Source organism: Aythya fuligula, chromosome 5, assembly GCF_009819795.1.
Source record: "Aythya fuligula isolate bAytFul2 chromosome 5, bAytFul2.pri, whole genome shotgun sequence".
Classification (NCBI taxonomy): Eukaryota; Metazoa; Chordata; class Aves; order Anseriformes; family Anatidae; genus Aythya; species Aythya fuligula.
This window is the reverse complement of record NC_045563.1, coordinates 59,347,424-59,467,523: the sequence shown is the minus strand read 5'-3', so window position 1 is coordinate 59,467,523 and position 120,100 is coordinate 59,347,424. Positions and strand designations below refer to the sequence as shown.

Below are 120,100 nucleotides of genomic sequence, written 5' to 3'. Positions count from 1 at the left end.
TTTTCCTTTATCACTAGATGTGAGCGTTGTACCAAATATAGTGTGCAAGTTTTTTCCAGTAGGAAGAAGCATGGTGTAACAGTTGCCAGTATTAGAACTCAGCTTGAACACTGGCTTTCTTATGATTTTTGTCATATTGATTAATTTTGATCTATTATCACCTTTCACAAAAATCTGTGTGCATCACAGATATTAGAGAAACAGGAAAAACATGAAAATAGATCTTTTTGAGACTTTGACTGGGAAAAGCATGCACTTTACTGTAGTAATCTCTTTATAGTCTTTGATATCTGGTGTTGACGAGTTAAATGACCTCACTTAGTTTATTCCATGGGACCTCTCATTAGGGCAAGCAGAATTCCCCTTTATTCTCTGCAGCACTTAAGCTTGGCTCCAAATTCAGCACTTCTTCTCTGTCTTGTAAGGACATACAGTGTGCACAAGAAATTTTCCAAAATGAGGAAATTGAGGTTACTCTTGATATTCAGTCACTGGAGGGAAAAAAAAGAAGTAGCAGAAGCCTATGATTTGTCACAAGACTAGAAATAACCTTTGAATAATTGGTCTCATTAAATAGAGGCTTGTCGTTATGGTAATATCATCCCAGTTGATGCAGAAAACCAAACAGGGTCATAAAACAGCAATTATGAGACATGTCACAGTGAAAGTATTGGGTAAGAAATTGTCTTGCAGGAAGTGATTGTTGGCAGGTTTCCTAGGAAGCATGTATTCTAGGGATGCCTCATTCACCTAATCCTGTGGTGCAGTCCACATAGCACAATAGTTGCCTGCTTACTGAATGAGGACCTTGAGATCAAGACCATTCATCAAACCCAAATTGATCTAGGAGTTTCTTTTCTCTGCCCGTCACATTCAATGACTGATTAAGGTAGTGAAACCCTTTCTTAAAAAAAAAAAAAGTTCAGAAACTTGTGAACGATGTGATTATAATGCATATATGCAGTATGTAATATATGTAAAAAGACAGTGGAAGAAGGAAGAAGATCATGAAGCTGATGCTTTTGAAGAGCTTATCAGACTGAAAAGCAAGAACACTTTAAAAAAAAAAATAAAAATAAATGGTTAAGGTTAGGGCTACTGTTAGTATGGAAAAAATACTTTGCTGTTCCAAGAACTTGAAATTTACTGTTTTCTCATTAAATGTGGTAAAAAAAAAAAAAAAAAAGCTTAATTAAAAAACGAACAACCCCCCCCCCCCCCCCCAAAAAAAAAAAAAAAAACAAAAAACAAAAAACACCACACTTTAGTTGTAAGATAAATAGTATCTGTGGGTTGCTTGGGTGTTTATGAAGGCAAAATTTTATTGCTCCTCTTCCTTATTACATAGCCCATGAACTTTCTTGTGTTCTATTTCCAGTTTCAAGTCATACAAAATTTAGGAGTTCCTTTATTATAGGAGGCAGGTGGATCACCAGCTGCTTTGCTAAAATGCTGCAGGAGGCACACAAATTTCTGTGCTGATATTGTACAGAACCTTTCATTCACACAGAAAGAGAAAGAACAGTCCAGTGGCTGGAGTTGTGGTTTAGGATAGGTGGATGTTGCCACTGATGTTCCCACTCTTGTGGGAACTGGACAGGTATAGGGGACTCTGATTTAGCTGCATGTACTGAACTCGAATATCTGAACACTTGATTGTTCTCAGCCCTGAAGGACTGTTGTCTCCCAATAAGCTGTTAGGATGCAGATTGTTTGGAGGAGAAGAGGGTTCTCAATAGTGTGGATGTGAGTCATTCCCTGTCAGCTGGCCTGAGGCCAAACAGGCTTGTGCATATTAATTTACTAGAACAGCTAAGGCCTACTCTTAAAGTTTTTTATTTTTTTATTTAAAAAAAAAAAAAAATTATTAATTATAGTGGAATTCAATTTTTCATTTAAAAATGAAAAGTCAAGGTCTTTTGTTTTAAAATTATTAAAAAGATACATTTCAGCATTAATACTCAGTGCTCTTCACTGAAATGACTCAAGAATTAATTTGTGGGCAAATAAAATTCTTTGAACTTGTTTGAAAAAAATTTTTCTCGTTTTAGTGTTTATGGTTTTTAAAATGCTGAATACGTTTAGCTGTCCCAGGAGTCAGACAGGATTAGTGTGCTCAGCTCCTAACTGGAAGGCTTTATGTTCAGGTGTGTGGCAGTAAATAGATCTATGGAAGAACTGACTTAAACAAGCACAGTTACGCAGGCATGAAGTCAAATATCTGCCAATACTGGACATAGAATATATTTCTTCCTATTTAAGTGGAAGCTAGTTAAATACGTAAATGTGTCATCTTTTTTCAACATCCAGAATGATGATTTTTTTCATACAATTCCTTTATAGTTTTGTTCCACCTCCCTCCCCACCCCCTTTTGATTTTACCATTTAGTGTAATGATAGATACAGAACAAAATAGATAATATGTTAGTTGTAATTTAAAGAATCCATTCATTTTCTGGATTAGGCTTTTTGAAACAATTTGTCCATATTTCCTCTAATTAACTGGAAAAAATACATTAACATGAAAATGAAAAACAGCTTTAGTTAATGGACTTATATAAGTTTCATTACGTATATTTGTAAAATTTGTTACTTGTGCGAACTAATGATACCTTCTCTATTTCACTAAAGTGTTATGAGCATATGTATAAGTGTGTTAGCACAGAAGATTTGAGTAATTCTGTTTTAAGATGCATGTTCCTGAGATACCCATGTCCTCAACTCTCCATTGTGAAGGCAAATTGCATACTATCCAGAACTTACAGTAAGATGTTTTGGGTTACAGTTGCTCTTTATAATATAGAATAGTTCAGTTGGAAGGGACCTACAAAGATCACAAAATCCAACTGCTTGAATATTTGCAAATTAAAGTTCTCTTATATTTGCATGTTGCTACAATGTATGAGTGCTTGTAACTGACATTATAAGAAAAACAGTTCTTCATGTTCATAATCTGTTGTATGGAGTCATGAGAAAAAAAAAGTGGTGTTTTTTTTTTTTTTCCTGACTTTCTGTAACATTTGTCATTAGTAAAATGACAAATTCAGGAAGAGAGAATGGTCTTATGGAACAGATACACAGCAGGGAAGCAGAAGAAGCTAGGCTAAGTGTGTGGGGGGGGAAGGAGAACATGTTAGAAATAGAAGCTGCATCTGGTTAAAATTTAACCCAAAGACTTAGAGAAGAATGACATTAATATCAATGGAATCATACCAACAGTAGGGGCACAAGGATGCAGTCACTGGAATTAATACTTGTTGGTAGTTTGTGATGATGTTAATGGAACAATGCAGATAGATCAGGCAAGTCAAAACTGTGCTAACTTAAATTGTTATAAAAACAAACAAAACCAAAAAACATCAGTAAGTCCCTCTGCTATTAGAATTTTAGGATTTTTCATGAGCCAGAGAAGTTGTATCCTGGAGTGTGGCAGCGTCCGTCTCCAGAGAGTGGGGCAGAGTCCTAAATATAGCTCAGTCTGGGAAGTATTTGGATGGCATTGAAGTAGGGAATATTTTATGAGGTTTCCATATATAAATAAAAGATGAATGCAATTAGTGCTCACCATAGGATATTTCCTTCTGTGTAACCCATTTTTTTTTTCCTATGGTTTTCAGCAGGAGATGTGTCATCAAGTGCCTTTTGAATATCAAACAGTTTGAATGAGCTGTCATAATCAGCTCTGTAACCTTTTATAACCATCTTTATGGATGAAAATTTTGCCTTTGAAATCCATATTGGCTATTCTTTCAGATTTCTACTTCAAATATGCTATGTAACTTTCTTCTAATTAGTGATTCCATCATATTTGTAAGGTACAGATGAATAACATTATTATTTCTCCAGGTCAGGACTGCTTGCGCTTTATAAACACTGAAGACTCATCTTTGTACTTTTGGACTCTTCAAGCTTTGTGCTATTGACTTTTTATGACTGACACAATGCTCTGAATCCTGAGCATCTAGACAATGATATATACTTTAGAGCCTGAGGCTTTCTTGAAGATCATGGAAGTTACATTGCTCTATAGTTCCAGTGGTCACTCCTTTTTTTTTTTTTTCTTTTTTTTTTTTTTTTTCCAAAACTAGATTAAGATCAACAGTATTCTGAAAGTATTAAGGTACCTAGGTGTATGGTTATTTTTGCTCCTGTTTATCGTAAAATCACTGGCATCAATATTTGCTGGGTGGAGTCCATGCTCACTGAACTCAATGACTTCTGTAATGGGATAACATGGGTAACTTAGGGAGATTTTCTTAAGACTGCCACTATTTTAATCAATCAATTTCAAAAATAAATAAACAAATGCTCATCATCACCCTTTGAGAAATTTTAAACGTCCCAATAAGAGGACATGGAGTAAAGGACAGTTATTTGCACCAGAAAGGACTTTGTCTTGAAAAAAGCCTTTCTTCCGATTCAATTGCAAAGTATCTTTTTATTCAGAATTTCTCTTCCTGATGCTAATGACCTATTTGAAGCAACAATTACCTGTATTGCTACCTTAGAAATCTGAGGTTGTTATGAGTAAGAAATATAGAGGCAGGGGAACTTAATATGGTAAGATAAAACCTTGCAAATGTTGTATTTCCTAAATAATATAGGGAAGATAAAATAGCAAGTCAAAGCTCAAGATATCATACACAAACTGAGGCAAGCTATGAATGCTCAAAATACAAAAATGTTGAGATTTTGTTGTCAGGACATTTATTTCCATGTTCCTTGCACTACTGGGGCAATATGAGTTTGGAAGCACAATTTGTGAAGCCCCTGAATAGTGGCAGTTCCATGCAGAGCTTCCAGCCTGATATTTCTCAAAGCTCTGGAGATGTATATATATTTTAAAAACTCAAAAGCAACTCTTTTATTGGACAAAACACCATTTTATTAGTAAGAGTGGCCAGTCAACCATAGAGTTTGCTAACTTGTGATATGATTTTTGCACTTTTCCAGATCATGCACACTTTTCCAGTTCTCAGCCCTATCCTTTCCTTGATGTTCTGATAAACTTCTGAACTATTAGTTATAAAAATTAAACTGGAATTTTTTGTGACTTCCCACTATGCTACAGTCTTCACTCTGGTTTCTCTCAAATGTACTCAATGTGTGAATATACTGAATATACGACCATCTCCAGTCTTTGAAAATATGTTCTCAGTCACCTTTGCAAATGGGTTCATGCTGCACTCTGTGCTAGTCCAACAGATATACTTTGATCAACTAGGAAGCGTACAGCCACAGTGGATGGTAAGGAAAAAAAAAAACTGTCATGTAGAATACACACAACGTCTACCTTCGGTTTTCCCACTGTTCTTTACTTTATCTTGATATTGCGGAGAAAATTTTAAGGTCCAAGATACATGGTTAAGTTACAACACTTCAGCTGAACAATTGTGAGAGAGAATGTTCATGTTTTTAACCTGAAACAGTGAAAGAAAATAATCTATTTTACTCCCCGGTCTATTACTGCAATTAACTGAGAAGGTAGAGTAAATCAGTCTCGTGTCCAAGGTCTAACCCAGGTTGGTGTCCTTAGTTACACACTGAATGCTCATAGAAAAATCTATAAATCTCCATATAAGTAAGAATGTAGTGTATTTAGTGCTTGTGACTAAATTCTTGCAGTTTAAAAACCAGCTAGTTGTGATATTACTACTTTTTGTTACTTATTATATCCACCAGTGTTTTGCAGTTGTAGTCAGGAAATGATGTATATGGTGCTCTATAAATGAAACAATATTATAGTCCTTGCTTTTGAAGAGCTTCTGACATAAAGTAGACAAAAAGTCAGTCATATAAAAACAGATGGGAGATGCAAACTCATGACAGAGTGGCTCTGAATAATTTGATGAGCACTGGTCAGAACAGACCAAAGCTTAGCCATGCTGTTCTAAACATTACAGTAAAAGAAAAAGTTAGAATGAGAGTTCTGAAGGAAAACAGTAGGATTATTTTTGCGTCATTAAAAAAAAAATAAAATACACAGGTCCACTGCTGCTTGAGAGAGAGAGAGCAGGTGGCAGACAGGATTACACAAATATTACCATATTTTATAAGACACAACCTAAGTATCATGTGCACGTCACTGTATTATTTTGCCTGACTATGTACAGGAAGAATAATTGAATGCTGGTTGTTCCTGCGCGTGGTTTTTGGAACGTGGTTGTTCAACTTTGTGGGAGTGGGAGGGGATACCATAAACAGTGTTTTTTGTCTAGGAAGCAATCTTTTGTAGCAGCCTTATTAAATAAGGCTGCTGAAATCTGTCATCTGTTTTGAATTCCATTGTATTTCCACTCTGCTGTGTTATGGCAGTGGAACAGTTCAGCCTTTGATTGTAAGCAGTATTGTCTGAATAATAATCCTGGTGGTTATGATCTTCAAAAATCCCTTAGGCTAACTGAAAACGAGGGAGAGAATAATGCCTTCTGTAGCGTGTAACAGAATGAACTTGATCAGGGAAAATGAAAGCTTTTACATAAGGTAGTATTGTCATCATAGTGCAGAAAGAACAGTTGTCGCAAAAGAAAAATTTACAGGTGCCAAAGTTTTCAGTATGTTTTACTAGTGTCTTACCAGTATTGCTAGTTCTTTAATAGTTTTAATTGAATAATTGATTTCTATTTAATTTTGCATTTATCACATATTATATATGTCAGTCATCATAAAAATAGAAAAATATATTCACTGTATTCACATTTTTCAGAAAAGGAAAGAGTTTTATGTCAACCTTATCAAACCCAGCTGAGAAATCCTAAATCTCTTGACAGTAGAAACCCATTTGGGATGAGTCTTGTGCTTTTTAAATGGAAGAGAAACAGTTTATTTGGATTATAATTGAGACAAGCTGAGACAAACTGGGGGAGTTTGTATAGCAGAAACAAACACTGAGTAAACACTGGATGTGTAGGTTTAGCCATTTATTTGGAGGTAAAATAGATGGACCTGCAAGGTGTCCTTCCACCCACATTACCAGTTCTATGTGGAAACACTTGTAGCTGACTGCAAATTTTAATTTTGTGATAGTAACAAGATAATTTTATGTTGGCTTTTTTCCCCCCACTATTTAAGCTCAATAATACAGCGAGACAAGAATCCTCAATTGAGTGAGATTTTTAGCTCTGCTATGTGGCATGAAGTGTTAACAGTTCCACAGTCAGTCGTGGTTATCTTCGTTGAATGCCATATTATTGATTTCATATGACTTCTTCAATTTGTCTGTAATACACTGAGTTCTGTTCTTGTCCTAAAAATGCTTGCAATTCCCTTTGATTTCATATAAATATGTTGACAGCTTTTGAAAAAAAGGCTTGTTTTGAGGAAAGGAAATCTCATTTTTATGACAGCTACTTCGTGGAAATACTGTCAATCACTTATGTTTCACGCTATCATGGCTGAAGCTAGAATTTAATGTGCTGTCTGGTTTTGTTCGTTTGTTTTTTAATAAGCTGCTGGTTAGGAACTAACTTCTGGTACCTGCTGTATGTTCAGGTTCCCAATTAGGTCTAATACATTTTTTTATTTTATTTTTGTCCCAATTAACCCTGCTGGAAATAGCTGTGTGCAGTGTTGGTTAGTAATACTTTCAGACTTGTTAGAGATGTCGATAAATATTTTATGTTTGTAGTAGTACTTGTAAAATAACTCAGTGAACTGACCAACTTCTCCAATCAAAGTGCTTTGAGGAAAGCTTTTTTTTTTTTTTTTTTTTTTTCCTCCAGCTGTTATGAAATAATCAAACCAGAACTGCTAAGTGAAAGAGACTGAGTAATTTGCCAGTCTTATCAGAGCCATTGTGAATGATGACTATTTAGTGCTATGATACTGTGATGTAAAACCAACTCAAAATATGGTTTAGGCGAAAAATAGATTTGGTATTTTAGATACTGAACTGAGTGAACATGATGTCTGTTTTACAGTGATGGAACTTGTCTTCACAGTCATTAAGTATGTTATCCTACCTAGTAGGATTTCCGATGCTTTTTCAGGACAGAACCAGTAGCTTCTGTAGTGTCACATAATAAATGGAAATCCAAGCACAGTAAAAGTTAGAAGCACGGAAAGTTAGAAGTCTGAGTCTGAATGTTGTAGCTGAAATGGCATTCAATATGTTCATCTTTAAGTGCAGTAATCTGGTATGTTTCTTTCCTGGATTTACTTTAGAGTTTGGGTAAGTGAAGAATTTCTTAATCACACTTAGGTTGTAGGCAACCTGCAAGTGATATATGTATTTGTAAATAACAGAGTGGAAGTTGCTTGTGGCAGGGCCCTAACTCAGCCAGTCCTTACCCGACAAGATCTTCTCTTGTCTGTATCAGGCAGAAGATCAAATAATCACCTTCAAGCAGACTACATGGAGTAACATACTGCATTAAGGGTACTGCCCTGGAACTGTTTTTGTCCAAGTATTATTCCACTGAAGTTAGGGAAAGGAGGAAGGTTTCTCCAGCACAGTGTGTAAGGTAGAATTTAAAATGCAAATCAAAGGAAGAAATATTTATTTCTATTTTCAATATTATTAAATGTGGTTTTGTTTCTCGAACAGATTGACAGGTGCTCTAAATTATTAGTGTTCTCTGTGGTTTCATTGGAATTTATGGCTTTTTCTACTGTCTGCTGTTTCTTTTCATAACTTAATTCCTATCCTTTGTAAATTCCGGTATCTCTTTATAGAAAACATTTTTTTTCTGAGAGCTTTGAAGAGGACTACTGCACAGCAAACTTAAACTGTAGACCTCCTTTTATCTTAATCAGTCACAAGAAATTAAAGTATAATTCCTATCTGCATCAGCATATTTCCATCATAGATGACATTGAAGCTTGGATCCATTTTAGTGCTATGCTGTTTTCAATTAATTATGAATATATTTTTTAAAAGCAAGTGAGCTCAGAAAGGCTCATGTTTGAAGGAGACTTTCTATTAATTTTGCCTACTTACGTGGTCTCAGTACATTTAACTTTGGAAAGGTTCATCTTTATTGTTGTGAGGTTCATCGGTGAATTTTTTTCTTTCCCAGTGGCAAGTTCCAGACTAAATGAGTAGTTACTAATGAACATAGTGCACACAACTTTCTTAATTTTTCTGGGAAATTGTAAGGTTGTTCTTTCTGGGAAGTACTGTGTTGTGCAGGTGTACGGAAGCATCGTGTGTTATCTGTGCAATTGACAGTGTGGAATGGATCCAGGAGGGCACAGTTTAGCAGCTGCTCTGTCAAAGAAGTGGAGATCTTTATTTCTTTCCCAGTCAGGATATTGATTCATATGGAGACTTTGTGCCACAGCCTGTATGCATCTGCCTGTTTTCTGTTAAAACTGCCAGAGTTCCTTTCCTTGCTTCCTTCCTTTCTTCCTTCCTTCTGTCAAAGGATATCAGAGAACTGTAAGTCTGATCAAGGACAATGGAGAAAGGAAATGCAGGCATGAATGTCAGTATCAGAAGTTTTGATTACTGTATGCAGTTTGACTATATCTAGGTTTTTGTGACTCAGAATAATGTATTTCACTGAGACTGAGTTGTGGGAGAAGATAAAATGGCACTGGGGTCCTTGTGATGCTCAATCTGAAAAGAGTAGTCAAATGTTCTTTCTCTGGGCCTGAAGAGTTACTGATCTCATCTTGTGAGCAGTAGACCTGAGAAGAATAATTCTGATGGACTGTTTTTTCTCTAAGAATTTCTGTAGTGGAACACATGAAATGGTTTGTCAGCATGAAACAGTCTAGCATATCTGTTAGGTGCACAGAAGCTCTCTAACTCTATAGGAGAATCTTATTTCTACCAGTTACCAATACAGAATTTCTACCACCTGATATATACTTCCAAATTTGAACCAGTAGATTAAATGTTTTAAATGTTAAAAATAAAATTTAATGAAATACAAGACAGTGCATTGGTAATACATGGCATAAATCTGCCATATCTGTATTATCTGTATTTTCTCCCCACATGGAGTACATGCACATCTCATAAGACTGTTACCTTGTGAAAAAATTCATGCACTGTTATATTGGAGAACTGCACTGAGCTGTCTCATTGTGAGAAGCGTGGTAAGTACAGAAAAGTTCTGCTCCCTCACAGCTCTTTGAAATTATGTCAACTGCATTTAATAAGCTTCTCATCAACACTAGATTAACCATCGCCACAGAACACTCACTCACTTCTATGATAAAGAACTTGAACATCAGTAGAGCACTAAGAATTAGAAATAAATTTTAAAAAGGTGAATTAAAATATTAAGAAAAAACAGAAAATTCTTTTGAAAGGCAGACAATGTATTAAGCTCCCTTCAACAGTGAGTACAGAAAGGTCAATAAACTTGTTCTAGCCATTTTCAACATTGTCATGTTACTTTTTTTTTTTTTTTTTCTGGTCTTAACTGTGTTTAAAAAAAAAAAAAAAAGGCAACTATACAAGAAACTTTATTGGTTTTAAAAACCTTGTCCCAAACTTGTAAGGATTTCAGATGACAGATGAACAAATACTTGAGTTAGAGATTCAGATTTAGAGGGACTAATAAATAGGTTGAAGGCTGGGGAATACCATACCAGTTGTATAAAAATTAGATGAGCCACTTTATCCCAAATTCTTGCTGACTACATCAGGCCTTAGTGCTCATGTCCTTATGCCTTCTTTGTGCGTGTTAATATTCCACATGCAAAATATATAGTATTTTTTTTTTTTTACTTATATGCCCAATGAGAAAAAGTGCTTACAAAGGAGGAAAACAAACAATAACAAAACCAACAGGCTTATTTAAGTTTAATTATCAAGTCAATTATCAAGTTTAATTTAACTCAATTTAATGCCAAATATAGTATTATGAAGCAGGTGGGGAGAATGCATTAAAGCTCAAATTTAAAGTGAACGGAAGCATCAAAGTGATTGGATGCTGCATTTTACTTTGTATTGAAAAAAACAAAGGAAAAAGCCCCAAATTAAAAAGGGTCTGTGAGAAAACAGTAGGCATGTCTCTGCATGAGTTAGTATTTACCTATACAAGTCCTTTGAGACAGGCTGCACCTGAGTACAAAACAGTAGCTGCATCTGTGGCAGGGGTATGAGAAAAATTCATCAGCAGAAAGTGAGCACATAATGTAATTGGATAACTTTTAGAAACAACTGATAATTCAGTGATTATTTACTTTTTATGCTGGCTGAGTTTTGTTGGATTAAGAGCAAAAACTGAGGTATGAGCTTCTTGCTATTGGCTCTTTGCCTCAAAACTGCTTTTCAACCCTGACTTACCAAGCATTCACCTGAGTTTCTGACTGTGAGGCTGTGATGCTCCGTGGGTCATTGGATTTGTTTCCATGTGAACTCCAGAGACGTGTATGCTGACATGTATGTCAGTCACTGCAAGCTTCACATTGGGTAGGCAGGGGACTGGGCAAAACAACTAATGAGACTGGCATTGCTGACAAACTGATATGGACAGATAGGGTATTCTGGGGACACAAATGCAAGAACAAATGTGCTGTTGCAAGCACTTAAAACTAATAAGGCAAAATTTGTGGGATCTGGAGGAAAGCAAACAGCAGTTCTGCATGTGTTTTTCTGCAATGCAGCCAATGAGATAATACAATTATGGTATTGTTTGGGCTAGCTGGGTTTCTTAGGTGCCCTAGAAGAGATTGGTAACAGATTGCTTTTGGAGCTGGGTCTAAAATCAATTCATGTGGAAACTTGATAGTAAGCCTATTCTCCCAAAAGCTCCGTGAGAAAAATCTTAGGGACAGCTATGCTTCTGCAGGTATCCTTCTGGGAGAAGGTAAGGGAAATTCGTGTTTTGATTTGGGTGCAGGAAGCAAGGGCTGGGCTTCAAAGTGTTTTCTGAGTGTTCAGCAGAAAAGCTAACAACTAGTGGCTTCTAGAGGACTTCTTGAGATCATATGAAAGGTGACAGCTTTGATAAGGGAGGGCACAACAGAAGGCCTAATGGGAGTTTGAGCCTGTGCATCTTGAGGGAATATGGAGAAAAGGCTGCTGATTCTTGTTCGACAGATGTCACGGAGGCCTGAGGCAGCTGTAACTATAATAGCAGGTCTCTCCTAGAGCCTGTCTGAAGTCAGACTGAGTTGCAGGAGTACCCAGAGTGGGCCTGAGGAATGTGATTTGTGACAGTTTGGATCAGCGTAAACTAACACGGTTAGATGGCTGAAATCATGAAGTGGATTTAAATAGTGTTTACGGCTGGATTATGAACCCCACATAACTAATTCCTCTGCCTTGCCTGGAATACTACTTGGTGGGCAATTTCAGATAAAGTGCCCAGATGATTTTGAGTTTAAAGAATATTTTCTTTAATTGCTGGCACCTGATTATTTTGGAGGCTAGAAAAGAGGTTGGATATTCAATTCCACAACTACTGTCGTACTTGTTGAAATCAGTGGCAACATTTTTGACTTGGTGTTTGTTGCTGCTATGAAAGTGTGCTCAAACTTAAAGTTATATTACAATTCTAAAACCTGCAAATAATATTCTCCTGAATGCCTAGTATACATTTGTTACTGTCTTGTCTCTACCTAATCTGATGCAAGAACTCAACCACACTATCTTTCAGAAGCCTTGTATTTTTGTACATTGGTATCTGGGACTGGAACACTGAAAGCAATTTGTAACATTTAAAAATAAATCTGGTAAAAGCAGTGGATGTCAAAGTATGCAACGTTTTGAAAGGAGTTAGCAGAGGGAATGTATGCCAGGAACACTCAGGTTAAGGGTGCATTAAGAGGTTAGTTTCCTCTTATCAGAAACAGATTTCTGCATCATAAATAAATATCCATAAAGAAGTGTTGAACTTATGTTCTGAATCTTCTAAGATGCTAAACACTTCTGTGCCAACTGAGCAAAATAGTTTTACATGTGCTTAGATTGAACAAGATTGAAATTCCACTTGCACTTGTGTGATGGGGTAGATCAGGACTACAAGCCAGCACCTTGCAGGATCAGTCCCTTTTTTTGCACAGAACATTCCTGAGCAACTCAAACAATGAAAACATTGACAGTCTGTAGAAAGTTGATTGAAGATTGTGAAGTATTCAGAAACTGCTCTGATAAGATTTATCTAAGTATTCCCTCTGCAATGTTTTGAAACAGAACCATATGTAATAGGGAGAAGACATATACCCACCAAGAAGCTTCATCTTAATGCAGTATGTACTGAAATTTTGGCTCACTTAAATGCTGGCTACTCTGAAGTATTCTCTTGTAACTTGTCTTTTAATTATGTAAAGGCTTGTATGAAAATCTATTATGCTCAGAGATCTAGAAACCAATGTCCTGATTTCACTCTTTTACTTACTTGTACATGTAATCAGTGGAACTTTGTACATCTCTTATTACCCTGTGATACCAGGATCTGCCATGTTAAGAACAGCTTAACAAGCTGTAACTCCCAATTAGTGTGGGTAAATTCTCTTAATTCATAAATACGATAGTAATGTGAAGATATGTGGGCTGCTTTTTTTCATGAGCAATAAAAATACTGAAGCAGCTTGCATCAACATCTTATTTTTACAGGGGATAAATGCAGAGGCACCTTTACTACAAATGTTGAAATATGCTTGAGCTAAAATCTTTACCATTTTTTTCATTTATATGTGCTCAAAACTATGACTTGACAGTTTGTGTCTGGCCACAGTGTATTGAATAAAATCAAGATCTCTTTGGTGTCTGCCTTGTGCTTAGTTATATCTGGTTTTGTTAATTTTTGTAGACATGGGCCTGCAACTAGGAAATCTTAATTTCTGCTGGTACACTCCCTTCAGTTTTACTATTCCTCAGAATTATGGGAATGCATTTTTAATGCGTTACACTTATCTCCATCTATCTGTTAAAAGTAGTCATAATAGAGGAAAAATTGAAAATATATCGTCATGCGTAAGTAGCACTACAGTAGATGTTACAATGGTCCTTTAAAATTCCTGTATCAGTGAGGTACACTTTGGTTTATTACTCTGCTCCTTTGTATATCAGTTCCCTAAGCTTTCAAGATCGAGGTTAGAATTCTGTACTAACAGTGCCCAAGGGGCCTCTGCTAGTGTTTGATTATAATCTTTTCTGGGTCAGATTAATAATTCATACAATATTTCTCTATGAAAAGAGATGCTGCCTGTCACCTTTTTAAGGCTGCTTTCAGCCACCTAACAGGACTCAGGCCAAATGAGTTCATTTGAAGATTAAATTTCAGAGAAAAAAAAAAAAAAAGATAATTACTAAGTTACATGAACAGGCACCAAGTAAACAGCATTCTAAACTTGGATGTGGTTCTTTGGATCTTCAGCTATTAGACTGTAAAATCACTTCTCATGGAAAATGATGGAAGATCTATTAGATGAGGCAGTAAAAATGCAATTTGATAACTCTTAATGGGGGAAAAAGTCACTGTGGGAAATAATTTTGCTCTGTGCAAGAGCTGTAGATACAAATAAATCTTCTAGCATTTTTGAGGGAAGGAATACATTTCTAGTGCATCTCTTGACTGATTCCTTTCAGACATTTCATTACTCTTAACATCTTGTTCTACACATGTTCTTTGGGACAGAAAAGGTATTGAAAACGTTATGTTTTTAGACTTAAATAATCCGATTTAAGAAAAACAAATGCATCTCTATAGCTTCATTTTTAATTGAGTGTGGAAACCTATCCTAAGAGGACTTGGGCACTTCAAAAAAGTGGGTTTGAACTAAATTCAGGACAAAAGCAGAGCCTAGGAATTAACTTTACATTACCTCGCTACCCCCAGCTACACTCAGGTTTGCCTTCACTAATTAGGATTTGAGATGGTGTTGTTTGCTATCCCTTTACCAGTTGCCTACATTCAAGAGCACAAGAAGGCAAAGCGTAGCTTGACAGTCTCATCAGACCTCAAGAAGGCAAAGTGTAGTTTGGTCACCCCATCAGGCCTTACTCTTTGAAATAAGGTTGGAGGAGAACTCTGGAAAGGGATGAGTCCATAATGTCCATGACTTGCGTATTCCTTGCTACAGGGCTAGGGAATAAATAAGGAAAAGGATTCACTTGCAAAAGGCATGGCAAAGCTGGTTGAAATCCTTGTTGTATTATAGACTTATATGACTGTGCAAAAGCTGTTTGGCTTCCCTACCTCTAGTAAAACAGCCTAATGTGAAGATAAATCTGTTAAAATTACATGCTCTGTGCTGGAAAAATGGGCCTTTCTGGTTTTGTTCTAGAACCATGCTGTGAGCTGACCCTGGCAAAGAAGGAGAAGGCTTCTGCTTCAAAAGCAGTCATGATTAATTATTTTGCAAAAGTATATTGTAATTTATCTTCTTGTTAAATCTCAATATCCAACTCTAAAATGATCTTGGAACACTTTAAATTGAATCAAACCAATGAGGTATGATTAATACTGCAGTTTCAAGACCATGTCTTGATTGTCTGATTGAAAGCTAAAGGAATGTATAGAAGAGTAATGAAGTTAATACTTTCTTCAGATAACTGATGATACCTGGTGTTCTTTCTTTCGCATTCCATCAGCCTAGGAAAGATTAATTTCTAAAATATCAGCAGGGATTACAGCCTAAAATAGTTCTGTATGGGAGAGGCATAGTGTTTCTGTCTTTACAAATGGTATGGATGTGATTAAATTGCTGGGGAGAGGCTAAAACTTGATTATAGCAATGTAAAAAGGTAGATGAGGCTAAATTTCTCTGAGGCACACATTACAGGAATGTTGTGCAATCACAGAGAAAAACAATATAGCTTGCAAGGAATGTATTAAAGGCAAATAAATTTCTGTGGAGATTTAAAGGTTTAATCACATATTGTAAGCACTTAATCTGTGGCAAAGCTTGAGACAGCTTAAATTACATCTGGAAGAAAGACCCAAGGAAGTAGGCTTTGAGATTATCTGTGTTACAGTATCTCAGTAGAACCCAAGATTTATTTTGAAGACTAAAACCATCTTGTTTTAACCAGCAGCACCTGAGTAACATGAGCTGGAATTAAAGGTATCCTTTACTGTAATCTGTGAAGTAATGGTTTAGGGAGAACTACCAGTGTCTGCTGTATTCTCAGCTCCAATTAGCTTTCCTCTGCTCTTAAATTCTTACTATACTAGAAGAGCAAGAAGAAACAGTGGTCATGAAACTTGCCCTGCCAGTTTTGCATCCTCTGAGGATTTCTTTAGGCTGGGAGAATCCCATTATTCTCATATTCACAAGCTTACTGGAGGCATTTAACTTATACGTGTTTTTCTTGCACAGCAAAATGGGTGATGTATGATTTGCGTTCCGTCTTAACTGGCTACAAAAGGAAGGTTTATCTTTGTAACAGAAAAGGGGGATCAAATCCCTTCTGATTCAGTCACAGTGGATCTTTTCCAGGAAGATTCTGCCTTCTTGTATTTAAAGTAAATGAATAAAATAAAACAATACCCCAAAAAAATCAGCCAAAAAGAACAAAAAAAAAGAGGCTGGAGATGGTCACAGTTGTTTTACAGCAGACAGGTATATCTATATATCTATATCTATTTTGTGTAGAGAAGCTATCATTAATAAACCTTTCTATAAATTTATTAACTGAGCAGCTCTTTAGTTTTCAAGGAATAGATCACTTGATCATTTGTGCACGGCATGACAGAAGTGCTTGGCAAATACCAAAGGATTCTTTTCAAGGTAGTGATGGTGGTGTTGTATGCTTTAATTTAAGGAGCTCCAATCTACAGGTAAAGGAGCAATTTCTTGAGCAAGCCACTCTTCTCTTAGATAAGCCACTCTTCTCCTAGATTAGTGGTCTCCAAGTCTAGCAACCTACATTACTTTATTTAAGATCGTGCCAGCTGTTAAGTGAGCAGATTATATATATATATATGTATATATATACACATACATAATTTTTTCTTATAGCTACTAATTACATTGTTATTCTAGTAAATAATATTATTTTAAAGATTGCCTGGTGCCTTTTTTGTTTGTACTTATCTGATAGCCTTTGTCAGAAGAAGTAGGATCGTGGCATAGCTGATGCCCCAGTTTAGGAGTTTTTCTTTTTTTGTAGCATTTGTTGGTGGCAGTCAAACAGCTGATATCCTTTGTAAGAAAGCACAAGTTTATTTCTGATTTCTAAGTATGTTATTTAAAACTGTTCCTTATGTTCTAAAATCTTTTTGCAGACTTCCCTGGTCTGAAAACGTAAAGATAAATAGAGATCAAGAAATCCTACTTAGTACACATCCATGATTTGTTCTTTCACATGCCATTTACAGTTTTCTGATAAGCAGATGCACAACCTGGTGAAAGAGCTGGAGATACTGTTGGATTCTGAGTCACAATGATTTGTCTTCTGAGCTTGTTTCAATAACGAGACTACTTTTTGCTCTCACCCCTTATTTCTCATCACATTTTTATTTGCAGCTTTTTGTAGCTCATACAGACAATTTCTTTGATTTATGCAGATTTTGATTTTTTTGTTTTGTTTTGTTAGTATCTTCTGTTTTAGGAAGCTAATAGAACAGTTTTGGAAATAATTTTGTAATTTTATCAAATGAAACTCAAGCCAATGACAATGCTGCCATCAGATACTTGTGGTAACGTATGCTGGCAGCTTTTTCTTGTCCGAGTAGTCCTGGCATGTTAGAATCATAGTAGAGCTGCTTTGTCATGGTTAGGACAATTGTGATATGATAACACCCTATAGACCTTTCTGTGTAAAGGAAGTTCTCTCTATGGCTGTTGTTGTTTGATAGTGGACACCTTTCCTTTTGTGTGTAGCTGTTAACCACCAAACTTAGGTTGGAAGTAGCACAATGTTATAAGACCTGCATTCATCTTAGTAAATTTTTAATGATCCCTACAGCAGGTGATCAGTATTTTGAGTTTGTTTTCAGAAATCAGGTGAAGAAATTATATCTGATAGTTTCTGCACAGGCAGCTAAGAGGAAGCTCTCGGTAGTTCTCTTCCATTGTAGTTTTCTGCATTAAGGACTATTGAAGTGGACAGGGTGCATCTTTCACACCTTTTTATTTCAGATCATTTATAGACTCTTGAAAGTCTTCCTGCATTGCTTTGCATTTTGTTCACACTGCTGTTAGCACTTTATGCTGAGATTCTGTGATGAAATTTTACAGTAAAAGAACAAATTGTGCATCTGTAGTACTGCAGAAAAGAAAGGGGCCAGAGGGGTGTGGGCTTCATTCGTTGTATGATATCTTGCTCAGGAAAGACAAGTTTGTCAAGATTAATAATTATTAGCCCATCTGTAGAAGAACCTGAATTTCTGTCTCTCAACTCTATTATTTGATAAAAATGGTTTGATGCACAGACATACACTTGTACGTAAAGCAGGTTTTCCTGTATCCTGTGATTCCTTGTTATCCTTAAGTTTTAGATTTTATTTGTTAAAGTAGATATGATGCTATCAAATGAATATCAAAAGATGTGCTGTGTGTATTGACATTTCATAAAGAATAAATTTTATAGGTAATACACAATCACAGACGAAAAAAGGACTACTATTTTTTTTTTGTAATTGTTACTGTATCATAAAATCTAGGCTGTTCTCAAACCTGAGTTACTGCTAGAATTAACAGCTTTGTTTTTTATTTCAGATCATTCTATCAATGTCATTTTTTTGCAATTAATTTCATTTAATATTTGCTTTCTTAGTTCTCTTTCCACATTTTCTGCTTTGGTTCACAAATTGACTTTTTTGTTCAAAACTTCCCAGCTGTAAATTTGGGATTAATATTTTAATAAGACACATGAAAATAAGATGTGAATAATGGAAATGAATTTTTATAGTATCTGACATTCTTCATTATTGCCAGTACCACTGATGATTAAATGTAGTAACTTATTGGATAAAACTTTAAGAAAATATGAAGTCAGATTTGTATTCATTCACATTCTAGGACTATCAGACACATGTTCTGCATTTTACGAAAAATGTTCAGACAACAGTCAATTGGTGTAAAATGGTATAAAAGAATTGTAATTGTTTTCTTTACTATATCAGTTAATACATTTTTTTTTTTAAAGAACTTATGGGTTGTCACTTTCTAGACCTTACTCCAGGTATTCTTTCGTCTAAGTGTAGCAAATAATCTGTCTCAGATGCAGTCAAATTATCATGCATAAATTAACTGTTAGAGTTGCAGAATGTTTCTTGAGCTGTGAAGCAAGTTCTGAGGGAAAATGTTGATAGGAAAGATGAAGACCTGATTTTTTATAGCATGCTGTGTGACTGGATCGCCCATAAGAATTACGCTTCTGACTCAGTCCAACATTATTAAGATTTAGTGTTTTCCCACTACATTTTCTCTTTTCCCTTGTTTGCCTGCCTTTGATTTTTTCTAAAAGCTACACAATAAATGTAGTATAAACTTAATATAGATTAATTTAATATGTTTTCATCTGTTAGTGTGTTTTCATGGTTGAATGGCTGTGGGTCATTAATTCATCATTAATGATGAACAGAAGAAAAATCTTATCTTTCTGGTTTCAACCTCACTAAGTTTCACTACCAAACCATACCAGTGTTTTCAGGAAATCTTTGTTACATCGTCCTACAATTGCTTTTCCATTGTGGGGAAAAGACATATAATGAGCTTAATAGGCTATTGAGAAAACCACCTCTCCTGTCCATCTGCCAAGAGATGAAAATGTAATTTAAAATGTTTGATATTCATTTTGGGACACGTGTCAGTTTTAGAAAAATATGACAGTTGCATTAAAGAGGCTATCCAAACTGCAGTGACAGTATTAGTCACGGTTCTGTTCCAGCATTTCACATTTCACTTCTGCAAATAATACTTCAAGCAATGTTTTTCCATTGGTGGTGACAAATATACTGGTTTATAGTTTTGGCACCTCAGGACTTGGTTTTCATTGATGGAGGTGGTTTTAATTGGGTTGTTGTCTCCAACAAGAGTTTTGATTGGGTTCTTGTCTCCAAGTAAAATATTTAGTAGGTTCTTACTATGTTGCTACACATACATATATGTTACTAGAAGAAATTATAGAGAGGTGTCTAGGGCAAATGTAGCACAGTCAGCAAATCCAGCCATCATCCGTGCAATCTTTCCTTTTACAGCCTCAGTAAAGCAAAGCTTCCCTGAAGGCACGTTACATCACTGGGTGGTAAAACAGAAACACGGCTGAAAACTCCTCTGCAGGGGAAGTGGCAGTTATTGCTGATGTTTAACTGAATACACTGCTGTCTCTGACGTCCTGCATGTGTGTGTGATGTGGATGGGGAAGAAACTAGTAGCACTCATGGTATAATGTAATATACTTTTAATGGAGTTTTTCATAAACATCTGTTTTTCTGGAGTCCCGAGCTGTTCTCTCTCTATTCGAATAACTGTCTGAAACTTCCCTCAGCTTCTGCTAGTATGCACACCATTTCTAAATTGCAGTCTTTGTAGTGACACAACTCTGTAGTGTCATTACTAATGGCCTTCTGAGGTTATATTTGCACTTCAAAGTTAATTGTAAACCAAATGGTGGTTTTTCTATATATGATTTCAAAACATTTTGTAATGGGGCATTATTCCAATGCACAAATGGAAGTTTATCCTTATTTCTCCTAATCATAATTCTTTGGAGACTTGTTCTTTGCATATTCAAGCTAGAGTATTAATTTGCAGTATGACATACCAAGTTGCCTTAAAGAAAAGAAGGGGGATTGCCATTACATTAAAAAGCTACCAGGAGTTGTAGTTTTTCTTATTATTTATCTATATTAAATGATGTGAGAAGATGTATCGAAGCTAATTGGCTTCCTTTGAGAAATAGGTTCAGATAATCGACTGAAGGTGTAAATGATTAGAAATACAAAGAGTTTAGGTAGATCTAACAGTCGGGAATAGCTTACTTCATCTGAGGTGTTAAAGCACATAACAGCTTTTAGCCTGAGTGATTAATCTCTTGAGGTTTCTGTTTGGAAGCACACATTCTTTCCACAAGACCTGGCTAATAATAACGTGTCATTAGATGCACACCTCAGCACAGAGAGGCAGGTTTAAAATCAGAATTACTTTTATCACAGAATCACAGAATTTTCTAGGTTGGAAGAGACCTCAAGATCATCGAGTCCAACCTCTGACCTAACGCTAACAGTCCCCACTAAACCATATCCCTAAGCTCTACATCTAAACGTCTTTTGAAGACTTCCAGGGATGGTGACTCCACCACTTCCCTGGGCAGCCTGTTCCAGTGCCTCACAACCCTTTCAGTGAAGAAGTTCTTCCTAACATCTAACCTAAAACTCCCCTGGCTCAACTTAAGCCCATTCCCCCTCATCCTGTCACCAGGAACGTGGGAGAACAGGCCAACCCCCACCTCGCTACAGCCTCCCTTGAGGTACCTGTAGAGAGCGATAAGGTCGCCCCTGAGCCTCCTTTTCTCCAGGCTGAACAAGCCCAGCTCCCTCAGCCGCTCCTCGTAGGACTTGTTCTCCAGGCCCCTCACCAGCTTCGTCGCCCTTCTCTGCACCCGCTCAAGCACCTCGAGGTCCTTCTTGTAGCGAGGGGCCCAAAACTGAACACAGTACTCGAGGTGCGGCCTCACCAGAGCTGAGTACAGGGGGACGATCACCTCCCTAGCCCTGCTGGTCACACTGTTCCTGATACAAGCCAGGATGCCGTTGGCCTTCTTGGCCACCTGAGCACACTGCTGGCTCATATTCAGCCGACTATCCACCATCACTCCCAGGTCCTTCTCTGCCTGGCAGCTCTCCAACCACTCCTCTCCCAGCCTGTAGCTCTGCTTGGGGTTATTGCGCCCCAGGTGCAGGACCCGGCACTTGGCCTTGTTGAACTTCATGCAGTTGACCTCAGCCCATCGGTGCAGCCTATCCAGATCCTCCTGCAGAGCTTTCCTACCCTCAAGCAGATCGACACACGCACCTAACTTGGTGTCATCTGCGAACTTACTGAGGGTGCACTCGATGCCCTCGTCCAGATCATCGATGAAGATATTAAAGAGGACCGGCCCCAGCACCGAGCCCTGGGGGACGCCACTAGTGACTGGCCTCCAACTGGACTTGGCTCCATTCACCACGACTCTTTGGGCCCGGCTATCCAGCCCGTTTCTAACCCAACGAAGCGTGTGCCAGTCCAAGCCAAGAGCAGCCAGTTTCTTGAGGAGAATGCTGTGGGAGACAGTGTCAAAAGCCTTGCTGAAGTCAAGGTAGACCACATCCACAGCCTTTCCCTCGTCCACCCAGAGCGTCACTTTGTCATAGAAGGAGATCAGGTTCGTCAGGCATGACCTGCCTTTCATAAACCCATGCTGACTGGGCCTGATCGCCTGCTTGCCCTGCAAGTGCTGCATGATGACTCTCAGGAGGATCTGCTCCATGAGCTTTCCTGGCACTGAGGTCAAACTGACAGGCCTGTAGTTTCCCGGGTCTGCCCTCCGGCCCTTCTTGTAGATGGGCGTCACGTTTGCTAGCCGCCAGTCGATTGGGACCTCCCCCGATAGCCAGGATTGCTGATAAATGATGGACAGTGGCTTGGCCAGCTCCTCTGCCAGTTCCCTCAGTACCCTTGGGTGGATCCCATCCGGCCCCATCGACTTGTGCATATCTAAGTGCCGTAGCAGGTCACCAACCAGTTCTTCATGGATAAAGAGGGCCACTTCCTGCTCCCCATCCCCTTCCACCAGCTCAGGGTACTGAGTATCCAGAGAACATCCGGTATTGCCGCTAAAGACTGAGGCAAAGAAGGCATTGAGCACCTCCGCCTTTTCCTCATCTCTTGTAACTAAGTTTCCCCCCGCATCCAGTAAAGGATGGAGATTCTCCTTAGTTCTCCTTTTTGTGTTGATGTATTTATAGAAACGTTTTTTGTTATCTTTAACGGCAGTAGCCAGATTGAGCTCCAGATGAGCTTTGGCCTTCCTAATTTTGTCCCTGCACAGCCTCGCTACTTCTTTAAAGTCCTCCTTAGTGGCCTGCCCACTTTTCCAAAGCTTATAAACCCTCTTTTTCCTCCTAAGATCAAGCCACAATTCTCTGTTGAGCCAGGCTGGTCTTCTTCCCCGCCAGCTCGTCTTTAGGCACGTGGGGACAGACTGTTTCTGCGCCATTAAGACTTCCCTCTTGAAGAGCGCCCAGCCTTCCTGGACTCCTCTGCCCTTCAGAACCGCCTCCCAAGGGACTCCACCAACCAGTGTCCTGAGCAGCTCAAAGTCAGCCCTCCGAAAGTCCAATACAGCGGTTTTACTGGTCCCCTTCCTGGCCTCGCCAAGAATAGTGAACTCCACCATTGCGTGGTCACTCTGCCCAAGACAGCTCCCGACAATTACGTCCTCCACCAGTCCTTCTCTGTTTGTGAAGAGAAGGTCTAGCGGGGCACCACCCCTGGTAGGTTCACTAACCAGCTGCGTCAGGAAGCTATCTTCCACGCTCTCCAGAAACCTCCTAGACTGCTTTCTCAGGGCTGTGTTGTGCTTCCAGGATATGTCAGGGAAGTTGAAGTCCTCCACGAGTACAAGAGCTGACGATTTTGCAACCTCTGTCAGCTGCCTGTAGAATTCCTCATCCGTCTCCTCATCCTGGTTCGGCGGTCTATAGCAGACCCCGACCAGGACACTAGCCTTGTTGTCCCTGCTGATCCTAACCCAAAGGGACTCGACCTTGTCGTTCCCAGCCTCGAGTTCTACAACCTCAAAAGACTCTCTAATATAGAGAGCCACACCACCACCCCTTCTATGCTGCCTGTCCCTTCTGTAGAGCTTATAGCCAGGCATTGCAGCACTCCAGTCATGAGACTGGTCCCACCACGTCTCCGTGATGGCAACCAAGTTGTAGCCTGCCTGCCGCACGATGGCTTCCAGCTCCTCCTGTTTGTTACCCATGCTGCGTGCATTGGTGTAGATGCACTTCAGCTGGGCCATTGCCTTATCCTCCGGCCTTGCCATTGTTCCCCCTGGCACAGCCCCAACAATCCTAGCTTCAGCCCCATCCCCCTTCCTACCTAGTTTAAAGCCCTCTCAATGAGCCCTGCCAGCTCCTGGCCCAGGATCCTTTTCCCCCTAAAAGATAGGGACCCGTCTGCGGCCATCAGGCCAGGTGCTGAGTAAAGTGCCCCATGATCGAAAAACCCAAGATTTCTGCGTTGGCACCAGCCCCGGAGCCACGTGTTTAACAGGTGGGCTTTCCGTGTCCTCCCTGAACCCCTCCCTGCCACCGTAGGGATGGACAAAAACACCACCTGCATTCCCGCTCCATCCACTAACCGACCCAGCCCCATAAAGTCTCATTTGATAGCCTTCAGGCTTCTCTCTTCAATGTTGTCACTGTCCGCCTGGACTATCAAAAGAGGATAATAGTCAGAGGGGCGTACCAGGTTGGGAAGCTTCCTGGCAACGTCCTTGACCCTGGCCCCAGGGAGGCAGCAGACTTCCCTACGGGTAGGGTCAGGCCAACAAATAAGGCCCTCTGTTCCCCTAAGAATCAAGTCTCCCACAACAATAACCCTCCTGTCTTTCTTGGTGGAGGCAGTCCTGAGGCGTGGAGTTGACCTCCTCGCCCCAGGCATCCTCCTGGGAACATTTGCTACCTCTTCCTCACACACCGGCCTCTCAATCTCTAGGGCCTCAAACCTGTTGTGTAAGGGCACCTGGGAATGCGGGGCCGGAAGGGGAGAGCATCGCCTGCGATGTCGAGCAGGGACCTGTTTCCATTCCTCCTCAACTCCCAGATTCCCTCCCTCTGCCCGACGGCTACAGGGCAGGGGGTCCACCCCCATTTGAGGAGTCTCACCTTGGTACCTCCCCTTGAGGCCCTGCAGGGAGTTACTCCACAAGTCTATCTCCCGCTCACACTCCCTGATGGCCCTCAACCTCTCCACCTCCTCCTTGAGCTCCGCCACCATGCGGACCAGGTCATCCACCTGCTCGCACCTCACGCACGCAGTTTCTCTGCCTCCCGCCGATGGCAGCAACAGGCTCAGACACTCCTTGCATCCGGTGACCTGAACTGCGGCATTTTTTAACGGGTAGTCGGTCTGCGTGTGTACCGACTTTCTGGAGAGCGCGCCGTGCCTGCACCCCTTAATGAAGGTAAGGTGTGGAGATATCCTGCAGACTACAGAACTGAGCTGTGGTCTGTATGGTCGTGAGCAGGGGATACTTGTCCTGTCAGGGCCAGAGTGCTTATCTGCTGGAAAGGCACACTTCTGCACAAATCCTTGATTACTCTTTCTTAATGAGAGCTGACGAGACAGTAGGCAAGAAAAAGTACTGTTTCTTCACTGAAAGATTAAATAAAAGCACTATGTATCTTAATGCAAATCCATTTATGTGGCTCCTTTAGGATGCCTTATTTTTCACTACTAAGGACATTTGTGGGACAACATGATCTTGCCACGATCCTGGTGTGGATATGAACAACTGTTATTTGATGCTGACCACTTAGCAAGTGCTAGGTGTGTAGGCATCTTCTGTGGAAGGGTAAAATAACTTTTTAAAAAAAAAAAAAAAAAAAAAAAAAAAAGTAACGTTTTATACAGACAAGTGATAGGACAAGGGGGAATGGTTTTAAACTAAAAAAGGGGAGATTTAGATTAGATGATAGGAGGAAATTCTTTACTTATAGTGTGTTGAGGCACTGGAACAGGGTTGCCCAGAGAAGCTGTGGGTGCCCCAGCCATGGAGGTGGTCAAGGCCAGGATGGATGGGGGCCTGGAGAACCTGGCCTGATGGGAGGTGTCCCTGCCCATGGCAGGGGATTGAAACTCGATGGCCTGTAAGGTCCCTTCCAATCCAAACCTGTCTATGATTCTATGCTTAAGTTCATCGGTCTTTCAACCCAGAAGCACCACTGCTGTTTATACTTGTCTGGTTTGACTTTTGCTAATATATCCCATCTTTATGTTGAGTTTAATGTTGCTTTCACAATACCTGTTAATACTATGCCTGTTAATACTTTATCAGTTATATGTGACACTTGCACTTAACTTTCACTTCCTTTTTTTTTTTTTTTTTTAACAGACAATTTAATTAATCAGGGTTTTAAAGTTATTATTTTTTTTTTTTCAGGCCACTGTCTAAACTACCTAATTGTCTCCTCTGTGTGTGAAAGTGGAAAAAAGGTAGGAATACATTCTAAAATAATTTTACACTTTATAGAACTTTGGAAAGAATGTGATATGCTACTCTATACATGCTGTTATTACATAGGGGCAAAAGAAATCTAACCAAGCATATTTGTTTGTATAAAGAAATGTTATGAGGAATGGAACTCAAATGACTGTGGAAGACAATACTTTATATTTTGTGGCTTTCATAAATTTGTGTTAAACACCTTGAAGTCAGTATTATATATTTTTTTTCTTACTCTAGTAGGTAATCAAAACTTAAATATTACATTTGAATGTCAAAAGTTGTACGAAATGTTACAAGGTGAGTAAATGTGCTCACAGGAAGACTTATAAGCCTCAGAAAATCTGAGGAAAGCATATTCCTAGCTTTCAGTGTTACTATCTCAATGTGGCTTGTCAGTGAGTTCTGTTTTAAACTTGCTTTCTGCTATTTACCTCCTTTTATATGTATGTGCTAGTGTACTTACTGAATTTGGGTCCAGATGGCATGGTGCAAGAAATCTAGTTTACAGTGCATGTGTTAGAATTACAGGATCATTGAGGTTGCAATCTTGAGATCATTTAAGAAATCATTATTTTACAAAACAAAAGCAAAAAACAAAGTTACTTAGTTCTATAAATGTGGAAGTTGCAAACACTTCCAAGGAATACTATTTAGCACATGGAATTTACAGACACTTACAACAGGTGTCATGTATTTTGTTGCCCTATGTAGCATTCTTTTGAGCAAAGGTTGTGATTACTAAAAATTAGTAAGCAGCAATTTTTCAGGTAATATCTGCATCTACGAATGCTTTTTTTTTTTTTTTTTTTTTTTTTTTTGCTAGAAGCAGTCTACATAAAAGAAAATCAATTTGCACAGTTGCAAAATAAGAAAGGTTTGAAGAAGAAAAGAGATTTGTACTAACTATCTGTATTTTTCTAATCTAGTGTTTAAAAAAAACAAAAAAAAAACAAAAAAAAAAAAACAAAGCTGAAGATTTCTCTTCTGTAAATTCAATTTAAAATATCAGAATGAAAAAAACATTCATTACTTTTGAACACACAGTAAAAGGGACTACATGCAAAAAATAGAGAGCAAAAATAATTATTTCAGCAGATCACTGCATTGCTCCAAAAGGCTCAAATTGAAGTGTTTGAAAGCCATCCTATAGGCTAATTGTTTGCTCAAGTCCCAAAGCACTGCATGTCTCCATGACAACTGTTCTTTACTTTTGTATTAAAAATACCACAACACAACAGTTTATGCTTCATACTTTTATTTTTGGGTATAGTGAAAACCTAATACTGGTCAAGTTTAATTGTAGCTTCTCCTTTTGTGCTGTTTCCATTACAGTGCAAGTATCACAGTTGTGATTTCTGATCTTAACTAGATTTTTTATGATTGAGTGATCATTACATTTTATTTTTGCACCATGAAATAAATGTATTTGATATGAAGGAAAATGTCATTTAATGTAAGTTGTTGTGGTGGGAAAACAAACAAACAAAAAACAAACAACAAAAAACAAACACAGATTCTAAATGCCCTTCATCTGTGTGCAATTTCATGTAATTTAACAGAGGTTTCTCAGTTGTGATAGTGATTGACAGCAATACCAAAACTAAAGGTGTTTTACAGTCCCTACTGTACCATTGGCACTTGGCTATTTCATTGACTAGAAACTGGCACAGAATTAGGACTAAATCCTTGATATTGAAAAGGGAACCCAAGTTAATGAAAGAACAAATAGGAACTTGAAAAAACTCTCTTGGATGTTTAGGAAATGAACACCTAGATTACATTTGTCTTCCAGACTGACTTGCTAAATGACTGCAGATACAACTCATCTCACCTCTGTAACTCGGTTCCTCCATCTGTAGGTGGTATTAATGATCTGTTGTTTTTGTGTTTTCTTTTCAAAACACTGCACTATCTTTTGGAATTAGATGCATTATAACCTCAAACTTTTCACTCCGTTGTGAATACTAACCAACTTGCTTTCTAGAAATACTTTAGCTTTTATCAGTTCTTTTCCACTAGTGTTCATGCTGATGATACCAAGGCTCTTGTGGATGTTTCAGTCACCTGCACAGCTTTTGTAGTGGTAGTCATTCTAGAGAGTTATGCAGCAGCTCGGGCTTCCTGCTTAATTTTATCATCACATTTTTGCTAGGGCTGTTTACTTGTATTTCTTTACTTTTGGCAAATGTTTGCTTGGAGAACTTCTGGCCAGTTCGTACCAGTACTTTTAACTCACGGTAAAATTTGTGCCAAAATAGTTCATATCATGTGAGCTTCACGTGGTTGGGAAGGGTTATGTGGCTGTGTGCAGTCTTCTAGAAGGGAGTGTTATTGACCAAATGAAGAGGAATAACAGGATAACTACTACTGGCCTTGTGATGGTTCTGGAGCTCACAGCAGGAGTCAATCCTATAATGTGTTTGGGGTGGTGATGTTGGTGAGACATGCGAGTGGTTGTAGACAACCATCTGTCAGGGATGTAGAAAGAAGGCTGCACAAGAGGTCTCTTTGAGATGTACTTCCTCCCCCTTTCTGTTACTTTTATGGTATATTTCAATAAGGTACTTTTTGTTTTCAGAGACACTGGTTTTGAATTTTAAAACTCTTGCTTTAGTATTTACTGAGAGTTTTTCTTCAAAGACTTCAATTTATAGTTTGTGTGAGTAAAACTGTACTTAATGACAGGTGTAAATAGAAGCAATTAAATGCTTTACTGAAATAAAGCCTGTCCTCTTAGGGCTTCATCCTGCATTCTTCACACTCTCTTTGAGAAATGAGACCAGCATGGTGGTGACAAATCCTGCTACTAATGTATGTGGTAGTTCTTAGACGCATCAGTGAAGAATATTATGAATAATGCTTCCTATTGTTTGGATTAATCTTTAATAAATCAGGGAACAGCAAAACTGCTGTGTTACCTTGATCGAAAATAATACAATTCAGATATCTAATTCAGAAGTAAGAGTTCCCAAGCAGTTTAGAGTATAAACTACTGGTCTGGAGTAATCATCCAGTAATGATCACATCTATAAAAAATTTGTAACTTTTTAAATAGAAAACATACAAACACCCTTCCCCCAACTGCAATAGTAACAATTCAGTTGTCAGTAGCAGCTAGATAATAACAAACTACTGTTCTATCTTTGAGCTTGTATTACTAAGAAATTTCAGTCTCCTGTGCTAACTCTAGAGAAGTATAGTGGAAAACAAAGCTAGACTTGCACTGCATATGCCTGGGTGCCAGCTGATTTCAATACATCCATTAAAGCAGGTAAACTACGTGCATACTATATTTGTACATATGGTGCAATTATAAATATGTACGTTTCCCTGAAACTGAACACAAAATAGTTGTTAAACTGTTGGCAGAAGAGAAAAGCATTGGCTTAAAAAATGTTAATTAAAATATTTTTTTGATTTGTTTTTAAAATAGCAATAATAAGCATGACCATGCATACTATTCATGAAAGACATTGCTTTTTCTAAAATCTAGTAGTGATGGCCTTGTATTTACTTGATACTTGTAACACCATCCGAGATGAGCTCTAACAATCTAGGAATAAAACAAATATAAGGTAAACAGTTCCTGCTTCTTTGAAACTCTCCGATCTTTTTAATCTTGACACGTTCACATGCCTTATTTCTTACAGAAGACACTTCTTATATTTATATTTCACATCTCCAGCTCTGAAGTCTTCCTTGAGATCAAGAGCATTTGGAGTTAGGGTTTCATTTTTTTGAACAAACAAAATGAACAAATGAACAAACAAATGAACAAACAAAAACTAAAAATCACCACAATCTGCTTTAAGAGTGTTTGGGCCTCCTGAAGAAGCCCAAATAGCATGTGGAAATTGCATGCAGTGTGTCAGAGGAGTCACTATAGAAATAAGAGTACTATCTATACACCTCCTAAAGGCTCATGGCTGCAACAGAAATCCTGATAGAAAAAACTTGGCTGATTTCTGATGCATCCTCAGTGTTCCTGTGGGAAAAGATAACAAAAGAGAATCTGCCTTCAGAATTAATAGTAGCATTAATTTTAGATACTCTAGTGACCCTAATGGATTCTACAGCTGTACACATATTAGTTTTGTCTGCTAATTATACAGGATATTTCCAAAAGAAAAGTAAAAAAATGAAAGTGAATAAAACAGAAATGAAGATGAAAAACATTCAAGAAGGCATAATCCTATCCTTACAATTTTGTCCTATCCTTACAAATTTAACTCATTTGGCCAAAGTCAATTCTCAGAAACACAAATGCTGACTTTACTAAGCATTTTAAGCATGGCACTTACATTGTGTTGAGCCCTCTAGGCTTGATTTAAAATGAATAGAAGTTGAATAGTCAGTGAAAATCTTTCTTAAGGAACACTTGTATCAAGTATGATGCTTCAAATAAAGGGTTTAATTCCCAAGTAAAACATAAATATGGAGGGCATAAAGTGCAGTGTTTATTGACAAATAATCTAGGAATAAAATAATGGGACTGAGGTTAGAGATACTGAAGAAATCAAAATGATTCTATATAAGAGTATAAACTCACTTTTTATAAGCAAAAATGTGTAGAATAGAAAACAAACAGTTAATTAGCACTCATTTGTTAATAATCAAGGTCTGGAGGTCTTTGTCTGACTTGCCTATAGCCCAAGGTAACCTTTACTTGTTACATCTCCAAGTCAGCTTAAAGAAAAATGCAAAAATGTGGTGTCAGTAATATCATTATGGGTTAGTGTTTAATTTATTTTCAGAAGTTAAATAGTAACAAAAATCAGAAAGTTTTGCTAACAAACATCAAAATAGTAGATCTCATGCAGCATTTTTGTTTTATTGACCCCATTTATCAGTACAATGTTAAACTTTGAGGCTGTAATGGTGGAAGGATTGTGAAGGATGAAAACAGAAAATGCAGAAAGTGGAAAATAAAGGTGCACACTTTCTTTTCTTTTTTCTTTTTTTTTAATTTTCCATTCCTTTTTTCCATGTGCTAAAATGCTGAGATGGTTTGTTTGATTGCAGTTAATTGACAAATAATCCTAAAAATAAAGAGACATGTTTATCTTAAATGTATGAGGAAGTTTAGGAAAGAAATGTAGCTCTGTAGTAGTAACAACTGGATGCTGGCTTGGAAACGGAGGCCCTGCTTGACATGCAGTTTTATTACTGCTATCCCATACTATTCACTGGTGCAGAAATGCAACATAATATGGGAATTGCAACCGAAGATAAGGTAAGGATCACTTGGAATAGACTAACTCATAAGAAAACAAATCCTTTTTCCATAAAAAGGCATTAATTAACAAAAAAAAAAAATATGCTGGGGGGTGTGGGGGAAGGAAGGAGGAGGGAAGAATACACAGAACTCACAGAAACAGATTGCTTTTTATGGCTGTATTTTTAGCACTCATCACTTATGACAATTGCTGTGGAAAAAAAGAGCTGGTTAAAAGTATTTTTTTCCCCAATACTGAGTATGGTGCAGTGTGTGTGTGTGTGAGTACAAATATGCATAGATATGGGGTAATAACAAAATATTTTAAGCATGGCATCAGGCACTTGGTGTATATACAGTCCCATTTAGACCTTATGTGATCTTCTCTTTTAAGACTAAATTTCTCTAGAAATGTAATAGAATAAAATCTGCATTGTTTCTTCATTAGTTACAAACATCTTCTGCTAATTTAAGTCTCCCTGCAGTTTGTGGTTCCTTACCACAGTGGTATGTAAAAGCAGATTTGATTATTGGAGAAATAAGCATTCTTCTCTCAGGTAAAGAAATATGTATATTCCTTCTGATATGCCTGAAGATGTAATGAAGTATTTGAAGACCCAGTCAAGTCCAGCTTCCTTTGATAGCACAACATCATCCTGATGTAAGTCAGGGTTTAAAAACTACAGCAGTGTCACGATTTGTACTACTCACTTCTGTAATGTTTTTTTTTGTAATGTTCTTCATTGTTACTGTAGATTGACTACAAAAGATAACATTAGGAAAGCTTTCATCCTGCTCACCTGCATGGGAAGAATCCACATATGCTTGTACTCTAACAGAGATGTTCATTTACTGTATATTGTGCAGTTAATAATTAATCAACATGATTGTATTTAAGAAATATGATAAGATCAGCATTATCGTGGTGTTTTAACATCAGAGATCACGTAAGCTAAGAAGAGAAATAGACTGGAGAGATTTTGATGCAGACTCATCTTTAGAGACAAGACAGGCTGGATATGTGATAAAATAAAGCCACATTTCATTAAACACCATTTATAGATTTATTAAGAAGAGTAGTTTTAGTAATAATATCCTGAAATAACAGATGAGATGCTCTGTTCCAGTTTCATTTTTATGTATTTATACGACTCTGCTTTTTGTTTGGTTTGGTTTGGAACATTTAGAGTTCTTCCTTGACAACCCCTTAAAGTTGTCAGGATTTTTTTCTATATCGTTGCCTTAATTCTAGTTCTTTCTCTTTTTTTTTTTTTTTTTCCCCCATCATATTCTCCACTTCATCTCTTACTGTTGTCTTTTCTTTTTTTTTTTTTTTCTATCTCTTGCTGCTTTGCTTTCTGATTCATTATTTGAAACAAAAACATTTCAGGTGATGAAGAATCACCTGCATGTTTTGCATGATATTTGCTTTCTTCAAATACAGACATTTATTATAAATTGTGGACAGGTGTCTGAGTTATGTGGTTTAAGGTTATCTGTTGAATCCCTGAATTTTCAGCAGAACATTGATTATTACTTTGGTTATATTGTTCAAAGTTAAAAAGACTATCAGTAATGTGGAAACGTAAGTGGGAAGACTATTCTGAATTTGATATGAGGAGAAAGCACATTAGAACAAAATAACATCTGTTCACAGCAAAGTCTTGTGGTTTGAAGCTGGGGCTGTATTTATTATGACGTGTTGCAGAAGATCAACATTTAGATTTTCTTGCTCATCTCTAGAATAACTGGGAAATATTTTGCAATTATTATAAATAAATAGCATTTATTTGAAATATCTTCATCAGCAGGAGGTGTTTAGAATTAGCTCCTGGTTTTGTTGCACTTAGATGGGACAAGATTTTCAAAAATGCCAAGTAACCTCAAGTGTCTTCATTCTTGTGTTGAAAAGGGACTTCTAAATAGCTCTTTCTGCAAATTTTATTTACCTCTTTCCCTAAGTTTGTATGCTGAGAAGTTAATAATGCCAAATAATATCCTTACACTATGATTTTTTTAAAATACTGACCAAAAAGAAGCAGTGTTCCTCATAAATTTCCTAGCTCTGTCTGCCCTTTAAGTCCTTGTATTTATAAAATAAATGCATAGAGCAGTACCATGTGAAGAAACTCAATGACTTAATATTTGCTTCAGTTTATAAAATAGCAAACTAGGTGTTTTTTCCTCACTGTAGTCAATAGAAATATTCCCAATAGTATTAGTGAGTGCAGGAGTAGACCAGGAAGATGTTTTTGCTTAAATTAAATAAAGGTACAACAGATTATTCCTTCACGAAGTTGGAGCCTATGTAAAATATTATTTATTTATTTATTATGAGGGAAGCAACATGCAGTCATCATGTGCATGAAAAGTGCACTAAAACTTGTCTAACTCATTAAAATGGGTTGCTGAGGGACTGTACTAATGCCTCCAATCTGTTAGGTTATATGTGAAATGAGGGACTGTATCATTCAAGCTCAGTGTTCTGAAACAATGCAAATGTCTAATGGGGACTGTTCACTGCAATTAGGAAACATCAACAGTTGTTTGAAACACGGATATGTTAGTCTAGACCAGGTTTATTCCAGAAAAGATAATGAAAGTCTTCCTTTAGAAACTACATGGAGTCAGTAGTATTTTGTGGATTTTCAGTTTCTCAGCAGATGGCCATGTGTCCAAAAACTAAGTAAGAAAGAAGAGCTTTAATTCTGCCTCTTCAAAGGACTATGAAGCTACAGAGAAATCTGTTAGTTGTGCCTGCAACAAGGTTCCAGCACAGCCTGAAAGCACTGTGGGAGCCCTGCACCCACTGGAGACTTAAAGTTATACAAACAGAAAAGCCAAAGTTCATGAGACAGTCACAAACTCAGAAATCAAGGATAAATGATTTTCATGTGATCCTCACCTTAAGTATGTACAGAAGTAGCAAATATGGATGAGTAAATGTACTCACTGATTTCTGAACACAGTTCTTTAAAGATTTCCTCGGGAACTAAGTGAAAGGTGATACTCCTTCATTGTCTTGGTTCTACCTGTCATTTTAAGCAGAAATGTTGAACATGTAACGCTAGTGATAAAATCGTAAAGTTTTGTGTCACCAGTGGTATCAGAATGGATTTAAAGGCATGAAAAGGAATTCAGATGGAATTTAGGTGCCTAAATCCAAAGCTGCACTTTAGAATATTTTTGCTCTATTAGGTATTCACGTGAGGTTTGCAAAAGCACCAGATCCATCAAATAATAAGGTTCTAAGTTGCTTGCCACAATTATATGAGGAGAATTAGTGGCTGAAGTGGACCTATATTTTAAATGAAAAAGACAGTGAACAAAATACAGACATAGTCTTGCAGATCATGGACCAGGAGATGGGTTTGACTCTTCCACTTAACATACAGAACCATCCCTGCTCTTTTTTTATTTTTCTCCTTTATTTATTCACCTGCTCTGTTTCACTCCTTTTCTTTCCTGAAAATATTAGAAGAATGGAGGGTATCACCACACACTTCACGAACATGTTTCCATATTATAGTCTATTACCACTTCAGTTAGTGTTTTTGTATTTTCCAGAGGAGGTAGTGCTGGAAGATTTTGAAACCCCTCTACGCACATTTATTATTTGCCTATTATCTTCTCTAAATAAAAGAAGAATATGGCCGTTGATTCATGTCAGAAGTTCACATTTTCTTCATAGCATCTGGCTGTAGCTAGCTGCAATCTACCATTAGTACACAATCTACTTTATGCAGTGCTACTTTGACTCATTTCCAGTTAGTGTCCCCTTGTGTAGTAGGCATCATCCTAATTTATTGCACCAAAGAGGCTATTTTCATGAAAACATTAAAAATGATCCTTCACTACATCACTCTTCATAATTGTCAAATGTTGTATTTGCCATCTACACAGCCTAATACATTGCACTCATGAAAATATTTATACGTGGCTTATAGAGAGAGAAATTGAGGCATGGTTTGATGATTAAGACTTGAGGAAACCAACACTGTAAATGAAGGAATGGCAGTCTGTGTTCTTGTTCCATTTCTGCCACTTCGTCCTAACAGAAGTGAAACCATCTAGTTAGATTCCAGTTGAAGCTGTGGGTGTCAAGGAGCTTAAAGAAGTGAGGCAACACTGGGTCTAACTTCAGTACAAATACTGAAGAACTTTTATAGATAGGCTCAGGTCATGAGCTAAACTTATAAAACTTATTAAACTTATAGACTTACATCTACCTTCCAGTTCCAGTGAGAAAAAATGCTTAAAAAACAACAAACAAACAAACAAACAAACAAAAAAACACTTGCAGCTGTGCCACTTTTAAATGATCTTTTTTTTTTTTTTTTTTTTCTCCAAAGATTATGTTTAAGTCTTAGACCTTCAAACACATTCACATATATTTGTATGATTATTCACATTTGTATGAGTGAGCCATACAAATGGATGGGGGACCTTTTCTTAAATAGTAAGCAGAAATAAGGTCAACATTGCTTCTAGTTGAGAGGGTAATAAAAAAGACGACTGATCCTCTGAAATGTAATTTGCTAGAGAAAATATGATCAATGGGACAAATTTTTAATTTCATGTCTTTGTATGAGAAATACTCTTCTAGTGGAAAACACACAAACCCAAGGAAAACCTAAGTACGTGTAACCAAAAGAGTTACAAGGAGGAAAAGGAAGGAGGAAATAATTTGTAAAAGGATGAATAAAGCAATGTTATTTTGGAGAAGAAAAATAGATGAGGACAATTTACTGGCTTTTGGGGAAGTATCTCAGAGTGACTCAAAATGACTGCATCTTGGTTCTGTGGTTCATGAGTATTGGACATTGATGATGCAGGATGATATGCACAAATTCCTGTCCCCTAAAAACTGACACATAAATAGGTAGCTCTCAGCAATAACATAATATCTACAGAATTACAGTCTGAGTCCTTTCCCCATGTGTGTGTAAGTAGCCAGTGTCTCCTCCTACATGTCCATTCTAAACCTTACTCACTTTCCAGATCTATCCAGATGTTTGGTGCACGGATTCTTCATCTAGCACCTTGAAATGTGTCATTTTTTCTCACACCTAGCCTGGTGGACCTCTTAGAATTACCAGAACTTAAGCACTGAATAGTAATAATGATCACATGAAGTTTGAAATAATCCTGAAGCTTTTTGTTCTCTTGCTAAACAAGGATACAGCTCTAAGTGAAATTGGCGGTGCTACCTTGCATGGGCCAGGTTATACACAGCAAGCGTTAGTAAACTGCTCTTTTGAGATGTAAATTACAGAATCCCAGATTGGCTAAGTTAATTAGTAAAATGTAAACATAGTTGACATTTTTTTGACAGAGTGCTTTCCAAAATCTAATTGAAGCACAGTTGGGGTCAGTAGAATAACATTAAGGGAAATTGGATAATGTTTCCTTTTCTAGTTACCTTTCTTTGGCCATCAGTAAAGGGATGAATAATTCTTTATGTTGCAGGATAGGAACTGCGTCAGAGAGTATCTGTATTTAAGACCTTACACCATAAGAGGGGAGAAAATGGAGGAAAAAAAAAAAAAGTCACAGCTTTCCTAGCAACTTTAAGGCACTGAGAGTGCCTCTAGTCTGGTAGTTCTTTCCGCAAGTTTCCAAAAGGGAACACAAAGTTCCTCACTGACTCCCTGCAGAGCATTCCCAGCATTATGCTATTTTTGAGACATGACATTTGGCATAGCAATTGCGTCAGTAGGTGGAGGGAGATTAAGAAGAGACCAAGCATATTGTTGAGGTTCTTCAAATATACACCAACCCTTTGAGTTTGTCTGTCACACAGCTGTGGACAGCGCAAAGATAATTTAATCTCATATTTCTGCTACCATGCTATTGTCCTATTCCCTTGGTAGGCATGTCAAAAAGAAAATTGGGCTCAAAAGCTTTATGACCATTAGCTGTGTGTGGCTAGTTGTTGGGGAAAAAAATAGCAACAGTGAAGGTAGAAAGGGTGAAGTATAGGCAAAATTCTGGAGAATGAAAGCCATGCTGCCAGACTGAAGTTGCAATGGTAGATGTAGCTGGGGTTTGTGTGATACCCTGCAAAACTCAGCATTGCATATAGGCTTGAGTTGGATTTGGCTTTATCCCACCTACCTGCAGGGAATAAACAATACTTGGCTTCAACCCTCAATTAGCAACTTGGCAATTCTATATCCTTTCGTTGAGAAAAGAGATGAAAGGCTTTGCTTGCAGCCCTGATCTCCTCAGGGGAGAAGTATGCTTATCTTAATTCAGTCAATAATTGTGGTAATTTTTTACTTGAAAACAAATTTTTGTAGATTTAGGAATTCAGGAATCTGTGAAATTCCATTTATGAGCAGGATTAGATGGTAATGACTTAATTGATGTTTGAGTATGCAGACAAACTATGCACACAAAATCCTTTCCATAATTAGATCTTTTCATGGAGTGACAGGTTTTTGTAATTTAGATCTCAGGCAGTAATTACAAACCAGCTGCTATTTTAGGCACAGTCTGAAGCACACCCATGCTGCTTATTTTGGAGCTGAAAACAAACAGGAAAACAGTGTTAGAGCACTTAAACCAGAGAGATGAATGAAAGTCACTTGGGGTAATGTGACATCATACACAGATACGTGTATTACTGTAAGAGTAATATATGTTACTGAAATAAACTTTGTCTGGGTTCACTGTCATGGCTGCATTTACTTGGTATTATTTTTTAAGCATTGTGTTGAACCTCTGGGTTCAAAAAGTTCAGGTTTCATTTGCAGACTGTGTTGCATAAAAATCACTGTGTATTGGTATTTGGGGACCTGGAAGGGTCAGGGTGAATTCCTTCTTCATACAGACTGAGGCTTGCTAACATACTTTAAAGGCCATTCCTATAGTAGTATCTTAGGAGCGTCTGGATAAGACACATAATGCAGCTTAGGAACAAGAAAGAATCATATTTAACCCCTGCTCCCCACTCTCCTGCTGTGTTCAAAGCAGACAGGATTCTCAGGAATATAGCATAATAAAAGTTGTCTGTTAGACTGCTGCCTTGTTTGATGAGGCAGCAGGAGGAATATGATATATCAGGCTGAGCATTCTTCAAAGAGAAACAAGAGTTTCCTGGCTGAAGGCAGGAGCTTGGGTGCTTTCTGCCCAAAGGGCTCCTACACAATGTTCAGTTGTTTATGTTGCAGATTTCAGGATTCATCCACACATTGTATGCTTCCTGTGTCAAGCATGCTTTCCTTAGACAGAGGATACTAAACTTTTAGCTTAGCATCTGGCATTGTTTGGAACTCTGTTTTGAGGAAATAACCTGCTCTAAGATGTTTGCTATTGTGTGAGGGGAAAAAGAAAAAAAAAAAAAAAAAAAAAGGTTTAGGGAATCTTCTGCCATTTATGATAGCCTAGATGTATTTTTATTATTGACCAAAAATATGCCTACTGTTCTAATTGGTGCAGCTATAAGACTTACAGGTGCTGGCAGTGGTGCCTGTAGGTCCCCAATTCCTTTTCCATTAATTTACAATTTTAGTAATAAAATCCAAAATGAAGCAGCGCATCTTTTAAAGGGTGTTTGAACTTTGCAGTTATGTATGATGTTGCATGGGCTGAGTAAGTTAGAAGGTGGGTGAGATTCTTCATGGGTAATGGAAGAGAGTGGGTCATGCTTGGCAAAAACTTTTTGGAATACTCAATGCTCTCTTCCTAAAACATTTATGTTGTGAAACATAAAACGTATGAACTGATGGGTGAGATTGGAATTGCTTATTTAAGCTAAATTACTAAAATTTGATGAATAATCTCATAATTTATTTGTTGACTTTTCTGTAGTGAATTCTTTTTTCCTAAAGATGAAAGGTATCCAAATGGTTCAAAACTGTTGCAATTTTAGTTGATATTTTAAAAAATCATATTGCATTTTTTGAGTACTTAGATGAATTAAGGACTAGATTTTTTTTTAAGATTTTAAACTTTCTTTTTTGTCATTAACCAAGATATCAGTTATGTGGTTAGAGTTATATTCTAAAACCAGAATTCTCTCTGCTAAACTGAAAATTATAAAACTTTAGATAGGATCTGAATACAAGGTTGTTGTTGAGATTAGTTCCTCCACAATGATATTTCTGTTAACGTTTTTTTCCTTTGGGTAAAGATCTAACACTAGCCAGCTTATCGGCGTTTCTCAAACTTCTAAATGATTCTTTAATAACAAAGCTGTTTTGTGTTAGGCTCTTTGGAGCAGACTGTTCAGGCCTGCCTTATGTTATGGAACATTCACAGATTGTTTTATTGGAACATAAATTCACAGATTGTTATTTGCAAGTGAAGTGGTTTAAGGCCATGACCTTTTGGATGGTATGGTACACCAGACTGAAGCGTGTGGTTAATTAACTAGGAAATTAGAAATGCCTAACTATAGCCAGCAAATGATTTGATGCTGTTTAAAAGGCAATATCAGAATACTGAGCAGGGTGATAAAAACTGTTACTTCAAATAGACTGGTTTTGTTGCTACTAAGGGACAATTCCAGCTTTCAGCTCTGGATGTTGGATCTTCCTATTTGTACAAGTCATGCAAGGGTAGGATCCAGCCCTGACCAATCTACAGATTTCTGTTTCAAGGCAAAGTGTGGCTTTTTAAAAATTTCTTTGTAATTTATACAAGTCTCAATAATAATAATAATAATAATGTATTGCTTATATTAGAAACTGCTGTTAGGGCCAACCTTGACAAATTTAAGTCACATTACTGTCAGATGTGACTGGAATTAGTTTGTTGTGCGAAATGCTATGTGATTTCCTGTCCTGGAAAAAAGCTACTTCTGGAGTCTCAACGTTTTTGCTAATTTTGTCATGTCCTATTCTGCGTCTCTGCTGCTTTCTGAGCTATTGGTTTCTTACTGTAATGGCCTGTGTCCAAGGCTATTCAGGACATTGTCTTACACTGTCACTCCTGTCTGTCCCTTCAGGCACTATTTCCAATTTGCTGCAAGTTCTGCTAGGCCTTGCACCTCCTAGAGCCGTAGTCAGTCGTAGAGCCAGTACTGCTTGTTATTAACATGGTATCTTTCTTAATGTTCACCTCACTGGATATTAACTGTGCAGGATCACTTGCCTTTTGCAGGTTTAATGTTGCAGGATGTCTTATTTGCTATAGATCAGGCTTTTTAAGTGGGGGTTATCAACCTTTTACTTGGCACTTTTAGTTCATTAATTGTTTAGTCCACAAAAGCAGCTGTCTCAGCCCTACTGGAGTTTTGTGTCAGGTCTGTAGTCTGTGTATAAAGGCCTAAAGGATGGCTTTGTAAAGGTTTATTGAAAAGAGCTGTGTGGATCAGTTTTGACAGAGGAAGAGGTTCATAATGGCTTTTCAACAAAGGAATAGAAACATCCAAAACAGTATTTTTGAAAGACATTAAAAACACTTTTGAAGTTCACAAACCTCTGCTCTAGTCTAGTTTGTGGTGGCTTATGTGGCGGGCGGTAAATATTCCAGTCATTGCCAGGGACAAAAATTTCTATACAGGTGTCCTTAGTCAATTTTCCATCTCACCCATGATCTTACCAAGCCAGCTCTCTGGAGCACTGATTTCCTGCCCATGCACCTGTATGGAATGCAGAAGAACAAGAGGCTACCGAGGGCCTGCAGGTGCTGCCCCTTGTAAGGGTAATAGTAACTTCCAAACTACAGGACTCTTTGCGTGTCTTTGTCATCCATCTGTGTTGTCAAATAGTCCCAAGAGGAGAACTGAGCTGAATTAGATTCCAGTTGCATGAAATTCTGTGGCCACAGTTTATGTCAGTGACCCCATATTAATGCAGTACATGCAAGTAGGCTAGATGTTCCATATGAGGAGAGACCAATCTTATCCCTAAAGAAACAGAGAAACTCACACTGAAGTAGATGACATGCACATGTAGAAGCCTTGCTGATGGATATGGAGTTCCGGCTGGCATGAAATAAAACAAGAATATAGCCTTTTTAGGTGCAGTTGTATGGTCATACCACAGATATAGCTGTGCTCTCTTTTCCCTTTCTTTCTGGGCTCTGCCAGTGGTCGCCTGGGGATTTCCCTAAGCTACATGTCAGGTATTGACAGGAGAAATGCTAACTTTGATAACCTGCCATGTTAAATACTAATTTTGCTAATTTACAACACTATAAATTGGTAGAAGTACTTCTGTAGCTTCTTGATTTTTTCTTTTTTGATATTAAATATAGAAATCATATTTGATATCTCTAAAAATGTTTCTCCAATGATGATTGTGTCCATGGGACTAAACAGGAGGAGGGTTCCATATTCAAAACTCCAGATCTTGTTTGAGTGCTGTAAAATAACAATTGTGTTAACAGCTTTGTCCTTCTGGTCTCGTTTACTTACGGAAACAAAATGACTTTGGAAAAAAAGTTGAGTTAAAACACTTACGAAGTGTTTGCTGTGTGTTTCTGAATAGTGAATTAAACATTAATTTATTAAATACAAAATAGTAGTAAATTACAATTGCACAATTTCTTACAGAGTTTTTATTAAGATCAAAATTACTTGTTCCGACTAGATTTATATAAATAAATCACAGTACATTTTTACTTGTGTTTAGAAGATTGTAATACATATTATAAAATTAAGATTGTTTTTTTTCCCTCAAACCATCACTGTGAAAGGAATCATGCATTATTTCTACTGAAACAAAATGCCCACCTAGTTGAGAGAGCCTTGATACAGGTATGGCTCTACTCTCCAAAATTAGACATGAAACATAGAGATACCAGGACTATTTACTGAACAAGAAATAATAAAGAATAGCACAATGTTCATGTGTTATTGAAAATGAAAGTATACCAAAACAACACAGCTCTCTTTGTGCATCTTTGCAAGGGGTATTAAAAATGACATTTGGCCAGCATGCAACGACGTAAAACATTTCAGTTTTACAGTGTCTACATCTGAGAAAAGGAAGGACAAACTAAAAAACCCACACAAAATAATCAAACAACCCAGATGCTTACAAGTTCTCACGTCATCTTCCCTTCTGTGCCATGTGTGCAGTGTTCAGTCAGCAGTTGAGTTTGTCCTGACGATACCTTTCATGAATAGCATTTGTCTCTGCCCTCTGGATCAGTGCATTTTTCGGGCCTTCAAGGAGGTGGAAGTCTTTTCAGAGAACCGCAGGACCCTGGAGTTTTCCCAGCTGTAGTTCGTTGCCCAACCCACTGTGTCAGATACTAACTCTAAATGCAGCTCAGCCCTGAATGTGCAGTGCCCTCACACCTTGCACAGCTTGGTTCATGTATCATAAGGCTGTTCCAAACAGAATATTGGTTGCAAGCAAGGCCTTGCAGTAAATACAGCAAGAATCAAAGTGAGGTTGTTACAGAGTCTGTCCTGCTCCGATTTTCCCCAGCACAGAGGGTTTCTATTAAATTCTACAAAGTTGTAGATTGCTTTCTCTACATGCTTTTTTCCCTTTTAGATAAGAAAGCCATTGTTTTCTTGCTTGACACTGAGATGTAATTGACAACGCACTGTTCTAAAGGGAAGAAAACATTTTATTGATGACAATTCAGGCTGAGTTACCTAGTATGTTTTTTTCTTCTTTCTGTTCAAATGAACTCAAAATGCATTAAGTGTAATTTAATTTGGTAGATTTCTAACTGGGTCAAACAGACTCTTCAATTGAATTTCCAGTCCTCTTTCTCCCTTTCCCTTTATCGTTTGTTGCTTTTAAGCTAGAAGAGAATAAAGAGAGTTTGTAGCATTTTTTAAAATTTAAATTTTATTTTTTATTTTTAATGGCAAATAGGCCCCCTCAGTGCTCTAACATTGCCAAATTATAAAACTCTAAATATATCTTTTGTACTTCTGACTTCAGGTGCTCAGTGTTGATATAACCATTCATAATGGTTGATGTTTAAAAAACAAAAAAAAATCCCAACTATGCCCTCAAACCGAGATGGGTGGACTAAAGTAACCTTACTTTTTATTCTGGTCTGTTGTCTCACTTCAGACCAAATGAGCATTCTTCCTTTTTTTTTTTTTTTTTTTTTTTTTTTTTCCTACCATACTTGCTTTCTGTTCTGCCACTCCCTGCCACAGGTTGCGATGTACGCATGTTGGTGCACTGCCAGGGTTATTTACAGGGGAAAATGAGGCAAAAGAACAGTGATGCTTTTGATGTCTTGTGAATTCAGTGAAAATAAAGAAATTGCAGCACTCAACAGCAGAAGGATTGTGCTTGTGAGTATTTTAGCAGGGGAATTTCACACAACTTCCCATTATAATCTGCCTCAGTGTCAGTATCTTGGAAGGTTTTCTCACTGACTTTTTTCGTTCTATTTTTTAATAATACCTGAAATTGTGGCTTGTTATGGAAAACTAAAATTAACAGTTTAATAGCACATCTTTTAATGAGTGAAGAAGGATTAAAATCTGACTGAGATGTATTTCTAAGGGATTTATTTCTATTTTACTCTTACTGTACTTGTGATACAGCATAATCATTCATTCATGGAAAATAAAAAAACAAATGAGGGTTGGAGGTTTGGAATTATTTGTTTGTGCCCTTCTACTAATTCACCTTTGGGAATCATAGTTCAGAAAAGCATGTGTGAACAGTATTGGGATCACAATTATCTCTTGGTTTCCAGCTGGCTTTCTAGCAGTAAACACTCTGTTACTTCAATGCACTGTTGCATTATTGTACGCTGCTGCTGTCTTCACATTTTAGTACCAGCCCACAAGAACGATACCCTGGGAATGTTTGAGTTCTAGGGAATAGCATCAATTAACTGGAGTATAAAAGTGAAGAGTAAAGCATCCAGGTGTAGAAAACAACTACTGCTCTGCTTCTGCACTTCTATGAAGAGGCAGGTATTTTTATAAAGAACACAGTAATGCCATAGCCTGGGTAACAGTTTGTAAATCATGAGTCAGAGAACAAGAGTTAGGAGGATTTTAAAAAATATATATTTTTTCCCTCATCTCTAAGCCTTTGAGGTGTGCTTGATTCCACTTGAAATGCTTCTTGAACATAGAGATATCTTCTTTGTTATAGAACTGTTTTCAAAATCATTCTCCTGATGCCAGCCCCTTGAGCATTAATGAACTGAGTATGGTAATAAAATCTAAAATATTAGCCATTATAATGATATTACTTTTCTTTTTATGCCCTTTTCAGTCGCTAGAGACAAATCTTAGAAAGGCTTTTACCCTGTTACATGAAGACAAAACGAGCTAGCTGCATAGGTGTTTTCCTTTTTACAGAAGCTATTGTTCTTTACATTGCCCTGGTAATAGCAATTGCAGTGGGAAAGCATGCAGCTGCCTGTTTTGCATCCCAGGTAGGGATGCATGTATAATGAGTTGCCCAGGAAATCAAAGAACGCCACTCCAAAGGAAAAGGTCCTCCTCTTTGCTCATGCGTATCTCCTCACATTGGCTCCTGGGAGATGTGCCTGAGCAGAGAGTGCAGAATTTTGCCTGAAGTGAGGATCATGCATGAACAGTTATAAGCATTGTATTTATATCACTGGTCTGCTGACATAAGGCTTTAGTTGATAGTGTAGTGAAATGGTTTTGCTAGGGCTATTTTATAGCTGTATTTCTTTGTTCTTCTGGACATGCCCAGTTACCATTCTGAAATGTTCCTTGGGCAGGCTTTGAAGAATTGTTGAGTTTTCCAGGAGTGTTCTTCATAGTATGGCATGAACTTATTTCAAGCTTTTAGATTTGAAGGATTTCTGCAAAGGACTCTAATAACCTTATTTTCATGTAAGGTGAAAGGAGACACCAACTGACTGTGGGGATAAAACCTTTCATCAGAAAATAAATGTCTGATAACAATTGTTCTGGGGGAAAAAAAAAAAAGAAAAAAAAAAAGAAAAAAGAAAATAAATAAAAAAAAGACTTCCAAAGCTATCAATTTACACTACAGCACTTTCTTTTTTTTTTTTTTTTTTTTTTTTTTTTTTTTTTTAATACAAGAACCACTTCTGTTGCTGGTTCCAGTCCAGTATCTATCGCTTTTCATTGTTATCATGTTACCTGTAAAATCTGGGTTATTCTAATGAACAGAACTTATGGTAGAATTTGGGTAATGCTTATGACCATACAAATAATCTATCAGTAGCAACAGTGTTGGCTGGAGACCTAATGCTACAAGTGGATAACATTGCACTACTTGAAACCAATAGCTCTTCACACAGTAGAAGACTGAGGGTCCTATTCAGCAAATTTTCAGGGTCCTATGGCTGTGGCCACAGAGGTTCCAGAAGCTCTCGCTGAGTCTAATCCTGATTCAGGAACCAAAATGATATGCTGTGTATATATTTCTCTGCACAGCCGGGATGCGCTGGACACCCTCCCCCACTTGATTCCTGGGAAGGAAAAAAAAGTGTCTCTGTTTAGCTTAGTGACATGAAAATCAATCCACAGTAATGAAATCTAGAGAAGTTAGCCAGGCATGTATGAAAAGAACAGGATGCCTGTGAAAAGGGAAGAGCTGTCAAAACCTAATTGTGGGCTCTGGCTGCAATAAAATTTATTGAAGAGGGAAGACAGGTTGGATATAAGGACGTAGCCAACTGCTGCTAAGAGACACTTCTCCTGCTCTAGGAGACAGTAATTGTTGCAATATTTCTCGCATGCTCTCTCAAGCGGTCCCTATCACCGTTTGGCTAGAGTTGAGAGCTCAGTGATGTGTTTTCTAAATCCAACTCTCATATGCCCAGGTGGGCGTTTCTAGTGTGGCATTTCAGCCAGTAGGTAACTTCTCATTTTGGGCATAGAAATAAGGGCAGAACTTCCCCGCTTTGCTTGATAATCCTCTACAACAGACTTGTCTGTTGGCACCACCCGTGCTCTGAAAAGGCATAGTGCATTCCTGCTGCAACAGAGCTTGTGAGCGTTCAAAGGTCGCCCTGCTGCAAGTGCACTGCTGTGGTCCTCAGGCACCAGTAATTGCTTATGGAGACCTGGTAATGCTGTGGTATTTTTGCCATTTTGTTACATCTTCCTGTTGCCTGACCATTATTTTCAACCACATAGGGTTGAAAAATTAAAAATTATTAAATTAATTATTATATTATGAACAAATAAAAGTTATTATTAAAAATAAACCATGGGAACACTTAAGAAGCAATTTAGTCAGATCATTGAATTTTTGTGTCTCATGAATCAGGATTAGCATTCCCTGTATTGGGAGGGGAGAGGATTAGACAGAGGGATTAAAAGGACATCTTTACCCCACTGGACTCTGTGGAATAGCCCCTGAGGATATGGCTAAGAAAGAGTTCAACAGGAATGCCAAATTTCTGCTGAATAGGTTAAAAGGGTGAGGAAGCCTCTTCGGCAGTCATCCAAGCGCAGAAGACCTGCATAACATTTCTGCTGAATAGGGCCCTAAAGACAAAAAACAAAACAAAACAAAACAAAACAAAAAAATAGGAACCTTAAAAGTTTTTCTGATTGTGTGGCTTCTTATTAACGTCTCAGATCTTGAGAGACACTTAAACATATCTTTTTCAGGGCAGTTAGACATCCCTTGAGATTTTCTAGTGGCATAGGTGATATAGTCTTACAAGAGAAGAAGTCAGATTAGATTTTTATATAGAAAAACAGTAGGTCTTGGTTATTCCTTTAAAGAGGTCTATTTCTTTGTATCAATTATCAGTGAAAGTTACCCAAGATCCTAAGTAAAACAAATGAACAAAACCAAACCAAAACAACAACAAAAACCACCACCACCACCAAAACCAAAATGGAACCCTTTATCTAGTGTATAATGTCTGTGGTATTCATGTATATATTAGACATTCAATTTCACAGGAGTGGAAAGTAATTAAAGGAGCAGACTTTGTTACTAATATTGGTGTTTCTAAGCCCTTTTCTAGGATTTAAGAGTACACATGTGGATCTTAGTTTTGTTTGTAAAATTTTATCCAACTTCTGATGCCTTATGGAAGAATTTAACATTATAGTAATGGGGAAGCAAGAAATAAGTCTTACCTCTGCGAGAGGATGCCAGTGAGCGATGGGTTTCCGTGGGTATGAGAGCATTTCATTCCAGTGGTCACGACCTAGACTTTCTGCATCGTTGCCTACTTGGCATACTCCAATGACCTCATTGTGACCTACACTGTGAAAATGTTCCATAATATGTTTTTCTTAAAATTTTACCTTTAGAATCATATCATTTCCATATTTCATTAGAGACATTAATAATGGGTTTTTAGAATTAATTCTAGCCCCAAAATATAATGAACTATAAAATACATGGGTTGGCTCTTTGCAATCAAAATAATTTAATGCCTTCCCCATTGTAGCATAAACTGTGCATCTGTATGCATTTATTTCATTTTTGTATAAGAAGTGTACAAAATTCTTTGATTGTGCTCTGTAATTAGTTGCAAATACAAAACTAAGCCACAATTTTAGAAATGGAGGTGTGTGTCTAAGGAGTTAGTGTAATTGTTCACAAATGGAAAATTGGTGTGTGGACTGTCTGATTGTATGTTCAGTTATTTCAGTTCTGCTAAGCATACGCAGCTTAGTTATGTTGGTTATGGATAGAAATCTGTATTTTAAAATTGATAAAGGAAATTCTGCCTGACAATATGATATATTTTAGTCTTCTACCAAACTCAATATGACAAATTATTTAATTTCTCATATATTGGGAGAAAAATAATGACTTTGTTTCTGGATGCAGATCTACAATGAGAGGTTTTGAGCCAATAGATAATGTTATTTTACAGGTACAGGTATCTCACCGGTCATAATCCATAACAGCTATCGACAAGTTAATTTGGTCAATGTTTTCTGGAGGGACGTCAAAGACTATGGCTTCATTGTAAACGGGATTAAGGGTATTCCTCTTGGTGGAAGTTTTTCTTTTCTTTAGTCGCCTTCCTTCACACATTAAAGAAACCTTCACGTAGGGATCTGTGTGAATCACAAGAATAATGTTGGTTTTCTTTTGTTGTATTGAAGTAAACATAAATGGAAAGTAAAGGGAGCAGTCTCTTTGCCCATACCTGCTTGCAGAATTAGTTACCTGTACCTGACTGGAATTTGAGCTTCTTTATTACCATGGAATGACTGGGAGGTAATGGACATTGGAAAGCTTTATATTGTTGAATGCCTATAACGAACAATTCAGGTTCAAGAAGTTCTTTTTTTTGTGTACTGGCCTCTAAAGGGGTATTAAAATATCTGCTGAACTATATTACACAAGACTCTTTTATACAACAGCCTATGTATCAGTGTACTTATAACAGCATAATTATTACTTCTGCAGATTTGTAGGACAGACAGAAGACGATAGTATTGTACACAGTAGGATTTACTGATGTATGGTTTAATATAATTCAAAGTGTAAAACTTAGTGGATTATGTTCCTCCAGAGAATTATAATTATTTGGGAATTCCTGAATGCAGTTAAAACAAAAACAAAACAAAACAAACAAACAAAAAACCAACAACCTATTTCCTTGTAGCTCCTTTCTGAAAGCCCTGCAACTGCTAGCATGGCAAATAAGTCTATGAACTCTTATCTGAATTAGTTCCTCGTTTTCATTAGCAAATTTTGCAGCTGTTGTTGATAAAAGGCTGTGATGATCACTGTTTTGTCCATATGTCAAGAGCAGCAGAATTGGCTCAGTGGCTCTTGGAGACTGTCAGTGGTCAGTCTGTCTCTGTGTCATAACAAATAGTCTTCTGTACAACACAGTTCCCGATGTTAGGAACATAGTTTGGCCAGCTAATCCTGTTTTGAATCATAGTGGCTTTAGAAATAATAATGTTGCTCTCTTTTTGAGAGCAGAATATTTTAAACTGTTGGTTAAAACAGAATGAGCTAAAATATATTGTTTACTTCTCAGAAACTTCTGTACTCAAGTGACTCAAGAGCTTGCAGTGTAAGAACCTCTCTTTAAAAAAAAAAATAAAAATTTGACGGTGCTGGAGTTTTGTGACTCAGCAGGAATAGGGGACAGAAATCCACCTTGACCATTAAATACATTCCTACCTGATGCTCCTGTGATATCCATTGCCTTTAAATTTCTTGCCTTTATTATTGTAATAGTTAGTCTACCAGCTGTTGGAAGGTAGCAGAGTGAAAACATCAGGTCACCAAGATCGACGTTATCCTGTTCCAAGGAAAGAGAGACAATGTGAAGCAATAATAACAATTTATTTCCTAACCATAACAAGAGCTAAGGGTAAAATAAACCTTTGAGAATCTACATTTCTGCAAGCAGAAGCTGAATTCTCATTCTGAAACCTTTGCATACAAGATTCATGTCACTACATTTGTTGCTAGACCATCAAAGCTGTGAAGTTTAAATGTGGTTACAGTTTTTAGTACTCAGTCCTTGGAGATGAAATGCATTTAAGTAATGAGGTATAGTGTGAGTGAGGCATTGGGAATGTGTTTGTTCTGTCTTGTGTTTTGAAGTGTGTAACGTTGTCAAGTTGCAGCAGATCTCTGTGCCTTTCCTTCTGGTCTGCAGAAGGATGCCCATAGTGAGATTCACAGAATGAACATTGCTTGGGCAGAGTAAAGTTTTCCATAGTTTCATAGACCTAGTTCCTGTAACCCAATATTTCATTCTTGAGTGAAGAAAGTAAATTCAAAACTATGTTCTAGGTTTTATGCTCACACACTGACACAGGAGTTCTACTTCAGAATACCTGGCATTTGTTAGGGTTAAACAGATACTGAGTCTAGAGGCAAGCCCTTGGGAATAGGGAGGCCTGGGATACAGTCTCTGCTAAAATAAATAAATAAATCTCTCCAGGAAATAAATACAAATAAATAAATAATAATAATAATAATAAAAGCTTCAGAAAAAGTTGATGAGAAAGAACCTCTTGTCTTGCAAGAAGTTTCTTGTCTAAAGTAGGAGACATGGGGTATGAATGGAGTTCTCCTATGTATCCCACTGAGAAATTTGTTAGTGGGAAGAAGATGACAGATTGCTTCCAACAAATATTTTCTGAGAATGAGTGGAAGAAGCATCCCACTGAGGACAGCAGGTTGTGAAAAAGTCAGTTTTTGTAATCCTTATATTTGTTTTGTGAATTTCACCTCAAATGAACTTTCTGATTCACTGAAAGTATTTGTCTTCTAATTTTCCTGTGAAACTCAGTACTGTAGCAAAGCCTAATAGAAAATAGTTGGATGGAAAAGATGGTGGTTTTAAATGTATATACATAAATTTGGGGCCCTTGTCCTGTTTTTAGGCACTTTTAGATAGACAGTCCTTCATTTTTTGAATGTAGAACTTGACAGAGGAAATGACCATCAGAAGAAGGATATTCTTCTACCTTGACTGCCTCCCTTATCTCATGGTGCTACTGCTAAGCTCTCCCTTACTTGACTAGAGATCATGTAAGCTAAGTGCTCTTTAAGTATGGATCAAGGGATGCCTTTTGATTTGTGTAAAGATCAAAGAATCTGTTGATAAGTCTTCAGGAGCTGTTTGTAATAGCTTCTATCCTGCACATACATGTGCATGTACCCTTCCCCATCTCCCCTTTCCAGTTTCCCTCTCTCAAACGAAGGGTGGTGGAGGACATGAAAGGCAAGTGAAAATACCTTGAAAGGGCTCCTAACAAATCATGTCTGAGCTAGCTGCTGTGCAGACTGATGCCCAGAGCCTATGAGGTCACTGTATGTAGCTTTGAGTTAACAGGGAAGCTGTGCAAGACAAAAAGTTGTGGTCATTGTTGCAGAAAAATGTATGTCAGAAGGGATTTCAGAAAATATGTGCATTCAGGCAGAAATGGGTCCTTTCCTTCTGCTGCTATTGAAGAGAGCTGCTGTCAAAGAAGGAAAACGCTGATAATGTGGGCCCTTTGTCAGTAATAACTAGCTTTTAACCCTGACTTAACTTTGTCCACTGTCATCTCTTCCGTTCTAAAGATCAGTGTTTTGTGGTGTTTGTAAAGCTGATAAAGGCTTTGACAATATCAGGATAGCTGATATGACTCACCCTCTTTAGAGTCTCTTGGTGGATTGTACTTGGAAGCAGACCTGCTGCAACACTGTGCCACTGACTTGCTTTGTGGGAGGATCTAAGTGCTGTTGGAGAAGGTGATGCTCTTAAGTCCTACAGGCTTACAAAGTGGTGTCAGAATATCCAGGAGAAATTTCTCTTGGCTAACACCTGCACTTACCTTTACAGGAAGACATTTGTAGGGGAAAGAATTTTTCCCCACCGTGAAGAAGAAAAACTTCCAGAATTTTAATTCCACATCTCTAAGATGCTTAGATTCATAGAATCTAAGATTTATAGAATCATACTGTAGAATTCTTTCTTGCTAACCAAGCAACTCTGAGGGGGAACAGAATTTCATAAGCCACTCCAAGCAATTAAGAGAAGTTATCTTTTGGCATTTTGGGGAATTTGTCAGTCTGGCAGATTTTGATTGAGAGGTTATTTTTCAGGAATTGGTCACAAAATTTTAGGAGAAGATAGCATTGTTGAATTACTTAGCTTTCTTCCATCATAAAAATAAAACAAAACAAATAAACTGTAAGGCATCTGTTGTTTCAACCGAGATATTGGAATATTTAGAAATTGTCAACTATGGCAGAGTCATTCTGTGCTCAACTGTAGTGCTCCGCTTGGTAACTTAAAATAATAATCATATTATTAAAATTATTTTCAGTGCCTTCTTCTGAAATTACTAATTGTTAGCAATTAGCTTACAGGATAAATCACTCCCTAGTACTGTGTCAGCAGCTCTGTGCTAGTCTTTAGCTGAGTGTAACTCATCCTGTTAAACAGGAGGATGTTTAATCCTAAAGAGAACTGTGACAATGGACCCTTAATGGCTTCACTTATGATTCCTTGGAGGCAGTGTCAAGAAGCTCAGGTCATCAAACCTTCTTAGTGAAACCTGTAAGTTGCCTGATAGAAAAGGAGTTTCTGACAAATGGGGATGATTTTTGTCATCAGATTTCTCTTGTGAATGACTTATCCTTTCTCATAAATATGTTTGGGTACAGAGAATAGGAATCCAAAAATGGACAGCAAGGCATAGAAGGAAGAAAGACGAATCATAGGCCATAAGTTCTCCATTTGTTTCTGGCTTAGAGGACATGCAGTCCTTGAGTTAGACAACTATAAGTTTTTATACCTGTGTCTTCAGAAACTTGTGTCTTGATTTTTGAAGCAGACAATCTGTGGTAGGTCTGCTATCATGCAGTGCCACACTGTGCCACTTTAATTAAAGTATGTGCCTCAATTATACCAGGTTCCTCAGCTCCCCGTGTATAAAAAGACAGCTACTACTTTTTTTTTTTTTTTTTCCCTGTTACGTTGCAAAAATAAAATAATACTAATTAGGGATTATGATGTGCTCAGATGTAGTTTTATGCATCTCATCAACTTAACCATTAAGGGGAGCACTTTGCAGGCAGTTATGACCTTGCTTTTTTCTTTTAAAGTTGCTAGCTGTTAAAATAGTTTTTCAAGACACTAGCTATTTTAGAGATTTTAGAGTTTTATTGCTCTGTCAGCTGTACAACTCAGACAATTGTAAGCTCGCAAACTACTTCCTTTAGCAGTTATACTGGTCACTGGAAATGAGGAAAAAAAACACTGGAGGTTTTGTGAACTGAGATGATATCAGTTTAAACTTCTAAAACATGGAAAGGACTTATTACCGCTATAATTAAATTATCTGTTTATTTTTTTCTTCCTGCTAGCAAAAGAGCATTATACTAAACAACCAAACAACAAAAAACCAACCTTCCTTGTTATTTCATAATTTTAACTGGAATTGCACTTCTGTACTACAAGGCAAAATTTTCTGTACATTCTTCTAATCTTCAATAACGCAGGGGTTTGAATTTTGCATGGATTCACTTTAGAGGCGGTTCACCCTGATAAGACAAGGACAATTTAAGTGTACTAGGCATATGTGTTATGTCTAAATTAATTAAAAAATACTTTAAGAAGAGCTATCTGCTTTTGGGGATATAAATTTATTAAATCTATCATCTGTGTTGAGAAGTCTGGGTTCAGATTTGAGTGATATAAAATATTAATTCAGTTCAGGCACGTGTCCATGACACAAGTTTTATGCAAAAACCACACTAGAAAACACTTGAGACTCAGATTTGTTTAGGAATGATTGTAAATTATGTAAGGTGTCAAACATGATGAACTTACAAAGTTAGCTCTAATTTTTCAATTATTTCTTCATAGAATTATTTTGAGTTATATGTATGAGAAACATGTATTGAGGAAAAACTCTTTAGAAATGTTTGATATTAATTGGATTTACACATGAATAGAAGAGTGCCAGCTGCCTTCTCATTACACAGGGATTCACATTTTAAGATGACTAGAACAGATATAACTGGAAAATTCTGTTTTCATGACATCTTAAATCAAAGAAATGAACTCTAGTCAAGTGGGCATTTATTAATGGCTCAATCAAATTATATATACAGAGATATGATTAAGTAAAGTTTGAGGAAAATGGGAATGGTCTATCTTACACAATTATTCTTTCAATACATCAATGTCAGACTATATTTGATGTTTCAAGTTAATTTGCAAATTGTATTATTTTTTCAGTGTGATTACATTTTTTTGCATTTCGTTGTCTTTCTTTTATTCAGGCTTTTCTTAGAAAAAAATGAATGCAATTAAGTAAAAAAGTTTTGAGAACTATGAATGCAAAAATGAACCTGATTTCACTTTCTAGAGAAAAACATCAAAAAACAATTCTGAAACTTGATTCTACTGCAGTGAAGGAATCTATAAGAAAGCGAAAATGTTTGAATGTAACTCACTCTGGATTTTATACTGCTTTGGCTACATAATATAATGTTTATGTCAAGTCAAAGGTTGGTTATTCACTTGTATGTGTATGCAACTGTACAAAGCGTGTATAGAAGCTAGTCTGAGGGGATGAACAAAAAGGCAAAATAAGAAAGGGCACCTTTGAATTCCTAGTATTCTCTCCATGAGATTGTCTGTGTCACAGCATTTGTTACTATGCATACATTGATAAAAATGCTGAACCTGTGTGATTCTTGCATAACTTATACAATGGAAAGTATCATGAGCTCAAGAATGTAAATAACAACAACGACAACCTTATAAGGAGGAAAGAAAGCACTTAAGTCAGCTGGTCAACTAAAAGAATATATTGTGTTCTTTTAAAACTCTGACAGCTAAATTCAACTTTAACTTTGTTTCTTAATCAAGAAATTCTTAGGAGGAAATTCTTTCCTATGAGGGTGGTGAGGCCCTGGAACAGGTTGTCCAGAGAAGTTGTGGATACCCCATCCCTGGAGGTGTTCAAGGCCAGATTGGATGAAACCTTGGGCAACCTGGTCTAGTGGTGGCATCCCTGCCCATTGCAGGAGGTTGGAACCAGATGATCTGTAAGGTCCTTTCCAACCCAGGCTGTTCAATGATTCTATGAAGTATGTAGCTTGATTTTTTTCTCTGTTAGGATTTATATTACTAATGATAAAGTGATGCCATAAAAAAAGCTTCTACTACCTTTTCTCCTAGATATTCTGGAGCACCTTCTAGTCAGATGCCTTGGCTGACAGACCAATTCTGAAGGCCACAACCTTGTGCTGTACTTCTTAGAGACTGAAAGAAGAAGGAATCCATTCTGCAGACTAGGTGGTAGAGAGCCACTATAATTTTCAGCTCAGGGTGCAGATATTCTTACTTTAACTTATTCATAGTTTTGCCTAGCATCTTGGCAACTTCTAAATAAAGACAGTATCAAAAGTAAAGCAACCAGCAAATAGCATGTATTTCATTATCTTTTTTCTTTTTTTTTTTTTTTTTTTTGGATTTAAGAAGAGCTCCACCCCTCCCTACCCCCCACCCACCAATAACAATGTTCTTGTTCATAATTCTTTTATGGTTTGCTCCTCTTCTGCATATTGTTCAAAACTGTACATTGGATTAGGGTCATGGTGTCTTTCCAATTTCACACATAAAACAGGATAAAGTTATACTATGGTGTCAGTAATTCCATGTCTCCACTTCATGGACTGGAAATCTTTTTGCATGGATTTTTGTCTTTTTCTTCTTCTGTTTCCATCATCCTTGTGTCATGACTACTTTTCTTTAAGGCAGATTGCTACAGTCCACATAAGTCCATTTATCCCTGGAAGTCTTCAAAAGACGTTTAGATGTAGAGCTTGGGGATATGGTTTAGTGGGGACTGTTAGCGTTAGGTCAGAGGTTGGACTCAATGATCTTGAGGTCTCTTCCAACCTAGAAATTCTGTGATTCTGTGATAAGGAGGATCCTCCAGACACAACTTTGCATTGTGTCAGTCAGTCAAGATATCCTACAGTGTGGGTAAATGGAGTTGAAGGATCTGAATGAAAAAGTCTAATGGTTCAGAATAAATCCAGTTAATGTCTCTGAGGACATAACTCGTAACTTGCTCTTGCCACAGTGTCCTTAGGAAGTCAAGGACAGAGGCCTTCTCCTGTAGGCAGTCAGTGTACTTATCTCTCTAAAGGCCCAACATCTCCATTGTCATAATTTATATCTTAAAATTAGATGGCAACAATTAACTGAAATTGCCTTTCCAATCAGCTGCATATCGTCTTCAGTTATCTGAATGCATTTACAGAATGTATTTATTCTTTCTTAGTCATTTCAGACTGTTAGTAAATTATTCTTTAATAAGGTATTTACTTTTAAAAGCCTCTATTCAGTACAGACAAATTTCATACACATTGTTATTTTAAAATTTATGCTTAAGTCCTATAGATTGTACTGGCTTTGAATCCTTTACATACATTTCTAATTCAATAGCCCAAAGACTAAAGTGCTGCATCTGGGCCTAGGAGTGAATCTAATGAATTATCCTGTAGCTATTGAGATAGAGATAATGTCTTAATTTGTTCCAAACTAAATTGATGAACTGGGGAGATGGCCTGAATTGAGCTAATGAAAATTAGTAGAGACATGGTTGGAGAAGCTGGCATACTTGTCCTGTTCATGTGTGTGTGGCTGTCAGAAGTTGATTTCAAAGGGAAAACAGAAATGAAGAATTCTAAAATGAAACTTCTCTAGAAAGTTAATGTAAGTAATTTTTAAATTCCCTGCGAGTTAAGAGGGTATACACAGAGTTGTTTCTGAAGGGTTGCCTAGATGGCATTGTTGGTCAAAGAAAGATGTAGCTGATCAAAGTTTAAGTTTCTCCTTGCAAGTTAAGCTGTTTCTCTGAAAAGTATTTTGTTTTCCTGAGTTTCTATTGCTTTACGCATCTCTTCTGTGACTTCCTGCTTTCTACAAAATATGAAGTACTGTATGGATTTAATAATACAAAAAGTCTGCCTTCCCTCCCTCAGCCTTGACTCTTCCATAAATTGCAGTGTATCTTTTATCATTTTGATTGTTATGGGGAGGGGGGATGTGTCTGTGTGTGGGTAAGCATAGGGAACACTTGAGAGCTGAAGATCATTGCATCTTTCTAATCTAATATTTAAAGATGAAAATGTCATAACCTGTAAGATGTGAGTTTACAACTGAAGTGCTGTGGACAGATTTGCTCCTCTATTTCTTTCAGTACATTCCACTTCATTATATTCCACATTGTCAGTGTTTATAGATTGCTGCCTTAGGTATTATGCTTCAAAAGTCTTTTGAAATGGAAGCCTCTTGAGGGTGGGTTTGATGATTTCACACTGCTAAAATACTTCAGTACAGAGTTGACTCTGCAGAGAAGGCAGTAATGCTTTAGAAATGTTGACAAGCTTGGGAACAGCAATGAAATGCAGATTGTTCTTTAAAGGAATGGGTGTTTGGAGAACTATCTTGAAAGAAAATCTAGGGGGAGAACTTCAATTGGGAAGCAGAAGAGTTTTAATGTTAGGTGACAATTGTAAAAAATGGAAGGACAGGTAGGTGAGACAGAGAGGGGATGCCTCACAGAGGGCAGTTTCACAAAACAATCCAACAGCGCAATCTGAAAGAATGGACAGTAGTTTCCCAAAGTGAGGACCAAAGCTTTTAATGAACAGCTGTCAGTATAAGTCATGTCAATACCTGTATTTTTTCAGTATACTGTAACTGACTGGGATTAGACCTCAATTTTATGTGAAATACTCAGATACAAAAAAAAAAAAAAAAAAAAAAAAAAAAACCATCACAACAAACATAATAAAACAGGTTACTGCCATTGTAGCACCAACCATTGTAGCACCAACTATTTCACAATACAAGGTAATCTGGGTGGGCTGACCTTACTGACGTAAAAACCCTTGAAGATCACAGACAGAAGGAGATGAGAAAATAAACCCTCATGGTTTCAAGGCTAAATCCTGGCCTGTTGTAAGAAGGGGGAGGCTAAATTACATATTAAGTGTTCAATATCTCTAGGCAGGCATGAGCTTGAAGAAGATGAAGCAGCAAATCCATTCTAACACACAAAATTACTTCTGCCATGAATTACTTGACAGTTACCTTTTGCTTCTGTTCTGACATAAATTGAAAGTAATGTTTAATTATCTCAATATCCCACTAATAATGAAAATTTCAAATACCTCTAAGAAAAATTGCAAGGGAGGAAACCGGTTTTGAAAAGAAGTTAACTAATCAAAATATTTTAATCCAGAATGTCTTGCCCATTAACATTGTTGCTTAATGTGTTAAAATGAAAATGTCAATTTAAACTAAATTTGTATGCAGACTAATGCGATAGCCTTTCATTTTATCTTGAGTTACAATGGCTTCACATGGACTTACAGCTCCACTGAAATACCAAACAACGGTCCAGCTTCTGGCCCCACTCAGTTACCTGTTCGTGTACAGGCACTGAAAGCATGCAGTGTAGCAGGGATGTGAGGGCACTATTGGGCCTTGCTGGCTGCAGCTACCCTCCTGCCCCAGCCCGTGGCCCAGGACCCCACTTGGGCCCAGCTACACTGTAGGATGGTGTCCAGCTCCCATCCACCAGTGTGCTCCACCAAGTCAGGCCCACCATAGGGGTGCCCTCCTACAGGCCCTGGCCTTGGCCATCCCCAGGGCTCCCCCAGCTCCTGGCCAGTCCCACAGCACATGGCTCCTAGTAGCCCAGCCCCAGGGAGCTGCAGGCCCTCGTCGTGCCCTGACATTGTCTTAATTAAGTCTCACAGAGCAGCCGTTCGGCAGAAAAGAGCTGATATGGACATGCTGCTAACGTGAGATGAAATTAAAGCTATAGGCCCTACTTGCAGTTCCTCACTATTCCTTAGCACTGAATGTCATTCTCAGTGTTAGCATCTTGTGTTGTGTAAAACAGCCGTCTCTTATATCATGAATTCTAATCACATCACCCTGAGGAGGAGAGAAACAAGTATGTGGGTAGTGTTGAAAAAAGAAAGTCACAGTATCAGGGGAAAAAAACCTCTCCTTTTCAGTCTGCACCTATGGTGTTTTATGGATGGATCCATTATGATTACATTGGGTGCTCTCTGATGACTTCCTTTCTACTCAGGCTTAGGACAGATTGTATTCAAAATAGGTGATAAAGAAGGGTCATTTTTAGAAACCTGAATCTATTTTTGTTCTAAGTCTCTACAAGCCATTTTGGTTTTGAACAAGTTAATATGAAAAAAGAGAATGTTCAAAAAATACATAATGTACGTGAAAACTAGAAAGCTACTATCAACCTTTATGTCACAGTAGCATGTAATTCCTGCTATTACACAGCTTTTCTCTAAGAAGTTTTTTTTTGTTTGTTTTTGTTTTTGTTTTTGTTTTTGTTTTTGTTTTTTTTTCTTTTTAATAATATTTAAAATCAGATCTCTGTTGTTGGGTTTTAGGCATTTGCTGAGTGAATCTATTTAATTTCAGTATAGCAGATAGGGGGGTCTGCTGTGCACTTTTCTGTGTATGTGCCCTGGAAGGCCAGGAGGCAGTTATTCTGCTCAAGGCTCTCATGTAATGAATGCAGAAGCTAGAACAGCATGTGTTCATTGTTAATTGTAAACAGATGGTGAAGAAGCGCTGTACCCCTAGATTTTGACTACTGGAGTATAGTGGACTCCTTTTGCAAACTACAATAACTACTAATCAGTGTACTGCCATTAATCCAAACTTCATCTAATCATTTTAAAAGTTCTTGTGATATCTGAAAATCAAATCCAAATTCAGTGAAATCCCTGATGTGCCCTTTCTATTTCTCTTTCTAATCCTTTTTGGTTTCTAATTTCCTTAAAAAGTGATACAAGAAGTAATACCTCAGTTAATAAGGTATATCTAAGGCAGAATTTTCAAAATTTTCTCTCTCTCCCTTTAAACTTAGTGGCCATTTGATAGGTGGAGAAAGATGTGTAATTTTATGAATATTGCTCATATTTTTTTCTAAGAGTTGCACAGACATTTTCTTCATTGTCACTTCAGTGAAAGATATTTATTGTTTGAAATAGGCATCTCTCGTGGTTTTCCTTGTAATTTTAAAACCAATCACAAAGTATCTCTCCACTGAAATTTCTTCAACGGATTTGGTCCTCTAGAGATGACAATTCTGTTGTTGTGTTATAGCTCCACTCTCCCCCCTTCCCCCCCACCCCCTCCACCAGTTTGAGAACTGTTCTGCTTTTTTTGTTTGTTTTAAAGTTTAAAGCTTTTGTAAAAATCCCTTATGTTTAAATCTTGTTACCTCTGAAATTTTCTCTGGTTACTGTTAGTGTAACTAAACACAAAATGTTGGCTTGTAATCTGTTAATCTGTCACCTGTAATGCACCATCCCCAAAAATATATGGAAGTAAGAGAAAAATGATGAAAAGGGATCTCTATGGCTTAAAAACACAGCTGAGAGCATTCCACATAACCTGCCATTAAACTGAATGCACAACTAAATTTAACATGTATTTTACTAGTAACACTTCTCTGTAAAATTACCCACTTTTAACAATAGTAAAGCAATTTCAATAGAAGTTTCATTTACTTCTTAGTAATTTATTTAAATGGGTCATGAAGAAAAGAAAATCACTGCAAATTTCAAAGTGAAGCAGCCAAAGTAAAGAGACTACTTCACTACTAGCAATACTCTGCTAATGGATTGGGTGAAAAGGTGTGCAGTCACATTGCTTTAGTTGTCTTTGTATGGCCATTCATTGTAATTGCACGTTACATGGGAAAAGAATGTAATTATGGATGGTAAGGTTAATTGTACAAAGCACATTTATTAAATATGTCAAAATAGACAAAACACCTAAATCTTCAATGCTGCAAAATTGTCTCATTCTATGCTTTAGAATCTCTCTGATTTTGAAATATAAAAGAAAGTAAAATAATGGAGGAAGGAAGAAGGACAATAAAATTAATGCTAATGAGAGTATTATTTCAGAAGTGTGGAAAACTGCTCCCATCCTTGATTTATCAAACTGTGCTGCAAGAAGAATTCCCATTTGAATCAGGAGAGAAGTCAAATTATTTTATTTATTTTTTATTTTTTCATGGTGGGAGGGAACCATAAGAGATTAGGGCTTGATGGAGCTTTGAGCAACCTGGTCTAGTGGGAGGTGTCCCTGCCCATGGCAGTTGGGTTGGAATTAGGTGATCCTGAAGGTCCCTTCCAACCCAAATCTTTCTATGATTCTAAGGGAGGCTGTTCTTTTTCCTCCCAGAGATACTACTGACAGTTTCACAACAGACTGCTGTGTAAAATTTGCCAACTGCATGATGTGCCAATATGCTGTTGGTATATAACCCTCTCAGGGCAAACCTCCCTGAATGACCTGAAATAATGGCATGGTATCCGTGGTGATCAAGCAAGTAGGGGTTGCTTTTACCAGTTCTCTTAGGCAATGCCAGAAACGTTTCTCCGTTTCTCAATTGTAGCTGCTGATGCTGCCCAAAGGGTCATGCAAATAAAGTGACCCTCTTTTCTTCTGAGATTATTCTGCAATATTGCCATTCTGACACTAAGCCACTCAGATGTGGGGAAGGAGATTTTATGCTGTTGCTGTGTATCATTCACCTACCTTGCAAATAAGTAGAATATTTTAACCTGGGAGCTGTTAAGTAGTTTACCAATGTAGCACTACATCTACTTAGGAGCTGTACAGAAAAACAGCTTTGAATTAAAGCCGAAGACTGTGAGGAAGCTAAATGAAAGGGAAGGAAAAGAAGACAGAAATCTATTTTAGAAAATGTAGATTCTGAATTCAAGTGTATCATTCAGGTACCTATGACATGAGCAGGTGAAAATGTGATTGTGTAGTATGATAACAGTTCTCTTTATGTAGTAGTACTTCTCTATCAGATGTGCTCGTGCCTCCCTATTATATTTAGACAAGTACTGCTGGCAATTTTAGGTCCACTTTAGTGAACATGCACGGAGAGTAGTATAAGATGCAAGATAAAAAGAGAGCACTAAGTATAGATACAAGTGCTTTAGTACTGTAAGTCCATAAAAGTGAGTCAACAGAACTTCCTTCTCTTAGCGACTCTTCTTCTTACTTGTGTTACTTTGCATACACTACATGTACAATATCATCTAGAAAATAACAGGATTTTGTTTCTATGGCTAGTTTTACTCCCTTCCTGACGGCATCACATGCATTTGCATGACGTGGGTCAGGGTGAGTTGCCCACGCTCCTGCATGGTTATGTTTATACCCAAAATAACTGGTGTTATTATGTACATACTACCATATGGGTAGGAAGATGGTTGCATTTTTAGAAAATCTGAGACTGACTTAGTATCCTGGAGTCACTTTAGTGCCTTCTCAAATTTTTCCTTTAGTTGTTTATAATTTAAAAAATATGATAGTTTAGAAATGAAGACAAGGTTGTGAATTGCCTTGTCCGAAGTGATGAGTTCACTTTAGAACTGTTCATTTGAGAATGAACAATGATTTTGTGTACACTATTTGACACCTTAAAAGGGCCTGACTTCAATTTTTTGGAAGTATGATTTTGAAATAATTTATGTAGTTATCTCTGAGCACTGTGACTCATAACTTTTGGAGCAATACTGTCTGAAAAGAATGATAATGTCAATTTTTGTGTGTGTTGCTTAAGCACTGAAACGTTTCCTGAAATAAATGATTTGTGAGAACAAGAGAATGTCTGGATGGAGGTGAGGAGAGTGAGCATCTATTGCTTCATCTACTTGCCTACTTTTAAAACAAGCACACTTTTTTTGTTTTGTTTTCCCCACCAAGATATATATTATGGCTATAGATATCACAATAGATGCTTTTTATTTGTTTTATAATATATAATATTTATGCAATATATAATATATAGTATTTATGTGTTTTATAATAAAAGCTCTGTGATAAGTGAAGTGTTTTTCATGACTTTCCTAAGACTGCTGATAACGAGTAAACAGTAGAATTTGGAAAAGAAGTACATGAGAAACACGGCTGAGCTACTGAAAAGAATGACTCAGGGTGCTCACTGCAGAGATCTTGAACAATAATCTGTTCTGTTTTCATTTTATTAGGGCTGCTGCCAGCCAGTCAAAGTTGATGATGTGGATATAGGGCTCAGGTTATTTCTGATATAGGGATTTCTGTCTGCTTCTTCCAGGAACAGGTTTGATGGGTGACTCACTCATACTTTAGCCATCTAATGTGGGGGGAGGAGAAGGTGGAGTTTTAAATCTTTGTTGAGCAGGACATTGTCATGTATTTGTTTTACAGAGAGGAAAAAAAGGATGTTAACTTGCTTGCTCTGATGTTCTAGTGAATTTTTTGAGGTACACCTCAGGTGATTAATTTACATCATTCCATGGAGCTTTTTATACAGTTTACAAGGTACTGTTTCCAAACTGTAGCAAGAAGGTTATGCATGAAATTTAAGCTCTAGTGGCAGTTTTTTCCCTGACTTCAGTAGAGTCAAGATCTCATGCTGGATACCACTCATTTTTACCCGCATAGAATGTTGCAATCCCAACAGAGACTGAAGTTTATTGCTAGATTATCATTTACTGTAAGATTCTGTGCTCAGTGGAGTACAGACATTGAAAGGTTTTCATTATTTTAAAGTGATTCTTTTCTTCCTGATGCTCGTAAAAACTCTCTAGGGGGCTTGAAACCAGTGCCAGCTGTTTTCTTCCTATTCTTCTTGTACAGACTTTCTTTCCCTATACCACATACATATTTATTTTATCATTAGGGTTGTTCAGAAGAGTTATCGTAATGTAGATCAAATGGTTGATTAAACCACAGCTGGCTTTTAAATACATTTATAAAACCCCAGCAAGCTTTTATAATAAAACATATAAAGAACCCTATGAATTCTGATAATAAATGTACAAATTAGTGTGGAAATCATTTTTTTTTCATTCTTCTGCATTAAATTTAATAGTGTTTGGGTAGCACTTTTTAGATTAATAGAAATATTGCATAGAAATAGAATAGAAAATATTAGTATTGCTGTTTGCCTAGCCACTGCTCCGTTTCAAAGAATTTTGCTGCAGGAAATGGAACAGGAAGTGTTAGGTAGGAGGAATAGTGGGCTTCAGCCATGTCTACTGTGGCTGCTAGCAATTGGTTGTCTGACAGGCAGGGTTACGTTTTCTGATGTTGTGATAAACTGCTATTTTTAAGACGCCAGATTTGGCCCAAGAATCTGAGTGGGGAATTTATCCCAATAGTTCATATAATCAACTGTGAAAACCTCCAGCTGTCAGTTGTTTTCTGCTTCCCTGCCCATCACAAGCAAGATGCCATCACTAGTCAGAAATCTTCTTCCAGATGGCGTATGTAGCTTTCATTTGAGTCTGCCTGATGACAGTAGCAAATGATTAGACACTCGCTAAGGTAAGCTGCAGCTTGTGACTACTGTTTTCTTGAGTAAATAGAACAAGGTGTTTAATCAAGACAACAAAGTGCCAGAAAAATGTAGCTATGTGAATCTCAAATGTCATTTTACCACAAACGTTATTAGCATAGCGTCTTCATTTGAGCCTGCCACTTCACCAGACTACACCATGTGCAGTACTCACTCTGATGCTCTGCCAGGGAGCCGTGGGAAGGCGCAGACACTACAAGCGACGATATGCGTCATTTACCCACGTGAGAAGTCCCAGTGTCTTCAGCAGGTCTAACTACAGAAGTTAATATATCCCTGCCTCTAGTGTTTGAGTTGGCATTGTAAATTGCCATTCAGTGTTTGTGAGGACCAGGGCAGGATTCTGAGGTTTGAGCGTCGGCAATTTGAAAAAGGTAGTGGCCATGGGACTGATAAATCTTGATAAAAAAGGCTCCTTTGGATGTAGGTATCTCAGTTTTGCCTTTTTTTTCTTTAGCTCTGCTCCCAGAAAATATCTCACTGAAAGAAGGATGCCTTTGTGTCCCCCTTTCCCTGTGTAGTTTGGCTGTCAAGTAGTCTGTTCTAACAAAGTGAAATAATTGAAGTAGCTGTGCATCTTTGTAGTAATCTGAGCAAGGTTCTCTACAGAGCCTCAGAAGCAGCCCTTGTGCTCTGAGGGGCCAGGGTCAAAGAGGGAGAAGCTGTCGTACATCTGTGAGGCCTTGCAGCAACAGTCAGGCTGGAATGACACTGCTATTATACTTGCAGACCATATAGGCAAATTTTAGCAAAATGTATCTTTTAAAGGTTCTGTTCTTATTTATGCCAATCTGATTGTTTCATCTTTTATTTCTTTCAGACTACATGATCAGCTGCTAAAAGCCTCCTAGATTAGAAAAGCTATAGGTGGGTGGTACCTGACCAAAAGTCTTTAACACATGGTTGGGAATATGCAGGCTTAATCTGTAGCTAGTTCCTCTTCTGGTGCCACTTCATATCTCTTACATTTGTTATTAATAACATTGTCTATTTAAGTAATAGTACAGGGCTACTTTTTTTTTTTTTTTTTTCGTTTCCTGATAAAGACTTCAGTTGAGTGTTTCCGCAGTATATCCTGCTCCACCAGTCAGCTCAAACCTCACTGCAGCTTCTGACGTTTTCCCCCCACAAAGTCAGTGGGGAGGTCTGAAGAGAGCCCCTGCACAGTTATTTAGCAAATGGTGTAGCCTCCTCCAAATTCCAACAACTCTGTAATTTAGTGCTGGAGGTGCTTCCCAAAGAGCCAGGATTACTCCTAGGGGTTATTCCCCTCTGTACTAACCTGTACAAACATACTGTGTGTCTTGGTAAGAGTTTGGAGCACAGATGCACATAATCCCTAGGTTACACAACATGTCCACCTATTGCTTAATACCAGACTGACATATATATGAAAAAAATGTTTTTCCATAAGAACTGGAGAAACAGACTGTGCATAGAGGAAAGATGTACAACCCTAAAACATACTTTTTGGTGGAGAAATAAATATACCTCATGGTATACCTCGAGGCTTTTCACATAAGTACAGTGTGTGCTGATCAAAATGAAGAATGCTTTCAAATTTGGCTCCAAATATTGAAACTAAACTTAGTGGGATTTTGCAGAAATTTTGATGAATTTACAACCTATTTAAGTACTCTCCATGGCTTTTGCTGGACAATAAATAAATAAATAAATAAATAAATAAATAAATAAAAAGACAAAGCAAGCATTCCCCAAACTGTTTAATAATTAAATGTGTGCTTGAAATGTTTTTTTTTTTTTTTTCCCTGCCTGGCTAAATACATATTTAAGCTGAAAGTTATATAACCCTGTAGAAAAAAATGGCCATGGTTTCAATCTAATCTCAAATTATGTGCAGGCTGGTTGCAGTGAAGATCAGTTAATACAGCTGTTTCAGAGTTACTGCTGTGCGAATGCCCTTTGCTCATCTTGAAGAAATACTGTCTATGAATTGTAAAATACTAGAGCATTGTTTTTGTTTGCTGTTTCCACTAACAAAATTGCATGGTATAGTTGAAGGACAGGCTTGGCTGGCCAGGATCACATTTTGCCTTTGCTTTTGTACGCAGGATGTATGTTATTGTGAGTTGTTTCACTGAGGGCTGAGTATAGTTTAGAGAGTGATTTCTCGATAAAAAGAATTGGCAGAGGAGGGTGAGAAGAAAGGGGAATGTATACTACATGGGTGGTTATAGACTCTTGCAATAATCTAGAAAAGCAGGAATTTAGGATTGGGTTTAACCTTTTTTAGCATGTAGCTAATACATGGAGGAAAGCGTTCTTCACACCACAGCCATAGGGCTGGAAAGCAGGAGGTACATGTAATGCGAAGGCAGAAGAGGAGAGAGGAACTCAAGAATATGCAGCATTGTGGAGTTGGGGAAGAATTGGTGCAGAAACCAGGATTTCCATTTCATAGGAAATGGAAACTCAGTTATATATAAAAGTTATTTCCATTTTGAAGCAGACATATATAACTTGACTTGAAAAAATTTGCTTTGATTTAAAAAGAGCAGGGTGTTTTTTTCCTATTTCAACTTTCAAAATATTTGAATATATTGCAACAGAAAGGCATTCCAAATGCAAAATCAAAATATCTTTTTCTGGAGTTTGACTTCTCAAATTACCAAGGTCAAAATTATTTTTTCTCTCCAGAATTCTTTCACTGAAACGGTCCCATTTCTACTTTTTTTTTTGTTTGGTGGATAAACCCTGATGTCTGTGTTCCCAAGTTCAGTAAAATTCATGTGGTACATACACATATCCACATTTCTCTGAGTCAGCTTGGCCTTAAACTAGTCCAAAAGCCCCAGTAAATATTAACTGAGGCTTCAGTGTTATTATAAGATTCATCCTGTTTCTGGCCATGCCTGTGGAGCTAAAAAGCTGTTAGGAAATCACTTGCACTGAATTGTCACCATTCTTGAGAGCCACATTTGCAGTGCTTGTACCACTGACTTGGGACCAACCTATCTGCATCTCAGACCATTGCTCTTCAAAATATTTGCCTTTTGTTTCAGACTTCAGACCATTCCCAAGTTTTCTCGATTATAATTCTGACAGTTCGCTAGTTGCTCCAAACAGGATTAGGCATCCACTGGCTTTAAGTTTTCAGAAAATACATGTCAGTATTTTCTCTACTTCATACAACTGTAAATAACTTGATCCATCCTTTCTTTAGCCATGCTGAGTGCTGTTTTCTAGTCACTTAAACTTGTCTTATTTCTAGGAAATCTACTCCTGCAAGTAATTAACAAAATCATCAGTCAAAAAAAGAAAACACAGAAAGACAAAAGGAAAAACCCAGTTTTGATAATGAAAACGAACCCATTTAAATATTTATTACAAACAAAAAAAAATATTTATTACAAACAAACACACAAAAACATAGGAAAAGCCATGGCTAAAGCAGTTTTCTGATGCTGAAAGCTAATTGATTTCTTTTTTATCCTTACTGTGGTAATCCATAGTAGTGAGAAATTAAAAAAAAAAAAAAAGGAAAATTATGAGATAAAGAATGACCATCGTGCTTTATGAGAAGATGAATATCCACTAATTTGCCTCTTTAAGGTAAATATGCTTACTGTAGTTTTCTGAGTACTTTTGGTTTTGGTTGTGTATTTTTATTGATTACTTTTAATCCGTCTAAAATTTAAGTGTGGTGAATCTTACTGCTTGTGTCTGCTGCCTTAATTTGCCTAGGCATGTGATAACTGTTGCTGCTCCTTAAGCTTCTGACAGGCTTTAGTGTGGCCAAGACATTTGGGTCTGCAAACCCAGACACTCTTCTCTTCCAAGAAGACTTGTATTTGCATATCAAGGAAATGGGTACACCTCTGCACTGATTGCTTCCCTTATGCCAAAGACTACCTGATTTTCTGTAAATGGAATGACAGATTAATGCTTGGATAGGTCTTCTGTATTAAAAAAAAAAAAAAAAAAAAAATTCATCGAGTGTTTCTCATTTACTGTTACAGTCCTAAAAAAGTAGATATAGCACTTCAACACTAACAGTTTGGGTTTGAATTCATACCTAGAGCCACAGATTTGGTTCGTTTCTGTTCCTTCTCAAACTGTTGACTGCAAAAAAAAAACCCACTGTAAACATTTTAAATGCTTTCCTGAGATCTTGCTCAATGTCCTTACTTTTTAAAAATCCAACAATTTGCCAAATGAGGGATTTTAGAAATACTGGCTAAAACAGCTTGACAAGCTAAACATCTTTTAAAATCAGAGTAGGTGGACTTAGTTGACTTACTGCCAGCTGCAGTGAGTGTAAACTGCTGAAGATAAGCAGTGCTATAGGTGCCAGGAATCTGCAGATTCTGAACCCAGTCTCACTTCTGCTATTAAGTAGTGCCCAGACTCAAGCAAGTCATGTCCTCTGTGTCTGTTTTGCTGCCCATGAGTTTACCACAGTATTTACTTCTTTCAAAGACAGAGGTTTATTTTCCTTGAGTTTTTGGGGTGTAAACAGTATGCACGTGTATTTGGCATACATTAAATTGCACACAGCCTCTTAGCAGGAGTGATCCTGAGAGATGCAACCTTTGGGGATTTTATTTCTCAGTGTGAGGACAGAACAGAGTTTTGAACTGCAGAAAACCCGGTAGACTTGGTCTGGCTTCAAAATTTTACTTTTATTATGCTTTCCATAAGCAACTGACTGAAATCATTTAGTCTCTCTCTTTGCCTCTTTTCCACACATACTGTGGTTGGCATTAACATCTCTGAAACAGGGAACTTGGAACTTCCTTCTGGTGATGTTATGATTCCAATTACATCTCAGTTATACAACATAAATGCCTAAAAATACAAATTCTCAAATCTTTCTTTCTTGGGAAAACTTGAGAATAGCAGCAGGGAACAATCAGCACTTCCAGAATGGAAAATTTCAAATACTTATGACTATCCCACTTTTTAATTCTCTCCTTTTCAAAACACTATCATGTGTATTAAGATACTGCTTGAATTATTATCTATTTATTTATTTATTTATTTATTTATTTTGGTTGCTGTTTGTTTTGTTTTTGTTTTAAATGCTGACCCAGTTAAGAATGAAAGTTTCCATTCTTTTTTCTTATTTTCATTATTACCCTGCTCTAAGTGGGGGTCCTTTAAATATTATTCTTTTCTAGAGAGATCACCTGCTTAGAGACTGATGAAGGCCAAACATTTTGAGAATCCAAACAAACTGTTATGAACCACAGCTAGATGTCTAGTTCACAGAAATCCTTCTCTGTGCCCCACAGCTGCCAGGTGTTTAACAAGCAATTATTTTTCTTTCTAGATTCACAAAAAGTTGTACAAGTGGTTACTGAGAATCTTCTGAAGGAGAAAGTTCTCATTCTTCTGAAACGTACTAACAGCTACCTGTCCTTTGTATTTGTTGATTTTATTTTCATAGAATAATTAAGGTTGGAAAAGACAAAGACTTTTGCCCCAAAGCCAAATATTCTTACTTGATCACATTTGAGTTTGAAGATGGCAATCAAAGAAATATTAACAACTCTTTCCTCTTCAAAACATGCCATTAGTCTATGAACATTATGAAAAACAACAAGAAAAAAACTTACTCCAAACAATGAATATGTTTGAGAGACTACCAAATGATACATTACAAATGTTTTTGTAACCTATCCTCAAAGAATCACAGAATATCCTGAGTTGGATGGGACCCACAAGGATCATAGAGTCCAACTCCTGACTCCAAACAGGACTACCCAAAAATGTCTGAGAGCATCGTCTAAATGCTTCTTGAACTCTGCAGGTCCTTAAATGGAGCCCTGCAGAACACCATTAGTGTTCTACCACTGGTCTCGTGTAACCCCATTTACTAAAACCCTCTGAGCCCAGGCCCTCAGCCAACTGTTCACCCATGCATTTGCTTTTCCTTAATCCCTACCCAGGGCATCTCAACTGTGTCATTGCTAACTGGAAGATCTATACAACCCAACAACCTCTAGAATACAGTCTAGCATAATATCTAGAACTGAATCCAGAAAAGCCCTAAAATTGGGTCTAGAATTTCTGGAGAGTCTCTCTGAAAGTACAGCACAGTTGTAGTATCACTTGCAGCAAGAGTTAAGAAGATGTTCCACATTTCATAGCTTGAAACTTAGCAGAGAGATTCCTGAGTAGAAGGCTCTGCAGGATGTGGCCATCAGAGCAAGGCAGTGGGAAGGATTCCCTGGCTCCTTGCTGTCTCTTGGGTCTTCCTTGAATATTCCTGTCTTTGTTTGCTGGGCTCATCTTGCTTCAGAAGTTTGAAATTGCTTACAGCTAAGGTGGAAGACTTGTCACACAAGCTACCAACTGGGTAAGATAAATGCAGAAAAGCAGTAGTAATGATCACTTTTTGTGGCCCACAGTTGAGAACCATTACAAAAGGGAACATGTTGTAGTCCGTTTGGACACATTTTCTTGTTTTGCTACATTTTGGAAGAACGTTACATCTCCCTGTGCACCTAAACTTTTATATTCCAACCACCATATTTTTAAAATGGGCAATTTTTTCTTTTTGATTAAAATATAATCTGAAGTATTTCCCTTCATCCCAGCAAAGCATCTGAGCCCTCCAACCTAGAAAGGTCTTACAACAGAACATTCTTATATAGAAAACATCTTGGTGGCTATATTGGATAGATTTGAGTCAATTAAGATAAGTGAACAGCTTTTAAAATACAAACAAAACTTTTTAGATTACCAGAACTGCACTTGTAAATAATGCAGGAATATAGATGCTATGGAAGTGTGAGGAAAGCACAGAGCTTGGATTAGATTTAAAAACAAACAAACAAAAAAACCCAACAACCATATTTCTTATGCTAAAACTGTATTACTTTCTGTTTTCAGTAATGCATAATAGATATCCAGGGACAGTTTCATTTGTGCTGTAACTCTATTAGTTTCAAAAGCTTGCAACAGAGATATATCTGGCCCTTCATACTTAGTAACAAAACACAATAAAAATCTGTTTCATTTTTTTTAAAGAAAATGGATAAATAAAATGAATTCCATGAAAGAAATTTGCATTTATATAGCTCTTCTCATTGACAAAGGATCTCAGTGATTTGCTGATAGCCACATAAATTTCTAAATAAGAATACTTTTTCGGATTATTTCTGCTGAAACGTGTCTTCTGAATCACCAGAACTTCAGGCTACTGCATGTTAACTGTGTCATATCCCAGTCTAAACCCTTACAAATTAGGAACTGGATTGGACCCCCTCCAGTGCTGGTTGAAGCCTTACTCAGAAGAGTAATCCTGCAGCATTCAATGAACCTACTCACATAGTAGGTGAGTAGTGTGTTAAAATATGGTAGAGCTTATACCTATACATCTGAGGCCATCCATGTGAGCTTCTTTATAATTCTTACCTTTAAATTTAGAAAACCACAGTGTGTAATCCTACCAGAAAAATATTAGCTCATTTTGCATCTGCAGCCTAACATGTTCTCATGTTCTGTAAAAAGCATCTCCTTTTTTTCTTTTTTTTTCTTTTTTTTTTTTTTCTTTCCTGAGCCAGAACCAGCATCATCTGTCTGGTGGCTATATGAAAAGCTTATCTGGTTCATTTTGTGTTCATCTAAAGTTGATCTGCTTAATTATTTCTTCCATTAAACAGCCCACTGCTGCTGCTTTCTGGTTGGAAAAAGTGTCAGTGTTACAGGAGAGAGCTTTTCTGCTCAGAGGCACTGGGATTAGAAGAACAATCGCTTTGCTGTTGGAGATTTGTGTTTGGAGGCAAATTGTTTCTGAGCATGAAGGAACGTTTTTATGCTGACACGTACCCATGTTATGCACTAACGTCAGGCTCTGGGCTGGCAACAGGTAGTCCAATGGATCAAAACTGTTGGTTTTGGATAAATAAGACATCTAGCATTATTAGAAAACAGAAGGCAGCATGTAGCAAGACATGTCAATTTAATGACATTGTTTGAAGTAAAGCTGACTTCTTAGAGGTACGCTGTGCAGCAGTCCCTGGAAATAGACTGTTTGGGTGGGCAAGAAAATAATTTGATGCCTTCATTTTTCAAGTCACTGTGTCAGCTTGGATGAGAGCATAATGAAATGGAGAACAATGGCAAACAAGGTCTTTGGGATCTCTGGTTCTTTGGTGTACCAAGAAGCACAAAGAATCAAAATTAATGAACTCTTTGACAGCATAACAAACTTGCCTCGTGGCTGGCTTTGGATCACAGCTACAGCTCTATTTCGTTGAACGGCTTTACTGAGTAGCCAGTGGGATTCAGCTTCTGCTGTCATTCTGAAGATATCTGAGCTACACAGACAAGAAAACGTGCTGAAACCTGGTTTATTATGTGACTCCTAGAGAGTTTTGACTTGGTTCAACACTTTGACATGCGGGAAATGTTAAGGAATAAGCTGAGTACTCCATCCTTTCATTTATCTGATGCTGTTATTTCGGAACTCAGATTAGCCCAAATTGGATCGTGTCTCCTACTGTGAGTCATTTGCTTTGAAAAGGTCTCTCTGAGCTGAAAACCCAGTGACAAGTCTAGATTTTGGGTCATGTGTTCCTTTTGGATAAACGGGCTTCTGCTTCCCACAGGAATCGGTAGTAGTAGGAATTAATAAATGCCTCACATTTCAGTCCTGAAGTCTTTAATTTCAGAAATTATAGAAAATCTGAAGACAAACTAATTTCTTTGGAAATTTCGAGGGAGAAGCGATATAAAAAATTCCAGAGCTAACCTTTTGCAGAGATTTAAAGCACAGAAAAAGGAACAGTACAAACCAAAGTCACTCCACTGGTGCCTTCACCTTCCAGGCGACTGTAAAATGGAAATGTTGAGCTTGGGACACTTAACGCTGAACAAAGCCAGGCTTCGCTTGGAATGACTGTGATTTTGCTCTAACAGATTCTTTCTTTCCACTTGTGATTAAAGAGAAGTAACTCTTCATAGAAGAGTTAGGCTCCTCCTTCCCTGACACTGCCCATGCCCCCACCTGTTACTCTCAAGCGAGGGAGCTGCTAAAGCTGCTGCCGAAGTTCCCTCCTAATGTAAAAGAGGTTTGTGTGGTGGGTGCACAGCACATTCCACCCAAAGATGTGTGATGCTGAGGAAGAAGACTATAAATCCCCTTAAAACAAGGACAGTATCAAATTGCAAAAAGGAATTCCAAACAACAACAAAAGCCAGATTGAATCCATTTGGTCTGTAATTCGGCATGCTACCAGACCAGAAAGGTACAAAACTTTGCCAAACACTTGATGAGTTCTGCTTACAGCGTAGGCATAATAAAAATTCTGATGCAAGTTGCCTACTTTCTTCCAGAAAGGCGTTTGTTTCATGCACACCTGTGCTTCAAAGATGATTTCATTGCCAGGCAACCCTTGTGTTTCTGCTAGAGCACTGGGGAAAAGCTTTATTTCAAGGTAAGAAAGAAGAATGTGTCAAGTGAGGGTGACAGAATTGTTGTAGGTCAAAGAGTTAAACTTACTTTGATTCCATGCTTAGTGGGCTTGGGGATTTTTTTCTAACTTCTGAGTACACTGTGCTGTGTGAGGGCAGCTCTGCACTAAACAGAACAAATATATACACCTATGGTCAGTACAAGCTGTAACTTTCAACATCAGGTTAACAGGAGTGTCCCAATGCATCACGCAATGCCCTTCTAGGACCACAGTTCATTAGGGCAGCACACGCTGGTGTTCTCAAGTGTACCGCCTGCCCTGAATGGGCAAAATTTGCAGCTGAGACAAGAGTAAGCTCATCACAAGAAGGGATGACAGCAAGAATAGAAAAATTATAAGGTGAGGATCTCATTTCAGGAAATTAATTGTGTCAGGACATTCTTAACTTTTTTACAGTTTCTTACATTCAACGAAGCATATACTTAAATGCTTTCCTGAATTGAGGTGTAACAAATTTACACTTCTGTCATATTGTTAATTATGTTGGGTTTATTTGACTCTAAAATGCATGTTCCATTTGAGTATGGTTTGATACACTAAATGAAATATTTAGTGACTGTTGGCACTTGGAGCTTCATCTTTGTGGATTTCTGTAGTGTATCTTTCTCACTGAACATCTGTTGTCCGTAGGGTGTGCATGATTAATTTCTAATAGCGTTACAAGTAGGTAGGCTCATGCTTTGGGAAAAGAATAAAGGTCTTTCTTTTCCAATAGAAAATTTTGTGGTTTTCTGCATAGTTCCTAATGGGATTCTTGAACTTGATACCAGAGACTTTGGAACAGAATATAGAAATATTTTATAAATTTCCTACTTCCCTATGTAACAAATCTGTGCCAATCAAAGTCTTAAACCAATTCAGTATGTTTTGTTTCTTTCATGGAACATGTGCTGAGGTGGTGGTTATAATTTTTAGTTTTTCTAGGCTGACCAGTAACATTTTTGGTTTGGAAAGTGTTTTCTGAACTCTGCTTGCCTGGATTATAAATGTGGCATCATCTCGCTTTAGGAAAATGTAATCTTTTAAAAGATTGAAGAACATTACACAAGAAATCTTGAATCTGTGGTTCTGGCTCACCATTATGATGTAATTTGTGGCAAATAATGGAAAACATAGAAAGATAGGCAAAATAAAAGTAGTAGTATTTCCTTAAGTAATTTTTAGATTGAGATTTAGAGGAGGGTGGTCTGTAGCTTTTCTATCATTGGGGCAATTATTAAACCCGGTACCTCTTGCATAAGATGTTTTTTAATGTATACAAAGGACAAGAAATGAAGACTGAGATGTACTGTCAGTTTCCTTGGATTAAGATCTAATTTTGAGAAAGAGAGAAAATAGAGTATTTTCCTTCATAAATGTATGAGAGAATTATAGTTATAATTAAGGAAATAAAATTCAAAACAAAACATTTCAAAAAGAAAAATAATAGTACTTACATTGGTGACATATTCAATATCCTTCCAAATATTACATTCCCTGGGAAAATCTGCCAAATCTAAAAAATTATCCACTATCACTTGGCCAATCAAGTCATGCCTGGAGAATCTGTCAAAGTCATACACTGAGAAATGGAGTTTCCGTGCATTCAGATCATTGTATGGGACAGTAAATAAAAAAACTTCATCAAATACTGGATTTAGGGTTTTTCTATGCACTTTAGTCTGGTGTTTTGTTTTCCTGTCAGGAAGCAGATAAATCTTCACATATGGATCCGAAGTTCCAGAGAAGTCCTTTGCTGGCAGGTTGATGGCCTTGTGTATCTTCACAATCAGCTGCTCTAAATCACAGTCATATTTCAGAATAAAGTTCAGTTTTCCACATGCCTTGCTATTACTCCTCCGGCCATCATCTGTGTCCACTGATCTTTGTTTATATAGCTCTGGCTTAATGCGGCCAATTCCTGTCAGTTGCTCCTGTTTCTGAACCTGCTGGATGTTGAAGTCAGGGTTGGAGAGGTTGAGCTGTCTCCGGATTGAATTATGCCTTAAGTGAAAATAAAAGAATTGAAATAGGTTGTGTTGATGACCATAAGAATCTGTACATACACACCAAATATCTTGTTTTCATTTGGTGTGTTTTTGTAAGGTACAACAGGGTCAGATTTGTACTTCCTAGTGTTATAAAGTATGATAACTAATAATTGTCTCAAGCTAGTGGTATGCACTCTCCAAACCTGGCTGAAGAAAGTAACAAATTTCAATTCATGGACATTGCAAATCCAAAGGATCTGCTATATTACATTGTATAATGTAATATGATAAGAACTATAGCAGTTCTTATCAGTTGCTATTTTCAGCTGAATCCTTTATGTTCATAATGCTTATGAAATGAGTTACATTATGTAAATGGCAACAAGATCTGGCCTATTATACCTGTTGAGCTTGCTGATTTCTGGTGTTAAGATGAGGATGGACACAGAGGACACTTTTTGACAACTCTCCATTTCAGTTACTCATTGATCTGTGCTACTACCTCATTTTCAAGTGAACTGTTCTCATCTGAGATGGTTGGTTGACCACACCATCAATTGTTTTGTTTTGTTCTGTTTTGGTTTTATTTTGTTTTTATTTTTTTATTTTTTTATTTTTTTTCCCACTCATAACTGATGTAATGAGCTCCACAATACTTAGGTTGAAAAGCTCCTTTAGTTTCATTACTCTAAGGAGAGAAAGTTGCTTTTAGCTTCGGTCCACTGAGATTTATTACCTGGAGTCACTTGGTTATTGTGATTGAAATTTCCACTTCATGAGATAACAGAAATCAAATTGCAATCCCTGTAAGGGGTAGTGGGATGTGAAAGTTGGATTAGGTAAAATCCTAATCTTATGAGCTGGATTCTACTCTTTTTTTTTTTTTTTCATCCTTTTCAAATTCAGCAATCACTCAGTGTATTGGAGTATCATGAGAGGTGGCTGAACATGAAAAGAGCACATGGAAAATGCTAGCACAGGATTAATCCAAAGCTATTTATGTTGAATGTAATCAGCAGTAGTTACTCTGGTACCATTGCTCATTCCTCCCTTTTAAATGTGTGTTTATGCATGCTTTAAAAAGGAACAGCCTCTCATAAACTACCCTCCTATTTTCATTCTTGTTGTATAGCAAATACATAATTTTATAGCTCTCTGTTAGTCATTTCCATGACAAAATGTTACCATGTTGCAGAAAAAAAAGATCTATATTGCTCAACCCTTAAGCTCCTTGTAGCAGTGGGAGGTGCAGTTTATCCAGGGGATGAATGAAAAAGAACACAGGAGGCAGCTCTGCCTTGCTGAAGTCAACGAGGACTTGGAGCAGGGGCAGGTGGCTGCTCTCTGTGGCCACCCAGTTACACAGGAAAGGAGCAGGCACAGAGGTGAAGGTGAACAAACCAAGGGTGCGGTGCAAGGAAGATGGGCCCCTCCTGCTCAGTGGAAGAGTCTTTCGGGGAAGATCTGGGCAACAGTATGGGGTAATGAATGAGAGGGGTAATGAGCAAAGCTCATCACCAGTTGGGGTGGGACCCGGGCAGGTCCTGCTTGTGTGGGCAGGGAGCCAGCATAACTGCTGCTGGAGAGGGCCAGGCTGGGAACAGCTGGAAGAAAAGTGAACTGCAGAGAGTCACAGGAGTGAAGACATGGTCCATGCACTGACAATGCTGAGGCATGTTCTTTTACAGATTGGGATTTCCACTGTTTCTTGTGAGATGACTGTGCATTTGTCATTTGATTGTGTATGAGAACTGCTGCCCTGTTGTAGAAGACAGAGCCTGCATCAGACTCAGTGATTTCATAATACTAAAGACACACAAGAGCTCTTGGCATTAGATGTCGAATATGAATTTTCTGTTTTTAATGAATCTCACAACAGGCTTATTTGCTAGCACTTTGAAAGCTGAGCAGCACCAGCCTGTACTACTGTACTTCTGGGATATAAGTCTTGAGCTGGAATTCAAACTTGCATGTGGCAGGAGTCGAGCTTGAGTATTCATAATTGTGGCTTTGAGCTCCCCTTGGATCCCTACAGCAAAATGAGCCCCGGCCATTCTTACACTAATCTAAAGAGAAGGGGCACCTGGAGCTTTTGCTGCATAACATTTATGCTGTTTTGAAGGCTTCTCAAATTCTGAGACATGTTTTGGACTTCTGGCAATTCCTGAACTGGCTGCTAGCTGCTTTTGTGTTACCCATGTTCAGGTGTGCCTGCAGGAAAGAGTCTTGACTAAATTTGCCCTCTCAGATAACAAGAAAAGAGGCTTAGTAAGTAGCAGTTGGGCTAGGACCATACATTTTCCAGCTAAAGTGTATCTGCTTTGACTCAAGAATTTACTCACTGGCTCTTCATGTGCAAATACTTTTTCTTACTGTGTGAAGCATAACACACCCTCACACTCCCTTTTTCCTGTTCCTTCTTGTGCTGTTTCTCCAGTTCCTCTGGAGCCTTCATTGACTCTTGTTCAGGCACTTTTCCCCCCACAGTCATGACTGTGGCTAAAACCTATGATTTTTAATTCTATTTCTAACTCCTGAAAGTGTTTCATTAGCTTGCCCTACTTTTCTTCTTTGGCTATTTTAAAAGTCTTTGAGGAGATACTACTGAGTGCTCAGTATTGCTGCTAAGTACAAATGGATATTCTTTACAAGCTAGATACAGGGTGTTCATGCTTGTTCAGCTTCTGAGGGGAAAGGCACAAATGAGTTAGTAGTTGACAGAAAGCTGGAATACCATTGTTATCCCATCTTTTTAATCTAAGAGGTTTGTGTGCCAGAATAACTTTAATGTAATTCTTTAAAAAAACGTGTCAAGTAAATTATGCATTTGTAATAGAGTGGTGTAGTAGATAATCAAGCTGTACTATTTGTGCTGTATCTGTATTGATTAACACCAGAGATAAACTGGAGTTACTGACCGAGCAGAAGAGGTGGGTTCAGTGGTCTGACGATGCATTCGCGCATTGTGTACGCAGTTCTCCTTCGTTCCAGTTTGAGCATCTAACGGAATATCAGGGGAGGTATGGCTGATCTTCATGGAGGACTCTGGATAGGTTGTCGGCTGACCCAGAAAATCTTCACTGTATTCATGGTCATTGGTCTCTGTATCTGTGTAGTTCAGGGATTCCTGTTTGTTGTCTTTGTTCCCAAATGGCAGGCCACGTTCTCGCCAAGGGATCCAACAAAGCTTCCAGGACACGAACAGGGACACACCAAAGAGAGCAAGACCACAGGCTGTGACAACTAAGGAGAGCAAGCTTACTGAGATATCTGCAAACAAGAAAAACACATGCATGTCAGATCTGTAGTATTTTCTGTTCGCAACTCTGCATCTCCGAGGCATACAAAATGGGAAGTAAACATCTCTAGATAGCAGATCTACAGAAATCAAATTCTGGTCCCTGCAATGGTCATATAATAGGAGCTCATTAAATATTCTATTCTTTTAAAAATCTTTTCCCCCAAGGGGAAAACAAACAAACAAACAAAAAACTAACCAACCTTGTTTGGACTTCAGTGTAAGGTTCATTTTGATAGAGCTTAGTTTATATTTTCCCTCCAAAAGCCAGGTGAGATGAAGAGTCTTTCTAAATACGAAAAAGGCTGTCTGCTTTGTCACTTTACTTTCTACTGGTGAAAGAGCAGTGCCTACAGTACTTTTTTTTTTTTTTTTCTTTATTTTCCTTTTAAATAGTGAAATTCCCTTCATCTTCTTTAGGAGATCTTACTACCATCTCTTTTAGAGGCTGTATTATACTTACATAACCATAAACATTTGCGTATATGTATGTACATAAGTGATATGAAATTTTTTTAGATCTTTAACTGAAGTATCTTGTTTTATTAGTTTAATTCATTTCTTTCTAATCTTAGACTCATTCTTATCTTCACAGATGACTTTTGGTTATCAGTACATGTCCTGCTGTTCAGCATTAAATTTAGGGTACTAATCTCTTTTCAAAACTGAGATTTTTATTTTTTATTTTATTTTAACTCCAAAGGCTCTTTGTTCTGTTGCTGAACTTCTGATATAAAAGGAGAGTAGAGGTGACTTTTTCTTCCTTCCCCCTCCCGTCCATCCCCCTCTTCCCTCCCCCTTTCTTAGCATTATCCTATACCATAATCATATCAACACAAATAAGTTGCAGCTAGGAGAGGCCTTTCTCTGTTTTGCTTTGTTTTAAGTTGCACATTGGGAAAATGACTCAGTGGAACAGCTGTTTTTATGGTTACAGTGTTTTTGAAATTAGTTTCTCTGTGGATTACATAATCGATCATGCCTGAAACACAATTAGTAAGAATTCTGTTTTACTGCATCAAATTATAAACAACCTTATCAAAGCAATTTTTCACAGTGCTTGTAGGTTGAGGATGTCAAGAGCTAGCCTAGATTTTAAAAGGGTGGCATGAGGTTGAATGGTTGCTCCTACCAGGACAGTTATTTAAGAATGATAATTCAGGTGAAACAGCCTCAATCTGAACAAAGAATATTAAAAAAAATAAAAAAAAAAAAAAGTGGAAAAGTCAATAGCTTCAGCCCCTGCTGCGAGTTTCATTCTGACTCGCCAGACAGATTAAATTTCCACAGAGCAGGGAGTGACACTACAATCAGTTTCACACAGGAGCTGTCCAGTTTATTTTGCATGCTGAAAACCAATTTTAGACAAATTTAGCCAGCACGGCTCTTTCTGTCCTTCTCACAGTTATATGAAGGCAAAACTCATTAACAGTAGGAACAGTACAGCACCTGCCTGGAATTATAGCAAAGAGTTTCAGAGCTGAAATTAATTAAAGAAGTTCCTCCCATGCATAAATGGCAATATGGAAGAAAGAATGGTGGTTTGTGATGTTTTTGGAATATTTACTGGTAAACACATCTGGCAGTGAAGGCAAACAACCTTTCCATATAATTACAAAGCCAATGAACTGGGATGCAGTAGTGATGGAGGACCTTCAGAATGAAGCAATTTGTCTTGGATTCTCTGGAGGAGAAGGAAGAAATACATCAGAGGTCTGCAAAAAGGTCACTTTTTCAAAGAACCGATTAGTGTAAATGATCCAGCGTTGAAGGAAATGAGAAACTGGTAGCTGCCAGAACCAGCCAGAAGATTACAAGGTGAGAACTGAACTCTACAACCTGCTCAGTGCCAAGGATGTGTGAAGGTGAGGAACAATGTGAAAGGCAGACTACCAGTTCCCTACCTTGAGGATGACTTTAGCAGAGGACACAGTCATCTAAAGAACTGCTTTCAAGAGGAAAAAATACATAATAGCAATATTAACTATATTTAATTTGGAGAGTTTGAAAAACTTTACTAATATACACCTGCATTCAATAATGTAACTCCGAGAACCCTCATCTCGTGACTTTCAGAGAAGCTGGGCAATAAACAGTTTAGGTAACTTGCCAAGCTACTGAATAAGAAGCCACAATTCTTCACCATCCTGATTTTATTTCTTTCTGAATCCTTAGGAACCATTTCTTGTGTGCATTTTTTATTTCTGTGTGTGGAATAGGGACAATCACATACCTGTCTTCCTTCTGTGAAGGACCATGGAGCTAAAGGGCAGTTCTCTAAGCTGTAACCTTTCACTGGCCAGTAATTTTCAGATGTTGCCCACCCGGCTGGCACATTTCAGCAGCTTTTCCACTTAAAATATTTGGTCTGTGTTAACGCAAATCTCCTTGGCAACTTAGCTGGCATATAATAATAATCTGCTGGAGTTTGTAAGTGACAAAAAATGTTGTTACTGATCTAATAGCTGGCCTAGTGAGCTGCAGGTGTTAGCATTCCAGTGATTCTTAAAGACAGAGTTCTAAGGAGTTGTATCTTGTATTTTTCTTTCTGATTTCTAGTGGTAGTATCTACCAAAAAGGAATTATATTATGCTGTTCCTCCTGTAAAAACTAAAGCTTCTGTTTTATAAGAAACAAAAATACAAACAAGGCATAATAAAATTTGCCATGCCTGTGTATACACAACTATATTAAGTTCTGTCCATGTTCCCATGCCTCCAACTTGCTGCTTTTGGTTATTTTCTTATTCTCTCTGAATACATACTTTGCACTGTTGATATGTAAAATTACTATATACATGTGGTCATGTAATAGCCAGCAAAAAGTAATTAGAATAATCTGGGAGAAAAAAAAAAAGAAAGAAAGAAAGAAAGAAAGAAGCAAAAGAGATGACACCAGTTTTAAAGATGCCAAGCTGGACTCTTAAGTACTCTGTGTGGAACTTGGCATGGAGTTGGCTTAAATGGCTCTATTTCATTTATTGTACAGAATCAACTTGTGTGCTACATTTGCAGGACAGAAAATATAGCTGGGGAGAAAGAATGTAAGATTTTCTAAAAGCCATTTGAAATTTGAGACATGCTTGTAACTTGTTAGCTATAAGGGGAAGCTGGTGATTTGCTGGGTGGGAAAGAAATATCTGAGGTATATGTGTTTATACTCTAAATTCATACGACTATCAGGCCTGTTAAGTCCTTCATATTGCGATAACTGAGTAGTTTTACTTTGTGACAGTACCAGTTCCCGTGACTCCAGTCAAAATAACTGTAATGCACATTTCTACACACCCACAGAACATATTAGTTACATGTTAGAACATATTATCATATTAGAAAATATTAGTGCCTGGGGTTATGCAAGAATTTAACTTCTTGTCTAGTCATAGAAAGTGATTGGTCACTTTTGGAAAGTTCCGTATGTGTTTGCTTACTAGCAGAATGAAAGGTTTTAACAGAGAAATGAATGATGAAGAATGAATAAAGAACAACCCTGTTTTCTAGTAGGAATTTTTGGACAAATAGTATGTGTTAAAAATTATGAAAATGTCAGGATTTGCAGAAAATTGTCATGAATAAATCATTAGAGCACACATTAATCTTGACTGTTACGCCCCTATGAATAATAATAAAGTGAAATTGCCGTTTATTTCTGTCTTAGATAGGCAGAAGCAGGAAGTACCCAGGTTACATAAGAAGAGCAAACAGCTTATTTGAACCATACCAATAAGCTTACAATTCCATTATAGTCCTTCAAAGACCAACAAGTTGCAATAAATACTCAAGAACCATTTGAGAGTGTTAAAAGAAATGACACACAAGCATTTCATTTCCCACTTGTATAAAACTGTACAGTAATATTGTGTGAAGTGCTCAAAAAAAAAAAAAAAAAAAAAAAAGGTCATGGAGATGTGTTAACAATACAAATGCAAAAACAAGTAGCAACAGTTTCTGCAATTTTTTAACAAATTCCTTTGAACTCTGATCGCCCTTATGTCACAATCTTTCCGGGGGAAAAAAGAGTACTTACCAAATGCCTCATTAAATTACTCTTTTTTTTTTTCTTCCCCTGGAAAAATTTGTGGAATTAAATAATATGATTGTATTTTCACAGAACTAGCCATAATGATGAATAGGAGTTTGAGTGGCTTAGGTAGTTGTAGAACAAGATATGTACTTTTTTTTTTTTCCTAGCATCACTTTTCTTTTCTATAGGAAAAAATGAATTTCATATACCATTTCATCTTTGGCTACTTGCCCCTTGCATTTTCTCATCCACACTGGAAACCATTAGCCTCTCTAATTTGGAATAAGTTAAAAAAAAAGTCTGTCTATTTTTCAACCTTAGTTTTTTTGTTTTGGTTTGGTTTGTTTTTTTTTTGTTGTTGTTGTTTTTGGGGGGGGAAGTGGTAGGAAATAAATATATAAAGAATAAGAGGAGAATATTACTCTTCTGTGTAATTTATGTAAAATAAAACTGCACACTTTTCTTTAAAATCAGATTACTCAAAGAAAATAAAGTCAACTATTCTGTTAACTTTCCTTTCCAGAATCAACTACTCTAAGCTTATATTATGGGAGTTTGGCACATCACAGTCATTCAATATTTACAACCCTCACTTTGTATTTAAGGAAGTGCCAAAATTCACATCATTTCTGTACACTGGCAGATCATAAAATGCTTGCCAGAAGTGTTGACACATCACAACGGATTTCAGGAAAGCCGTCTGCATAGGTTGATATGGGTAAAGAGGAAACATTACTAATCTTGACCTTCATGAACCTAATGAGATGTTTATAGCTGGTTTTAAGTTTGGATGGTCCTTATTTTTTTCCTGAATTACTGCACTCTCATCTTTACATAGTATGTAGAATGGAAAGATAGTTCAAAATACTCCAAGCTGCTCTGGCCAGGACTTTGTGTCAAGTGACTGTCCTGGACTTGTTACACACTATTCTCCCTGAAAAGTAAACTATCACAAACCACTAGCATCTTTAGCTGATTATTTAGCCTGATTTGTCTCTTAGCAGGAAGTTGTTGGCATAAAGGGAAATAAATACAGTTTTGAGGACATTTATCCCTCTCAGATGAAGAGCCAGATGCACTGAAATGCTCACACTGGCTTTTTAAAAGGCATTTCAGAGTATCATGGTGAATGTATTGTATCTGTTGTTCTTTGTAGACTTAGGATACCCATTTTATACAGTGAAGCTTTTGGGCCTGATCCATAAATATTAGGATATGATGATAACTTTATCAACTGGGATACTTACTACTTGGAAAAATGACAAATCAGTAATTTAGTATTAGATCAAGTTTCCTATCAATTTATTATTAGGAATATACAGAATATATTAATTTTCAATCCTTACTCATCTTCATCTCCAGAGAACAAAGGAAACAAATTTAGGGCGTCTACAGACTGCTACTAGTGGATAATTCTGGAAATCCAGTCTGTCTGGAATCCTGTCTTTCCAAACAGCAAATTTTCTAAGAGAAAACTGTAGAACAGATGTGAAAACAGAGAAATTAAGAGCAGCAACTGGAGAAAAACAAGAAAAATCTAAAGTGAAACAGCTTGTAAATTGTAATGGCCAAAGAGAATAGAATTAAGAAGCAGATTTGAACAACACTTAGCATTCAGGCTGCTCTTCTGTTTCTTCATTCCTAGGAAGTGATCACTTTAATGTTGAGATGCTCTTGGAAGCTTTCCTAATTTTCATAAATCCAAAGGAAAATATCAATATATATATCTTTTTCTTTTTCTTTTCTCCAAAGCACATAGTTAAGAATGCATGCTTTGAGTAAGAACTGAACATATCTGTATCTCTGCTTCACTGAGTGTAATTGTACATTCATGCAAGACATTCCTTATATTAAAAGAAATCTGTAAAAAGGAATTAGTAGAAACAACTCTTTGAAGTTTTCTTATGAAGTAGACAATTTCATGTTGTAGTTATTCAGTTGTGAATGTAAAATTGAAACTGGACAACTTAAGGGTTTTTTCTTCTTGTCTTAAACTAGTTTTATGGTGAGGAAATCTGATATACTGTAATTATGATTAACAAAGCAAATATCATACAGTGCAGTAGTGAGAGATACCCACCCGTCCTGGATTATTGGCCCACTCTGATCACTATTTGATACAGAGAGTAAAGCACTGGAGTATTACCCTGCTGTCCCAGCGAGCATACCCAAACTATGCACTGGTTACAGAAATGAACTTATTGAAGTTTTGACATTGGTAAGGGAAGGTGGTGATCTTCCTGCCCCACAGTTATTTTCAGAGGATTGCCGGTATTCTTACTCTGATCTTGCAGGAGGTGCCCAAACATGAGGCTTTCTTGCTGATCAGTAAGGTGGCAGGCAGCTTGTGCTGTACTGTAGCTGGCTGTATGGATAAACTTGGGCTTTACTCTCTCTACTGCTGCTGATCTAAACATTTTTAAAAGTTGCAATAGCTAAAAACAAAAATAAAATTGGGAAACTAAAAACTCAGAACAGTGCATTTCAGCATTCATCTACTGTCCAACCAGTGAAGTAACCACAGGATTGCTGCTCTCTGAATTCTAGACATCAGTGTGAGCTCACAGAGGTGATATGAACTGTTGCCAGTGACTGTTGAAGATGAATATATTCACATGCCCCTAAGATCCTTGACTAAAACTGGGCAGAGTTATACCTGGGGAAATATGGCCATACCACAGAACCAAAGGGGCACAGTAAATGAATCAGTTACTCTGACAGGTCAGGTGTTACTGAGAACTCATTCAGGGGGAAAACAAATCTTTTGAGGGGGACAGATGGGGGACAAAGGACAAAGATAGCAGCTAGATATAATCTTACATATTGTTAACCCTGTCCATCCCTTGTGCCTTCCTGCCAAAAATACCCATTGCTGTTTTATCTAGAAAAAAACAAAAACAAAAACAAAAACAAAAAACAAACAAAAACAAACAAACAAACAAACAAACAAAAAACAGATTAGGATAATATATAAATGCCCAAGAACAGTATCAATAACTAGCTCGTTAAGGCTAGACTTCTGGCAGCTGTCAAGATTAAGATGCTTTGGCTTTCATGGATAAACAGCTTGTTTTTGCCCTCACACCTGCATGGAAAAAGGGGCACATTGTGTAACAAACACAATCCTTCAGAAAGGACTGATCAGTCAGAAGTTAATTTGATTTTCACTCATCTTGACATTAAGGTCAAGATACTAACGCTTCAGGATTTCAGGGTATTAATGCTGATTGTAACTTAACAGAATACATTAATTTTGCATGAGGTTTCAAAAGCTGCAAGGGACCTCACAGTGCATTTAACTCCTAAGAAAAGCAGAAAGTGATTTTATTTTAGATATTTAAGAAACACTTTAAGTCTTTTCGCACAAAGAAGGAAACATCCACTTTTGAGCACCCAAGACTCTAAGGTTACTGGAAGAATCAAAAGCTTTTATGTTTTATACAAAAAGTCATTTATAGCCATGACTGCATGTTCAACCCTATTTACCACTATCAACCACTGTGAACAAGCGCGTTACTTCAATGCACCTAAAAAATGTTCATCAATTAAAAAATTAGCACTTAATGTTTTAAAAGCATTCCAAAAGTTTTGATCTTGTTCCCTTAATGGTAGTGAGTGGGAGCAGTTCATACTTTTTCATACCCTTTCAAACACTGCAGCCTTGGGCAGCTGGCAACCACACCAGTTTATGTTGTTTCATATGTTCAAAGGCTTCTCCTTTGCTTTCTCTTCTCCCTCACTCCATCCCTCTCCCCTGACACACTCAGGTGTACATCCTACACATGAGATATATCAGCATGAGTGGAAAACTAAGGTTCTGAGTTAAGTGTATATTAAATTCATAGAAAGTGGCCACTGACAGAAGGTTAATAAATGATGTTGCTTTTAGGGCTTTGGTGTTTAAGAAGAGTTACTAAATTCTGATGAGTAAAATAGATACGGCGACAACAACTCTCAGATCTGTAAAACTGGAACCACAGTTTTCTTCTGTGGCCTTGATCCTTTTTGACTGAGTTGTGATGAGTTGTGTGAGAAAACACTACTAAATACAAACTGTTCTCAGTGGTCATTCAGGTAGGAAAAGGTCATCGCTGATGACACATCACAGTGACCTCAGAAATACAAAAAGAAATCTCCTGTGCACCCTGAGCTTAACTAACAGCTAGATGCAGGCTTAGAGTATTCCCAGGAGCGTGGACATCCAGGATTAATTAAGATAAGTTGTCTTCTGACATCTTTCTTGTCAAAATCTTCAGAGTATCATTTTGATGCAAAATGTGTTCATCATTAATATTTGTCAACCACCAGTATACCTCCTGCCCTCTTGCTTGATGGCAAGGTCCACTGAAAATAAGTATATTCCTCTAGTAATTTCAAATATGATACAAAATTGAAAAGAAATGTAAATCTAGATTTTTAAGAGGAAAAAAAAGTCATTTAAGAGAGTTTTAAGAGAAATTTGCAAGCTTTTTTTTTTTTTTTTCCCAGATTTTCTGCCTTAACAGCTTAGGAACCTTATATGTCTGCAGGACATTCATGCACATGCAGAGTTGTGTGCTGCTTTGTGTGCATGTCATTCATAATCTCTGAAAGTTATGTTTACGCACACTGGAGAATTTTTCGGCCCACAACTTGCAACACGGATGATGGTTTTGTTCATGGTACTCAAGAAGATGATAATGGTCTAGCATTTTTTTTTTTTTTTTTTTTAATGTCTCCTTGAAGAGTCATTTTTAAAGTCAACATTTGAATAACACCAAAACCCATTTATTTTAATGGGGGAAAATAATTTCTTTATTTGTGTACAGACATCTTTCTGGTAAATGTAAATGTATTTATCCCACACAGCTAGAATAACATATTTCTAACAGACAGCTGCAGAATAAAATGGAAACAGATTAAATTGCATTCTGGATATCACCAGAAACTATACTCTTGCTTCTTTCCACACCTGAGGGAGAAACACAGATCTCCCTGACACTGGTTCAGCTTACCCAAGATCTGAAATTTCTTAATTTCTTCAAAAAGAACCTGTTGCTCCAGCTGACTGTATTCTGACTCCTTAAATAGTACAAATCCTGTAGGGATTTCATTGATAGTGGCCACTTCAGACTTTCTAATGATCAAAAAAAGGAAAAAGGTGCAGACTGTAATTATACCTGTATTCTTCTGTATTTGCCCCAGGTCTCAGCTCAAGGAAACTCGAAACTCCTGAACCACTACTGCTATGTCCCATGCAGACTAACCTGGACATGCCTTAGCTGCAAGATGTGTACCACCTGCTGAGATACAGTAAGGAACTGTTTTTTAAACACTTACCAATTGTGAGTTGCTGCTGTTTAGCAGTACCATTCGTTTATCCTATCTTTCTGAAGCTTGATTAAACTCTGGAAGATTAGTACATACTTCTGTTTGAAGCAGTGTTTTCAGAGAGCAAGAACTGTCTCACTAAAATGCCCCTGCTGCAGATCTTTGTCCTGAATTCCCAAAGACTTTAGAGCTTTGCAATAGTAAGCTTTCTGGAGGACAGTTATAACTACCTTTATTTTGGCACTCCGCACCAAGTATACTGGATATAAACTCCAGTAACCAGACTATCAGGAAAAGAGTTCTTTGGTTTTTAAGAACCATGCAAAGCCATACAATGTAGAAAAAGGCAGTATTGCTAAATAACTTTTTCGTGTTTTCGTGGAATCAGTACAGATACAGAGCTTATTCAAAGCAGTTCAGAGTTATGCTGTGGGTGTACTGCTTCTCAACCTAAGGCTAGTGCTAGAGCTGTTGGCTCAGGTGTTTTTTCAGGGAAGAAGTTAATTAGACATCGGGCTGATCCAATTCTTCTCTAATATAAACAACCCCATTTTAAATTTGTATTTTAAAGGTAGTTTTTGTTATTGACAATAGATTCTAAACATAAGAAAGAAAACAGTTTGTTCATTAAATGCTGAAGTGATATTTTACTGTGTTACTTGTGGAGGATCTTCTCTTATGATTGTTCTTTCATATAATACCAATATATGTTATTTAGGTGCTCTCCTGTATAATTTTATTGAGGAAAATAGTTGACTTTTTTTTTTTCCCCAGTTTTTCAACTTAATACTTCTTTGTTTTGTAATGGAATGACAATCTTAAGCACTTAACAAATGTCTACAACTATACAATATTCTTAAACTTCTTTATGAAGCAATAATAAGAGCTCAATAGATGCAAATATCAGGAAAACATAAAATGAATTTGACACTCATCCTAGTCAAATAGGAACTGCACACTAAACATCATACATTCCTTCCCCCAAAAGAAATCTTTAATCCTTGTTGGTACAAAAATAGATGAAAATGAGATTTTGACATTAACTAGAGCAAGGGGAATCACTGATGTCATTTACTCATGAATCAATTGCTATATTCTGACTGTTCTACCAAAAAAAAAAAAAAAAAAAAAGTGGGAAATAAATTAGACTAAAAACTGAAAGAAATTTGTAGTTTATTAACCTCTTGACTGTCCTAAGAATGTACTCTGAATGCTGCACTGAAGTCATATGTGTACAGTTTTTAACATGTCCTTATTAGAAAAGACAGAATTAGCGGAAATATGTAATTGAATTTCTTTCAGCTTATAGAATGCATGCAGTCGTATTATATGTCTTTGTGAATTAAAATTACTAATTTCTCAGTTTTTATGGAAAATTTCCTTACTCTGTAAATAACCTTAAGTAAAATATCAAATGACAGCTTTCTGTCTTTAACTAAGTATTAGTTTTGTCATTGCTGTTGGATAAGATTTTTTTTTTAATCAAGTTCTTGACATTTGCTAGAAAGCATCAGAATTTTGCATGTGTTTTCTCTAAGCTTCTGAACATACATAGTTAAAGCCATTGGGAGTAAATCTGGACCTGACACATGTTAATGGAATGTAAACAGAGCAACAAAATTGTCTAGAAACCCTAATGGTTATTTGAAGAATTGTTTTTAGTGTTTTTCTACCCACATTACCGTGTAGCTGGTAGAACAAAGCTGTTAAATTATTACAATGATTAAGCTGTTTATCACTAAATAGCTTTTCCCCCTCATTCTGTAAATGTCAAAGTTACCGAAATGTCTTTTTACAAATGAGCAATAGAAACCAAGAAGCAGCACAGTTGTCCAAGGTAAATTAGGTGAATCAGTCAAAAAATTGACAAGTGGGACCAGGATCTTCTCACTTCTGATTTTGAATCTAGCAATTATCCAGTTGCTTCTAGCAAAACAGTGTGAAACTAAATAGAAAGGGATGCACAAAGTTTAATAAACATTGCTTAGCACACAAGGGGGATTATGACCAGTAAACAGATGGTATGTCTTTTCCAAATAATCTTGTTATAAATGAGTTAAATAATTGAGTTCTGAGAAAGCTGTCATCTCTGCAAATGCACCTGCCTTCTGTTAGACAGTACCCATATTGGCACCACATGTAGCATACGACTCACAAAATGAACACATTCTGAAGAAAAAAAGTGGTACAGGTTACTGGGAAGCTGTGTTAGGAATTCTGCAGCACAAAACGATTGCTTAGTCTAAATTCTTAAGCTGAAAATAAAAGATACTTGATAGATCCCAAGAAGCCTGAAATACCACAACAAGTGTTTATGATCAACATCTGTAATCAAAAATAAATAAATAAAATAAAATAAAATAAAATAAAATAAAATAAAATAAAATAAAATAAAATAAAATAAAATAAATATTAGAAGATTGAAACAGAAAATCTAAGCAATGGTATCCATCAGCAATCCTATATTATTCCTACAGTAAAGATTGGAGTCTGCCATATTCCATGCAGTACAGCCCATCTTCCCAGGGCACATTCAGGTACATGGAACTGCAGCGACGTTAGCAGCCTCTTCTACTTTAGGATTTTGCACCTTTCAATCTTGCTGTGTTTGCTTCTAAAGCAAACTCTGCAGTAATCTTTTATTATCAACATGCTATTTTACACATTTATGTAAGAACATTAATCTGATAATTAATTGAATGGAAAATAGCAAAATAATTAACTAAAATAAAAGCAAGCTCCAAGATGTTTGAATGTGCTAAAAATCTACCCGTGATATTTAGGTTTGTTTTTCCACTTGCAATAGGTAAAACCAATATGAAGCAAATAATCACTGTTTCCATCCTGCATTTTGATAGAAGACATTTCTAATATTTTATATGTACCTTTATTGTCATTATTTGTCATAGTCAGACCCTTGGAGAGATTTTGTGACTGGTGCTTGCAGTAAAGAGAATCTAGGCTGGCTGTACTGGATTTGCATTTTCTTTAATTAAGTGAGTTTGGCTAGATCTGTGTCTTATCTCCTGGAATAATTTTCTCCATAAAATTAGGACAGCTAGTTTCTTAATACAAGGAACTAGAGTATCTTCTGCTTTACAAAAGACGGCAAGCCAATGTTTATGATTAGCTGTTCCTTGAACAACCCCACTAGGAAGTGAAAGGAGCAGGTACTGTCAGTCTGAACTCTCAAACCAGACCTGTGCTCCAAGGTACAAATCTTTGGCAGTACCAGGAGAAAATGTAGCTCCCCATTCCTGGGAAGGACATTCTTGCACATTCCTTTCCTTTCTGTAGGAAGGGCTTCACTGTTTTGCTGTCCTAGAGTGCTTCTTGGCAAAGCTTTTCCTTTTATTGAGGTTTCTAGACAGACCGTGTTCATTTTGGAGCTTTGGCTGTTTAAATAGAAGATATTGCCAGGCTAAACTGGCAGATGAATTCACGTATGCGGTTCAGTGCTTCTTCCGTCTTTTAACATCGAGTATGCAGAGAAAATACATTCCTTTCAAGAGCTGCTCTACAGTTCCATATGCAGGAAAAAAATTGCCCCTTCCTACAGACAGCATGAACAATTTGTTTCAGCATCCATAGCCCTTGTCTTCCTACATTATACAGGAGGTGCCCCCATGAGCAATTTAGCATTGGGATAGGGAAGGAGAAATATTCTTTTTGGTGCAGATTTGCCTTACGTTTCTACCTGGGCTCCAGCAGTACTCACTTAAGCAAGACACACCATTGATGGGTGTGTTTGCAGTCGCTTTCCTTCTGTTGGGACCATGGGTGCAGCTAGGCTCCAGTGCATGGCTCTGCTGCAGCCCCAGCTCTAGGCTCACCTGACACATGCCTGGGACTGGCCACTGCTCCAAATGTCTCTGCACAGTGGGGACACTCGGTCCTGTAGCCACAGTGGTGTGCGGTGCATCAGACTCCTCGCTTGGGGCCACACAAGTTGATAATGTTGATTTATCTGCAACATCTTTACACACAAGTTATTCTCCCTGAAGTTAGTGAGATTTGCAATACAGGAGGACTATGAGTTTGGAACATGAACTACATTAAAGTCTTCATATTGTTCTGCTCTGAAAAAAAAACACCAAACACCTCACCACAAAGATCGCCTTGTTTTGAATTGTGTTTTTCTAAGCAATTAACTCCCTGCTTTTGAGATCCAAATAACAAAATAATAATGTATTGTATACTTTAGAATAAATACACTATAGCAATTACAGTTAATTGCATATGAGATTCTCAATGAGACCTTGGATAAAACAGAGGTGACAAGCAATTTAGCAGACTGTACTTTCAGTGCCAAAATCAATTAAGACATTCTAAATCCTGTAAACATTAATAGTAATTAGTAATCTGTATGTCACTCTGTGTCTTTGACTGATGTCCAGCATGTTCAGCCTTGTGTTTAGCTATGGGGAAGACTTGCTAGCAAGTATTTTAACTTACAGTCTACAGCACACATTTATTGAGAGAGAACAAAATATCTGCATTTATGTACACTGCTGCTGGTGCCAGGGGCTCGAGACTATTTAGGCCAGCCTCTGGATGTCATTGATAGCATAAATACTGAATAAAAATTAATTACTAGGCAATACTAACTAAACCCAAATGAGTTTGGATATGAAGCAGCATTCCTAGCACTGAGCGTGTTATACAGTTTGGCTCACTATTAGATGACATTAGTAGCAGTGGATTAGAAATCCCTTTGGGGTTTTTCTGCAGTGGAATTCCACTAGTTGCAGTGTATCTTACTTCTTCTGAAACATGATTTCAAATGTATTAGGTTCACTCAAGCAATGAATAACAATAATAAAAAAGAGATAAATAACCTTAGCACAGAGAACAATAGTCATCATGGTATACAGCACAGCTTTTTTAAAGACTGGTTCAACTATAATCTTTCTGCAGTAGCCAGCTGCCTTGATAACACGGAGCTGCCTAACATTTGGTTTGGTAAGGCATCCACCACTTCCCACTACTTACCATGGTCCCAAATGGCCAAAAAATAAAATTAAAAATAAAAATAAAAAATCATACTTCTGTAGCTTGATCATATTATGAAAAAAAATGTGCATAAAACTATATTACATGAACATTATTTTAAATCTCTTTAGAATCAGATTCTTGCATAGATTCCATAGTTGTGATGTATTTCCTTTAAATTAATGCTAATTCCCATCCTTGGGCTGACAGCAACTTGTTTTTGCCTTACTAATTTCCTGATGATTACCTTTCATGATGTAGATGTCTAATTTTTGCCAACAGTGTATGGCATTGCAGGGAAAAGTTGATCACACTTTTCTATTTTTGTGAATTGTGAATTTATTGTCATTAGCATAGTTTTATTATTCAAGTAAGACAAAAGGGAATAAATGAAATAAAGAGACCTTTCAAATGCATCACTATACTACTAAGATCATAGAATCACAGAATAGTTTGATTTGGAAGTGACCTTAAAGATCATCTAGTTCCCACCTCAGAAAAGTAATTTGAAAAAAAGAAGTCATTTTCTATTTTATGCAACCACAAACTATAATGCATGGATTTTAAAAAATACATGAAGAGCTTGTACATCAGGCTCCCAGTATCAGTTTCACTCACGTATGTTTCTTTGAAAATTTTCCTCTCAAAGACAATTTTCAGTTAAAGTAGTACAACAGTCATGAGATGAGATTTAGTGCCTCTGTCTTAGCCAGTTTTGAAAGCTGATTTAGGGTACCATTAAGTTGTGTCCCTGAATAGCATAAAATCAGATAAATGTAGGGGAAGGGAAGCATTTTTGAATGACTAAAATGTGAAATTTAAGAAAACAGAAAACATTTTACTCATAAGGCTAAGATTTTCACTTAAAAACCTGACAACAAGGAAGAAAGAGAGAAAAGGAAAAGGAAGCCGAAGGAAAAAGGACTGTGTGCTTCAAAGAGCTGCTTGTTCCAAATGTCTGGACTAGTGGAAGTTTGGCTGTCAGCAGGTTGCTCAGCAGTGTTGCAGAACTATGAGACAGTTTCTCTAGAGGACTTTCACATAAGTGCTAGGTGGTTCTTTTTATGAGTTACTTTACCATCAGGTATACTACAAAAATTAATAAACAGATGTATATCCTTAAATGGAGACAGTAAAAATACATTGCTTAATCCCCAACGTGGGCAAGGTGTGTCAATCTGGAGAAGGGGATGTGAAAAAGGCCTCTCCCTCCACAAAGCATAGTTTGTATTGTGTGTTTCTGCTATGAAATAATATGAAAGGGATTACTGTGATACTAATCCTTTCAGGTTTCCTTTCAAAAAGTAGCATGCTGAGATGTGCATTTGCAAATCTACCCAGGCCATGAAAGTAAATGTTTGAAAATCTGCGGCTTTTACAAAATGCTGAGATATGCAAAAGATAACTCCAAGTTACCCTGTTGCATAGTCAGATACAAGCTATAGTCTGTGGTGGGATTTAAGTCTGAAAACAGAAATCCAAGCCTGCAAACAGATATCATGAATAAATTCCATATCTAAACATTCAGATTAAACCCAGCACAGAAGCAGAGCTTTTGAAATCCTGCTTATGCTTTTATTTATTCCCATTTGAATGTGTATTCCATCAAATCTCCGCATCTCAATTATTGCTTCCTGGCTGATAACAGAGGCACATTTCTATTTGCCAACCTACACAAGAGGAAAATATATTCTGTTTATTATTTATAAGAGTAAAGTGCTGAGAGGTCTCATCAAAACACGGGCTCTTGTCTGTTCACTCTGAAAATACACAGAGTCCTATTCAGGAAGACTACTTTCCACCTAAGTCCTTGGGCCTAATGTTTTCTCTTGGCTGCTTTCTAGGCAGTTTTCTGTTCAGTGCTTTACTGACATCACACTTGAGACTTTCCTTGCTCTCCACTGATTGCAGGCAGGGGATTAGCTGGAGTTTTCACTGCATGTGAAAAAGACAACTGAAAGGGCAAAGAAAAAGCAGCACTGAGAGATTTCTCCAAGATGACACACCAAGAGACTGGCACAGCTCAGAAACGAGCTGTAGTTTCCAGTCTCCAACTAGTCATCTATCCAGTCAACTAAACCATGTTACTGCCTCTAACCATCACTGACTCAGACAAGTTTGTATTAATGTATTATAGAGCAATATTTGATACACAGGGATTTACAGCCAGACATCTCCTATACCCTTTTGTGCATTTGTAGTCCTCATTAGCTGTGGCTAAGTCATTCCATTACTTTGAACCAACCATGTCAGTATCATTCCATTAACTCATTTGCAGAGTCAGGAAAATACTCACTAAAAGCTTTTTCTTTTCTTTTCTTTCTTTTTTTTTTTTTTTTTCTTCTCTCTCCCAGAGATTAACTAAAAGGTAAAATAATAAGCAACGTTTGGGTTATTACACTCATTAATATTTATCTCAGAAACACTTAAGGGCCTGGCATGTCTTTGCTGTAACTTCCTGGGAATGGCACTACTTGACACATTCCAAAAATGGGGGTTCTTCTTGTGACTTGAGGGCTAGTTGTCCAACACCTCTGTATCTAATATTTTTTTTCATTCCTGCCCTAAGAAAAAAAAAATCTTTATTTAGTGTCAGCATTTGCATATTATCAACCCTGGCACATTTGCAATGGATCCAAGATCTTCAGTGGACACAGGCACTGAGATAATGTTTCTTTTAACATCAGTTATGTTATGCTTGGCAGGCCTTCGAGTGTATTTAGTGCAATCATGTTGCAGGGTTCTGGGGCTGCTACAGAAAAGTAAGAATTTCTCCTCTTTTACAGCCTTAGATGTTTTATACTCTGGAGAATTGGACATGCGTATTTCCTGGATGCAGCTGACTATTCTTGCTGCCATGTAATTCACTGCACCCCTTTACACATCTACTTTATCAAATTTAATTTGCTCACATATCTTTGAGATAGCATTTTAAGGCTCTAATTTTACAGCTTTCTGATCAGTTTTGCTTACTGAGAAAATGAAAAGGGAATGCTAAACATACTAGGGCTTAACACAACAGCAATGAGAAAAGAAAACAGCAGAGTCTGTAGGGATTGCACAGCTTCTTTGCACCTCCATCTCCTATACAGCATCCATCATATTGATATTGGTTGGGGTAAGAGAAAGGAGAACAGACAGCAAAAGAACAAAGGGAAGAGAGCGACAAATTCCTTTTTGTACACTGATAAATTCAACCTTTGCAAAAATATCTCACAAAGTCAGCAAGGCCGTTCTGAGAGGAAATCCAGTGTGGGAGACGATTAGGGATGCTGCTCAAGACAAAAGGGCCTGGTGAAATAGAAGGCAGTGCTGATTTGTGGGTTTGAATTCCCTAATTCCCCTCCCCTCCTCCCTGGCTCTCATGATTCTGAATGAAACATTAATGCTGCTTCAGATGCTTCTTCCCTCCAAGGCCAATCAGCTGCTCGGCAGGGCGTGAAGCGGTTGTTCATCTGAACAGCTAACGAGGAAGTGGAAGGACAGAGCTAATTCTCAGGCTTTTCCAGCACTGCTGAAGCTCACATTTGCCTTGACACGTGGGGAATGACCTGAAGAGCCTCTCTCCACTTTGGAATAAGAGAAGTGGTACTGTATTAATTCTGAGTAAACAAGCCTGGCTTGTCAGAAGAGATAATTTTTCACTATACAACCATAAACATAGTTTTGAGATTGGAGTGGACACCTTGTCCTGCTTAGTACCATGGCAACAACTGCCACTGGAAATCTTCCTCATAAGAGGGGTGCAGAAAAAAGGAGGTAAAGCAGCCAAACCACTGACAGTGTAAAATCCCCAGACTTCTGTTTTAACAGCACTTGTATTCCTTCTTCTCACAGTTTACAGAGCATTCAGAATGAGAAGTAAATCCTGAGATTGTATTTCAGATGTTCCTGGAAGTGACAAATTACTTCCTGCCCCGCCCCCCAACCCAATGTGGGAAGGAAAAAAAAAACAAAGTTGAGGTGGCTGAGGCTGTTGCTGGTTCTGTTGGTATTAAGGTCTGCTCTGGTTTCTAGGTCCCAAGAAAAACAGAAAAGAAAGAAGAAAAATGCATCAAAAGGAGAAAGTGCAGTTTTTGTTCGCAGCACTGGGTCTCACTTGTAACACTACACCACGGAAGGACAGATACAGTAATTACTGTCAAATCACTCTGGCAAACCTATACCTGTGCACTGCTATTTTGGGCGCTGCCTTTAGCTATTTTATAGTCACTGGCTCATAGCAGCAGATGAAAGAAATCAGCTTGACTAGTCAAATCACTCTTTATAACACAACGACAACAGAACAAGAGACAGGTAGAGAATGAATAAGGTAGGCATGAACACGACATTAACTTGAGGATAAGAGCAGATATAAAAGTGTTACACCTTCTACATTTAACAGAAGCTGGCAGGAACAGTGCTGCTGCTGTACAGGAAAGAGCTGACGTGACAGTTTTTACTTATGAGGTGAAGCCACGATGGTGAAGTTTTCTCTTTCTTGATTAACCACATCCCTAGTGTCAGTGTCAAATTATGCTTTCTCAGGCAGGCTTGCCAAACTATGAACTCTCTAAAAAAGGCAAATTTGACTCTAATAAAAAATAGAAATATAACTTCTTACCACAGAAGAATAACAAAGTATATCCACATCTTTTCCTGTCTACTATGTCCCTGTGGACAGGTCCTCAAAATCCCAGGCTTCAATTCAGTTAACTCTAATTGCTGAGCAACAGCAAATCTGCTCAGTGCTCTCTAGCCCCTAAGGAATGTGAGTGATATCTGTTTCTTCTGAGGCCTGGCTGCCACTTCTGCTCCTCGCATCCATCTCCTGAGCCATGCAAGTGACAGGCTGACAGGCTTCCTGCCTGTGCCTGCTGTACGCGGAGGTTTCTGGGCTTTGAGCACAGTGGACTTGGTAGCTGTGCAGGAAAAAGACCTTCCCAGAAAGAGGTCCATTTTACCTCTTTTTCTTTGTGTGACAGCTATAAACCCAGAACAAACAAATCAAATGAAAATACTATCTTGACCCCTCACCTTTCTTTTTAATGGTTAAACCTGGTCTCTGTTCCCCTATTTTCCAGTCCCATACTTTCCTTCATTAAACGTGGTGATCTATCTCACTGCCCTTGACTTGAATGGAAGGAATGCTTGTTTTGAGTCATTCAATCCATCTCTAATATTTGTCACTTTAAAGAAAGAAGAGAGATTAAGTAAAGGTTGATTTTTGCTACCATGAGTATCTTAGTGGCATCTGCAGAAAGAAGGGTCTTTCTGATGGCATGATCTGCTGCAGAGTAGAGGGCAATCATAGAATTAAACAAATTTGGAGCTATTAGATTAAATTTATCTCTATATCACCCCAAGCAAATTGGTAATGCTTAACAAAACAGTACTGTTAAGAGCACAGTTTTCCATTCAAAGCTTGCTGTATTTTTAAGCAATACCAGATCTGTTTTCTCTTGTATTTGTTTGCCAATGGACGTAAAAGCTCTTTTCAGCAGGTAAGAATTGTCATAATGCCATTGCTACATATCCAGCATCAGCCTTACTATAGGGAATAGAATAGCACTCAGCAAGAACAAATTCAATACCTGCTTTATTTCCCTGTAGCCATACTCAGGAAATACTCTGCATTTTTATGCCATGTAGAGAGACCTTAGCATAATGAATACTTGAGATCAGCCTATTTATGGTAGACTTCCCAAAAAAGGTAGAATATCTAGTCATCAACTTTATTCATTAAACTTCTCTGGGAAAAAAGAAAAAAGAAAAAAAAAAAAAAAAAGGCACCTCTGTCTTAAATGGGTAAAGCATCTGCAGCAAATGGAATCAGGAGATTATAAAACTTGGCCTCATTGATAATTTTCTATTTAACATTGCACATTATGTTGCATGTGCAATATTTGGATAATTTACTGAATTACAACTTGTAACTATTTGCAAAATTTGATAAATGTGAGAAATAATTTCTATAATATCTTAGCACATATTAGCAAAATCATGAACTATATAGGCATGTACCTCTTGCAAATTTCAAAATGGAAAGTTTTAAAAGAGAACTCAAAATTTTATACAGCTGTGGCTAGATGGCTCATGAGATAATCTGTATGTGAGATGGGTGAAATATTACTGTGTAATCAACAATACATGATACAATTACATTCTCAGATCATACTAAATTTGTGGAGAAAATGAACGATACTGGTGAGCTCAGAGAATTAAAACAGATGAATTAAGATTAGAAATGTGAGCACTAAATAGAGATGCTGCTGCAGAATTTGAGTGGGGATAACCAAATGAAAAAAGAAATCAGAAACACAGGTATACACACACACATATATACACATTTAGAACACGAATGGGAAGACCAGACACAAAGCAACCTAGTAAGAATGACAAAGACTAATTTTCAATAATAGATTTTTAAAGATAAATACCTAGTGCTTGGCTAGTTATTACATACATACCAAGAATGTACTTGGGGAATTTCACAGATAGTAAAATAGAACTAAAGTCTTTTGAAAAAAAAACTTCCTGATGGAAACACAGCAAACTGAGGAAAAATATTTCCAAGGGAAGTCAGGAAGTCTTTATCTTTTTGTGTCTGCTGAAAATTAAACTGGAAAAAAAAAAAAAAAAAAAAGAGAGAGAGAGAGAGAAAGTATACTCAAAGCAGCAATCTTTCAAACCCTAATTCTTAATTAGCATGAACTTTGAAAGTTTTAATTCTGAAATCATTAGTTCCTGAGTTTTTTGTTAGTATGCTGGATTTACCATTTGGTAGACACACGTCAGCTGTATATTGGCCCAAGGCATACAGACATGTATACCAGTTTCAACTGCATCCACTCTATTTTTGAATTCAAAATAACCATAGGAAGTATAAAAGAGAGAATCTGTAGCATGTTTGCCAAAGGAAGCCAAACTGATTTTACTTGGCTAATGAATGTTGAAAATCCAAAAAATGCAGCTAAACATATTGAGCAACATAAAAACACACAAAATTCACTGTGATTATGATAGCTAATGTACCAAATGTGCAAACCACCAGCTGTTATGTATGACATTTTCTTTATGTTACAGATTTTTTTGTACTTTCCAGATAAAAGGATCAAGTACTCAGTACTTAACAGTAGTACAGAACATGCAAAGAGATTTATCTTGTAAAATGATAATCTTTAGGAAATGAGGATTGTATAAGTTGCCACTGACAGCATTTTTATGAAAAATCCTTCCATCTGTAATTAATTATTCTAAATTCTTATCCCTTGAACTAAAATGTTGTTAACAGTATAAAAGGGACATAAAGCTTTAGACCAAAATAATATCTCTCCATCTCTTTGGTCTAAATAAAGCCCCAAAAGAGCTTAAATTAATGACAAAAATAGAGCAAAAGATGCACCAAAGTATTCTTAAGTACAGCTTTGTGCTAAATCATCAAGGATCTTCACTTTCAGTGGGGGAAGAACTAAAACCTAGAAATGTGGTTTTTACCATAAATGTAAACAGAAGAATGAATTGCAAAAATATGATGCTCCTGTACTATGTAAGGGAAGAGCCAGGAAGTACAGCTTTCAGTTACAATTTTGTCTTGACTTCTTATTGAAGACATTATTGACCATATTGCTTAATCTGCATTGTTCACCTGCCTGGTAGCTCTTCTTCCCAGGCCATGGTAGAGTAAGTGATGGAAGAGAAGGGAAGGAACTGTAGTGGATTCTTTCTACTTCCCCCCCATATGTGAAGGGGTAACCAGGAGTGCTTTTGCTTCCAACTCCTCTGATAAGCTGACCTGTAATCACTGCATACTGCTATATCTTTTTCCTGAAGGAAGAGAAGAGGCAGGGGCTACCTTTCTTCTGACTCGGTTCAACCCAAAGCCAGTACTTAAGCTGTCACTGAACAGCACAGTTGCTAACTTCTCAAATCAAAGTCACAACCGAGTAATGAATAATAAATTCCAGATATACACCCACTCAGTTCAAAACACCATTTAGATCTGTACTCTGCATGGTTCAAAACAACTGGAAAAACAGCAGGTTTTCCTAAATGAAAATAAAATAAAACAACAACAACAACAAAAGAATATTTTCTATATATCTTTTTTTTTCCACTGTAGAAGCACTGTGAGAAAACAAGGCTTAATTCCTGAGTATTAGAGCAGTCTTCCAGGTCGATGCCAACATTGCTCCGCCTACGTGCAATGCACTAGTGGAACCACTGGGACACAGAGGAATCATGGAACAGGATTACAGTGGGAAATATTAACCCCTCCCCTGTTGTCTGATAGTGTAGAATATTTTCCAAGAGAATTAATGGAAGATTTATTAACACAATTTTCATAATTTTTTTTTAATGAGCTGATTAAAAAGGGGAATTGAGGTAAGGCAGGAGCAACAAATTTCCCTAATATAGGGAAATATACTACTCAGTGGCAAAAATGCACTTGCAGTGTATCATATGACTCTTGAAACTGTTAATCAACAGCAATCAAATTTGTGACAGAAGTAGAGATTACCAAGTTCAGTTCTTGCTTATGTCATGCAGCCAATTCAAGAATACAGATCCTACTGTTGCTACACTGAAGGAAAAATAGCAGTTTATGTTCAACCTCTACTTATTACACACCAAAGATGCTAAACTGCCACACAGCCTCGAGACTGAATTTAACTGGATCTGCTGTTCACAGAACTGCTTGTTATGACAGTAATCATTTTGGAGTTACATTTCTAGGTCTCTGAATTGTCAGTGTAATTAAACTCTCAGAAATTAGTTTGGAAAGGAAATTTCCAGAAAGCTATCTGCGGGGAGGAATGTGGACGAGCATTTGGACTTGAATCACACAGAAATGTAACAATGCTGTTTTTGCAAACTGTTAGAATTTTGCATTCTTGTAACACATTTATGTTTTTGATGAATTAATGACCCATAAATCCATTACAGTAGCACCTCTACATAAGAGATTGGGGCTTTAAGTCTCCAAACATAAATTGCTGCCTGCAGAAATTAAGCTTAGAGATACTTCTTAGGAAACTGCAATTAGCAAATTCTTCCTCCTCTCCCCCCTAACTAAGGGAAATGTGCAAACCCTATTGAAATAAGACTTATGACAAATGCAGTGATAAAGTTTTAGTGGCAAGAACAGTCATATGTGCTAGGGCTAAATTTAGCCTCCTGTTTTTCATCAGCAAAACTGGCATTTAAGATGAGAATTCAGGTATAAGACAGACTGTGTGCTATTTAGCCATCCTACTTTTTAAAAGGTTGTTGTTTTGTCATTACTCTTTTGGGCTATTTACAATGATGAAAACAACAGAAGTTTAGTATGATTGCTACATAAGAGGGAAGCCAAAACACAATGGAAATGGAAGCCCCAGAATCCTCCTCTTGCTTTCCACATCTAGGCTGAATGCAGAGGCCAAGAAGGGCTAAAAGCCACCTTTCTTCTTTTCTTATACAGCTAAATTTTCTCTCCCTATGACATCCAAGAGCAGCCAGAAGACAGGAATTGCACTAGTCTTAGTCAAAGGGACTACAGAAAAGTAGTCCTATCTCTTTCCCTAAATTGGAAGTACTGCTATGCTAAGGGCATGTATGAAGTTGCTTTGCACCACTAAAAACTGTAAAATGACTTCACTGGTGAAAGGATCTGTCCTTTCATGCATGAACAGTATTTAATATAACTACGCTCCAACCTAATCAAAGTTCAAGATCACAGTTTTATAATAAGAATTATCTTTGTAGTCTTCCTTTTCTCTGCCTCTGGAGTGTAACTTGTAAGCGAAACATCTACCATCTAACATATCTCTAGGTTACATATGAAAAGAACACAATTTTATCTGGGAAAAAGAATCTCCAAGCAGTTATATCAAAGTAAGACATTTATCTAGAAAGAGAGCAATGTATCTACTTTTCATTTTTGTTCATATTCTCCATACTTTAAAAAAAAATATTATTAATTAATTATTAATAATATTAGTATATAATAATTATAAGTATATAATATATATTATATATATTATAAGTATAATGTTAATGATTATTAATAATTAATTATTATTCTTTTAATTTTATTATTAATTTATTATTATTTTCCAAAGAAAAAGTTACAAGCCATCAGGTCATTATTAAGCATGCAGTATCTTTTCTTTCAGCATTAATTGCTCTTTCTTCACTTTACTTCTAATTTTAGTTATCTGTTTAGCACACATTTTCCAGGAAACCCAAATACTAAGTTCCTCCAGTATTACAGGAAAGTTTCTGAGTGCCTATTTCTTTACACTAGCAGAGCATCTCAGAATATAGGCAATATGAAATACTTATTTTTACCTTCTGCGGACTTTTTTTTCTGATTTTTCAGAAGTGAAACAATGCATATTTTCATTTTAAAAATACATAACTGCACTGTATTTTCTTTTTAAAATCTTGAAACAGTACTTTGGTTTTTGAAACTCAAAGTGACTTGGACACTATATTCATCATTCATTTGACATCATCAGTGAATGTTTCATACTTGTTTTCTATTTTGTAAGGAGCTTTGCACTAATGCAGCTTATAGAATACTATCAGTTTTGCATGGCAGTGTTTTACATTCATCTTGCAGAAGGAAAATGAAAATAGAGGAAGCAATCACTCATAATGAATAAAAACATACTGAAAGTTATTTTACCTACTCATATATTTTTCACATCTTTACAACTTTTTAAATGCTTTTTTTGCATTCATCTAGATAAATCCAGATGTATTTAGCATCTTGAAGGAATTCTGCAACTAGTTATATTCATGGAATGCAATTTTATATGAAGGATTTTACTTTAATTGAGGAATTACAAATCGTATCTGGGAACAGGCTGAGGAGAAAAAGTAAGCTGAGTATTAGCTTCCTGTGGAACAAGCTGTGCCCCAGGATGATACTCTGCACAAACTTTGATTCTCACTTTTCACTGGTAAACTGGGAGGCCACATTTCAGCCAGTTAGGACTTTTTGCTTCTTTGTTCTTTTTCTTTCCTGACATTGGAAGTATACTTAAAACAAACAAAACAAAAAAAAATAGTGATTAATAAGATTCTTAAATCCTACTGCAAGAACATAACTTTACCTGTAATTGTACCAATATTGGTCCTTCAATGTCTTTCAGATTTCCATGCCCACTTTTTTGTTTCTTGATTGTCAACTGTCTTTAACTTAATCATATAATAAAATCTGACTTTCTGACACTGTACAACATTGATCTCTTACTTACAAACTGTAGTATACATTAAGCCTAATGGTATCACTATACCCACGATATTCACCATAGATTCCATTTTAGCATCTGTTAGTCAATTCTGAAGTAATTAAGAATAGCATAAGACTTTACCGGCTTATTCTCAAGAGATGCAGTCCAACACAAGAGATGAGGACAGGAAGATTTAATTTTAATGTCTACTCTTTATTGCACTTACTATGACCTTAATGAGAATTCATTATGATTAATGGCCTAGACTTTTTATATAGGCTTTATACAGACTATATAAAAAGACTTCTATAGACTTTTATAGTTTATACAGACTATCTTTTTTCTTATCTTCATAAACATCTTTTTGCACAGTCTTCAGGTTCATAACAGCCTCCTCTGAACTTTGTAAACTTTTTATTCTAAGATTTCAAGGGTTGCAACCTTTTACTCTTTGACTAAAGGTAGAAAAGTTCAACCTGTAGAATGTGCTAAGGCCATGCACTTTTGTCTAAGACAGTCTCAGTGTGCCTTTTATACTTTTCCGTTATATAACTGAACTTTACTGATATCCAGTAATACCAATAAACACATAACTATGCATTAAGCACTTTGTTCCAGTATTTAGCAGTCAGTAGAAGGTATGCAGGCAGCACAAGTCATTTCAAAGTTGGCAAAACACTACAACAAAAGGCAATGCAGAAATTCATTAAGTCTATGCACAGCAATTGCAACCTACCACTGCCAGCTCTGTGAAGTTCTCCTTGTTTAAAAAAATAATAAAAAATAAATAAACACACCAAAAATCACCAAAAACTATAACAACAACCAGGGCTTTGAGGTTGATTTCTAAATCGATTTCAATTCTGATACAGTCAAGTTAACCAGAACGGAAAGGTAATTCATACTCATGTACCAGCTGTTAGAGTAAGAGTGGGACGCTAGATCCAACCACCAAAAAAGGCTTACTTCTTCTCTTCTGTGCCAAAATCTAAACTATCCTAACTTGAAGACATGCAACTTTTTCTCTTGATTTTTTCTCAAAACATTCATCTTTTAAAAAGTTCACTCATACAACACGTGTCCTTTCTAGCAGTTTTGATTCATGCCATGCCAACTTTTTTAGTTGCAAAATCTATTAGAGGAATAGTCCACAAGGAGATGCAACTTTTTTGGTCTTAACTCCTGTTTTATTAATTGACAGTGTCTCCATTCAGCTCTTCTGCCTTTGTGTTTTTCTTACACATTGGTATAACCCCTCCACTCAAGCAACTTCCATTCCTCATCTGCAACAGTTGCTGCTGGCTTTAGTTGTCATGGGGGTGATACTGTGTGATCTTGAGTGATTGTTTTCAAACTCCCATATGACTAACATGGTTTTCTTTTGAATATCTATGAGGTACATATGTAATGTATTCATAAGGGAAAAATTATATTTGGTGTGCTCAAACTTTTTACAGTACTTTATCCTTATAAAACCCTTCTATGCTATAGAGATATTAACATTTTACAAATAGAGAAGGGAGGAATGGAACAGACAAAGATGAATCTTGTTAAGGTATCCAAATGCTTAAGGATGCCTACTGGGATTTTCAAGAGAGGTCTGACATATAACTGCTATTGAACTAATTGAAAAAAAAAAAAATCACTAAATGCCTAATTTGCATTTTTAGTTTTCTGAAAACCTTTAAAATCTGACTCACCCATGTCACCCTTTTAATCCAGCAGACCAGTGCATTCAGTCTGGAACTCATTAGCCCTTAAACTTATGCTCTAAGCAGTTCACAGTGCTTCCCATAGGACAAGTTGGATGAAAAATAAGCTGTGCATGTTCCAAACACCCAGCCCGGTGCCCTCCCTCCTTCTCTGAGTCCCACACCATGTTCTCAGAAGGTGGGGAGCCAGTATCTACTGTGCCTGTCCAGTCCCCCTACCATTCCCACAATACAGCCAACATACATGAATAGCTCAAACCAAGTGGGCTGCTGTAAAGCATCCGTGTCTATCACGTAGTTGGGGTAGGCAAGCAGCCACTTTATTGGAGAAAAAACACATACAAGCATGCATAAACACCTTAATTGTTGTACAAAAACCCATCATGAATGTTTTCTAGCTGCACTTTTCTCAACTCGAGCAATGTTGTACACATTTTTAGATAGGTCTGTTGTCTGGCCCTAGAGGAGGTTGCTCAGTTTGGCTAATGCATTCACACAGCAAAGAAACGCGTTATAGCAATTACAGCTTCTTCTTTTGCCTGTTTCTGCTAGGAGGATGCTGTCTTTCAGCACAGGTTTTCTTCACCTCCCTAAATTTAGGCCACCAGTTGCTGGAGAGTGGCTGGACTTGCTGTCAGGTCCTTTTTCATGACATTTCACCATTGTTAAGTCAATGAAATTCACAATGTAAATCAAGCCAGTGTGATTGCAAATCTTATTCCTTCTTTTTGGAAGTCAGGTACACTGTCTTCTTACAGCCCATACCATCACATCACTGGTTAAACAAACCTCATGGGCAGACAGTTTACTGGGACAACATATGTATTTTAATCAAAGAAATACAAGGCAGGGTAAATTAGTAAATTCCTGCCATAACATTGCTACTCTACAGACGTGGTTTCTGAGTCAGGGCTCATGGGTAATGTGTTGCCTGCTAGACCCTCTGAGACTGCCTGCAGCTGCAGAAAATAAAAATGTTAAAATTGAGGCCAATAGGAAGATGCTGCCTGCAGCATAATTGCTCGCTGTTGTTGCACATCGGCTGGCGAAGGTTAGAGAGCGCTGCTCTGTGTAATTGAGCGGGTTTGCAACAGTACCAGAGTCTGTTTACATAATAATGTATAATAATGGTTTAAGCAGAACAGGTAGAAATAAACACAATTCAATGTTTTGTCTTTAGGTAGGGGTGATGAATTTTTACTGAGCACAGCATGTCTGAAAAATGCTCCCAAACCAATGCCAGGTATTCTTTGCCTGAGGCTGATGGAAAAAACAGGCACCTTCTTCAAGGAATCCAAAAAGCTGTTATCCAAGTTAGCTGAGGCTGAAGTCTTCACATGCATTTCTAGTAATTTAGTATTCAAAGAGAGCACTGATTTAAGTAGACATTTTGGGAATCATCACCTGATATACAAATATGTGATTAATCCCTTGGTAAATGAAAATTACAGAAAATCACAGGTGTCTGTTACAAAAATTACTGCTTATGTGAACAAAGCAATTAAGTCTGTCTATATGAACAAAACAATTAAATCTGTCTAATTTTAAAAAATCCTTATCAAACAGTGCATGAATTACTTTAATTTGAACATTTCAAGTGAGAGATAAGCCAGAATGGCTGCAAATAAATTTGGATATGAGCAGACTGAGTATAGGAAAACTCCTTATTCATTTATTGTGATAGAAGAGCTCATCCCCCTCCCCATTTTCTTCTTGATACTGGTTTCCTCTGGGCCTTTTAGCATATCCAAGCATTTGTCAGGAAGTTGCACTTTGAGTCCTACTTCAGGTTTCCCAGATCACATAAAAGCGTTTAAGATTACAGAGTAATTTGACTGCCCTGTGCTAAGTGAGCTAACTTGTCCCAGGGAATATTACAGAAAATCATACTGTACTGTGCTGATCAGCTGATCTAGCACCGAGGCTTTTCAGCACTACAAATGTTTACCAACTTCTCTTTTAACTCTTTAAATTTCTGCTCACAGTGAGCAAACTCCACTTGAGGGTGTTAACATAAATACGTTAAGCTCCTAAGTGAAACTGTACTTTGCCTTTCCCTTATGGCCAGAGGTGTCCAGAACATCGTCAGCCTTTCAGCATTTTGGACTAGTTGAAAGCTTAAGAAGCTTCCTTAAGCGAAAGTTTTTAAATCAGTGCTGTGCCAAGACACAAGAGGCAACCATAATCCAGCCGCACACCGTCACCGTACATCTCGCCAGACCTCCGGCCCGCACACCTGCTACGGAACTGCAAGGAGCAGCCTTCGCAGCCTGCCAGGAGGCAGAACTGGGAAGTTAGGTTGGATGGAGCCGTGCGTGAAGTGCCCCGAAAAACCCTTAGGAGCCAGCGCCGCGGGGAGGGCCCGGGGAGCACGGAGAGAGCCCCGAGCCCGGCGACGCTGCAGCAAGCTCCGGAGGCGGCTGCACCGGCCGAGGATGCCGTGCCCCGAGGCGCCGCACCGGGCAAGGATGCTGTGGCCCGCGGCGGCCGCCGAGGCCGCCCCCGGGACCGCGGGTCGCCCAGCCGGGCGAGAAAGTTGCCCGGAGCCCTTCCCTCGGCCGGCAGCAGCCGTGCCCGGGAGTCCCGGGGGGGCCGCGTCTCCCCGGAGCGCCGGGCTCCGCCCGCCTGCGATGCGAGCGAGCGCCGGGCGCCGCGGCGGCCGCCGGCGGAGCGGGGGAAGGTGCCCCGGGCCCGGGCTGCGGGGGTGCCCCCGTCCCTGGCAGCGGCCCCGAGGGGCCGGGAGGCCTCGGTCCGCAGCCCCGGCCCCCCTCCCGACCCCTGCGGGGGGTCCTCCCTCCTCCCGCCCGGGGAGCCGCGGTACCTGAGTCGGTGAGGCGGGGCCGGGCTCTGTCCCGCAGGTAGTAGATGAAATCCCGGCAGTTGTCGTTCTCCACCGCCCCGACGGAGCAGAGCTCGGCCAGCAGCTGCAGCGCTTTCTGGCAGATCTCGTCCTCCCTGTCGCCGGGCATCGCCCCCCAGCATCCTCGGGCGCGGAGCGGAGCTCTGCGGTCAGGCGCCGCGCCGCTGCCCGCCGCCGGCCCCGCCGCCGCCGCCGCCCTCCTGCAGCCGCCCGCGCCGCGGGGCCGCCGCCCGCATCCTCCGCCAGCGCCGCCGGCCGCGCACCCGCCCCGCCGGGCCGCCCGCCGCGCCCCCCGCTGCCAGCTTCGCCCCGCCGGGGGCCGTCCCGCAGCCTCTGCCCGCCGGCCGCGCCGCCGCGCTCCTCTGGGGCGGCCGAGGAGGAGGAGGAGGAGGAGAAGAGGAGGAGGAGGAGGAGGAGGAGGACCCACCAGTTGAATGCGGGAGCGGGGAGGGCGGGCGCCCGCCCAGCCGCGCCGCCGCAGCTCTTCCCGGCGCGGGGGGCACCCAGCCGGGGGTCCTCACACACCCCCCGACAGAGCCGGGCCGGGGGAGAATTTGCAGGGTGTAGGAAAAGGAGGCCTCGGATGCGGGTCTCTGCAGGCAGCAAGCCTCGGGAAACTCTTCTTCCTCCTCCTCCTCCTCCTCTTCATCACGAGCCAGGCCCTAGCCCCCTCTTTGCTGGTCTGCGTTTAGTGTCTATAAACAGTTAAACACCGTGAGCTCTTTGCGCCTCGCTGCCTGCTCCTACTCAGAAAGGATTACATTCACTCAACTAATTGTCTTGAAATTATTTCGCAATAAATAATGCGTGCCCCAGCAGTCGGGAGCCTAGCGGAGGGGAAAACGTTTATAGTCTGAGTCCCGTGGAGCTAACGGTGTGCTTCAGCTGGTTTGTGGGGCGGGTTAGGAGGAGTTAAAGCATCACTGACAAATCCCAGGCACCCGAGAACCGGGCCCAGCTTGAGGAGCAGGCAGGAGAGCCTCCTGCTCTCCCGGAGGAGGCAGCAGGCTGGGAAGCCACCATCCAATGCGTGTAGTTATCCAGAGAAGCAGGAAAGGTATGAGGTGCTGCTTGGCCCCCTGGACTGGTCGGCAGGGAGGCTGTTGGTTTTGTGAGGAGAGAAGCTGAGAAGCTACTACATTTAACTTGATGTTTTATGGCTCTGTTTTAGAGTAGTTTAAGCAAACATCAGAGGCCATGATGAGCTTGGAAAGTTCAGGCTGGTAGTTCAGCCAACTGCTCAAAAACTGGTGATAACTGTTCTAGAATAGTGCATACAGCAACATCTTCTGGTAGAAACTGTTTTTGTGTTCTTTCTTTCTTTTTTTTTTTTTTTTTTTTTTCTTCCCTCCCTTCCTTCCTTCCTTCCTTCCTTCCTTCCTTCCTTCCTTCCTTCCTTCCTTCCTTCCTTCCTTCCTTCCTTCCTTCCTTCCTTCCTTAAGAAAAAACTACAGCAGTGAAATAAGTTACAACATACTCTGTGACTAGTGAGGACATTAACAACAGAAGTTGTTTACTAGTGTAAACTTCACTGAAACTCTTAACTCTGTAAACTTCACTCTTCACTGAAAGGGTTGTGGCTTCACTGAAAGGGTTGTGAGGCACTGGAACAGGCTGCCCAGGGAAGTGGTGGAGTCACCATCCCTGGAAGTCTTCAAAAGACGTTTAGATGTAGAGCTTAGGGAAATGGTTTAGTGGGGACTGTTAGCGTTAGGTCAGAGGTTGGACTTGATGATCTTGAGGTCTCTTCCAACCTAGAAAATTCTGTAAGGATTGCTAGTGCTTCGGCACCATTGCTTATGTCTCAAAGGCATGAGCTTTTTCCTTTCTAATAGGAAAATGATGTCTGTAAAACAAGGTTGTATAAACCAGGTATAATTCCATCAGCAAACAGGTAACTGTCATGCTGGCTTCTTCTTAGAAGTTAATCATAGATAAAGAAATGGCCTGTAGCTGTTATACTTACTGAAATCATACTTCTGAAGCCCAGAGATATTCATAAGTATATGTTTTCACATCCAAGCAAGAGGAAACTTCCTACTAGCCCCAATAAATGCTGCACAAATACTTGACTTAGTGTTGGGAATACCAGTGGGATTGACTTGCTTCTCCAAGTGTGCAGGAAGAGAGGGGAAAGAGAGGATTCTGAAGAGGAGCTGTGAATCACAGCTTTCTCTGAAACCAAGGACCTGGCAGGAGGAGTACTGCTGCTCTTGCTGCTTCAGCAAAGAAGGGCTGTAGTTTACAGAACTTGGTAGAACCTTGAGCTACCAGAGATTTCCTCTGGGGGAAAACCACTCTCAAAAGGCTTAGTGAATTATTCACATTCATAAGCTCTATGGGGATAGCAACTCTTTCATCTGTAACACCGAATCGAGTACTGGTCAACGCTGGTGGAAGGTAATAAAGAGGAGGAAAGACAGAGGGGCTGTTAAAGACCACTGATGGAGACATCTGCCAAGTGCAGTCCAAGTAGTCAGCGATCATGCCATACGTAGAGAGCAGTGCTGCTCTATAGCTTGTACTGCATCCAGGACAGTCGAACCTATCAACTGAGAGTGATATTAACGCATTTACTGAAGTGTGGTTCTTTTCCTGGGGGACCATAAGCCCAGCACTAGCCTGGAATTCTAGCTTGCCGCAGAGTGAACTCTGGACGGCCTGCTGATGAAGTGGTAACTTCTTTATCTTTCTCCTCTAATTAAAATATATTGCTTCATTTTTGAAACGGCAGCAATTTGAAGGTGCTGATACATTTGTAATGCAGGTGGTGGTGGTAGGAAATTTTTCAGAATCTAATGGAGGAAAGACCATGAAATTGCTTGGATGTCACTGCTAGTAAACAAAGACATCTATTCTCAAAAGCTCTGAACAGGTACTTAGTGCACTGTCCAAGAAAACTCCTAGTCTTTTTCTAGACATAATTAAAGCAAATGGAATCTGCTGTGTTTAAAAGCAAATGCAATTCTCATTCCAATGAATAATTGTGAAAACTAGATTATATCTGCCATTTTGTTGCCATTGAATGCATTTTTCGATTCTTGCTGTCATCCCTACTTGTGATGAGCTTACTCTTGTCTCAGCTGCAAATTTTGCCCATTCAGGGCAGGCGGTACACTTGAGAACACCAGCGTGTGCTGCCCTAATGAACTGTGGTCCTAGAACGGCATTGCGTGATGCAGTGGGACACTCCTGTTAACCTGATGTTGAAAGTTACAGCTTGTACTGACCATAGGTGTATATATTTGTTCTGTTTAGTGCAGAGCTGCCCTCACACAGCACAGTGTACTCAGAAGTTAGAAAAAAATCCCCAAGCCCACTAAGCATGGAATCAAAGTAAGTTTAACTCTTTGACCTACAACAATTCTGTCACCCTCACTTGACACATTCTTCTTTCTTACCTTGAAATAAAGCTTTTCCCCAGTGCTCTAGCAGAAACACAAGGGTTGCCTGGCAATGAAATCATCTTTGAAGCACAGGTGTGCATGAAACAAATGCCTTTCTGGAAGAAAGTAGGCAACTTGCATCAGAATTTTTATTATGCCTACGCTGTAAGCAGAGCTCATCAAGTGTTTGGCAAAGTTTTGTACCTTTCTGGTCTGGTAGCATGCCGAATTACAGACCAAATGGATTCAATCTGGCTTTTGTTGTTGTTTGGAATTCCTTTTTGCAATTTGATACTGTCCTTGTTTTAAGGGGATTTATAGTCTTCTTCCTCAGCATCACACATCTTTGAATGGAATGTGCTGTGCATCCACCACACAAACCTCTTTTACATTAGGAGGGAACTTCAGCAGCAGTTTTAGCAGCTCCCTCGCTTGAGGGTAACAGGTGGGGGCATGGGCAGTGTCAGGGAAGGAGGAGCCTGACTCTTCTATGAAGAGTTAGGCTCCTCTCTTTAATCACAAGTGGATTTAGTTACCTCTCTTTAATCACAAGTGGAAAGAAAGAATCTGTTAGAGCAAAATCACAGTCATTCCAAGCGAAGCCTGGTTTTGTTCAGCGTTAAGTGTCCCAAGCTCAACATTTCCATTTTACAGTCACCTGGAAGGTGAAGGCACCAGTGGAATGACTTTGGTTTGTACTGTTCCTTTTTTTGTGCTTTAAATCTCTGCAAAAGATTGTCTTTGGAATTTTTTAACCACTTCTCCCTCCAGATTTCCAAAGAAACATGACCTGTAGTTTGTGTTCAGATTTTCTATAATTTTTGAAATTAGAGACTTCAAAACTGAGATCTGAGACATTTATTAATTCCTACTACTACTGATTCCTGTGGGAAGCAGAAGCCCACTTACGCAAAAAGGAATGCAGGACCCAAAATCTGGACTTGTCACTGGGTTTTCAGCTCAGAGAGACCTTTTCAAAGCAAATGACTCACAGTAGGAGACATGATCCAGTATGGGCTAATCTGAATTCTGAGATAGCAGCATCGGATAAATGAAAGAATGGAGTACTCAGCTTACTCCTTAACATTTCCCAAAGGTCAAAGGTTTGAACCAAGTCAAAACTATGACAAACTCTCTAAGCATTACTTAAGAACCAGGTTGCAGCACATTTTATTCTCTGTAGCTCAGATATCTTCAGAATAACATCAGCAGAAGCTGAATCCCACTGGCTACTCAGTGAAGCCATTCAAAGAAATAGAGCTGTGGCTGTGATCCAAAGCAAGCCATGAGGCAGTGCTAAGGAATCTTTGAAAAAACATCTAGCAAAGCTTTGAGAAAAGTTGGGCAGGTGAAGGCCGCAAACAGAAACTGCATTGGCTGTAGCAAGTTTTCAAGCATTTTAACTTTGAAAATAGTTCAAACAGTTGTAACTGCTAAACAGAGAAATGTTAGATAAACTTACTGAAGTTAGGATATATCACTACATGTAGATCAACAGAGTATAGCATCGGAGGGAGAAACCAAGGTGACATACTAGGAGAAGAGAAGGTCTGCGCAACTACATACAACAAGTTTGTCATACTTCTGAAGAGTTCATTAATTTTGATTCCTTGTGCTTCTTGGTACACCAAAGAACCAGAGATCACAAAGACCTTGTTTGCCGTTGTTCTCCATTTTATTATGCTCTCATCCAAGTTGAAACAGTGACTTGAAAAAAGAAGGCATCAAATTATTTTCTTGCCCACCCAAACAGTCTATTTCCAGGGACTGCTGCACAGCGTACCTCCAAGAGGTCAGCTTTACTACAAACGATGCCATTAAATTGACATGTCTTGCCACATGCTGCCTTCTGTTTTCTAATAATGCTAGATGTCTTATTTATCTAAAACCAACAGTTTTGATCCATTGGACTACCTGTTGCCAGCCCAGAGCCTGACGTTAGTGCATAACATGGGTACATGTCAGCATAAAAACGTTCCTTCATGCTCAGAAACAATTTGCCTCCAAACACAAATCTCCAACAGCAAGGCGATTGTTCTTCTAATCCCAGTGCCTCTGAGCAGAAAAGCTCTCTCCTGTAACACTGACACTTTTTCCAACCAGAAAGCAGCAGCAGTGGGCTGTTTAATGGAAGAAATAATTAAGCAGATCAACTTTAGATGAACACAAAATGAACTAGATAAGCTTTTCATATAGCCACCAGACAGATGATGCTGGTTCTGGCTCAGGAAAGAAAAAAAAAAAAAAAAAAAAAAAAAAAAGGAGATGCTCTTTACAGAACATGAGGACTAACGTGTGCTTCTGAGCTCCCCCTTTTGGCGTGGCATCCCAATGGGGGAGTTTTTCTATTAGGCTGCTGATGCAAAATGAGCTAATATTTTTCTGGTAGGATTACACACTGTGGGTTTTCTAAATTTAATGGTAAGAATTATAAAGAAGCTTGCATGGATGGCCTCAGATGTACAGGTGTAAGCTCTACCATATTTTAATACACTACTCACCTACTATGTGAGTAGGTTCATTGAATACTGCAGGATTACTCTTCTGAGTAAGGCTTCAACCAGCACTGGAGGGGGTCCAATCCAGTTCCTAATTTGTAAGGGTTTAGACTGGGATATGACACAGTTAACATGCAGTAGCCTGAAGTTCTGGTGATTCAGAAGACACATTTAAGCAGAAATAATCTGAAAAAGAATTCTTAATTAGAAATATATGTGGCTATCAGCAGATCACTTTGAGATCCTTTGTCAATGAGAAGAGCTATATAAATGCAAATTTCTTTCATGGAATTCATTTTATTTATCCATTTTATTTCAAAATATGAAACAGATTTTTATTGTGTTTTGGTACTAAATATGAAGGGCCAGATACATCTCTGTTGCAAGCTTTTGAAACTAATAGAGTTACAGCACAAATGAAACTGTCCCTGGATATCTATTATGCATTACTGAAAACAGAACGTAATATAATTTTAGCATAAGAAATATAATTTTGAAATCAAATTCAACCTCTGTGCCTACCTCACACTTTCATATGCTTTTGTTCCTTTGTACTCCTAATCTTTTTTACAAACGTAGTGCTGGTAATCTAAGGAGTTGAGGGTGGCTTTTTTGTTTGTTTGTTGGTTGGTTGGTTTAAAAATGGTTCACTCACTCTAGGTTTACTTCTAGGTGATTCTAGATTAGATTCTCGATCTGATACTAGATTCAATTCTAGAGTAGATGGGTTATGTGGAGCTTGGGTTTGTCAATGACACAGCTGAGATGTTCTGGGCAGGGATTACAGAAAAGCAAGTTCACGGGTAAACAGTTTGCTGATGGGTTGGGCTCAAAGGGTTTTAGTAAATGTGTTTACATCAGACAGGTGGGCTGTCACTACTGGGGTTCTCCTGGGCTCCATTTTAGGGCCAGTTCTCTTCCATATTTTTAAATATGATCTGGATGCAGGACTCGAATGCGTGCTAAATAAGTTTGTAGCTGATACTGAATTAGGAGGAGGAGCTGTTGACTCCCTTGAGAACAGAGAGTTGCCAAGCCTACTAGAGTTCAAGAACCATTTGGACAACTGATAAAGAGTTTTATAGATCTCAGACATAAAGATTTTATGTACTGGTAGCCCTGTGTGGAGCCAGGAGCTGAACTCGATGATCCTTATGGGTCCTTTCCAACTTGACATATTTCATGATTCTATGACCCTAATCATGAGCTGCAAGAAGCATAACACTATCTTGTGATAGTATCTCTTGTATCTTGTATCTCTGTGAGTTATTCCTGAACAGAGAGCAAAATTACAAAAGTGATGGTTCTTTTCCTGATTTCTATGTTACTTGGTAGACTGTTACTTAGGAAAGGGAATACGCTGAAGAGTGTTCCTACATTAACCTGGACAACCATTGTACTTCCTGTTTCTGAGGCATTGTACCTAATATTCTCCTCTCATGTGCTGAAGCATCTAAGTCCTTAAGGAAGATGAAAAGTTGATTTTGGAAAAGAATCCCCTGAAAATGAGGTGTTTTACTCCTTTAAGGTTTACCCCTGAAGTTTGTTGTTTATGTTAACATGCTCACAGGAGCCTGGTGATAACAAGGTATGAGCTGGTCCTATATTTTATGAATCTCCAGTCAACAAACAATGACAACATCTTTGTTATTTATAGCATTTGAGTATTTGTAAATGAATGAAAAGTACATGAGAAATTACATGTAATAAAGGTCACTGAAAATGGCTTGCCAAAAAAAAAAAAGTTATTATAGGAGTCCAGTTAATATTCAGGACTGTATGTAAAACCTGAAGAAGGCTCAGCAAACTTTAAAGCCACTGAATAAAGTAAATGTTATTATGTCTAAATAAAACATTTTTTTCTAGTTCAAAAAGCAGAATCACCTGGGACAAAAATGATTTTCAAAATTGGTATCTTACTGTCTAGTAGGACCTTTATATAATAACTCATTGATTGTCCAGTGGCACAGTTCATGTGAGTAGGCATAAAAGATCTCAATCATAACGTGGACTGGAGGAAAGCTCTACTAATGTATTTCCACTCAGCAGCTTACAGCTACTTATTACTATTTCCTAACTGAAAGAAGGAATAAAAACATTTTGTGGGTTTATGATTTATAGCTTGCTGAATTTGTAAGAGAAAGCTAAGATAGTAGCTCTTGATGTTGCATTTAAGTCTTTCAGCTGGACAGCTGAACTGGAGAATGGCTACTCTTACACAAAGAACAGAAAATATATTTCTGTGTGTGGCCCAAAGGCTCTTGATTCTTACGTTGACCATGCAACTCCATAACTGGAACTTGGATATTCTTGCCCTGATGCACAAGTACCCTTGTGGACTGATGAAAAAATTTATTCCTTTCGGATCTACCTTCAGTTCTGGTTGTGCTCCATAACATGTAACTAGATAATCCAAAAATCTGAAAAGTCCAAATTGCTTCATTTGGCCCATTCTGTTTTGCATCCATGGTCCCTAGCTAATATATTCATGAGCGAGTTTAGACTGATTTAGGTTCTGGTAAAGAGTATGATCTAATATATGATCTCTTTACAAGAAAAGCTGTTCCTAAAGGATGCTCACACAATGACTTCTTGCTGCACTCCTGGGTAGCGGAGGCCCCATGGGTGGTAGAGCCGGAGCCTGCCCTGCGGCTGAGGTGCCTCAGCAGCGCAGCACCGGCCTGGAGCCCCGTGGGTCACCGCTGCTGAACATGCAGCCTTCTCCCAGTCAGGATCCTGACAAAAGGGACCATAATACTGCTCTCCTGGCGTGTGTAACTTCAGGTTACTAAATTGCCAATGTCTCAAGCAGGGGATGGGATTTTGTGAAACTTTCTCCTGTGTGTTCAGCAAATGCTTTCAAAAGGTGTGCGGCCTGTAAGGTGACTGTGCGTGGAACTGTAGGCCTTAAAACCTTCTACCGCTTTCGATGTGACCTTATGCTGTTTTTTAGGAAAGGTTTTACCTCATTTTTTCCATTTTTCTTCTTTGTGGAAGTTTCTTTGGTGTGACTCTTTCTGTAATTGCTTTGGAGCCTGTGCTGTGGTGTCCATTGCTGTCCTAGCCTCAAGGCAGAGTTTGAATGTGTAATCCCTTTTTCCACAAGCGTGAATTCAAATCAGAGTTTAAGCACATGCATGTACATTGCTTCAAGCACCAGAATACTTCCATGTTTAATTAAATGGGACAGTCCATGTCCCTAAGTTAGACACTTAACAAGTATATCTCTGAAACAGGACTGCCTACAGTAATGCTCCTGGACTGCTTGTTTGAGTAACAAACGACAGAAATAACATTGTTCAATTTCCTCTTCTCTTTTACTTAATTCACTCAAAAAGAAAAGAGATTAAGGAAACCCACATGATGTTTTGGCAACAGTGTGACTTGCAATACCTAAATGCAGAGGCTGATGGCCTTCTCTTCGGTGCAAATCACAGGAGCTAGCGTTTGGTATAAATTTGTGTAAGATAGACTTTTGTAGATAGCTTGAACATCTCTTCACAACAGACTAAAAAACAACTTATTTTTCTATTACAGTTGAAATACTGTGTAAATAAATGAGCTGTGCTGCAGTACGAGATATGTTTGATGGAAATAAAGGTAAGCTGTTTCTTTGGCACAGGCATAACAAACTTATGACTGAAGCCCTATGCATAAATGAGTTTCTTGGAGTCCCACTAGCAACACAATAATAGACACCTTGATAAATACTTTATTAATACTGAAAATGTGAGCAAACTAAGGAATGTGTGACATGATTGATATTTCTATTGGTAGTTCTTACTAAATTGTCAGAGGTAGCAAATTTTTCTTGTTGTATTTAACAAAGTGGTTATTGGTGATAACTTTGCTCTTGGCAGACATACAATCTGTCTAGTTGCTATCAATAATAAAATAAAATTTCTGTAGCATTAATTATTTATTATTCAGTTTTTAAGTTATTCACCAAAATAATTGTTTAACTTTTTCTTTTGTCCCACAACATGATATTCAAAAAACAAAGAGAAATTCTGATAAAATGTGAGCAGCATGTTTTTTCCAATTAGATATTAATCTGTCATTTGAGTTCTATAACATTTGATCAAAGTATCTGAAACTATACAGTAAAGATGTTTAACAGGTCAGTATTTAACAGGTCAGGATTTCCACTCACAACATAAGCTATATTTGCTTGAATATAGAAATAGAGTCTTCTGGTTTATTTTCTGCTCCTCGCTTTAGGAACTAGCATTGCTTAGTAAAAGTTAATTAATTTACAGCAGCCTAACGTAGTAAGTGGAACTTCTTAAGATGACAGTTTCTGATCTTGAAGTTGTATTTATGGTTTGTATCTGAATCCAAACTTTTCTTTTGTTAATTATAGTACAGTTAGAGTTGGAAGAGAAATGTCTTCCCATTTTTTTTATTTTTAATTTTGAATAATTTAAAAATATCTTCTGCTCCAGTGAGGGCAGAAGACAAGATTTTTCAGAGGTGTTTTTGTTGCTGCTGTTGTTTTTGCTGATTAAAAAATAATAATAATAAAAATAAAAGAGAGAGAGAGAGTCTCTTCATTTAACCAAACATTGTTAATTTTATTATATGAAGCTGAGAGGAAGGAAAGAAGATCTTTCCTCTGTCTTTCTGCCCTTCTGTCTTTGTATCCCATCCCACCCCCCTTCTCCCCTGAGCCCTGAGGTTTGTTCTTAACCATCTTAAACCAATCAAACAGATTGGCATTGCCCTACAGAAAATGGTTCAGTTAAAATAATCCAGGAAATTTGAGTTGCAGTCTCTCAAAGGGTTTGGCGGACTAAGAAGTGAGTGGGGCTTCTCTATTCTAGTCCCAACTGCTGGATTTTGGTTGACCAGCAAGGTACTTCTTCCTCCCTTGAGACTTTAGATAACTTTCCATTCTTCTCTCTCTCTCATTTTTTATTTTTATTTTTTAACCCATGTACCTCATGAAATCTTTACTTAAATACATGACGGCTTGATTACGTGCTTTCTTCAGGAGTCTAAATTCTTCAGTCCTGGGCTCCCTGTTACCATTAGGTCAGCACGGCTGATACAAACTTGCTTACTGCAGATTGGCTTCACTCAGTGCAACCAGCTATTTTTCCCTCAAACCATGTGGGGAAGGAGAAATGATCCATAGCCAACTATAGTTTTGTTTTTTCCCTGCTGTTATGTTTTTGTTCATACACAGGCTTTTCAATTTTATGAAGCCAGCTTTACATGAAAGCTGAAATGTAATTGCATCCTCCTGAGTAAAATGGACGATTTCTGTGCCAATTGTGTTTTTAAAGAAAAGATTACAGCATTCGCTCTGCTGCCTGCTTTCTCTGCCTATGAATCCC

General features: G+C 37.9%; 1 protein-coding gene across 6 annotated transcripts; it reads right to left on the bottom strand.

The window, feature by feature from the left end:
• Window positions 1-42,212: 42,212 nt before the first annotated feature.
• SYT9 (synaptotagmin 9) lies at window positions 42,213-109,030 on the bottom strand. Of its 6 annotated transcripts, XM_032187659.1 has the most exons (8): window positions 108,839-109,030; window positions 78,400-78,751; window positions 74,948-75,494; window positions 49,295-49,415; window positions 48,039-48,210; window positions 47,275-47,404; window positions 46,512-46,668; window positions 45,594-45,644 (listed from the first exon to the last, which is right to left on the bottom strand). In XM_032187659.1, exons 1-7 carry the CDS (start codon window positions 108,984-108,986, stop codon window positions 46,561-46,563), a joined length of 1,578 nt encoding a protein of 525 aa, XP_032043550.1. In that variant the 5' UTR covers window positions 108,987-109,030; the 3' UTR covers window positions 45,594-45,644; window positions 46,512-46,560. The 6 variants fall into 6 exon arrangements, with proteins under 6 accessions (XP_032043548.1, XP_032043552.1, XP_032043551.1 ...); XM_032187657.1 differs by lacking the exons at window positions 45,594-45,644; window positions 46,512-46,668 and adding an exon at window positions 42,213-42,799 and having other exon boundaries at window positions 108,839-109,028; XM_032187661.1 differs by lacking the exons at window positions 45,594-45,644; window positions 46,512-46,668 and adding an exon at window positions 42,731-42,998 and having other exon boundaries at window positions 108,839-109,027.
• Between the last annotated feature and the right edge of the window lie 11,070 nt (window positions 109,031-120,100).

What these genes read in the sequence shown, in the direction of transcription:
- SYT9 (XM_032187657.1), bottom strand. Translation starts at nt 108,986, where the DNA reads ATGCCCGGCGACAGGGAGGACGAGATCTGCCAGAAAGCGCTGCAGCTG. An exon ending in GGATATCACAGGAGCATCAG is followed by an intron (nt 48,211 to 49,294) that starts GTAGGAATGTAT and finishes TGATTCACACAG; the next exon opens with ATCCCTACGTGAAGGTTTCT. An exon ending in ACTGGCATCCTCTCGCAGAG is followed by an intron (nt 42,800 to 47,274) that starts GTAAGACTTATT and finishes TCTTCCCTTTAG; the next exon opens with AACAGTGCGTTGTCAATTAC.